At 47.2% G+C, this 141579-nt stretch overlaps 10 protein-coding genes across 17 annotated transcripts in view; 6 read left to right on the top strand and 4 right to left on the bottom strand.

Moving 5' to 3' along the window:
- Nucleotides 1–45323, top strand: part of LOC117890632 — a 46422-nt gene extending 1099 nt beyond the window's left edge. Inside the window, exons 2-7 of the mRNA XM_034795581.1 lie at nt 20385–21081; nt 39951–40160; nt 40235–40464; nt 42314–43581; nt 43613–44104; nt 44199–45323. Of these exons, the coding sequence (XP_034651472.1) occupies nt 20385–21081; nt 39951–40160; nt 40235–40464; nt 42314–43581; nt 43613–44104; nt 44199–44358 (3057 nt within the window). The 3' untranslated portion in view covers nt 44359–45323. The remainder of the gene's footprint in view (nt 1–20384; nt 21082–39950; nt 40161–40234; nt 40465–42313; nt 43582–43612; nt 44105–44198) is intronic.
- Nucleotides 45324–53988: 8665 nt separating this feature from the next.
- Nucleotides 53989–57569, top strand: LOC117890862 (platelet glycoprotein V). The gene is made up of 5 exons (XM_034795949.1): nt 53989–54309; nt 54507–55779; nt 55841–56057; nt 56115–56377; nt 56444–57569. The coding sequence occupies exons 2-5, from the start codon at nt 54509–54511 to the stop codon at nt 57453–57455; spliced, it is 2763 nt and encodes a 920-aa protein (XP_034651840.1). The 5' UTR covers nt 53989–54309; nt 54507–54508; the 3' UTR covers nt 57456–57569.
- A 622-nt stretch (nt 57570–58191) lies between these two features.
- On the bottom strand, nt 58192–72537 carry LOC117890114 (protein windpipe). 2 transcript variants are annotated; one of them, XM_034794785.1, is made up of 3 exons: nt 72312–72537; nt 67817–67874; nt 58192–60894 (listed from the first exon to the last, which is right to left on the bottom strand). In XM_034794785.1, exon 3 carries the CDS (start codon nt 60804–60806, stop codon nt 58737–58739), a length of 2070 nt encoding a protein of 689 aa, XP_034650676.1. In that variant the 5' UTR covers nt 60807–60894; nt 67817–67874; nt 72312–72537; the 3' UTR covers nt 58192–58736. The 2 variants fall into 2 exon arrangements, with proteins under 2 accessions (XP_034650676.1, XP_034650677.1); XM_034794786.1 differs by lacking the exon at nt 67817–67874.
- Nucleotides 72538–73225: 688 nt separating this feature from the next.
- LOC117891553 lies at nt 73226–93273 on the top strand. 2 transcript variants are annotated; one of them, XM_034797072.1, is made up of 7 exons: nt 80508–80630; nt 80831–80917; nt 89531–90135; nt 90193–90434; nt 90492–90822; nt 90889–92611; nt 92678–93273. In XM_034797072.1, the coding sequence occupies exons 3-7, from the start codon at nt 89554–89556 to the stop codon at nt 92989–92991; spliced, it is 3192 nt and encodes a 1063-aa protein (XP_034652963.1). In that variant the 5' UTR covers nt 80508–80630; nt 80831–80917; nt 89531–89553; the 3' UTR covers nt 92992–93273. The 2 variants fall into 2 exon arrangements, with proteins under 2 accessions (XP_034652965.1, XP_034652963.1); XM_034797074.1 differs by lacking the exons at nt 80508–80630; nt 80831–80917 and adding an exon at nt 73226–73232 and having other exon boundaries at nt 89692–90135.
- LOC117891556 lies at nt 78866–79576 on the bottom strand. The gene is made up of 2 exons (XM_034797077.1): nt 79455–79576; nt 78866–79397 (listed from the first exon to the last, which is right to left on the bottom strand). The coding sequence occupies exons 1-2, from the start codon at nt 79560–79562 to the stop codon at nt 78975–78977; spliced, it is 531 nt and encodes a 176-aa protein (XP_034652968.1). The 5' UTR covers nt 79563–79576; the 3' UTR covers nt 78866–78974.
- A 1270-nt stretch (nt 93274–94543) lies between the features above and the next one.
- Nucleotides 94544–97359, top strand: LOC117891559. Its single transcript, XM_034797079.1, has 2 exons — nt 94544–94657; nt 96654–97359. The coding sequence occupies exon 2, from the start codon at nt 96671–96673 to the stop codon at nt 96884–96886; it is 216 nt and encodes a 71-aa protein (XP_034652970.1). The 5' UTR covers nt 94544–94657; nt 96654–96670; the 3' UTR covers nt 96887–97359.
- On the bottom strand, nt 94659–96515 carry LOC117891555 (probable hydroxyacid-oxoacid transhydrogenase, mitochondrial). Its single transcript, XM_034797076.1, has 5 exons — nt 96359–96515; nt 96206–96290; nt 95683–96057; nt 95479–95620; nt 94659–95421 (listed from the first exon to the last, which is right to left on the bottom strand). The coding sequence occupies exons 1-5, from the start codon at nt 96406–96408 to the stop codon at nt 94679–94681; spliced, it is 1395 nt and encodes a 464-aa protein (XP_034652967.1). The 5' UTR covers nt 96409–96515; the 3' UTR covers nt 94659–94678.
- Nucleotides 97360–98094: 735 nt separating the features above from the next.
- Nucleotides 98095–135490, bottom strand: LOC117891552 (kazrin). 6 transcript variants are annotated; one of them, XR_004648633.1, is made up of 15 exons: nt 135357–135490; nt 134550–134728; nt 110202–110741; nt 109148–109721; nt 106616–106927; nt 104972–105868; nt 104844–104904; nt 104583–104785; nt 104016–104510; nt 103766–103927; nt 103530–103674; nt 100481–100592; nt 100177–100399; nt 99825–99848; nt 99647–99758 (listed from the first exon to the last, which is right to left on the bottom strand). XR_004648633.1 is itself a non-coding variant. In XM_034797068.1 (14 exons), the coding sequence occupies exons 3-14, from the start codon at nt 110313–110315 to the stop codon at nt 99267–99269; spliced, it is 3591 nt and encodes a 1196-aa protein (XP_034652959.1). In that variant the 5' UTR covers nt 110316–110741; nt 134550–134728; nt 135357–135490; the 3' UTR covers nt 98095–99266. The 6 variants fall into 6 exon arrangements, 4 of the variants coding, with proteins under 4 accessions (XP_034652959.1, XP_034652960.1, XP_034652961.1 ...); XM_034797068.1 differs by lacking the exon at nt 100177–100399 and having other exon boundaries at nt 98095–99758; XM_034797069.1 differs by lacking the exon at nt 100177–100399 and having other exon boundaries at nt 98095–99758; nt 134550–134725.
- Nucleotides 112255–112791, top strand: LOC117891558. The gene has a single exon (XM_034797078.1). The coding sequence runs from the start codon at nt 112294–112296 to the stop codon at nt 112774–112776; it is 483 nt and encodes a 160-aa protein (XP_034652969.1). The 5' UTR covers nt 112255–112293; the 3' UTR covers nt 112777–112791.
- A 1841-nt stretch (nt 135491–137331) lies between the features above and the next one.
- LOC117891554 (RNA polymerase-associated protein Rtf1) lies at nt 137332–140464 on the top strand. Its single transcript, XM_034797075.1, is given in 5 exon segments — nt 137332–137491; nt 137643–138252; nt 138255–138569; nt 138636–139817; nt 139885–140464. Coding segments are annotated over 5 exon segments (2295 nt in total). The 5' UTR covers nt 137332–137410; the 3' UTR covers nt 139992–140464.
- The last annotated feature ends 1115 nt before the right edge of the window (nt 140465–141579 follow it).

The following is a 141579-nucleotide window of genomic DNA, read 5'->3' as shown; positions in this document are numbered from 1 at the left end:
CCCTGGGAAGTGGGCAAGGGGGCTCCGTTCCGTTCCGGCTGAATCAGTTCAAAGCAAACATATGGCCAAATGACTGTGATAACGGCGGTATAATGTGTGTAGATATGCGCTCGTTTTGCTATTTATGCAGATTAAGATAATCCTTATCGGCTGAGATTTTCGAGATCGGTGCTGCTTATCGCGACACGCAACACTTTGGCTTCACCCTCGCTCTTCTTTGCTAACTCCATTTAATTATTTATCTTTTTCTGTGCTGTTGGGGGTATGCCCTGCTCTTCTCTTGCCTGCCCTGCTCTGTACTCTTTTGGTTTGTTTGTCGACTAATTGCATTGTAAAGCCGATCCCCGATCCCCGAGTCGAACCGAACTTCGCCCCTTGCCTGCCAGCTCCAGCTCCGAATGTGGGTTGAGTTCTCGGAGGGCTTTTGCCAGGCAGATAAGATAATCCCGACGGTAACTTTGACAAATGCTGTTAATTTCGGCATAAGGCGATGACGCCGCAATACCAAACTTAGATATCGATGGGGATGAGGCCTGATGAGGCATGCGGACCTATAGCCCCACAAAATAGAGCATTCCGTGTGTACACATGTATGTACATACATGCATTCAGATACTCGCAGTCTAACTCTTTGGGGTTTGCCATCGCGTCATCGCCGGGCGAGGCACTTTGCTTTTATCGTGGGTCGGGTCTCGAGCCTCGAGCGAACCGTCACCCGGTCGCTCTGTCAGTGATATCGCAATTAATCCAAATAAGTGCGATAAAATTGATTATGAACATGCTGGCGTGATTAGTCCAACCCACCCTCGGTGCAGGGGCTGTGGGGGATCACTCATACACATGTCACAAACAGACCAGATATCTGTGTATCTGTGTGCTCATGTGTCTGTGTGGTATGTCCGGAGTTCGAGTTTATTAGCAGACATAATTGATTATGTTGTGTGAGTGTAATTATTATATTTATCTGACTCTGACTCTGCCTTGGTCTCAGTCCAAGCCCTAGCCCCAGTCGCAGTCCCAGACCCCGCAGTTGTCCAACCCGTTGATATCGGCCCAAAATCGGGTGAAAACAGGGTGACTAATCCGTGAATTTATGTTGCTTATTTCTATCTGATTTCAAAATGAGATTTCCCCCGCTCAGTGTTGTATATTAAACAAATCCCAATCATCAAATGGGAGCTATCGTCATTGTCTTCTTGCCCGAACCATGCCACAAGAATTATTGTACTGCCCAAATCGAAGAGCTTTCAAAAACAAACAGCACAAAGCCTCAGTCATTCCTAAATATGTATATGGGGGCCGTATACTCTAGCCGAAACGGAATATGCCGCCTCTAATCAGAACTCTGCCCCCTCCCTTTCCACAGGAGGATAAAGATTAAACATATACATAAATATGTACATTGTGCATACATATGTACATAGCCTCGATTCGCCTTCTGGGGGTTTGGCTTTCCCTTTTACATATGTACGTTTATGGCTCCCTTAGGGGTGATCATTGAAAAAATTGCTCTTAGTGGGCAATTAATAACAATTTTTATTTCGAGAAACTTTCCACAAACTTTCAGTTGAAGTACGAAATATCTTTTGATTCTTCAAGACCAGAATTTTAGATGGAAAGTTGCATTGAATATATGTATGCTTAGGGCATTTGCGTCTTCGGCTCCACTTTCATACTTTTCATCTTTTGCCTGGCTGGTTCTTATTTTTGACAGTTTTATGTGTCGACGCATATGCTTAGTGAATGGGATTAAGATAAGACGCCGTAAGTTGGTCGTCCTCCTCCGTCTCCTCCTCCGACTCCAGCCGGGCCAGATAGTAAACCAGTATGGCTAGAATGGGTATAAATAAATGGCAATTCTTTCGTAAACTATAACAAATCATTTTCAAATACCAAATCCGCAGAGGTCTCTGTGCCTGTGTCGTCTGTGTGTGTGAGTGTGTGTCACATTTGGTGATTTCTTTTGCTTTGCAAACTAATTATAAAGCATTTAGTTTTATTGTTGTGATAATTTTTGGGTTTTTTTTTGTTTTTTTGGGGGAAAATATCGAAACCTAGGAATAGATAATGCCCCGTGCGGTTAGATCACCCCGCTGCTGCTTCCTCTTCCAGCCAGATAGGACGTCTTATAAATTATAAATGGTTCGACTTTGTCTAATCTGTGAGTGTTGGAAGTTTCAACGTTCCAGAGAGCCATGAGGAGAAGGGGGAGCCCAAACAGATAATGGAATATTTATTAATTGAAATCTTCTTTGGATGTGCTTCCTGCTCTATGGGCCCGATCATCTAATAGTCATTTCCTCGACCCACCTTTCCCATTCATCCATCTAGCCATTCCAGCCATTCATCTGTCTGCAGCCAAGACTAATGATAATCGGGATTAATCTGGCGGTGCATCGAATTCGAACTCCCAATCAGACCCGTCACCAAACCCCCATGCATTCTACTCTTTCTCCGCACTCCTGCGTTGCTCTTCCCACGTTTTCGGTTTCGTTAAATTCCGGTAGTCAAATGTCCATTAAATGCTGCTCATAAATGTCCAAACTGTTTGTCATCTTTGTTGTTGCTGGGGCACGGGCACCACGCCTTCTGTTCGTTGGCTTTCTTTCTCCTTCTGCTCCTCCTTCTCCTTCTCCTTCTGCTGCCTTTCTTCCTCTTTCAGTGCCATCTCTCCGTCTCTCTTGTTGCCCATTGTCCTCTGCCTTCATTGGGGTCTAGCACCTTTTTCAAACTCATTCTGTTGGGGCATTCCGTATTTATCAGGGCTTAAGCATGTTCCCCAGCCATTTCTCTCTCTCTCTCTCCCTCTATCCTCTACCCTGTGCGACGTTGATCTCTTTGGTTTTTCTTCTTCTTGATTGTAACACATTTTTAGCATTTCATTCTACGCTTTCTCAACTCATCTCTTCCCCCATCCACACTCACACACATCTTTCGACAGTTGAGCGGCTTTTTACCGACCGATTATGCGCCTTCGCGGAGTTTGCATACAGACGATATACTCGCATATATGTATATATGTATAAATAGGTTTATTAATTATTCAAAGCCGAGTGGATTATAATAATTTATAATGATTATTACCATAAGAAGCTGAAGCTATACCTGGTCCCCGATGCCAGCGATTCGGATTCCGATGCTGCGTCAGCTTCTGTCGCGGATTCAGAGCTCCAATCAAGCTGAGAGCTTCGCCGGAACAAGGCGGGAAATGGGCGTATGAAAAGCATTCATTCAGATATCAGACAACGAAAACGCTTTAAGTTAATTACAAGATGTCGAGCGGCTGTTCAGCGGAACTTCTCAATTTCTTCATTACTTTTTGGCACTTGCAGCGGTCTTAAATCAATTCTCTCCTTTTCCGTGTTCACTGCTCGGTATTCGGTTTTTGTTTCGTGTTCATGTTTTTGGGTTTTCTATTCCGACTTTCAAAGGGGCCGGCCGCTCTACTCCACGGCTCTTCTGCTCCCCGAGATAATCAACAAAACGTGTTCGACTTGTTGAGGTTTTCTTTCTGCACTTATCATAAAACACCTTTCGGGGTCTCTTGTTGATGTTGTTGCTGTGGTTGTTGTTGTTATTGTTCCTGCCTGGCTAATGACACCTTGATAAAACGATTTGTAAGACATTGCGATAAAAGCGGTTCAGGCTTTGTAGCTTAAGGCGAGCCAAAGGCTGATAAAAAACAGTACAGCACGAAAGAACCGAAACGGAAAAGTTCAGAGTGATAATAGCCAGTTTGGGGAAATTAACTTGTCGGGGGAAAGGGGAATCTAGAATCCCCAATTCCCCACCCTGTCCCCCTATGTTTGCTTGGCAATTTATCACTCAGCTTAATCGGAATGCACGGACTCTGACAAAACACGGAAAAACCATCGAATATTCAACAATTTACGCATCTCCGAGAGCACCTCCCGACGCTCCCTCCCCCATTGTCACCTTTCTCATTCTTAATTAGTGGATTTAGCTTGTTCCATAAAGACACTGGACGAGTTTCGGGCCCCTCCGCAACTATTTATACATAGAATGGGGCGGGCAAATCCCGATTCACATAAATTCCCGAATGTTTTGAAAATTATGACAAGTGGAAATGAAATGAATATCTTCTACATACATACATATATGCCATATGAACGTCTGTAGATGTGAGTTTTGTTTGCTTATAAACTTTGGTTCTGATTGCCGCACAGCACCGATCACGATGACATTGATGGGGCTTACACGAAGATATTTTTGGTGTTGAAGATTTATTATTTATCACTAATACGCCCCGTTGAAAATCATAAGCTGCAGAAGCAGAAGCTGAAGCAGAAACAGCGGCAAAGACAAACCAATAGCCAACAGGCAAGAGGCAACGATTTCTACAAGTCACAGCCGCAATCGGCTCAGACAAGCCCCAGCATATTTCTTTCAAGCCGAGTCAGAGTCAGAGTCAGAGTCAGAGCCAACAAAATGTCGGTAACCTCGTCTTATTTAAAGTATTAACTGCTAACTAATGTGCGACACATTATAAAAGAGACCCACAGGGGTAGAGAGGGCGAGGGAGAGGGAGACGCAGTCGGAGACGCAGAGAGAGCATATCAATATCGCTGGCAAACCAAACAGGTGATCGCCATCACGGCACAGTGAGTAAGCGGCGATCAGGCCGGGCATCGACAAAAGGGATTATATTTCCTAAGCAGGCCCAACAAAATGTGACCAGAGCTGGAGGTGGAGGTGGAGCTGTAGCTGTGGCCGTAGCTGGAACAGAAACTGGTGAAGCGTCTGGAAGCGTACTTAATGCGGCGATCGTTGCTCGCTGCTCACCCGACGACGATCGCTGAGCTGCTTAACTAAATCCGGCTTAAGATCCAACACACGAAATTAATGTCGCTGGAAACACACAGCAAAAGTCACACATTAACAGCGGACGACGACGCCGATCACGCTGCTCCGATGCCCAGGAAGTGGCGATCACCCAGCAGCGATCTCTCTGTCCCTCTCTTTCTGCAGCTAATGGGGAGAGGAAATGCTCAGCACTTCTTGTCAGTCTGTCTGTGAGTGTGTGTGTGTCAGTGTGTGTGGACATCTTACAGAGGATTAGTTTGAATTTGCAGCAGAAAGCGGAATACGGGAAAATAAGCTACTTGCACGTACTCCCCCCTCACTCAGCTGGCCAGCTACTCGGCCACTCAGCCACTCTGCCACTTGGTCACTCCCCGCCCCTGTCAATAACTAAATTGATTCAAATTACCGACGATTTATTGGCGATCGACGGTCCACTGCTTTGGCTACTGTGAATCAACTAATCCACTTATCTGTCCCGTCACTAGCCCTCTCATTCAGTCCCTCTCTCTCTCTCTCTCTCTGAAATGGCACCACTGGCATGAGGTTTCATTATGAGTACGCGTAGATTCATAATTTTAATCAGAACCGTAAACGGGGCCACAATTAAGTCGCCAGCAAGACGATAAATCGATAATTAACCAATTTTAATCTATATAATGGGTGACCAGCCGCCTTTTATCCAAATCTAATCAATGACCGACCCCCATCGCCATTCCTACATAATGTACATATGTACATAGAAACAGACACATATTTGTACGTTCATATATCTAAATGTGTAAATTACTGTGTTTGCTTTTTTATCAAAAACCTTTCAACATGACTGGACTGGACGGGACAGTCCAAGGAATTACTGTCCATTTGGGTTCCGAAGTATATCAAATGCTCCGACACTGTCGGCTGGTTAATCTAATCGCGCGGGTCTCTGGGAATTATGCGCCAGTTTCGGTTTCGATTTGACCGGCTCTGGCTCCGAAGATAACCACTAGCAGGTCTGTCCAAGATCGAAATATGTTCACATTTCGTATGACAGAAATCGAGCCATGGCACTCGATAAATTTCCAGTGCTATCTTAATGAAGCGCCCCCGTCCGAGTCGTGGGGCAAACAGAACTTGATTGATCAGACACACAATTAACACAATTATATCTGATTAGAGTTCCGATTCACAGTCCTATTTCGTTAAGATTTGAGAACAACTTCGTATAGGGGCAGAGTAAATATTCTGGCCCAGAGACTGGTTGACCCAACGCCAAATCCCGTGGCTCATCACCGACATTCGTGGGGTTGCGTGCTTGACAATAACCCCAGTAGTAACACTGAAAAGGCAAATCAATTCCTGTACAAATTGAAAGCATTACCAGGTGGCCCTCACTCCCTCCTGCCACCTTGCCTTGGGTCATCCATCGGTTGCATGTCAGACGACGATAGCCGCTTATCGGTGTCATCGTATTTTGTTCGTGGTCCCCACACGACAAATGCAACTTGGCTTGGCTAAACTTTGCGTGTTAGCTAAACCTAATCCAATGCTGGCCAAAACTGTGCGGGGGCTGGGTGGGGGTGCCAACGGTTTAGTTACGGCACGCCATGGGTACCGCTCGGTAATGTGATGTGAATGTCAGCTAATCTGCATGTGGAGCAATCACAGAAAACACTAATTGGAAAGAGTCGGCCGTCGAGTTGCATTTCCCCCAGCAGGAAGTTGTCAGCGGCTAACAGATTCTCTCGCAGTCATTCAATCATTCATTACCTCACTCATTCAGTCTCCCAGCCATTCATTTAGTCAACTAACCCGACGAGCCTCGTACAGATCAGGGAAATACGCTTATGTCGGATTATCCCATAATTTATGTTTGCTGTTCCCTGCCCAGACAATGGATTTGCCTTTGCAGCACGCACACAGAGACATCTAATTGCCAAGATCATTACACACATAAGCAGAGAGAGAGAGGGAGAGAGAGAGAGAGAGAGAGAGAGAGAGAGATCGAGAGAAAAGGAGGCTAATGACAACGAGAGAAGAGGAAGCGCTCACGGCAGGGAACAGGGGCAGATGACAAAACAGAAATTGTGTCATTCGATTGCACAGGATCGGAAGGCACAAGAAGAATGATGAAGAAGTAGGAAGACGCTAGAGGGTGAGGGGGCTCGAAGCCAGGCAGGGAAGGGGCAGCAACCGGAAGCGTAATCGAGCTAAACGAACGCCGTCGGGGAAGTGATCAAATGTGCGTGTGTGTTTGTGTCCGCTGCTGTTTGGGTTAACCCATTGTGCCAAGGAAAAAAACAGAAACAGAAACAGAAATGAGCGGGAAGCGCTAAGGAAAAACGCGATGAGGAAACTCACCCAGAGACGGGCCGGACCCACAGTCAGAGTCAGAGCCAGGGACAGAAAGAGTAAAAAAAACGAAACCTTTCTGGGCCTGACCAAATGGCGAAAAGGTCCGGGAACGAGGGGAGAACTGGAACTGGGAAAAAACGGCTAGAAGAGACAGAGACAACCACCAATGGTCCCCCCACGTGCAATTAATAAAACACGTGAAGGGAGGGAAGGGGAACTGCTAGAGGGAGATAGCTAGAGATAGTCGGATATGGGCAGAGAGATAGAGGGAGATACATAATACATATACATATGTATGTACATATATACTCGTAGTAGATCCCTGTAGCTATGGCAATGCAAACAGGTGAGGGTGACACTAGCGACTGAGGGCGCGATGTCGATGGCGGTCCTAGACAAGTCAGCAGGCCTACCGTCGATGTTGGAACAGCTGAAACGCTGATGAGAGATGCAAAAGATGTGTATCTACGGGTCGGCTAACTAAAACCGAATAAATTGATCGTTTTTTCCCGTAAAGAGTTTAAAGGCCGTAGATGGGAATGTACTCGTACATACATATGTGCACATCAAGTAATTTTGAAGATCTTTGAAGTTGAACAGATGGCTAGGATAGTTTGCACCCGCTTATTACCATCAGGGCTGGGAGTATTGGTTCCCTGGAACGACTCCCACTTTCCTTTTTCCTGCTCACTCAATTTCCCTGAAATACTCAAATGACTTTCCTTCCCAAACCAAGCATTTCCTGTGCGCTGCGCTGATTTTTGGGCTGGCTGCGAAATCGGTTTCTGCTTAAAAATAAAGACATATTCTCCGATGTTTAGAGAAGAAACCGATTTCGAGTGTCGCCAAAAATGTGCGCTTTCCGTGCGCCAAATATATATTTGGAGAAATAAGTATGTGCACGGGCAAACACTCGTAAAGTCGCGAGCATTAGGGCATGGGGGATGGGGCATGGGGCATGGGGTGTGCGGGCGTTTAGGCGTGGTCCTCGAGAGCAAGGCCCATAAACTTACATAGTTGGGCCTGTTTAAAATGCGCTTAATAGTTCCAACATGTGTCGCGGAGAGACAATTAGGCAATAAAATTAATTCACACCAAGAAAAGCATTAAATGCCGACGCCAGACACGGTGCAGCAAGGTGCCATTTTCCACTTGCCGCCTGCCGCCTGCCACTTGCCACTTGCTACTTGCTATTTGCCATGTGGAGTTGCCACTCCGCCTAGCCATGCAACATAATCGCACGCATAACTTGGAAATTGCAACTCCAAGCTGGCTCTGGTCTCCCTCCCTCTGCCTCCCCCAGCACATTTGGCGCGTGTTCACTGACAGTGCACCATGCCCCTCTCTCTCTCTCTCTCTCTCTCTCTTTAATTGGCTTTTTTACGTATGTTCTATGAATCGGAGTTGGGTGCGGGACAGGCATGGGAGACACTGCTACTGCCACTGCCACTGCCACTGCCACTGGCATTTGCCTACAAATAATTAAGCCAATCAAACGGGACAAAAGTGTTGGCCTCGCCTGAAGACTGTCAGCAAATGCATAAAACCATTATTCGCAATTGCCAGAGAACGGCAAAAAACAGCAGCAGGGAAATCCTCTTCCCATGCGCCCTGCCAGTTCCAGTTGCATGGGCGAGGCTGTGCATTTACGAGTTCAGGAAGTTTGTCGCCAGCCCAGCAGCGAAAAAAAAGATATACTTGAATGGGAGACTTTCTCTAGCTCCACTCTGCTTTCCATCAACTGTCCTTTGGCGAGACGTGCAACAGTCAACGATTAACAGGACCATTCATCCATTGGCCACAACATCTGAACGGGACTGCAGCTTCGATGGGGGCCGCAGCCGCAGCACGTGCTGGATGTGAGGGACTGAATTCAGTTGGCACACGTCGACAAAGACTTCCTGGCTTCCTGTCATGCATACCTCGGGTTTCACTTTCAGCTGGGGCAGGACTGCCTGTAAGAAGTAGGCCAGGACAAGACAGGACTGCTGGCTGTCCTCCTGCTGTTTCCAGCTTGAACGAGGGTGCTGCGAGCCCACATCCGATGTGTATGCTCTGATATGATAATCTCGAAATCGAGAGCTCGCACCTCATTTGTGCCACAGAAGCAGCAGCAGCAGCAGCAGCACAAGAGAGGTCTTGGTCTTGGTCTTGGTCTCTTCCCCTTCATTGTATGCCAGAGTGCTTCCTGTCGCTCGGGCAATAAAAACGGGAATACTCGTCTCGTACTTCCAAGGTGAACCTTGGCATGTGTGTGTCTCTGCCCCTGTCTAATCGCTCCTTCCCCGTCAGCAAAAGAGGGGCTGTACGTCATTTGGTCTCTTATCATTAACGACTTTTGTTTTTCTGTTTTATTCCCTTGTCTTTTGCTTGCGATCTGTCTGGTCCCCGCCTCATGCTCTTCTGGCTGGCTCCTTCTGCCCGTGGCTCTTAGTTGTACCATGGCCCAAAAGTGAAAACAATGGAATGACTGTGTGCCGGTGGGGGGTGGCAGAGTGGAAAAGTGGGTGCTGGCGAGCAGGATGAAGAGTGGCCCATCACAACTAGAGCAAACATTTTAATTGGTCCCCCGGTTTGGGGTGAGGAGTGCAGAGATGAGATCCATCTACTTTGTCCAGGTCCATGCCTGATCTAATCAGCCTTCATTAAGGCTAACGGTAAAAGCTCACAGGCTCCACCACTCTCTCTCTCTCTCTCTCTCTCTCTCTCTCGCTCTGACATGTTTCCTGTCACTTTCACTCTCCACCACTCTTCCATCGGACCTTTGAAGTTGTCTCCGTGTTCACATGTCCTGTTCGCTTCTCTCTCTCTCTCTCCCTCTCTCTCTATGTCGTTTCACATCCTGTTTAGAAAACGTTTTGTTTTGTCTGCTCGTACCTCGTATATTTTTTTTTCGTTTTTTTTCTGTGTTTTCTGTCTGTTTAGGCCAAAGCCACACAAATTAAGTTAACTTCCTGTCTGTCTATGGCTAATAGCAAATTAATAAGAGCTTCCGGTCAATTTGGCTTGCGGTTTTCTCTCGCTCGCTTTCCCCCTTCGCTCGTTCACTTTCGTTCGTTTTGTTTTATTGCTGATTGTCCTGCGGTGGGTGTGACTCTGACTCCTGCCTCGACTCGGCCTCGGACTCTGACTCTGACTGTGACTCCGACTCCTAGCTTCTGACTTCCATGGCTCCGAATTGTACTCGACGACAGCTGGGCTCCCTCCTTAGCCACCAGAGCTCTGCTCTACGCTCCTTGGCGCCTGCCCTTGACACACATACTCTTCCCAGGCAGGAACCGCATCTCATTCTCTTCTTTTCCACTTGAATACTCCTCGGAGGCCTCAGCTGTCCCGTCTGCCCCCGTCCACCCCCGATGCAGTTACATTGGGAATGCAGTTTTGCACTGCTCTCCCTGCTCCTCGCGCTCCTGCTCTGCAATTGTTATCTAAGTAGGGCTCTCGGCTATCTCCTTTGCCGTTACCCAGACCCAGTTGCAGGCCGCTTCCTGTTCTTCCTTCCTTCGCTTACAAGACCCCTCGGGCTGTGCAAAGGTGAGTCCTGGGTCCCTGGCCCCCGTGTTCCCTACTTCTCGGCTCATGTCGTCCACTGCACTTGCGCTCAACCAAATGTCAAAACAAACTTCTCCGACTCCGACGCAACTGCACTTACAGACAGGAATCGCGCCTTTGGATTCAGGTCGCGTACAGCTGTTCAAATGTTTTGCAATTGAAATGAGAATCTATGGGCTGTAGGCATCTTTTCTTTTGTATTTTTTGTATGCTTTGTTTCGCCGGATTAAACAATCTGAGACGGCGGACTAGATCAGCCGCAGGAGTCAAGTCATTTGGAATGGCATTCAAAGACAATCGGTGTGAGTTCTTCAAAAGGAAATCCCGTATCCAACTCGTTTCACTTTGTGATCCTTAAATCCGAACTGAAATAGATTAAGGTTTTCCAGTCTTGAATGTCTTGTGAATAATCCCATCCCCAACCCATTCTTTCAATGATAATCTTTCAATCCCAATTAAAACTCTATACCATTTACTCCGCCCTCGCCCCGGTACATTTCCAGAATTTTCTATGGGGATCCCATCCAGAAAATGAAGAACTTTTATCAATTTAAGGCAGAGCAGACATCATTTACATTTTTATTTAACACCGCAGCCATTCCATCTCCACGGACTTGGCCCGAGAACCGGAGCACTGGGTGGAGTAGACAGGAGGGAGTATCCATTCCGCCCCCCTCGCACGACAGTAACGCTTGGGGGATATTTTTCACATTTTTAGCTTAATTGCATTTGGCTGGCCGCACGTTCCGTCCAACGTTGCTGCCGTCCGAGAGGCAATTGTTTATCTTACGCTCGTCTGCGTCTCACGTGCAACACAGAAACACAGCAGCAGCAACATGGCAACAACGGCAGCAAGTGGCAACAGCAACTGGTATTTTCATAGCTGTCTTTGCTAATAGACACATGCACACATAGACACAAGCACACATACAGTTGGAGAGAGAGAGATAGAGAGGGGGAGCTGCCGAGACTTGCCGACGGACATGAAGTGCATTTTGCAGCTTGCAACATTGCCACCAACTCAAACAATTGTCGATGGGCAGAGATGGCAGATGATGTAGTAGCTGTTGGCGGGTGGGGGCCGAGGGAGGTGCCACAATAGGGGGAGTGTTTTGTGTTTTGTGGCTTGTTAAGTCTAAGATTTTTTGATATGGGTGCAAGTCGGCGTCTAGCCCTGCCCCGCCCTGCCACCCCCTACCATCGATGGCAACGTGTTGCACTTACGAGGCTTTCGGCGCTAAAAGACATGTTTTCAATTATGATTGCTGGCGTGTCTTATTAATTACGTCTATCAAGCGATAGGCAGCATTTAGTTTGGCATTTAGCAGCGGCAAGGGCAGGGGCAGGGACAGGGACAGGGCAGGGCCAGTGGTAATGGCGGTGGCAGTGGTTCAGTGTTTAATTGTGGCAGAGCAGCGGAAGAACTATTCGCATAGATGACACTGGCTTGAGATCTGGCCATCCATCCGAAATATCTGTGTGTAAGCCGAGTGTAAGATCGCCACTGAACAATCTAACTGATTGCTTACAAATGAATCTCAATTAGAATTAATTCAAAACATGAACCGGGTATTATTTACCCATTTGACACTCACGCATGTGTACACCCCTTCAGACAGTCAGTCGGACACTCGGACATTCGGAGAGTGAGTGTTAGAAGTACACAGATACCAACACAGATTGACACACATCAGAAGAGCAAAGATGGGGTGTTGGAGGAGCAGCTGTGAGCTGGATGGATCATCAAAGAGAGAGTTTCTTGAGTCAGATGGCGGCTGATGGCTGCTCTGCTTGGTGGGCTGCTGCTGCTGCTGCTGCTCCATATCAACGGCATCAATTAATTTGGTATTCGTGATTCTACTTAACATCGATTGACCCCAACAGATTAGTGAGCGAAGCGAACGAAATGTTGAACTTTGCTTTCGAGAAATTCCTCCGAGGAGCAACCCATCCCCACACGATGAGGCGCTGCTGACGCAAATTGTCCAGCGGCTGTGCTGCGCGATTATTTACATCTACAGATGCGAGTATTTCAGTTAATTGAGCGCATAACTCGCACTCGTAGAAGGCAATCGCGGGGCCTAGACCGGAGCAGCAGAAGCTCTTCTTTCGGTTTTGGTTTCGGTTTCGTTTTCGGTTTTTCGTTTGGGGGCGCCTACGGGCTTAATTGGTGCGATTGAATTAAAATCGTTTGCTGCCACTTGATGGTTGCCACAGTCTACCTCTGTCCCCCTCCGTGACGTAGCAGTGTAGACGTCTTTGGGTGTCGATTAGGCTCACAGATCACTTTATTGCTTTGCTCTTGGTTTGCTTAAATGATTGATCAATGAGCCAATTGGGTGCGAGAGTCGAGTCGGGAATCAGTTTAGAATTTGCATGAATCTCGGCATTGGAACGTTCGGGCCGCGACGCTCGTTTTATTGATTGATAAACAAAATATATAGATCTCAAGTGAAACTAATTTGTGAATCGAACGATTACATAAGCCAAGCGAGCAAACGACGGAGAGCAGAGCTGATCGATGGACAAACAGACAGACAGACAAACAGATAGGAGAAGGAGAGACAGCCAGGTAGAGACATGTTCTGTGATGGTACATGAGAATTTGTGAGCTTCATAAATTCTTTCCTGCTCATTTGGCCGTGACAAAATTGTGTCCCCTCCATTCTCCTGTCGGCTGCTCATCCGTTTTTTATTTCTAACTTTTAACCTATTTAATTGACTTATAATTGGAGTAACCCACACAAACAGACAGAGAGAGAGCGAGCGAGAGAGAGAGAGAGGGGAAGGGACAGGATGGGATGGGACATATGTGTAGGTAATAATTTGTTGAGCAAGGAATTCCTCAAGCGCAACACGGACTCGGGAGCAGGGCCAAAGGGGACAAAGGATCATGTGAAACAGTTCGCAGGCAGGGCAGCCAGAGGCAGGTCACACATGAACGAGTTTTCCATCCGGGCCACAGCAGTGGTACGGACTGCTGCAATCGAGGAAATTATGCCGCCCCGACATGTTGAACTTGAAATTGTAATTTGGCATTCGGCGCTCGATACTCGGTGCTCGGTGCTCGGTTCTTGGTGCTCGGGGCCCGGCATTTGGCATTGGCAAGGGCACCTACATATGCCAGGATGTCGTTGACAAACGGCAGTGCAGTCCCATGCGGGGTTGTCACTGCAGTTACCGCTTTCCTCTGCCATTGCACTCTCGCCCTCGGCCCCTCGTCCCTGTTCGCTGTCAGCTGTTACTCTCCCAGACGTAAACGGTGGACTAATCATTAGTTGAGGGTTGTGGTACAGGAACTTCTATGAAAGACTCAACGGGCAGGTGCCTAAGTCCCACATGCGAGCACTCTTTGAGGACTCTTCTCCCTGACTTTCCTAACAAATTCCTACATCTCCATAGCCCGTTCTCCCTCTCCTGGCTCGTGATGGATCGCTTTAAGTGGACATCACATTCAAAGTGTTAAGTTAATAATTTGCCAGGTTCTGTCATCGGCAGGGGGAGGAGAGGGGACGGGGACTAAATACTTCTTCATGCTGGTAATTGAAAGAATGGAAAATGCCAACACACTTGGCGGCCGCGAGAGAGCTTTATTAATTTTTGTATTTAAAACATTTCAAGCACTCGACACCTTCTCGTCTCCTCTGGCAGCGTTCTGCAGAGTCAGTGGCTCTCGGTCGACTTCAGTCGTAGCACAAGTAGCACTCCAGCAGCACCAGCAGCACCAGCAGCAATGATCGCAAATTGATGACGAACGAGTAGAAATAATGAGGACGTTGCAGGGAGCCCGGAATGGGAGTGCAGGGACGAGCGATGAGCAAGGAACGCGCGCATAATCAAGGCTCGGCGACAAGACATGGCCGAACCTGAACCTGGTCCTCGACATCCACATCGACATTGCCATCGCCATCGACAGGGACACGGAGATGGACATGGACATGGGGCATGCCATTGCCAATTGGCGATTTGCCTGGCGATTTCTGCGACGATCGCTGCTGCTGCTGGTTCTCCCCTTTATGATTATTGTTATTATTGAGTGTATGCCTCTGCAATTCAGGGCAAAGTCATCATTAATGCGCTGAGGCGATGCGATGCGATGCGTTGCGAGCAAACTCAAGTGGAGTCGAGTCGAGTCGAGTGCAGCAGGCATTACCGAAAAAACCATATGAGGCAGCAGCAGCAGCAGCAGCACCACCACCACCACCAGAAGCTGAAGCAGTAAAATAAAATGAAATGAAATATAATTAAATGTCGCTGATGCTCATGAGCATGCCCCGAGCCCGAGCCCGAGCCCGATTCCAAGTCCCAGCGATGATCGTGGACGCTTCTGTTCTGTTCTGATCGTTTCGGTTCGGTTCGGATGGGACGGAATGGAACGGGCTGCAAAGGTGGGGACGGAGACGGAGCTGCGTAGCTGGGTAGCTGTTGGACGGGCTCGTAATTTGGCAAGACATTCTTCAGCGATCGTCTGGGACTCGGTCTGGATCTGGCTATCGCTCCAACTGATCGCATACCAGGGTTTCGCATCCAGCGTATTTTGTCAACCGGTTTTCAGATCGCTGCCATCGCACCACTCCGGCCGGCATCGTCATCGTCATCGTCTTCGGCATCGGCATTGTCTCTGCTTATCTGCGGCTTTGTGGCATCTTTAAATGGCGTTTTTTCGCACTCGCCAGCTCGATGCGGGCGTCGAGCTGCCAGTGGGCAGGGGCCAGGGGGCCTGCTCGAGGGTACATATGTATGTTTGGAGCGAAACGTTCGCTGATTTTTAATTATTTTGCACGTTGCTGCGATGTTCGCCATCGTTTAAGTTTGAGTTTGTGTTTGAGTTGGACTTGGAGTTGGAGTTGGCCATGTCTCTGTCCAGGGCCAGTCCTTGTTGGCTTGTCAGGTTTTGCCTTTCGTCACTTCGATATTGAAACACTTAATCACAATTTCGTTAAGGACACAAGGCATGCATGCAGACATACTCCTACATATGTATGTACATACATACATACATACAGACATATGTACATATGTACATGTATACATGCTCGTACATAAATGGCAAAATGGCAGGAATATTCGAAAAATCTCATACAAATTACGAAAAAGCAAATACGAAGCAGACTGAGACAAGACAAAGACAAAATCGGGCAGCGACGAATACATGAAAATGATATTTCTACGCGCCGAATTCCAAATGCTTGGCATACCCCTCCCCATGCGCGGGGTACGGGGCACACCTCAGCGCCCAGTGCCATCGCTGGGGAATTTGACGAGCACGGCAACGGAGCGCTCGAGCGATCGGAGACTGAGGCTGACGATGATCGCCTCCCGCTGACGATGATAATTAATAACAGAGGCCGTCGAAGACCATAAAAACGCTGCCAAACACCAATCATACGTATACTTTAAGAACAAAAAGAGAGCCCCAGCCAAGGGCCAATGGAAATGGTAATGTATTGGCGGGAGCTGGCTGCGGCCAGGTTGAGGCTCCTCCCGATAAGCAAAAACGAAGAAAAATCTCAAACAGAGACACAGAGACAGCTCGGACATAATCCCAGACAGAGTGGAATGTCAATGTCTGGTTTGGCTGGATCTGGTCTCCTTTGGTCTGCGCTCGTGGTTCGCTTACTCTTCTCTCTTTCTCTCTCTCTCCGTGAGAGCGATTAAGATCACATGCCACAGATCGCTGCTCAACTGATCAACACTTACAGAATGTTTCAGGGCACACAAACTGACAGAGAACATGACAAGAACAAGGCCAGTGACAGGCGACTGTGAGAGATCAGATCCTAGGGGCGCACCAAGAAGAGAAACGAATGTTTCCGAGAGATCAGCTTATCCTTGGCTGTGCCCTACTCTGCTCCCAAATATACAGCCCCAGGTTGTGGGGAGTTCATTCTCACCGATCCGATCCGATCCGTCTGGCAGTTGATCAGTCATTCCCATCACGCAGCAATCGCGAGGCAAAAACAATTAATGCCTGCGACTTGAATCAAATGATATTTACCAAGGACAAGACAGCGCCATGGTGCCAGGCGCAACAACGATTTATAGCCCAAACGGAATGTGCCATACATCAGCATCAGCATCAGCAAAAGCCAAAGGATCAGAGATACTCTGGCGCACAAAAACAATTTGAGCAGACAACTGAGGCGGACAACTGAGGAGCTGCCACAGAGGCAGTAGCTGGATGCTGTCGATGATTAAAACACATTAAAAATCCAGTAGCCCCGACTCGAAAGTCCCGACTGCCAGACTGCCAGTTTTTGGTCAGCCGAAAACTTGGGGCCCAAAACTAATTTCATATTTTTGATGCAATTGATGAAATTCCATCGAGCCCCCAAAAAGAGACTGACTCCTTTCTGGGTCTGCAGCGGCGGTGGCTGTTCTGAGCTGTGGGGCTGTGGGGCTGTGGCTGCTGTGCATCTGTATCTGTGTCGCAATCAGAATCTCTGTCCGTCCAGAATCGCTGGGGCTGTCCTGTCCGCTCGCTTGATGTTCGGGGACTACCTGTTGCGACGTGTTATTAGGCGACGTATTGACGACAAGCAAACGTCAACCCGAAACGTCAGCTCATCATATCATCGATTGATGCGCATCGCAGCAGCTGCCCCGACCCGGCCCGGCCCCCTCGTCTTCCTTTTTTGGGGAGGCCTGTGCATATTTCGGGACTGACTTTTGGGAAACAGAAACAGAAGCTCTTGTTCTGGAATTTCGAACTGAAAAAAATACTTAGCAGCGAAGGGAAACACCGGAGGACACCACATCGGAGTGCTGCAGTGCAGAGCCTCTAATTTCGATCCGAGAGATTCGAGAGTGGCTGGACCTTGGTCTTGGTCCGTCTTCTCCTTCCTTCCTTCCTTCTTGCCTGTGTGTGTGTGAGGTGGTGATATTTGTTAGTGTAAACTGTCCTCCAGTGGATGGCCAGGGAGATGTACAACAATGTACCGACGTGATTTTGCGCTTTAATGAGGATTATTAAATGCGAGATTATTATGTGCTGCAATTACTTTTCGCTGCCACTGTGCTTCGGTTTTCTTTTGCCCGCTGTTCTTCGGTTCGTTCCTCTGCCTCGTGCTTGTTTTTTTTTGTGAGCCCCTTGATTTATTTTATTGAACCATAAAAATGTAAATTTTCCGCGAGACAAAAGACAAAGTTAATCGTTGTCAATTATGGCCTTTGACAGGTTAATATGAAAAGCTAAGAGTCGGCTGGGACGGGGAGGAGACCTTGATTGGCAGCATTCAGGAGGATGATCGGATGGCGGATCTCGGAGCGGGCCGGGTTGATTAATGCGCTGATCGCCATTAAAAATCAACCGGACCGGGGCAATGGTAAAGTGTGATCGGGGATGGATTAATTGAAGGTTATTTTACTTGCACGTCAGCTGAAGGTCTTCCGCGGAGCAGAGACAGGGAGAGAAAGAGATCTAAAAATATCCTCTTTTGCTTCAAATTAGTTTCCTCTGCGTTGCCCCCCTCTCTCTATGAGGATGACTCATTCTGGAGAGGAGCACTTCCATCATGATTGCCATAGAGGATCATCTTCGCCTGCCATTAATGCCTGGAATTTTGTGGCAGAGTCTGAAATGTTTGATTGTTTCAGAATTCGCGGCCGCCGGCCATTCAGTTTCCGGCCGAAGTGAGCGCCGTCCTCCCCCTAGGGCGGGATGCGGAAACGGGCAGGCAGTCTCTGTTCGCCCCCTGGCGGGCAGCAGAGGGGTGTACCTCTATTAACATAATCACAACACGAGTCGCTCGTCCGCCGATCGGTCGGTCGTTCGTTTCGCGGGCCAACCGAAAATTACGGCAAGTGCGCGCGCCGCAAGAGCGGCAGGAGGGGGAGGGGCAGATCAATTTTTCGGGAACCGAAATCACTGCAGGGCGATCAATTAAAATTTTGATCGAATTTTCGTCAATTTTTTGACATGTGGCCGGGAACAGAAGCCGCCTCGACGCGTCCCCGTCCCGATCCGGCCCCGTTCCTGGATGGATGGGGGGAAACAGGGAGAAGGCGAGATCAATGTAAGCTGAAATTGTCGGACTGCGGCCTTAGGCTATGCTTGGCTCTGTCTGCGGGTCTGCAGCCAGTCCATCTCCTCTGGTTCGCCTTGGTCAGCGGCCGTGGTGAATGAAATTGATTAAAGCGTAAATGAATTTTTGCAGGCCTAAATCGTTGCTGATGGTCGCGAGAGGCCTGGCGATGATTATAACATAAGATCGATTGCTGCTTGTCGCTGATCGCTAACTCGATGCGGCTACTGTGGAAAGCAGAGAGACGCCGCTGCCGCTGCCACATCTACATCTACCCCATCGACTTCTTTGCCACAGCCTTTATTAACTTTCAGAACATGTTTTCGGGCGGCAGGATCTTCTTTTTTTGTTGTCCATGGTTTGCCCTCATTTGACAAACTAGCCAGCGGCAGGGAGCAGGGAGCTCTACCTTCGGCACCGATTTAAGTTTATCCGCACGATCAGCGATCCAAAACCAAACCCAAAAACCAAAATCAAAACCAAAGCGAATGCCAATGCCATAATTTTTTGTGTCCAACAAAAGGGGGAAAAAAGTCTGGGAGAAGGAACAAAGATTCCTTTTGGATCTGGAAGCTGGAATTCCATGCGTGCTCAGCCAGCATAAACGGTAAAAACGGTAGCCACAGCGAGACGCTATAATTATTGGGGCCAATCGGATGATGGATGGTTGGATGGGTGATGCACCCAAAGGGTAGCTCTCCTCCAAAGGTGTCTAAGTCTCTCGAGAGTTCATCCGCTTAAACGAACTCAGATTGATAATATTCCTTTTCGTATTTTGCGTGTGTTTAAAGTCGAATACCCTGCAAACCTCCAAGCAGAATTCTCCGAAATAGCTGCCAGATCTAACAATTAATTTATAATTAATATACAATTGTAAAGCTGCCAGTGTGTAGCGTAACATATGCGAGTATTTTCGAGTATCATTGAAGTCGATCCATTCTTATTGGAAATGCCATCGCTAATTTCGCTTCGGCTTCGGGTCGCCTTTGGGTCTTCTGTGGCGGGTCCATCAATTGCTGCTTGGCAGGCGGAGTGGAAGTGGGAATGGGAATGCGAATGCGAATGTGTATTGTGAAAGAGCTTTCAGCTCTTTAATGGACTGGAGAAGAGAGCCACATTAATTTAGTTACGCTTCGACAACGATCTCGAGTCGGAGATCTCCTCCGTCCGCATCATTAAAGACAATTTCGTGATTCGCCACGATTTGTGCAGCAAATTACTTGCTAAATTATAGAAAGCAAACACAGACCAGACCCCCACACGCACATCTGGGTCCGGTCCCCCTTTTCGGCTCACAAATCAATAGAAATCAACGCCTGTCAGGGCTCTGGCTCTGGCCCTGGCTTGGACTGGGACTGAATCCGAAACTGAATCTGCGACCGAGACTTTGTCCGAATCAGAGTGCGACTCGGAGCAGAGTCCGAGGCCATTGTTGACTTAATCAATAAAGTGAATTTGGGTTGTTTTCTATTTGGAAACCGAAGAATGGGGACTGAAGAATGGTGAACGGAGCGGCGAGCGAAGATTTCACTCGAGCATTTAGCCAAGTAAACAAGCGACAAATACTCTTAGTACTCGAGTAGCACAGAAATCAGTCCAGACAATCGGCGGGTTATTCATTATCTTCTCTTCTATTTTCTTCTCTTTCAGAGTCAGGCCTTGGCTTTGACGCGGGCAGCCAATGCGGCCGCTGTTGTGGCCGCCGCCAATGCCAAGTCCCCCTCGGCCTCCGTCTCCGCCGCTGCCAGTCTCGTAGACATGGCCGTCAAGAAGGAGCACTCGCTCTCGCCTCCCCACAGCGTGGGGGGCGTGCCCCTTCCCGGCGAGGAGGTGACCGCCATGCAGCACAGACGCAGCTCGTTGCAAGGCGTACAGGAGAAGCTCACCCAACTGCAGATGCAACACCATCAGCAGCATCAGCAGCATCAGCAGCAGCAGCAGCAACATCATCATCACCAGCTTCAGCTCCAGCAGCAGCACCAGCAGCAGAATCAGCAGGGTGGAGGCGTGGCAGGGGAAGCAGGTGGGCGTCGCTCCACCGACGGCAGTCCCTCCGCCACCGTCCATCCCGCACAGCAGCAGCAGCAGCAGCAGCAGCACGTGCATAGCTCCGAAGGCAATGCCCTGTCCTCATCCACGGCCTCATCTAGTCAGAACGCCACCCCAAAGAGTGAGAGGGAGGAGCGCTTGGAGCGGGGCAGCATCTCGTGCCTGCCACCAGCCGCCCTGGGCATGGCCGTGGGCGCGCAACAGGCCCAACAGCAGCAGCAGCAGCAGCAAGCGGAGAAGCTACTCAGCCATCCGGCCCTGGACTCGCGACGGGACTTCGACATCAGCAAAGTGAATCGTGAGTAAAGGAGCTTTCCAATTATTTCAATTTAATCAATAAATCACTCACTGGCCCAGGGGGCTTGGCCGGGGCTGCTCCCAGTCCTCCGGGGCTTCCAGGGGGAGCAGGAGTGCTGCTGAGGATGCAGCATAAATGCAGGAATTTACTTTACTTTGCCTCATAATCCGGTGCGTGATTATTTGCATAGAAATTAGTCAAAGGCTGGAGCTTTAAGCAGAGGGAAACTTTAATCATGTTGGCAGAAGCTTTAGATGGAAATTCGAATTGTAAATGGAAATGGAATTCCCTTGGCATCCACGTAGCCTGCCTAATCCATGGCAAGTTCATTTGATTTTGCTCGCCAGGCATTTAGCACGTATCCTACAGATATCACACACACTGACACACACGCTCGGCATAGACGTGGCAGACACGAACAGACATGGATACCTACAGATGGTCGCTCCTTTGAGCTATGGCAATGGTAATCTTGTTTGGTTCATCAATAGTTTAGCCAGGGACAAAAGTGAACCTGAGTCCATATCAATGTGTCTTGTTCCGTGCATTTGTCGATGTGTAGATAGATGCTTATGCAAGGCAAGTATCTCCCAGATAGAAATAGCAACGGCAATGGAAACTGTGAAGCCTTTAGCATACCAACACTCCTCCTCCTCTCACTCCCACTCACCATTAATTCGACGATGCTCAATCCCATTCAGCAGAAAACACACACAACACTCCTATATGCATCGAAATCCCCTGGATTAAGCATATGAAGCATTCATAACGTTTATTTTCTCTCTCTCTCTCTCTCTCTCTGTCTCCGTGTGGGTGACTCTCTCCCTATTTGTATCTCTGGCTGCAGACACGTATGCGAGCATTTGTGCATGAAAACATTTGCCGCTGGCCCCCAACCTCTGACAGCCAGCCAGCCAGCCACACACTTGTGGAGCACTTTTGTGGGTGAGGTGGTGAGACAAGGACACACAGTCCTGTGTGTGTAAAGTAGGTAGTGCCTTTCCATGGAAGCGTGCCCGGCTTGAATTCTTGGTTTTGTTTGCACTGGCTCTGGCTCTGTCTATTTCCAGCTCCAGCTATAGTTTGGGCGTCGTACATAACGTACGGCATGTCCTGTGTGTTCTGAGCACCTATGAGGAGCAGCGTGTGTGCAGGCGTGCACGTGCGCCGCATCGCATCCGTTCAACAGGTGGCACTCAACTTGGTTGATGTTTGGGTCAATTTATGGCTTCTCCCGGACTTGGTTGTGGCAAAACAACAAAACAATTGAGTCGCAGAACAGGAAATATTGTTCAGGGCTGACCCAGCGATAAGTGAATCGATAAATGTCTGTAAAATCGCTGCCTTAAATCGATTGTTGTCATTACTACAGTTCTCTGCTGCGCTTAAATGTTAATATTTTAAGCCAAAGCCACCGCCCCCGCTGCCGGTTTGCCTGACATCATTTTCTATGCCACTGCACGGGCGCACAGCTAAAATTCAGACTTAAGCTTAACCCTCTCACGGCCCACCCTCCAAAACGGGGGCCCTGCTGCATGGCCCCATCCTGTTAGTGTGGGGCCTTGGATTTGAATTTTGTTGTGAATTTGTGAATATCTCCCTCTCGATGTGCGTGTGCGTGTGTTAGTGTGAGTGTGTGCGTATCTATGTAATGTGCTTTGTAGCATATTTTGAGGATTTGCACAACAAAACGTTGCACTGCCTGGGAGGGGGTTGGGAAGTGGAAGGGGAATGCAGTTGGAGATGGAAGTGTGCAGCGGAGGGGAGGTATGCCATGAGATGGAGATTGAATGGCTGCAGAATTGGGTTTATGGATTGGGTGGGGGTGGTGGTGGTGGTGGGGCCTCGGTTTGGGGTTTTTGGAAGAATGGTTGCTGCCATCATTTGCTATTGTCGTTGTTGTTGTCCTTGTTGTTATTATTGGCATTTAACATGGCCATTTTCAACAGATGCAGAATGGTATGTGTGTGTGCGTGTGTTAGTTCATATGTAAATCTCTCCTGCCTGTTTCGCTCGTTGCACTGTGCTTTTGTTTATCTCTGCCTCTGTCACTGTCTCTTTCTCTTTCTATTTCTCTTTCCGTATCTGCATCTGCATCTGTGTCCGTGTCCCTTCTGTTTTTGTGTGTTTGTGTGCGTGTTTATGGCGCCTAAGCTGCTCAGCGACGCAACACGATATTTATCCAGCCTTCCACCCCCACGGCCACTCACCTCCTTCACCAACCATTCTGTCCACCATTTTTTGGGGCTATTTTTATGTTCCTGCTTTCGCGTCTGATTCCGATTCCAATTCAGATGCTGTTACTGTTGCTGTTGCCGTTTTGGTCTCGCTTCGATTTATGCAGAGTTTAGTATGCAAAATTTTCATACGTTAGCCTTAATAAATCCCCAAACGGCTGCACTTGTCAATATGCAACCTGTCACATACATACATACATGCACGCCCTCTCTCTCCAGCACTCTGCACTCCACGGGTAATGCAGATGCCAGTTGGCACCTATAAGCTTATGCACACAGACACACACACGTATCGGCCCCGTCTCTGGGTCTGTTTTTGCTGTGGCGTCTGTTGTGTCTGTGTATCTGTGCATCTGTGTGTCGCGCTCTACAATTGAAAATCACTGCGCCTTAGTTAACGACACGTTTGTGGATCAACGCGTTCCAAAGAGAGGCCTGTGCGAGTAGTGCAGCCGCAGGTTCAGCCTCAGGCCTCAGGCTTCAGGCCCCGGGCCCCATCGACTTCCGTCCCCTGCTATTGAATCATTGTTGGTTGGTCAAAGCTTTCGTTCTGGCCACGGAAAGTAGAGCAGAGCAAGTGCATGTGCCATAAGCCATAGGCCATGGACCCATACGGACATAAGCACACGCTCAAGGATTCAAAAAATGAGCATCCCATGCGATCCGACATTATGCAGATGTCATGGTGACAGAGGCGACCCAACAGAGCTGAAGGATTGTATAATGTGGGGCATGGGCAGTGGCATGGCCATGGCCATGGGCATGCCACCCCAAAGTATCTCCGATAAGCCCTGATGGACGCAGTAACTTTTCAAGTCTCCACTCAACCAACACTTCGCTGGTCCTGGACCCCAGCTGGCAAGGGGGTCTGGGTCTGGGTGGTGGGTGGCCAGAGCTTTTGGTAATCACAAAAGCATTGCACTGCTCCTGCTGCAGGATAAGAGATAGAGAGAGAGGAGAGTCTCGCTCGGCTTAACAGGTTGCGGTACAAGTTTCGCAATCATACGCAAAACTAGCTTCGACTCGGACTGAGGCTGAGAGTCCTCTGTTGACTGGCTTACTTTTGCACAGATACTCGTAGATATGTATGTATATGGGCAAGCGGCAAGCCCCACTGGCTGTGTGTGGGCTGATAGGTGGCAGCTTAAGTGTTAAGCGTTATGCACAGTGACCAGTCTCGAGAGCTGCACTCGGGTACTCATTGGATACTGGATTAAGCGCAGTCCAGTTCGGTTCAGTCCATCTACTGCTGCATCCACATGCTATCCACCCCAGCCCCAGCCTCAGCCTAAGCCCAAGTGCAACATATGTGCGCCACAGACACAGACACCACAGTGCCGGGACTCAGATACGGATACAGGATGGGACACAAATTCAAATAAATGCCAAGAGCAACAACAGGCAACAGTCTCCAACATTTGGAATTATAAGAGAAAGGGGAGATTGGGGCCAAACAATAATACCGAAATAGAAATAGAAACAGCAAAAGATTGTTCCCGCAGGAGCCACGGCAGATGCTGCAGGTGATGCCGATTGAGTTAAGCCAACACTGACAGAATGTTCATCCAAAAATAATACAACATTTGCTCTAATGTATTCACAATTGAGTACAATTCAGAGAGTTTCCAAGGTTCTAAAATAGTAATCGAAAGTGGCGAGTTACTGGGATCGATTCTCTCAGTGGATGAAATTGGAGTTGGGTGCCCGGTCCACTCCATTTCCATTTCGAACATTTTATTCCAGGCTCCTGGCACCTACAAATTTCCAGGATTTACATGTTTGCAATACGAACAAATCGAACACGAAGACCTGCCACAACTGAAGATGAGCCGGAATGGATGCGCCCCAGCCCCCCATGTTTGGGCACCTTCTGCTTACGTTGCAACAGATTGGACTCGAATCGACTCGCTTCGACTCTCCTGTGTCGCATTATGAGCAGCTTAGTGCATATGCGTAGGGCCTAGAGTATGTGTTCTGTTTTGTTAGGCACAGACTGAATTATAATCAAATAAATACTCCATCTGTCTCATCTGCCTTCCACTCTCTGTGTCCTCTCCGGTCCGTGGCCGTGAAACCACAACAACTATAATTTAGTTACGTGAACTTTGGAAAATGTGTGCATTATGTGGTAACAGTCCCCTCCCACTCCCTCACTTCTTCGATCCGATAAGCCCTTGCATTTTCCACTTGCCGAAGCTGCAACTGATGCCAAGAGGCAGGCTGATTAGTTTGAAGGATGTTGGTTGGGACTTTCAATGTGAACAATGAGCTACATATGTATCGCCGTTGCTGCACGTGTTTTTGCTGCCGATTAATGGACTTTATGAACCGTTTACTCAAAATTAATCAAGGCCTTTGTTCTCCTGCAAATTTACACAATATTCAATATTTGTCGGGAATGGGCGGGTATTAGGGGATTATAGGGAAATCTCAAAGCTCGCAGCAAAGTTGAATGCGAATGCAAGTGGGCTTCGGCCAGGGACTAGGGACTGCGACTGCGACTGGGTCTCTGTCTCTGTCTGAGCACAGGGGCGTTTATAATCCACAAGCGAAAACAAAATCATCATCATCATCAGAAACCGAATCACCATCAAAGGGGGAAAGGCAGGGGGAGGAGCCGGAACAGGAGCAAACACTGGCACTACCACCACCACTGCCACTACCCAAGGACATTAGGCGAAAGCATCAAGTTTGCGACTTATCCTCGACCTAAGCCTCAGCCCGGTGAACATTCTGCCGACAACCGACGACCGGCTCAACCTAAAAGGGGTAGAGAATCATCCTCTCACACTCCCCCTCTCTGCAATGTTCGTTCTGCCTCACCCCCTTTCTTGTTCCAGCCTGTCTCTGCTGTCTGCTTTGCATACGAATTTGGCGCCAAAAACTTTCGAGTCTGGGCTCGAGTTCGAGTTCGTGCGCCGGTTCGGGTGCGGGCTCGGGTTGCTTGAGCAGCGGCACAGAGGGCACGACATTATTTGGGAATCCTTTATCCCTTTATCTGGCTTTAGCCCTAATCCCATCAGACACAAATGAAGAGAAGTTTCACGTTTCGAGTTGCTCTGCCGCTCCTGCTCCTGCTCCTGCTGCGGCGTCTGCTCCTTCTGCTGCTGCCTTGGCTGCCTCCTTAAGCTTTTGTTTTTGTTCCTGTTTTCGCTGCTGCTTTTGAAGTGCTTTGGCAATGCCAGCCACGTTGGGATTAGGCCGCCAGCTAATGCCTCTGTATGCGTGCGTATCTGTGTGTGTGTGTGCCAGGTGGGTTAGACCTCTGCCAGACATTTGCAAGTTTCGAGGCGAGTCTTTGGGGATGCTAATCCCAATACCAATCCCCAGCCCATCACTTGCCAAACTGCCGGCAGACAGTTTGTATTATCGTGGATGGGTCTATGGACTGTCTGTGACTGTCTGAATGCACAGAGAGAAAATTCAAATGGGATCTGTGTGAAATACGATGGAAAGCACTCTGCTACCCCGGTTGAGCACATGTAATTTAAGTTGAAGAATTAAGAAACAGGAAGCTGTCTGCCTCCAGCCATTAATTTCTCTCAGTGTGCCGATGGCCTGCTCCTGGGCAGGCTTTATTGATCGCGTAGAGGATTATCCAGGGCCATATTGGCAGGCTGGCAGGCAGCCGGGCAGCCAGGCAGCCAGGCTGGCAGGCAAAGTGGGTGGAGGACAGCCGCTTGTCCATTTTCAATTTGTGCTCCACCGGCTGAACTGGTCGAAGGGAGCAGTGGAGCGGGACGGTATTGAGTGGGCGATGGGGAGGCCTTTGGCAGCGCTGTAATCCGTTCGAAATGCCCGTCCATAAGTATATACAGATGTATGTATGTATGTATGTACATTTGAATGCACATACATATGTATGTAGCTTGGGTACGCATTCATATGGCTGTTTAAAGCCAGTGGCTGTCTGGTGCTTTGTTGTTTTAGCCTCCATATGAATCATACGCAACGTAATCCCAATTCGTTTAAGTCACTGACAATCCATGGATGCCCAAGCGATGCCCACAACGCATCCATCCAGACACACGGTCATACGGACACACCGACACCCCGACACACGTACACCCATAGGCACTGTCCAATGCCAAATCATATGCCCCTCTCTCTGGGGCCTCCACCCCTGCTCCCTCGTACTTCTACCCAAAAACCCTCCCCTCCCCTCCCTCCCTACTCCATCTCTCTGGCTGGCCCGCAAACGGGTCGAGTCGAGTCGAGCATATTTTCGCAATAAAGTAGATCCCGCATTAATCCCAACGATTTTGTGCTCTGGGCATTGCGTGTGCTTTATGTGTCAGTGTGTTCGTGCCTCTCTGTGTAGCTGTGTGCGTGTGTGTGGTTCTTTGTGGCAAACTGTGCTTGTGTCTGTGTTAATCCTTAAACCGGCAGAGCTAAAGCTGCCCGCGTCGACGCCAGCGACGCTGCCAACTGCAGCCGAAAAAGGCCCAAAACCATGCCATGAGTAGGAGTTTTTCTCCTGAAGGGCAAGCTGGTCGGCGAGGGGGTGGTGCAGGAGCTGGGGGGCACACAGCGCCACACACAGCGACAGCGACAGCGGCAGCCACGCCACGCACAGTGACAGGGCGCTGGCCCCGGTCCCCATCCCGCAACCACTGGCACTGCCTTCCGCCACTCGCTTCGTGGATGAGTCGATGGCGACGGCTGCTGCTGCTGCTGGGAGATTAACTTTTTTCCATGCAAACACTGATGGGGAGGGAAGATGGGGGAATTGATGGAGAGATGGGATGTGGGGGAGTGGTTGGCGGCGGGGCTGGGCCTTTGCGTTTGCGTTCGGTGGCCGTGTGGGCGAGGGATTTAATTTCGTGCGGGATTATTATTTCGGATTTAACTCTTCGTTTTATGGATCGCTTGGTATTATAATGAACAGAGGCGTCGCTGGGTGTTCCCAATGGGGGTCATCTTGGTATAGCCACACCAGCGGCGATCTAGCAAACGATCCATGAATATTTGTGAATATCTGTTTTCAGCCATGGACAACACACCAGCCCCGTAGAGTACTCTTCCTTCTCTCTCCTTCATTTATCTTGCACCGTTCCCAACACAATGTGCATCCCCCTTCAAGGACGACGCCACTGCTCTATAACCCCCTTTGGCATTATAAACTCCGGTGTATTTTTATAACTAAAACCTTCGTATTGCCTGCGACAGCTACAGCTACAGCTACAGCTACAGCAACATCCCCAGCCCCATCATGCTCAGCGACGGGAAACTGTGAACCCGAATCCATTATAGCTTAAGCTGTTGCCAACACCAACACCCAGAGCCACACACACAGAGAACCCCACACAAATGTACAATGTATATGTGTGCAGTGTCTGTGTGCAGAGAGAGAGAGAGAATTATCCCAAAACGAAATGACATCCCTTGGAAATTAATCCTTAATTCCATTCATTTCGTATAATCCCAGAGATATACTTTGATAAGCGTAATGCGGGGCCAGGGCTCAACGGCAGCACGAACGAAACGAAACGAAACGGAAGGGTAGTGTAGGGGAGAGGAGAGAAGAGAAGAGCGGGAAAGACATGATGGGGGAGCGAGCAAGAGAGCGCGCTGTTTGTGTGTGTGTGTGCTTAAAGAGAGAGAGAGCCCAGAGCCACATGTTGCTATCCATTTGTGTGCGTGCCTCCGTGCCCGTATCTGTGTCTGTTTCAGCTGCGAGAGTGTATGGGTGTGCCATCTGTGTGCCTGTGTGTGCCTGTGTGTGCCATGCCTTTGCATGGGGCAGGCGGCAGCTCTCGCAGCTGAGTTTCGGTTTCGGTTTCAGTATCTTTCCAAACATGCTCGAAGAAGGTTTGTTACTCTGCTCTCTCTTGCACCACGAGTTCGTTCTCGGGTTCTTGTGTTTTCTTGTGTGTTCCGCGCCGGTTTCCGTTCTGTGTGTTCTGTTTTGCCGCATTTATGCCTGATGGCCAGCAATCGGATTATGTTCGAGGATATGGATTATGTGTAGCATTGTGCCAGTGGAGAGGGTGGGACAATGCCTCTGAGTGAAGTGAATCCTTAAGCAACCATGACTCAAAGCAGTGCGTGTTGAATGGTGAATGATTATGAAGTAGAATCAGTTGGCGATGGAGGAGGAGCTGGGCTCCATGAGTGACCTACAGGGCCATGTGCAACACTCCTACAGCAAACAATGCAACGAGTGGTGGTGGTGGGGCAGACACCCATTCAGTTCTTCTCTTCTCTTAACACTCCGACAGCTGTCTCTGTGTGCGTCTCTAGTTGAGTGTGGATGGGTCTGGCTGGTCTGGCCTGTTCTGCTCTGCTCTGGTCTGGGTGTGTTGTTGCAGACGGGATTTGCCACACCACTGTCAAGTCGCATTTGTCAACAAAGGCAGCAGCGCACACTCACACACACACACACACACACAAACAGATAGATGCAAAAACACACACACTCTGTGGCAGCCACACAAAGCGCTCAAATGAACTTAAAAAGCAGAGCGAAAGCTTTTAAATCTGTTGCTTTCGTGCAGGCTAATCCCTATGAAGTTCACTAGATTCTGTTTTGTTGTTGCCCCACTGGAGCAGTGGCAGACACCAGCTCAAGCGCGCACACACACACACACAGGCACACAAACACGTACATCCGCACAGTCGAATAGAAGGGGAGAGGAAGAGTGGCGGAAAGAGAGAGCGAAACTAAAGCTGGCAAGGGAGATGTGCCAGAGCAGCAACAACAATACATGAAACGCCTTGGCACTTAAACCGAACTGAGCCAGTCGTGTGGGGGTGGGCTCATCCTCGTCCTCGTGCTCCCACTCTCACCCACTGTCCTCGGTGTCATCTTAAGCCGCGCTCAGGCAGCATCAGCAGCAGCGACGGCAGCGGCAGCGGCAGCGTGGATGAAGCTGTGAAAATAAAATAGAGGCTGGGAATGGATAAGTGAATACAGTGGCAGGATAGTCACTGGACTGTGGCATGAGTTAGGGGCAAGGAGGATCATCTGGCTGGCTTGGGCTTACCAATACCAATAAGAGGATGTGGCGGAAGATTTAGCATGAGTGCTGTGGATGAGATCAGGGTTTCCCAACTTCAATCTTTTGAAATCTCTTTGAGGTTTAATCGCAGTTTTTATCCATCTGCTTCATCTGATAGAAGGCTTACGCTCGGCCTGAGCTAATGATTGAAATTGTCCGATTAAGTTCAGAGACCTTCCATCTGAAATATCCAATTATTTAACCCTTAATGCTCTTTCAGAACTTTTGTTAACTATTTGATAATCTGATTTGGCTCAGCTAAATTCAAAAAAACGTATTTCCGACTGGTATTAAAATTCGAGCACACATTAGTTTGCAACCCTGTCCGGAGAGCAGCGAGAGCCATTCGATTTGGGTGGTTTTCCCACCACTCTTTGGAGATTAAACAAACTTTTGGCTAATTTAATTATGTCATGTATTATGTAGCAGAGCATTCATATGCATTCCATCGATGCATGATGCTGATGAAGCTGCCACATTTTTTCACTGACTCCACAGGCGGTTGTGTGGTGTGTGTGTGTTGCACTCCCCAAAGACTTAACTGTAAAGGCCTCCACCGCCCTTCCATGACACATGCTCCACCAAACCTCCACCAACTCATGCAGATGTGTGCTGGACACACACACATACAGGAAAGCAGCAGCAGCAGAAACAGCAGAAAAAATGAACTCGCATTCCGCTGGCATTGGGCGAAATCGCAAAAAATTAGCAGTTAATCCCCTTAAATTGAATGCCGCAGATGGTGTTGCTGCTGCCCCTCCTCTCCTCTGCTCCACAGTCCTATCCACTGCCTCTGCTGCAGATGGTATGGGCTGTTGGGTGTTTTGCTGTTGGCCAGTGCGCTGATGTTGATGGCAGCGATAGACCAAAGAGGTGGCGGGCCAAGGCAAGCAAATAGCAACAGGAACTGAGGATAGCTGCAAAGTGGAGTGGGAGAGGCTAACCCCACCAATGGTGGGGGGTGGGGGCCAAGCGAACACACAAATGTGTGGCATGAGTGTGTGACTGTGTGTGTGGCAATTAGCCCAGAGTTGCCACATAATACGCGGGGATAAATGTTTAAGATTTTAAGTTGACTCTCAGCGGCAGCGGAGAGGGTTTTGGCAGGGGGAAAGCGACTGTGAGAGAGGGAGAGCGCGTAACTTTTGTGGATTTGGCTTTGGTCTGTCTCTGTTGTTTTCTGCTTTCGGACTTAAGCTGTCAGCCGAGTGTATTAGTGTGCTCGCGCGCGTGTGTGTGTGTGTTCGTTTGCGGTTTGGCTTTTGTGGCCAAGGCTTAAGACCCGCTCGCTTCCATCCGCACACACCAACACACGGTCCCTCCCCCCCCACAAAGCTCACTAATCCGCAACTAGTGAAGAAATCTGTTGAGAAATTCAACTTAATCCCGGCCAGAGTTCAGAGATGTTCGGGGAACGGGCGAACGGGAGCGACAAAAGGCTTGAAAGTAATGGTGAAGAGGGCAGGGGCATGGGCTGGGGCAGGAGAATTATAATGGCACGAAGCAAATCCCTCTTCAAATTAAGCTCCTTGCCAGCATCGCGTATCGACGTCTTACACCCTTCCATCCATTCGATACCATTCCCTGCGCCCACCCTGCTCTGCCCTGTCCTTGCATGCCCTGCGCTGACACTCCGTTCCTTTCAGGGCGAGCTGAGGCTACGCTTAATGCAAATACAATGCTACGCGCTCACCGCAGCCGGATCAAATTTCATCCTCCTTCAGCATCGGCATCGGCATCGGCATCGGCAATGGAAACGAATAAAACCCCCACCAGCTCTCCCTCAGCCCACAGTGGCAGGCAGACAAAGCCCAAATGCCAAAATACCAATGCGATATGCCGACATCCTTTCTGCCTCCTGAGCAGAACATCGGCGTCGTCGTCACTGTCGTCGTCTGTGGGCCACTAATAAACCAAGGAGTTCACCCGCCACACTACCCTGCCGTCTTCTGCCATTGAAAAGCCGCTCATCTGGCAGCTCCTTCAGCTTCGTCTCCACCTCCAGCTCGAGGTCCAGGTCCATAGTCTTTTCCCCCCACTTGAGCAGTTCATTGGCAGCGGATTAAGCCGCCGCGCACTTGCAGAGGCAGCAGCAGATACTCTTACAAACGACTGGGTGGAGGGAAGGGGAAGAGAGCCTTTGCAGTTGGATCGATTTAAAATGCTTCGGCGGGAGGAAAAATAAAACAAGCGAGAGACGACGAGAAAAAATCGGTTGAGGGTATTAATAAGACAACGGAACGGAATGGAACGGAACGGACTGGTGGGGCGGAGGGTGAGGGCGGTCCGGGGTTGAAGGGTAATATGCATAAGCACCATTAACTTGTACTTAAAACTGTGGCAGGTGGCTGAGCTGGGGGCGGGGTGGGGAAGGAGAAGGAGAAGGGACACACTCACTCGTGCTGCATGAAACTTAATTCACTGCGAGCATCTTCAAGCGGATTATATTAATCAATGCCGTGATATATACTCAGACACAAACACACAACCATATACGTACATATAAATATTCAGAGCTGCGCTCCTTTCTTCCGTTGCTTCCTCTTCCTCGTTCGCCTTCGATTTGGCTTTAAGCTGGCGGCCACCAGGCGTATACGTATTGGGTTTCCTCTACAAAATTACCATCTTGAACTGGCTTACAGAACTAAGCCATGAGAAAAAGGGTGCATTTCAAATGCCAGCTGTGGGTTGGCTGTGTGGGGGGGCACAGCAAAGACACAAACAGAGACATAATTTGTTCAAAGAAATAATCGTAAATTGTATCGGCATAAATGTATGTACACACATACCCATGATTATATTATTTATTAATGGTCCAATGAGAGTGGCAAGATATGAATATAACGCTGCCCCATTGGTGCAACTTTTATGCGTTAAGCACCTTCGATTCTGATCAGCAGTTTCGCAGCTCATTTTCAATATTTATTTTGTGTAATTGAAACTCTAAATTTGTGTTTTAAATTTATATTAAATTGAACATGTACAAACATTCATCGGATGATATACGAGGGTATCTGCAGTGCCTTACCTGCGCTCTGTTTAAACCTTGCTCGAGTTCGTTTTGCCAGCTTTAATTGAATCAATGGCACAGATCGCATGTTGTGCTCCTTTTGCCGCAGAGCCAGAACCAGTGCCAGAGCCAGAGCCAGGCCAGAGCCAGAGAGTGACTTTGTTTGGCTTTAAGCAGGAAGATTTAAACGTAATGCTAGCCGACCCTCTCGTCTGCATATTTATGCCCAACATGCATACATATGTATACATAAACATAAGCATATATGTATGTACGTACGAGTATATGCCTATAATTCAGTCACACAGTCAAAGCGTCTTAAGCGCTAAGTAGAAGCAACGTAAATAAGTAATATTGATAACTAAAGTGATTAAGGTTGCCTTTGCCTTTGTCTGCCTCTGCCTCTGACTCAGTCTCTGTGTGTGGCAAAGTCTGCTGGAACCTGGAACCTGAGTAGGTCTCGCAAACACTCACCCGTCCGTCCGTCCGTCCATCCGGGGCAGTGGGTGTGGGTGGCCCGACCGGCCCGCATGCCGACTCTTGGCCAATTCAAAATGATTGAAACAAATGCAGCCGCTTCTGCAGCTCTCATGGGTTTTGAGCATAGTTTTTCTTGGGGAGCAAGGGGAACAGTCAATGACATTTTCTTTTTATTCTCCACATTGCGGCTGGTGATTAGGTTTGGTTCAACGGTTTCAGCTTGATTTTTGGCCAGCCAGAGAGAAAGCCAGCGGCCAGGGGAACGCTCTCCCAAGTCTATCTCGTCTGGTTTTGTTTGCAGACATTATCGACATTTAAATCCCTTATTTGTGTCTGGCTCGTCGTCGAGTTCGTCGTGTCCCCTCGCCATGTCCTGTCGGAGGAGCACTTGATTGAATTTGACAAATTGAAAATCCCTTCTGCGGCGAGTGTGCCACACATGGCTGCCTTATCCTGCAGCTCATAATTTTAATCCCTTTTCACAAAAATATATGCTTATTTGCCTTTGTGGAATGCCAGAGTCCTGCTTCCATAAAGTCTTAAGGCTCATTGCATCCCTGTTCGAGGCAGCATTCTTTGCGCCTTAATTATTCACTTCTTGAACTCTATTTAATCCACATTTGAAGGCTACTTCAATGGCCATGGCATTTCCCACTTCGATTGCATAACTTTGCATTGGTTTGCTCTGTCTCCACGCTAACCAACACTCGCCAGAGAGTCATTTGGCCGAAAAATACACATCATAATCCTTTTGTAAGGATTTGTGCCAGTCCGGCCCCTTCCTACGTCTCCTGTGCATTCAATTATCGTTTGGCTCGCAGTTGTCCATTGTCTCAGGGTGCCTGTCCGCAAGTTGGGAAAACTAATGAAGTGCTGCATCTCCTTGAGCAGCCTGCTAATGCCACTAGAGTCCTTTTCTTGGCCTTCTACAGCTCCTCCCGCTACAGCTTTTCTTTTACCCTCTGCCTCTGGCTTGGACTCTTGAACTCTCTTCAGCCACTTGGCCGCATGTATAAGCATGTTTTCTGGTTTGGTTCACAGACAAAGCTTAGAACCACTTAAGAAAATCCATTCACAACCTGAAACTAACTAGGACTCTAGTCCTGTGTCCTTCTCTCCGGATGTACACATATACAAATATGTGTGCTTTTGTGTGTGTGGGTGAGTCCTGCAAAGATTGTCGAACTCCGTGTCCCTCCGTGTCTGAGGTTTGACCACCTTCGTTTCGTTTTTCGTTCTGCCAAAAGAAAACTCACCTGATGATGGTCCCAAATCAACATATGAAGGAAGCAACAAAAGGGATTAAGTCTAAGACACACACACACACACATGTGAGCACGAAGGGCATCACAGACACACACACACACACACTAACAGTTGCTCCTGCTTCTCCTCCTGCATAGTTTTACATGTCTAAGGACAAAAAATGAATTTATTACGCAACAAAAACCAAACTTGAGACAATTCCAAAGCCTAACCCAAGAGGCCGATGCCAATTTAGCAGCTGAGCAGCAGGCCGAAAGGGCAAGCGAGTGAGGGCACCAGGGAGTGGTGGGTTGGGTAAAGGATTCAAATAAATTACCGCTACGGGCCATACTTATTTCATTAGGATTATTTTTGACTAACATTTACGGCCCTCCCACCTCCGCTCTCCAACTCCACCTTAGCACTCCAATGGCAGTTTCCTTTGGGGCGGGTGGAGAAGAGTTTGACAGCAAGAGAATTCCTTGATTTCCGGCCATATCCGACTGCACCGATTTCGAATTGGTCTTCTAATGTCGCTAATGAGGCTGAGGGATAAGAAATGGGGCTGGGGTTGGGGCTGGGGCATCGGATAGGAATGGCGGGAGGCCGCTTTAAACACGAACAGCAGACGATAAAAAGAAAGAAAATGCCTCGCGGCATTAATTATAATCCGCTTAAAAGTTGCAACATGTTTCTCCAGTCCCTCTAAAGCCCTATTGAAAAACCCAAATACAAATGCAAATACGACAATAAAAATACAAAAAATAGAAAACAAATCCCAGACTCAACGAAGGGGCGGTTCTTCTTCGACTGAACTGCAGAGTGCAGAATATTCGCATATGGACAAGTGGAACTCAAAGTGCTGAAGAGCATTGACTTTGATTCCGAACAGAAAAGAGCAGCATATAAATTTGGGGTGAAAGATCATTCAAAAGAACTCAACTAAAGTCAAGTTTTGTGTGCCAGCAATGTATAATCCATTCAGCTGGAAGGAAAGGGAAGCTGTGTTGTAAAGAATAGAAACTTGACTCATTAAAGGCCGATTGCGAATGGTGACAAATGATGTCAAAGCTTAAGAACTATAGAAACGAGTCCTTTCATTATTAAATCGGAAACGGGGGAAGAAATCTTGAGCTTGTAAGTGGAGGGTGAGCAACGGCGGGCTTTTTGAAGCAGAGTTTATAATATTATTTATAGGGAATTAATGTAAGTTCTGAAATTATTACATTGAAGAATTAATTTACCAGCTTTAGCATTATCAAACACATCGAAAGGCAACTCCTTTCGTTTCCCTGGGTATTCCATTGTGCCATAAAAGAAAACGGCTTGTTATTCCTGCTGTCGCCTCTTTGTTGGTCTTATTCCTGCGGCAAGGACCGAAGGTCCTCAGGCAGGAGACAAGTCGATTTTCATTTTATTGTGCTGCTTAATATGTTTTTCTTTTGTAAATGCAAGGGACAAGTGCGGAGGCGGGGGACCGGGGCAAGTGCAAGGACTAAGACAAGGATATGCTGGGTGCAAAGGTGTGAGATGCCAGCCAAGCGTAAGGCTCCTGTGTGTTCTTTGTATGTGTATGTGTGTGCGTGTCCGGGAAAGTTCTTAAGTCGCCCCAAATGCGGCTGAAGCTGCAAAGAGAGAAAAGGAGAGACAGGATGCTGAAGGAAGCTGAAGGAAGCATTATAAATTAAAATGCACACATTAAAAATTCTACTAAAAAGAGTTTGCAATTAAGTAGGACTTAAGTTAAAGTGTAAATAAAAATCCACACACACAGACAGACGCGCTCTGAGGATTTCTTGAGGAGACGAGGGAAAAGGATATGGAAATTTGTTTTGCCGGCGCGAAGTGAATGGGAAAACTTGTGGCAATTTCCTTAAGACTATTGCTTAATTTCCGGTCACTCTTCCTTCCACAAAACACACACACATGGACACACGGTCCACACGAAAGCACCCCACCCCGCACACATTCACATGAGCAGAAGCCTACTTAAGACCCTTGAAATCCTTGAGATTTTTTGCACTGGTCAAGCAATGATAAGCAAATTTCCCAACAGTTCACTTGGCTTAAGACGCACCCTTCTGCCCCTGCCCCTCCCTTGCACCACTGCAGGAAGGGAAGGAAGCAACCCTTCCTTCCAGCCAGTTGGTCACGTGTCCTTTCTGGTTATTAAAACTTTTGCTCTGTTGAAATTTTAATTTCCCTAAATACCCAAATCACTCAAACTGATTTTAATAACTAAATTATGAACCTTTGCCGCCTATAAATAAACAATCACACAATTTATTCCTCCATCGAAAAAGTTAAGGAAAAGACTACAAATATTTGCCAGAAGGATGCTCCAATAATCCTCTTGCAGTCACCTAAATAGCCAGGAATTCTCGAGCTACGAGTGTGTGTGTTGTGCTTCGAAGGATTAAATCGTTTTGATGTCCTTGCGTCAGGCAATTTATAATTATTTGTTTGCCCCGGCCGGCCTCTGTGGTCAGCCAATTGGTCAATTTCTTAGAAGAAAGTCGAGTGGATGAAACTTTTGCATCTTTCTCTGCCCAGCACTGTCCCGTCCCGCACCTTCATGCACATGAGATGTTTCCAGAAAGTTTTCTAACAGATTATAAGTCTTCAACACAGTGGAGTGAATAGAGAAAGAGAATATGGAGAGTATGAGTGGGAGTGGGAGTGCTCCCGGCATTTACCTTCGTTTCCATTTTCCTTGAGCTGGGAGTTTTCCAATTTCAGTTGATTGCGAAGACTTGATTATTTCTGATGCTGCTGCTGCTGCTGCTGCTGCTGCTGTGACGGCTACTACCGTGGATGCAGGTTAATAAATCTGAAGCCGCGTGCCGTGAAGAAGGACTTAGCAGGGGGGAGGTGAGGCGGGATAACATCTTAGCCCTGGAAAGTAGAGTTCATTTACAAATCGTTCGCCAGCTTAAGTAGCGTGGGGCGGGGGGGAGTCACCGCGACTGGCAGGCTGTCGGCTGCGCCAAGATTTAATGCCCTCAAACGGTTCTTATTTTTTCATTCCCCCCATTTAATTCAATTTGTTTTGGCCCTGGCTGTCTCGATTACATTTTTTGTGCTCGTTCGCTGCTGCCACTGATAATGCTAATAAGGATAAGCCCTGTCTGCCAGCGTTGGCCCGGGTGACTTAAAGCTGGCCCCGGTGCCAGTGCCACTCCCGGGCCCTGTTCCCGGATTGTCGTTGAAGCCAGAGGCGGAATGTTACAACAATTAGTGGGTGCTCTATGGTTGGCTTTGGGCTCCCCACCAACGAGCACTCTGCCATGCACCACACAGACACACTCACACACACACACATGCAGGTGCACAGTGCATGGTGCATGGTGCATGGAATCCGCTTTTGTTTCGGCCCCATCAAATCATGGCTCCATGGATAATGGATTTAATGAGTTTATTATTCGGTCGTGTCGGCCAGCCAGCAGTCAGTGGCCCAGCCAGGATAGGCACCGGATAGGATAGGCCTAGACGGCTGCCCACTAATGACCCTTCTGGGCAGGGGACGGTTACGGGTACGTGTAGGGGGACTGCATAATTCCAAAGCCAATAACGGGTAGAGGTGAGGAGGAGGCAATGCATTTGTCGGGGCCAAAACATTGAACGGGCGATTTCGAGAAATTATGAATTTTGTGCGAATTTGGAGCGAATCAAGTACTGTGCTGTTAGTATGATGGATAGATGGATAGAAACATTCGATTACTGGATGTGAACGGCCTCTTGGAACATCATTCTGAACATCCCAACAAGGTTGCTGATTTCCAGTGCGGAAATAGAACCCTTTCCAACCGAAGAAATGTTGCCAACTTCAAGCATTGAGCGGACATGGAATGGTGCGGCATGGATATCGGCAGAGGCATTATAGTGGAATTCTTTATTCCCTTTTCAACTCGGTTGTACGTTACGCTACCTATACTCATACACACTCGAACACACAATTGATGTATGCATTTATTTTTAATGCCAATGGCCCCCAATGAGGTTTTCATGGCAATTAAAAGATTTGCATGGCCCACACCCGGAACAACCCCACACCGCCTGTATGTGGCATGAAAATCGCACGTAATTGGGCTGAACACTTTCGGTTGGTGGCTCTGGCTCTGGGCCTGGCCATGACCATGTCCATATGCCCCCATTGCCCCCACCAGGGGGGAAACTGCCACGGGAAACGCTCGGAGCTGTCGGTCGCCAGCAAATGCCAATCGTTCGCCAATCTCTGGCTGCTTACAATTTTTATAATTGGAATAATTAATAATACCATTATGTTGGTCGAACCTGGGGCGTTAAGCCTATTTAGTGCGTGCTCTGCCCAGCCTTTCCACCCTCTGGGACACCCTCTGCAGCCACTGCTTCGTAGTGGCACTGCGAACATTTTGTAAGTTCTATTCTCTGAATTTGGACGCAACAAAAAATAAAACTGGTAAGCCTTTCATAATTGTTTGGCAGGAGTAGGAGCTGGAACAGGAGCAGGAGCAGGGGCAGGTGCAGGGCGAGCTTTTGTTTTCAATGGAAAATCATTTGAAATGATTTGAAAAGTTTTGTGAAAATTAATGTTTGGAAAATGTGGGAGAAAATGAATTTTGAAGTCATCATTAATGATGATGATGTGCCCTCTCAATTTTCGCATAAACATCAAATAACCCCCCGCCCCACGCCATCGCATTTTCTTTTTAAGCGGCTAAAACCATTTGCGGCTAACCAAAACATGCAATAATTTATGTAAATAATATGTAAATACTGCACCACATATTGAATTTGTATTAATTGCTTATTTTAATTTGTTTTGTCGATGGTTTTGCACTCGGAACTAGACTGAACTAAACCGATTATAAGCACTTCTAACCACTGGCGACCACTCTGCTCTTCTCTCGTCCACAGCCAAATCACTTCCACTCCACTGTGTGGTGGAGTCGGTGCATTCGCTGCACGCCTCCCTCACCATCGACAGCCGACAGCCGTGGAAGCGGCGGCCCAACATCGAGACAGACAGCTACGTGATCATAGCAGCGGCCACGCCCTGGAGCGAAATTGTCCAGACCGCCCTGCAGCGGCTTGGCTACTCGCAGGAGGTGGCCAACACGGCCAGAGGTGCGTACTGCAGATGCTCCTCCCCCTGGAGAACTTCCTCAATAAACAGCACAATTCTCCATACTCCTTTGCAGGCTCCCTGATCATCAAGCACTGGAAGCCCATTCCTCTGGAGCAGATATCGGACAACCCGGCAGTGCCGGTGAGCGACATTGTGGGGGAGCTCACCTCCGTGATCACCCTGCGCATCGTGATTCTGCGGCCCAAGACATCGCCCTTTGGCGAGATCAAGGACAAGCTGCTGAAGCTACTCGTGCTGCAGTCCCACGCGGTGCTCCGTTCCACAGGCTGTCCCCTGGATGAGGTAAGTTCTCCGTCAGACTATGTACACTCAAAAAACCCATCCCATTCCTGGCAACGCAACCAATTAGACATTCACTTTGAACTATCACTCGAAATTCTGCACTAAGACGACAAAATTCTATAATGATTCGTAAGCGGTTTATGCATAGCCTCTCCCCACTCTCCACCTCTCCCTGATCCCTTCTTGGAGTTGCTAAAACTTGCCGAAAAATGTCTCTGTCGCTGGATGACTGGCTGAGAGGACAGGGGTAAAAGCTGCCGCTAATTTGCGTGATGTGAGCCTTGAACACACACACACGGCAAGTTTTGCATGTTCTGAAAATATGAAAATGTTTGAAAATATTCTGATAATGACTACAAAGAAATTTTGTTAAGCCGAGTTCATTTCTTTGGTTCACTTAACTAATCCTTTTTCGAAATAGTTTTCATTTTTAATCAGCTTTGCGAACGTCTCCAAGCATGCAAGTGTGTGTGAGTGTGTGTGTGTGTGTATCCCTGTTGAAATCGGCTTAGAAGGCTTACTTTAAATTCCTACCCTGGGTATTGGGCAGGAGGAGCCTGGCAGAAGCCACAGCCCTTATAATGCTGCACTCACATGACCCACATCGATAGATAGATATCGGTGCATGGCGCTGCCATAAATCATTCGTTAGTTGAGGGAACAGCGCACTATCATCGGTCGCTGGAACAGCACAAAATCACGGCCAGAAATACCCTTCAATTGATATTGCGACTGCTTTTATTGGCCTGCCTGATTAATATTAGCAAAGCAAAGCACAGCACAGCACAGCACAGCAAAGCAGGCCGAAGGCAGTGCCGCCCTCCTCCTAATCACATGATAAGCATTTACCATAATTTCCACCCAACTCCGTGTGTGTTGTCTGATAGTTCTTCCTAGCCCTGCCGCTCTGCCCCGTCCCACGTATAGGAGCAGCTTTGTGTGGAACGGCGATAGGAAAATCAATTCAATAATACCCCCACAGAACGTAAGAAGCGTCAACTCATTTTATTTACAATTAGGTGTCTGCCGCACCCCACCTGCCATATGTATGCCCCTCCACCTCCACCACTGACCCCTCGCGTGTTTGTATGTGTTTTGAGCAGCTTAAGTGATTTGGGGCGCCTCCTTAGCTGATAGCAGAACAGACCCAGAAGCAACCACAAAAAAAGAACCACGACAGAGACGAAGACAGAGGCATTATCTATTGGCGTTGGCGCAAGAGACAAGACAAGAGACAAAGCAATATCTATGAGCATTTAATACGCGATACCCTAGAGAAGCCATCACCAACCACATCATCCCCACTCCACCCTTTGGGCAGACCAAGCCAACCCAACCCAACCCATTTCGAATGAGTTTCGATTCTATTTCTGTTTGTTAAATTCAGTTTTAATCGCCATAAGCTGATGTGTCGCTGCCTATCAGGGACTATCTATTTATCGCCTTCGATTCGTTGCGTTGCGTTGCCAGCCAGCCAGCCAGCCAGCCAGCCAGCCAGCAGAAGACAGGGGTAACCACCACACACACAGTTAGTCAGTTAATATCAGCAAGAACCCTGGGTGTATATCGTAATAGGCAATTTCGGAGTCGCATTCGCACATTTATGGCTAAGTAAATCCCGGCACTTGAGGCACCGCCATGAGCCATGAGCCATGTGCCACCAAATGCCGGACAGAATTCTGTCTGTGATTTTTATGACAGCCGCTTAGTGGTTGGGGTTGGGTCTTAGTGCAGCTACTGTTGACAGTTGTCCCCTCCATTCCTCCATTCCTCAGTCCACTACTCCAAGGTTCCATTGACTAATCCCCTGAATTTTGCTTGGTTTTTCTATTTCCCTTATCGATGACAGGTAACCCTGTCGCAGATCTGCCGCAGCTCGCACCAGAACACGTACGCCATGCCCGGCGGGGAGATGTCCGAGGATCTGCGCCGCAAGTTCGATCAGTGGTGGTCCAACCAGCTCTCACCGCAGGCGGCCATGACGCCCAAGATGCTGCCCTTCATGACGGCACCTTCGGCGGTGCCTGTGCCCGTGCCAGGTGACATGGACTTCCCCGTTGGCTCTGCCATGGCAGCAGCGGCGGCGGCAGCGGCTGCTCATGCGGCTGTCGCTGGCGGTGCGGCAGTGAACAATCCCCTAGGATCGATGGGCAGTCGGGAGAGTCTGCTGCTGGCTAACGAGGCGGCCCACCACGCAAGTGGGGGCCAGGCAGCGGCGCCGGGACACCATGGGGGCTTGCTGGTGCATCCGATGCACGCCTCCATGCACCACCACCACCACCATCAGCACGGAGCAGCCCACGGGCCGCAGTACCCCAACCAGAAGACACGCATGCGCACCAGCTTCGACCCGGAGATGGAGCTGCCCAAGCTGCAGAAGTGGTTCCAGGAGAACCCCCATCCCTCGCGCCAGCAGATTCAGACCTATGTGGTGCAGCTGAATACCCTGGAGTCACGCCGCGGACGCAAGCCGCTCGACGTCAACAATGTGGTGTACTGGTTCAAGAACGCACGGGCTGCCCAGAAGCGGGCGGAGATGCGGGGCGGGAGTCTGGGCAGTGCCATGAGCGCACTGGGCCACGCCGCCATGAACGGCTACCTCAGCCAGCACGCCCCTTTGGGCCAAAACTCGAGCAGCAGTGCCGGCAGCCAGCCCATGAGCATGGGGAATCTCTCCATGACGCACGACTATCTGAAGAGTCCGATGAGCCTGAAGTCGGAGGACATAGACACCATGTCGCAGCACTCGGACGAGATGGAGGAGGAGCCGAGCCGACCCAATACGCCCCAGTTGCCGCTCTCACTCACCACCCACGAGCGCAACCGCAGCTCACCGCTGATGGACCAGGACGAGGAGGAGGATGACGATCAGGGGGATCAGCAGCAGCAGCCGCAGCGGGCCAAGAGCGCCGGCAGCGATGTGATCAACGGCACCGTTCTGAGAGAGGGCGAGGAGGAGCGGCAGGAGAAAGCCAGCGACGTACTGGAGAACGATAAGGAGAGCGCACACCATGCCGAGGAGGAGCCCCATCCAGAGGGTGAACCTCTGCCGGATGCCGCCTCCAGTCTCAACAACAATAACAACAACAAACAACAACAACAACAACAGCAACAACAGCATCTCGCACATCGAGCACGAGGCGGTGAGCTCGACGCCAAAGCGCACCATTCCCAAGGAGGAGGAGGACGACCTGGAAATGGACGATGACGAGGACGACAACGAGAACGACGTGAGTCACCTGGACGAGTTCCGTTCGCCCTCGCCCGACCTCTCTGGCGCCGTGGCGCCGCACAAGGACCAGCTGCCCTTTCCCATGGTGCCCAATTCGATGTTCTCGCAATCCTTCATGTACATGAGCCACTACATCCCGGCCTTTGGGCAGGCGGCCGCCGCCCATCCGCACCACCATGCCGCTGCTGCAGCAGCTGCCGCTGGCATCCAGCCGAACGCCCTGATGGGCGGCGGTGGCGGTCTCAATCTGTCGAGCATCTCGAACGAGGAGCGCCGCAAGCGGAATCGCACCTTCATCGATCCGGTGACGGAGGTGCCCAAGCTGGAGCAGTGGTTCGCCATGAACACGCATCCCTCGCACAATCTGATCCTCAAGTACACGGAGGACCTGAACACCATGCCCTATAGGTGAGTCTCGCCCCCGCACCTCCCCCAACAGTTGTCCCTTTCAGGACCTTAGACTAACTTTATTGTTTCCCCTTTTTTTCTCTGCTCGTTTCAGGCAAAAGTTCCCGCGACTAGAGAGCAAAAATGTGCAGTTCTGGTTCAAGAATCGTCGGGCCAAGTGCAAGCGCCTCAAGATGTCCCTCTACGACAACAACCAGTGCGGACAGTTGGGTGGCCTGAGCTCCTTTGTGCCCAAGTACGAGGAGCGGGATTGAGTCGCAAATCAAAAGTACGCGCAGCAGCAGTATCAGCAGCATCAGCAGCATTTCTTTTTGTAAATACATGAGGCGCATTTTAGGATTTACATTTATATATAAACAAACTGATACATAATCCCTAGTTTAGTCCACTCTAAGTATTATAGACGAAAGGAACTAACACTAACCCAGTTACGAGTTACCAGTATGCGGAACAGATAGAGAAAATTAGAGAAAATATAACTACATGCGAGTATGTGTGTATTTGGCAGTATAACTAATTTATAACCAGATAAACTTCAGTCCTATCAAACATATAATAGCACTCTACACCACATCTACTTCTACTTCTACTTCTATATATCTTTATACTTAGTTCGTAGCGATTCGATAGAGTGGGGCAGAGCGGCAGGCCCATTAAGAATAAGCAAACCAAAGAAAGCCAATTTTGTGTAGAGAGTCGAGAGTCGTAGTCAAGGATCTGCGATCTGCGTTTTGTATATAATGAATGTATTTTATCCTAGATATATTTTCTTTGAGCAATGTGAATTTTGTTTTGGCTTAGTTGCATTTTTATCTGCAGTTTAAGTTTTAGCCTAAGTTTTATCCCTGCCTTATTTGAGTAGCCATTGTCCCTGTCCCTAGCACATCCGCACTTGGATCATCCGCATATACATAGTAGCATGTATAACATATGATCCGCTGATTTCAATATCTTGGTATCTAATACCGAAGCCCTTCTCCCACTCCCCCCAACAGTTATCGCCTTTCGATTGAAACCTTTGAAACTAAAACCACACTCTGCAACAAATAATAGTGTTTGATGAAATTGTTCCATTAGTTATATAAGTCTTCAGATCAGAATAGAACTATTATAGTAATATTGTAATTTATTGGAAGCATCCACACACCTAAACACACACACGCCCACAATCTTACGACAGCGAAAGCCAATAAATACACACAAACAAACACACACATACACACATCTTATATATAATATATAGAAATATATTCCCCAGCAATTATTAAATGATTAAATAAATACAATTTTAAATGTCAAATTTAAACGAAACAAATGAGTTTTTTTAATGTGGTTGAATGGCTTCAATGGAAAATGTTCTCATGGCAAAAGTATTGGGGTATTGTGCCATTGACATAGAAATATATTGGCAATTTGATTGAAAGGACTGCATGAGTCGATAGACCTCACTGTAATCAAACACCTTTAAGGATTGGTGCACCTCTAAGAGTTATCGTTTGCATGCATGGCCGTGGCAAGAAATATTTGCTCCCTGGGCGAAGTTGTGAAACAGCGCCCCCAAGCCCTCTTTATATTCAAAATTTGATGGTTTCCTAAAATATGGCGCACGGGACGAGAGCCACCTTTGCCAGCAAGTAGAGTTGAGGGGGAGTTCAGTCAGTTTCAAAACCATTCAACATTCATATATCTAACTTGTTATCATTCTCAATAAAACATCGATCATATGAAATTATCTCACAAACTTGTGGTGGTAGAACCAACGTGGATTGGACACTTTTATGGCCTTGGCAATCAGTTCTGAATATGTTGGAGAATATTCTCGTGGACTAGTAAATCAGGAACCCAAACGAGTTGACTGATTCGATGAAGCAGGAATTACAGCTGCTATTTATGTAGTTCCTTCGGCGAAGCATTTAGCATTTGTTTATTGTATTCACGTGGGATAAAGGACAGGGAACTCCATTGGAGAGTTCATAAATTGTAGTGGAATGCATTTCCGGGTGCGGTAACTTATTTTGGTGCGAGATTGGTTGCCTCTGGTACTTTATGTCTAATGTGCTGCAGCAGTCTTAATGTGCTTGGCCATTTTTCAAACGAGTATGTCCCGGTTCTGCTTCTCGTACTCCGAGCACTTCTTTGCTTTGCTTTATTTCGATTCTGTCTCTTGGTCTTTTTTTTGGTAAGTAACTGATAAGCAAAGGGGAAATAAATATGCATATGTACATGAGAAGCTGGAAAAATGGCAATATGAGGTGGGGCGGAGCACATTTAGCTTCGTTTCAGTGTGACTTGTGGCACGCGGCGTATGAGTTATCTCCTCGCCTTCTCTCTCTCTCTCTCTCGTTCCATCTCTTTCTTGCCCACTCACATCTCTGCCACAGATATGAAACAATTTATTAGCGCCAAAGTTTACTTATTTTCATTTCTTTATTTCGTTCGCCTTTGTTACATCCCGCAGACATTCGCAGATAGCAGGTTGGGTTGGTCGGCGGGGGCTTGGGCGTGGTGGCAGGACAATGGAGGACAGGGAGGGCGCGGACTGGGGCTCCGTGTGGTTACTAAATCAGCCACATTATTTCTTATTTTAAGTGCATGTGAGGGAGTGTACATGTGTGTGTGTATTTGTGCGTGGGTGAGGATGGGGGTGGGGATGTGCATCATTTGTTATCGCAAACTTTTAAATTAAAATTGCGAGAAGGAGTGAACCACATAGAGAAAGTGAGGAGGGGGTGTTCTGGGTCCATGGAGGCGCAATGGCCTATAAATTTATGGCACATCCTTAGCTTCCCTTATGTTGCGCGGTCCTTTTATTTATGTATTTGGCAATAAACCGAGAAACTGTTGCTTCAATAAGGCCACAAAATGGCAGAGAAAATTATAGAAAATGGTTTGCTTTCTTAGGTACTTGGATAGATCATTTCATATTAAAAACATTTAATTTCTTAGACAGTTTCTGCTATCTTTGCATCAAAGAGCTGAAAGAGCTGCAGTCTCGCCACAAAACGACTCAAATAATTCCACGAAAATTCCCAGCGCCAGTGCAGCAGCATAAATATTTATACAAAATGTTTAATTCCATTTTAGACCATACTTACCGCCGTTTGCCTTGGAGGAGAAAACCCGCAGATGGCTGAAATGGAACCGCGTGGCGGATGGGAATGTATGAAAATTTCGCATAACTTTATCCATTAATTAAAATTTTCAGCACCGTTCTGCACCGACCTGTGGTTGGCTCACGAATGAAATTACAGCCACGCCTACTCTGGCAGATCCTGGTAGGCAGCAGCTTTCGAGGGGTTCTAAATGCGAATACACGTAAACAGGCGAAAAAGAAAACATTTACATAACCTAACTACCAGGCAGCCGAGGTACTTGTGGCAGGCTGCCTGCCACAACTTTCCCCTTGGTCCGAGAGCGAAGGTGAGTGTCTGTAAGGGGGAGGAGTGGACCTGGAGTGGCAGCATAAATCTTGCTTTCGAAAACTTTGCCATATCGCCGTAATGATGCCAAATGGGGAATAAATCTGAATAATGCAATCATAATTAAGAGATGCTCAAACAACATGGAAAGACGGAAAAGTATCAGCAGAAATACGAGAAAACTCGATCGAATTTGATAAAAGATCCACACCGCAAATGGCAATTGGGGGAGTGGAAGTGGGAGTGGGAATGGAACCTGTTCCATTAGCAGATTCCATTGGTCCAACAAATTCCCATCAAAGACAAATTTCTTAGCAGCAATTAGAGCACACGAGAACAAGAGCTGGCAGACGAGCTGGCGACTTGCCTGTCCTAGCCAGAAGGACATCGGCGGAGAGGACACTAGATGGCCAGAGGAGTGCCGGGGACAGGGACACAAATAGTTTTGCGGCTTTGACTGATATGCGGGGCAATAAAACTAATGAGCGTGCGACCCAAATTCTTAGAAGTAGTAGTAGTTGGCAGTGGTTTTCGGTGGTGACTTCCCTTTGGTGGGTTGTTTGGTTGCTGTTTCCCCTGAACAGGGGTCCTTGGTTCTTGGTTTCGGTCAATGGGTACTGGGTACTGGGTGCTGGCTGGGTGGTGGCGATTCATTTGCCAAATTGAGTGCGCAAACAAACCGTAGCGAAAGTCAAATGAATATAGCGCAAGTCCAATTAAATGGTCATAAGTAATAATAATTCCGCTTTGATTTGTGACATTCACTGTGCAAAGACCGCAGCGGCGTAAGGTCTGCTGGAGGGGTGTCTCTCTGCCCTGCCAGACATCTTGATTTTGCACTCGGGAAAATTACTTCATTACAATCTCGGTTGCCAAAATAGCAGGAAAATGAACTCTTCTGGCGGAGAGAGAGAGGTAATCAATTCAAGCATGCTCATTATGTGGTTTAGTGAAATTCGGAAAGAGTCAGATATGAGATTAGAGGGGCAACGGATTCGATGTTTCTTCCTTCTTCCATCCTCCACTTTATTGCTTGGATTGTTCATTTTGACTTGGTTATAAGATGGTAAGATGGCCAATTAAAGGGCAATTCGTTAGTGAAACTTATCTCTACTCGGACACACACAGATACATAGTTTCAGTGTCCATTCCCATCCCCATCGGCCTGTTGAGCTCATTAAACCTTTTTGGGAAAGGACCGGGGACCGACGACCGAGAACCATCAAATGATAATAATTCTTGCCGGCCAAAGCCGGAGTGTGCCTCTCCGCATCTCTCAGACTCGGACTGGGGCATGGCTTACCTAAGTAAAGGCAAACCCATCAGCCCATCCCGGCAGACCCACAAACCGTTCCATGTTAAGATATTGTATAAGAATATGACAAGGAGGGCTTAACTGGAGAGAGCCAGCTGACACGCACGCGTCCAGACACGGCGGAGGGGGCGGTGGGGCAATAGTGGAGGCCAGGCCAGGACAGGGCATGGCAATGGCATGCATACCCTCACATCCTTCCGAGGCTGCCTTGCCTGCATTGGGCGATTATTATTTATTTTCCTTAATTACGTCTTAGCATCCTCGCTCTAAGGCGGGACAAGCACCTGCCTAGGAGGAGGGTGGAGAGAGATGCTCATGCTCATGCCCCTGCCTCTGTCGTGGCTCATGTGCTGTCCTCGTCCTGTCTGAATAAGTATTCTCGTGGAAAATTGTGCGTCTTCCCCCAAAGCCAAGTGTGTATGTGTGTGTTGTGAGAGTCTCGCACATGCTACCGCTCTAAGCCTTCCCTTGTCTTGTCTTCTGGGGCACCTTATCCTGCATGCTGCATGCCCCCTGGCTGCCGTGCCGCACTGCCCTCATCCTGCCACTCACACCCCGCTGTCAACTGTCGTTTGTCTTGGGCGCGTAATAAAAAGACTTAACAACGCGAGTTGTTTAATTATTATTTATGACACTCCTCTGCCGGCTCTTGCTGCCCAGATTATTGCCCCGAAAAAATGGCTGTTCCTGCTCCTGGCGATGCCATCGTGTAGAGATTCGGAGAGAAGCTAGCTTTTTGGCTGCCTTGATTTACTGTCTTGGCTGTGGCGTCGTCCGGGGTATGGATACAGGGCAAGGACTGGCGCATAACGCGGTTGCGACTATTTAAATCAATTGCAGATTTCATTCACTTTCCATTCCAAGTCCACGTCCAAGTCCAGGTCCAATCCCAATTCATTTTCATAAAATCCAAGAAAACTTTTGCCTTTGCTCTGCCTCTTTGCATTCGTAATTTACGATGATAATTATGGCAACTGCGAATGACCCCCCAGGGAGGCTAAGCCAAGGCCGACCGGCCAGCCACTGTGCACTGGCCGGATGGAAAAATGTAAAAATGATAATCCCATTGTCAGGCGATAATTCAAAACGTTCCATTCCGTGCCTTGGCGATGGCCATGGCGGGGCAGTCGTCGTCCAGGGATCAACAACTAAAAGGTAAGAAATATTCTAATAAATATTCCTTTAGATTTATGTAAACTTTTTCCTTTCCATGAAGTAGCCAATACCAGTATGTGTGTGTGTATCTGTGTAAGCTGAATCAATGTGTGTGTGTGTGTGTCAGAGTCTTAGCTCTGGGCATGAATTATGTTCTTAATTGGAAACGCTTGGCGCCAAAACACTTTGTGCTGATGCCAAAAAAGATTTGCTCATTAAACCGCCAAAGGACTTTCTGTCCCACTTGGCTCCACCGCTCCTGCTTCTGCTCCTGTCTCTGTCTACTGCATCATCTCCTTGGCTGTCTTCTGGCTGGTGGTACGCCGCAGGTATAAATTTCATAAAACTAATACGAATTGATTTATGGCTTTCTTTGCTGGGCCTGGCGAAAGGCTTGCCTCCTGCTTTTGCCCTGCATTTTTATGCCTCCGCAGCAGCTCCAGCGCCTGCTCCTGGCTCCGAGTCCTTCTAAATGCCATTCCAGCCTGGCTGCTTAAATCTCTCCCAACCCCCGAGGAGATGGTGGAATGGAGGAGCAGGAGCTGCTATCAGTAGCTGGCATTTGCTCTAGACTTGGTCTTTGTCTAAATCTTTGCCAGGTTGTCAGAACAAGAAAGTTTTCTCCGCCCTCCCTGCCCAAAAGGGGTGCGTGCAAGTGGGTGCCAAGGGGATGGTTTCGGTGGTTTCATTCGGCGCGTCTTAAGCTTATAATTCATAAAGCATTTAAGTGGACAAAAATCGAAATTTATTGCTATTCAAGAAATTTGGCCAGAGAGCAGCGTAGAACAGAGCGGAACAGAGCAGAAATGCTCGCTTTGATTCAAGCGGAATCGGGAGAATTCCAGGCATTAGGCGGGAATGTTTCGTTCCTTACCCCCACCACACCACATCCCCACCTCTTTCGAGCATAAATGAATAATAATAAATATAATTGTGTAAAGGACATTCCCAGCTTTGGCTCAGGGAGTATGCAAATTGAAGGCTCGTCTTTATCGCCCCCTCCCCACCACCCATTTGCGAGCAATTTATGTTTTTTCGTGTATCAAAAATATTCCTCTCTCTCTGTGACGTATCGTTCTGCAGATAGAAGCAAATTGTTTTCCATCCCAACCCCCCGACATGGGCTGACAATAAAAAAAAATCAACCGTATTCAGAGGGCGTTAAGGCATAAAAATATAATCAAAGCCCGGAACTAGGTCGTTTATGTGGCGAGAGTGTGTGTGGAGACATTTCTCTGATGAGGCCGATTAGAAGGAGTCATAATGGAAGTGCTCTGGCTCCAGCTCTGTCGAGATATCTTTATGACATCTGAGGAAATGCTAAGCCAGCAAGATGCCAATGTCGCTGTCCCTGTTGCCTGTCCCTGTCCATTTCCTGGTCTCCTTCTCCGCTGCTGCTTCTATTCCGTCCCTCACCTGAGGAGAGCACCAAAGAATTCCGCATTTCCCTTTATCAGTTTCCACTTTCGGATGCCTCTGGCAGATGGACAGATGGACAGTTGGGTGGATGGCCGTGGCCGTAACCGTGGCCGGAGAGAGTCTGTAACTGTGTCTCCAGCTGGGATGGGACAGTGGGTGGGATGAGGTGGAGGTGGAGCGCTTATCTCGCGGCCACCGCAGCTGTCATTCAACTGAACTTTAACTTTGACTGCACTGCGGGTGGTGTGGCAGGGCCAGGTCGGACTAAGTGCCGCGAAAATAAATAAAAAGCACTTCTTTTCTTATTAAAAAATCGCCTGAAATAGCCCAATAAAACGGAGCAAGCTCTAAGGCTAGAAGAGGCAGCTGGAAGGACTCCCCAGTCCGCAGTCAGCCCCAGATTAGACGAGAGAGGAAATTCAAAATCAAAATCAAAATCAATCCATTAACAAAAGCACACAGCGGACCGCGGAGGCTGGCTCTGTGGACCGTGCGGCATTAACTTGTGATTTCAACTGTGCAAATTCCCAACGCCAGCGATGACTTTGCATCGCGGCGGCCGCTAATTATCCCATGCAAAGAAGGGGCATGCGGCATGCGGCATGAGGCTGGAGCAGGACAAAAGGCAAAGTCGCGCCAACAAAGCCGTTGCGCTTCATTAAAACGGCAAGGACACGGCCGTGGCCAGAGCTACAGCCGTAAAGTGGCCGTGAGGGATGCGCGGGATGCGCGGGATGCGCTGCTCATTATCTGTGCAGTTATCCGCTGTCGCGTTGCGTGTGGCAACAGAATTTATAATGTGCCCCGACAATCGCTCTTCGATGCTTGTCGCATTCAATAGTGGAAATTGTTGTGGAAAAATCAGGGAAAACACCCAACGATTGAAGTGGTGTTCCGTTGGGTGGAGGATGGGTGCGGGGACTTGTATTCTGGCAAGCTTATCAGCCTTGGCATTACGCTGACTTCTGCATTCAACTTCGACGACTTTGTCTGCCCCCATCCCATCATTTCGAACAGCATGAACTTATTTTTATTCGGATAGTCGCTAAGCATTTAAAATCGAACTCTCTTTGATACCCTAGTCCTCGACCCTAGACCAGACCCTGGTCCTAGTCCTCGCAAGGAGTAGATGCCTTATCGGAATCCATACAGATGGATTTAATTAGCTTTTCCTTCATGATTCCAAGTTTGATTACAAACGAAGCATCATGGCTGCTGATTACAATATTTAGATGATTCAACAATGGAAAATAGCCGATCCAAGAGTGGAAATTGTAAAAACAAAGAGTTTTTGCTTACATCCTGACATTACCTTGAAAATATTTGACTTAAATAAATATATATTTAATTTAATATTTAGTCTCTGCATACCAAATATATTTAAGATTCATCCAGGATCTCCAGCAGCCGTAAGAGTATACAAACTCAGAATGGTTTGGTTTTATCTGGTTTCCACTTTACTCTTACCTTGCCGCACAAATATGTTTCTGTCAACACGTCAGTTCCGAATGCATGTTGTTGTCGTTGCCGACTCCTCTTATTTTCCGGATTGAAATGGAATGGGCTGGCTTGGAGTTCCGTTCGTGTTATTATACCCGGTACTCGAATAGTAAATAGGGTATATTGTATTTAAAGTATATATATTCTTGATCAGCATCAATAGCCGATTAGGTTCAATTTTTTTGTCTACATTTTCAATGGCTAAACCCACCCCGTCCCGCAGCCTTTTTTTGTTTTTTTTGCACATTCTCTCATTCACACTCTTCTTCGCGCAGTGGCAGAGGCTTCTGCCTCTGACACGTCTCTGACTCTGCCTCTGCCGCGTCTCTGCCCTGACTCTGCAGTGTGCGCCTCTAGGGGAGGGTGGCGAGCTAAAGGAGAGTGTTGGCGTGAGTAGTGTTGTAGATGTAGATGACAGATGAAGAAAAAATTTAAAATTTGACAAATAACCGCTAAGGTGCAGATGTAGTGACGCGTAAAAAGCGTCTCACACGTCCCTTCTCGTTTTTCATTTCGCATTGCATCTTTATCGCGCTGTCGCTGTTGTCGTTTCTGTTTTCCTCACGCTTCATTACAATACGAGAAAATCCGGTTAGAGGTGTCTGGAGGTCGCCTCCATTCTCCGGCCGGGATACGCCCGCGGGTGTGGGTAATTTTAATGCTCCATCAGGCGGAGTCGACGCCATTTGTGCCCGCAGTCTCGAGCTGATTTTGAGCAGCTGTTGCAGTTGCACTTGCACTTGCTGTGGCAGACAAGTTGATTCACTCTTAAACGACTCCATTTGTGGCAATCCCAGACAGACATCCAGCGATGATTTGTTGACATTTTCTAAAAGAGGAAAGAGCAAAAGAGCTTGGGGCATTTTTGAAAAACTGTTTCATTGCATGTAACGGTTTTCCGATCTTTTTCTCGCCCTAACCAACACTTTTTGCTGATGGGGAAAAATACTATTGTGGTTTCAGCTTTTGCCTCAGCTTTTGCTTATCAGCGCGGGTTATCTTATCAGTAGTCCAAGGGGAAGCCGAGGCAGTCAGTCGGTCCCCATAGCCAGCAGGTGAGTAATTTTTCTCACTTTGCCAGTATTAGACACTCCAGTGCGCGCAGCCCACTTGCAAATCGAAGGAAAATTCATTACAAACTCCCCCACTAATTCGAGGGCAAAGTGTAAAATGCTGAGGGCGTGGCTGGCACGGCAGTCAATGGCAGTCAAATACTAGAATCGTCGAGCCCACTATTAAGCCGAGACAACTGGAAACTCCGCATCTTCTCTTATTTTCGATTCGATCCGTTATATCCATTTGTGCTGCTCTAGTTTTGCGTCTCCGCTGCGAGGCCGATAAGATAACGCGCGTGGAGTGCACTGCGAAGAGGAAATAACCCCAACAGAAATCCACAGGTGAATAAATCGGGGGAGTCGCACCTCCCACTGACGTCACACGAATGCCTTACAAATCGTCGCAATTTCGAATTAGAACACAAATACATAGCAGTTTCCATACGAACATTGTCCGCTGATAAGAGTGCGATGGAAATGCATGCGCAATAAAATCAGGAAGGCCTCACCAAAACACTCTCTCTCTCTCTCTCTTGCAGGCATGGGGAGAAGCCTGCAGCTGGTCCTGCTGCTGCTGGTGTCGCTCCTAGCCAGCACCTTGGCCGTGTCCTGCCCCTGGCCATGCCGCTGCACCTGGGTTGTGGACACTCTGTATGCGGATTGCTCGCGGAGGGGACTGCAGACGTACCCGGACTTTGACGGTGTGCCCGTGGAGCACTTGTATCTGTCGGGAAACCAGTTCAGCCAGTTTCCCACACAGTATGCGGACACGGACTCCCTGATCTACCTAGATCTGTCCAACAACCAGATCTCCGCCCTCGATGGCAAGGCCCTGATAGGTTTCACCTCGCTGAGAACTCTGCTGCTGGCCAACAACTCCATCACGCGATGGATAGATCTGAGCCCCAGTGAGGCCTTCAAGTACGCGCCCAGTTTGAAGAGGCTTAGCCTGAACGGGAATCATTTGGGAAGTTTTGGCAGCGAGGAGATGTACCAGCAGCTGAACAGCCAGTCGCTCACGGAACTGGAGATGTCCTCGTGTGGCATATCCTCCCTGGGAGGCGACCAGCTGGTCAATCAACTCCCCAATCTGGAACGCCTGACTCTGTCCAACAACAGGCTGGTCCAGTTGGCGGCGCTTCCTTCGCGTAGCCTGAGGACGCTCGACCTGAGCAACTGCAGCATTCAGCGTCTGTCCAGCCCCTTCCTCGATTCCCTGCCCAATTTGGAGGCCCTAAACCTATCGAGAAACACGCAACTGCAGTTCGGCGTCCTGGACGAAGACCTCATTTGGGCATATGAGTTGCGACGACTTGATGTCTCCTACTGCAACCTCGATCAGATCGATCTCAGCGGTCTGCCGGTGCTCACGGAGGTGCGACTGCGGGGCAATCTTCTGCGCGTTGTGGATGCCGAAACGTTTGCCAACAACACCATGCTGGAGGTGCTCGATCTCTCGGAGAATGTTCTGCGCCTTATTGGGCAGGATGCCTTCAGCAACTTGCGGCGCCTGAAGGAGTTGAACTTGGCCTTCAATGAGATAGCCCGCCTCGACCGCAACTTCGTACGCAACAACGATGTGCTCGTGGAGCTGAACCTCAGCCGGAATGTTCTGCAAAAGCTGACCAGGATCGTGTCCAACTCCTTGCGCACCATTAACATGAGCTGGTGCGAGATCACCTCCATTGAGAGCTCCTCCCTGTCCAGTCTCTCGGCCATACAGAGGCTAGACTTGTCCAACAACCTGATCAGTGACATTCCCAGCAACATGAGATCGGCGACACTGCAGCAGCTGAACCTGGCCAACTGCAGGTGAGTACCATCTCTCCCTGTTGATTATAATTGAGGAAATATTCATTTGAAATCCTTTTAGGCTCTCTACAGTTCGAAACAATACCTTCAGGGAGTTCCCCGAACTGGCGGATCTCCACCTGAATGGCAACCGACTGACCAGTCCCATTCCTCCTTTATATTTCCGCGGCAACAAGTTCCTGGATCAGCTCTGGCTCGGCGACAATCCCTGGATCTGTGATTGCCATAATGAATTGTTTGTGGAGTTCTACGACTTTCTGACGGCCAAGCCGGCCAAGGTAGGTTTGAGCCACCATCTGTGGGACTTCGATTGGTAAAACTCTGTTATGCCCTAGATCAAGGATAAGAATCACCTGCGCTGCGCAGCTCCAGCAATTTTCTATGGCAAGCTGTGGGAGTATGCCTGCTCGGATGTGTGGTTGGTGAATGCCAGGAGCAGCAGCGGTGGAGAGAAGGCATGGGGAATCATCATGCTGACTCTGCTCCTGCTCGGCGGTCTGGTCCTCGGCTATGCCTGCATGCAAAAGTTCCTAAAGAAGCGCAAGCGGAATCAGAATCACAGGGAATACGCCGAGAATGACGACGAACTGCGTCGCATGTGAGAACTCTAGCATTTGCATGTAATTTTCATGTGTTATATTCGAGAATTTGTTTCGCTTTGCAGACGAGACCTGAACGACCGCATCCTTTTGGAGGATGCCAGCCCGAGTCTGCAACAGGCACAACAGGAGATCAGCCTACTGCCTTCCTACGAGGACGCCCTACGCATGCCCAAGCTGGAGCGACCCGTCAAGTCGATGGTGGATCTCTCGGGACAGAACAGACCGCAGTCACGAAAGCTGCGTCGCTCTCAGACCCAGGCCGACGGCGATGGCTCCCAGTCCGAGGGCGAGCAGGAACTGCAGCTGGACACGCGCCAGAGATTCCGTAGCGTGGAGATGCTCTCCAACCGGGACAAGGAACGGACGGCCCAGTACGGTCCCCGCAGGCGCACCGGCTACATGGAGTACAACCAATCGGGCAGTCGCCGCTTCAGCATCGAGGACTCACGCTTCCCGGCGGCACACCTGAAGACCCAGAACCTGCAGAGCGCTGAGCAGATTGGCAACTTCCAGAGCTACGAGAACAGCCCGTACACAAAGCGCAGGCCAAAGATTGCCGAGATCCCGCCCTTCAAGCGGATCAACGTGATGGGCGCCAGCGTGGAGTTCCTCACCGATCCCGAGTACGACGATTTGGGCAGCAAGCCGGGCAGTCCCTTTGCCAAGCGAAGGCCCAAGCTGCCCTCGCCACCCACCATGAAGGTGAGCGCGCAGGTCTACACCATGGAACCACAGCAAGAACAGAATCCGGCAACAGCCCAGCTGGACCCGGCGATCGAGGACTACTTTAGCTCCACCCAGAAGGCCGCCTCCTCGTCCACCATCGCCAGCGACTTTCAGGAGCTGCTGGCTCCCGAACTGACCTCCCTGCCCGATGACAATCGATCAAATGTGTCCACCTCGGATACCGCGCAGGACTTGGAGCGCGGGAAGCGCAAGAAGCGTAAGAACTCGGCCAGCACTAGACGCGTCTCTGGAAGCTTCTCCGCCGCCACGGCTGCCGAGAGTTCCAGTTCCAGTGACTCGGAGCGCAACGTCCAAGTACACAAGCCAATGCGAGAGACTTTATTCTAGACCCTAGAGCACCCATTCCATTCGTTAGTCATCCCAGACCTGTTAGCTTATCCATAAGACTATTTAAACGCACCGCGACACAATTACATACCAAAACATACTTATGTACATTAAGATACGTTGTGAATCAAAATACCAAAATGCCAATTAATAATTTGCAACAAATTGCACCAAAGACGAGGCCAGGACCCCAGTCCTGCAGTATTTGGGGTGTGTTTCTCCAAATGTTACATTGTTTTAAACTAGTTCGTATGTTTATTTGGCAGGGTTGCCAAGTACACAAAAACGCATTAAATTTGAAAATCATCATTTGACAGAATAATGTAAGATACATGTACGTTTTTTTTGCACATTGGCGCACCTTTGGTCGAATGCCAATTCTGTAGCTACAATTCGTGGGGAGTTTACAGCGCCATCTTTGGCAAGGCGGCGCTGTCTCCAGTGACATAGCTTCTAGCCTATGCAAGGTTTCAAAATTGTCGTCATAGCTAACAAAGTCTCGTCGCTATGATGCGCTGCCATCAATTCAAATGCCGCGACACCTATCGTTTTTTTTTGGCAACACACCATGCTGATGAAGAATATATGTATGTACATACATACATACATACATATATACATAGTTCATAGGTTCGGAAACATTTCCTTCTGTGCTTTACGTTACTTAAGCAGCGACTCAGAACGTTCCTTCTCGTTTGATTTATGAAAGGATCTCGAATTTGAATTGAAAAGTCGCTCACATTTAATGAATTAACACATTATAATTTCACAAGAGAAGGAAGCTTAAGTATTTTACAATAATTGTATAGGGGTTTGTTTTGTAGATATAAAAGTACAGTATGGGGCGTGTACATCACATGCTGATGCCGAAACGTTTCGTGTCGAAGATGTTCTGTTTCCGTAGATCTCGCTTTTAGGTAGCAATTTACATACATTAAATATATATCGTTTAACTTTGGTATTAAACTAGATTTATGCTTAATTAATTAATTAATTTACTTATGGCTAGCACTACTTCTTCTGGTTACATTTAAGAGGGGAGCGGGGCCTTAAATCGAATAGTTTTTCTGTTGTTTCTGTTGCCGTTCTCTGAAGTGTAGATTGGTTGGTGGTGAAAGCACCGCTCCGTGCCACTGGCATGTGGCAGCCCGGTACGAGTATCGGTGCCACTCCAGCCACTCCAGCTCGAAACAAATCTGTGGTTCCCATCAATGGGACTGTCGGGTTAGTTGTAGGGCTGTGTCGAGAGTCGATGGCTGGCTCTGGCTCCTGGCGAAACCCTCAGTGTCCCACACCGTTGCCGTTTCCGTTGCCGTTGACGGTGAGCTGCACCTGATGTGTGGGTACGACGGCTCGCACAGGGGTGCTGATGATGTCGCCGGCATTTGACTTGCTGCGTGTCACCAGCATCGGCGTCTTGGGCTTGGGCGTCTCCGTCAGCTTGATCTTGACGCGACCCGTTTCGGGCGAGTAGACGGGAGAGTAGCGGCCCGATTTGGGTGACGAGGGCAGGTAGGCGCTATCCGGCTCGTTGTTGTTCTGCTCGTCGGGGGATCCGCTGCTGCCCTGCGGATGCTGGGCGTATTTGGAGGCACGCGGTGACTGGGGAGTGGGGTAGCGGGGTGTGATGGGGTAGTACTCGTGCGCGGCAGGCTCATTGATGCTGGGCACTTCCTTGGCGCCACCATTGGCCGAGCCGTTGCCGTTGAGGAGCGGCTGTTGGTTGGCTCCGTCCTTGGCGTCGCTGCTGTCGTAGGGCTTCTTCGAGCCATTGACTATCTGCGCCTCGTCCAGCTTGGTCTTCTCGCCGATGAGCGGCGAGTGCTCGAGGCCATGCCCGTTCTTGGTCAGGGGCTTGCCCAGGTTCTTCTTGTCCATGTCGAGGAGCTCCGTCTGGCGCTGAGCCTCTGCATCGCGGGCAGCCGCATTGCTGTCGTACTTGCAGCGCTTAATGGCCACAAAGAGGATCAGGCCAACCACAACCAGGCCGATCACGGCCAGCAGATAGTAGATGGCGCTGCTGTCGTCCTTCACTTTGGCAGTCAGAAGGTCCTCTTTCTCCTCGCTGCTGTCGATGGGTCCGTCAGTGACCACGTCCGACGTGTCCAGCTTGGTCTGCACCACTGGCACAATCACTTCCTCCTGGACTGGCTGCTCGCCCTCCGACCCCTCGAAGATGCCGATGCCCGAGTTCTTGAAGATGTCCGGACTGGGCGTCTCCAGGGGCTGGTTGTCGATTTCGTTATCGTTATGGTCGGCATGGCCCTTCTCTTGTTCATCGTCGATGTCGTCCGAGCTGATGGGGATCTGGGCGAGGGCTGGCATGATGAGAATTCCGCCACCACTGCCGGAGCCCTCATTGTCTTCTTCCTCTTCCTCCTCGTCGTTCACAATCTTCTCCACAATTGGCTCTGCGGTGGTGTCGGCAAGAGGCACTGCCACGGCTGACTCCTCGGGCAGGGTGAGTTCCATGTTGGTCTCGCTCAGATCGCCAGAGCCTTCAACTTCATCACCGGGCAGCGGCTCCTGTGGGGAACGAGCCACTTTCTTGGCCTTGACCTGGGTCTTAGTCTTCCCATCAAGGGGCAGGAAGTCCTTGCCCAGCTCCTCCTCCTCCTCGTCGTGCTCCCCCGAGGCGGCCGCCGGCTGGTCACCCATCATCAGCTCGTTCTCGTCGGCCTCCGGGGTGAACCATCCGCTGGTCTCCTTCTGGCAGATATCCGACTGCTTCAGTTGCAACCAGGACTTTCCCTTGACCTCCACCGGGTGGCTGCAGACCACGGGATGCTCCATGTACACGTGACGCTCCTGCAGCCAGTTTCGCACCTCCAGGGTCTTGCACGAGCAGTTGATGTCATTGTGGCCGATCTCCAGCTGCTGCAGGTGCTGCAGGTGGGTGATTTCGAGGGGCAAGTTAGTGATGTCGTTGTGCTGCAGGTTCAGGACCTGCAGGTGTTGTGGCAGCTTCACCAGCTTGGCGGAGGTCAGGCGGTTATGCTTCAGGTTGAGCTTCTTGATGCGCTTGCTCAGGTGGCCGAGCTCGTGAAGTTCGTTGTGGGACAGATCGACGGACGTGAGGTCCGGCAGCTTGTCCAGCACGTGGCCGAAGCGAGTCAATCCCAGGTAGGACAGGTCGATGGAATGCATTGGTATCGACGTGTGGATTGGCTCCTCGGTCAGCAGAAGGCCCTTGGTGCTGTTGCACTTGAGATGGTACAGAGGCTTGTGGGTGTGCTGGGACTGCGTGCAGATGCAGTCCTCGGGGCAGTGGGCGGCAGGTGTCGGCGTGGCTGCCGCTGCTACAAAGAGGAGCAGGGCCATCAGGGCGGACAGAGCTGACGAGCGCTCCATTTCTGTGGCTATTTTGGGCTGGTGGATGGGGGTATGGCAGTGAGTCTTCCTTCCTTCCTTCCTTCTAATTTGTTGCTGGATGTCTTATCTGGAAACGATTGGAAAATAGTTAGTTGATAGGATATTTCGTTCTAGAATAAAGATTTTACAGCAGAAATGATATTGGTAGTGGGAGCTCTTTCGGACAAACCCAAACGGCAACACCTTTGAACGGAAACTAACGCAACGATCGGAGTCGGTTATCTTTCTGCCTGGCAACCTGTCTTCGTCACTGGTTGCGTCATACCCTCCTCCACTTCGAGGTCTTGTCTTCTTTCTTTTCTCTGCACTCTTTCTGCCAAGCCAAACCCATCGACAGTTGTTATCGATGTTAGATTCGGTTATCGCCGCCTGTTCAACCACACAGTATTGGACGTTATCTGCCCGAGGTGTAATTAATACTTCACTATTTGCTATTTTCTGTTCCAGTTTGGCAGCTCCGTGACATCAGCAAGCACCTGACCCACCAAAGAACACACACACAGCCCACGCAAATCGGTTTGTGGAACAATGAGTCAGTCTTAAAAGAATCTCTGGCTGATGGTCGATAGATGATTAATCTGCGAGAGGTTAAGGCTGCGAGGTCTTCAGCTGCACTCGTAATCAGAGCAGATCAGAGCGGATCAGGGCAGAGCAGAGTGTAGTGCAGCGGTTCGCTTTTAATCTCCATCTTTGAGGACTGGCCCGTGCGAGCGAGTGCCGAGCCGTTTGTGCCATTTATTATTGCCCGGACAACGCAAACTGATTGACGGCTGTCTCGTGGATGCAATTTAAGTGCAACTGGCGCTCGCCTCGCTCTGGAGCCCATCCTCTGCCCCTGCCCCTGCCCCTGCCCCAGCCCCGCTGCTCAATGATAAGCCCTGCTCATCTGTGTGTGTCCCGTCTTTGACCGCAAAAAGTGTCGTGTCGTGGAACATGGAAAATTGAATGTAGATCGTGTAGCGTGGAGCGTGTAGCGCGGAGCGGGGGAACAATAGAGATACCCCACTCAGACTGTCTAATCCTAATCATCAGATACACGGATACACCGGCAAAGATGCCTTGTCTGGGCATCTGTCTGATGGGTTCTAAATAGAAGACGGCCCCCATCTCAATTTGCAATTTGCGATCGGCAAACAAGGCATCGAGGGAGTGGGCGGGCGGTCGGGCGCACTTGAATTATTCAACAGTTGCATCTTTCCGTTGCATTTGCATGTCGCTCGAGAGCTGAAATCAGAGCCGGTAGATCAGGAGAGGAGGTGGCATGTTCCGGTTCTGGAACTGGGGGGGGAAAGCTGCGACTTGGGTAGCTCAAGGGTTGTACACGTGTCTCTCCCCGGGGCTTCCTAAGCTGGCAGTTCATGTGCCCCTTGGATTGGCGCAACCTTCGCATCGATGAGGCAGCAAATCCGAGCGGAGTTTTTGTTCTTCATAAATATGCAGAGGCATGAAATCAGCAGCTGCTGCCGCCGTTGCTTTTGCCACTGCTGGGCAAGTAATTGAGGCATTCGCATTCCCATTCTCTGGCCCCTGCTTCGGCTGCACCCTTCTCGCCCAGATGCTGCCCCCCGGGTGAGGCACGAAATGCCAACTGGAAATGAGGCGTCACAGGGGCACATGCAAAAATAAATCTCCCCTGGAATCTTGTGCGCCCCAAGGTCAGTGTCATTATGCCGGCCACTCATCCGTAAACGGCTCGGACACATGAAAAGCGGTCCTCAGCAAATTGTGTCATTTGGTTTTGGTTAAACAGCAACCACAGGCAGGCAGCACAGCCACCACTCACAAATGTCTTCTTCAAATGGCAACGACTGTGGCTTTGGCTCTGCATTTGGCTTTGGTGTTGACAAATTGCCGGGACTGAGACCGGGGCTGGGACTGGCACTTTGACTGGGGGCCTCATACGTGGAACTTTCACCGGGCCGAGAGGGGGCCGGGCATCTATCAAAATCTGTCAATTGGTGAATTGGTAATTTGTGGCTGCCACCTGCTGTTGCTGTTGCTGTTGGTGGTGGTGGTGCTGGTGCTTGACTCAGCCAAATGCAATCAATGTGGTTAATTGCATTCGGCCAAAATCTGCAGCCCGATCTGCAGATGATCTTCTCCGCTATCATAATTCGATCATGGCTGCGGCTTAATTGCCTTCAGTAGCAGTCCTCGAGCACAGCCTCCATTGGACCATACCCTTTGATGCTGGGGCGACAGGAAGCTGAAATTAGAACAGTCACAGTCGAAAAGGCGGTGGACGGCGCATGGTGAATGGCGATGGGGTTGAAAGTATTCAGCAAAGGCCACTTGATGGCACAAAGAACAGAATGAACAAACTTAAAACCGTTTGCAAATTGAAAGAAATCAGCGCCAGACAACCGCTAAAATCTTAAACGATGACAAATGCTCAACCTTGACTGAGACAGCCACAGAAAAAGAGAGCGAGAAAGAGAAAGAGAAGGAGAAGGAGAAGGAGAAGGAGAAAGAGAGGGGTGGATCGACATAGATGGAGAACAATCTCGAGTTCGTGTTTTCCAGTTCCGCTGGCAATGGCAACCGTCCACAACTCGTTCTCTCCCAAACAAAAATGATAAAACCAAAATCAAAACCAAAAAAACCCGAAAGAAAGGGAAAAATTAAATCACGTCATGCTGCGATCGCTTGCAAAATAAATTGTTATTTATGTGCATATATATTTATTTACTGTACGTATAAGTTGTATATATTTTTAGAATTGTGCAAATCTTTTTTATACATTTCAATTCGCAAGAGCATTGTGCACACAACAATCAAAAAGAAGTAGATTTTTGCTTGTTTAGCCTTTTGTTTGGCCAAATAAATACGCAGCGAGTGGTCCCACTAGACACAGATTCAAGTGCGAGCAGTTCTCGATATAAATAAGTGCAGCCATCCAGAGTTTTGTCTTCCCTAAGACCCACATTCTCTTGGTTTATTGAACCTCTGACAGACACGCTTTACACACCATTAAAGTTCTAGCAGAAACCATTCTAAAAACTCACTACTTTTCTCTCCAAATTGTCTCTCTCGCACTCAAAAATATGAAAGAAAAAACTGATGACGCCAGGCAATTAAAACATCAGGTGATTCGGCGGGTATTTTACCCGATGAAGAAACCACTGAGCGGAGTGGAGCCGATGCGAGCGCTAATGTGGTGACCGCATTAAGACAACAAAACTCACAGAAACTCTCTGAAAACGAAAAAAAAAACCGCAAAAAACAAAAAAAAACACTGCCAAAGCCAGAGATGACGTCTAACTATACCTTGTGAGTCAATCTCAATCAATGGATGGATTCAGATTTGGCCAGCACAGCTTTCTTGCCTTGGCCATTCACAATATTCAACATATTCATTCAAGGCGATCGCGAGATCAAGAGAGTGTGAGAGAGAGACAATCATGTTGTCATAGACAAAGAAGCGGCATTGGCGGCACACGCGGCATGCGGCGGTCGGCAGTCGGCAGTCGGAAGGTAAATTAGCATATATTCTAATTTCTGTTCGACTCTGACAACTGAAAAAACTGACAGACACTGCAGTTCCATGTAATGACCCACATAACATACTCGCAGCGCTACCAATAAAGAGCCATTTAAGCATTTTGCCACTCCACTGTTCAATCAAGTGCAAATGAGCCTAAACTTAAGCGTAACCTGAAAAGCTATTTTCCCTTTCCATTACCGCTCCCGCTTCCATTCGTTGTGCTACCACGGCAAGTGTTTAATTGATTTCCACGAAAAAAGAGAGAAAACCAATCACCGGGGCGATGCATAACAACCAAAATATGAGTAGCGAGAGGTAGCCGAAAAGACTCAAAATTCAAAATAAAGTAAAGTAAAAACCGTAAAGAAGAGGGAAAGAAAAGTAGAGCGTAAGCTAAAATTATGTGAATTATGCAAAACGTGTTGGGCAAAGCAGGAAAAGAAGTGAAGAGAAACACATGAAATGCAGAGTCAATGTACCAGATAATAGCCAATAAAGAGACAGAGACACCCTTCTTCCCCCTTATAAGACTCCCCCCATAACATATAGAACGAACAGAACTTGATTTGGGGACTACTGCCGTTCCTATTTCCTGATACTGAAACGCACAATTTACACTTGAACTTGACCTACGAGCGCAGAGATTTCTCAGTCTCTGTCGCTGCCGCCCATGATCTCTGTCTCCCCCTGTCTGGGCTGGCGGCCAGAAATGTTTGCTGACAGGGAAGAATCGAGTACTCGATACGAGCACATAAAGGCCCACAGAATCTTGACATTCACATGCTTTCAGCGCGAAACTCTCCCTCTCAATTGGATGCCGTCGGGGAATGCAGCCAATGCTCTCAAAATAAACACAGAAAGAGAAAGGCAGCCAGGAATATATTCTCATTTGTTTTTACTACTCGCTTGAGATTTCCGCTTGCAATCTATGCAAATATCACACCCACGCCTGATGGTCCCCATAGTCCAAAACTTGAGATTTTCTTATTGGCACACAGAGAAGATGTAGGTAAATATATACGAGTATGTTGATACAGAAACACATTTGATGATGGACTTGGTTGGCAACGAATGTGGCTGCTGCTGATTAGTGCCAAGTGCCAGCTCCCATAAATGTTTTTGTCAGGCGCCAGAGAGGTGCGACAATAAACATGAGATGAGATCAGTAGGGGAAATAAATATGCTCCTATATACATACATACACAGATTATATCTTAGTCCCGAACCGGGAGACTTTACCCGCAGCAAGTGCTGAGTGTTCGAGCAAAGTTTAGTGATTAGCTTTTAATTGGTACTGTTCTAATGAATGATCTGTGAAGAGAGTTACCCACTTAGTAGGGAGGAAACTACTCGGTTGACTCAAATGACTCGAATGACTCGTACTGACTTTTCATTGAACTTTTCTGGCATTCAATTAGAAACACGTTAATTTAGTCAGAGCAGCGCCGATCAATGCCTTTGAATTGTTGGAGATTTATCAACAACACGTTCTCCTCAGATCAGATCAGATCCGATCAGATCAGTGCGGATCAGAGGGGGAATTGCGCCACGTAGCCATAATTAGCTAAACCCGAGCTACAATGCTACGTCTAGAAGCTGCCGAGAGATACACAGCTACTGTTGTGTGTTGTGTTGTGCACATACTAACACTCGAGTTAAATAAATATCCACACTCTCGTTAATTGGCAAAAAACGAGCGAAACTGTGCAGAACGTTTCGAGGAAACAGAGAGAGAACCACATAGTGTACATATGTTTCAGTTTCAGTTTGGGTTTCGCTTTCAGTTTCGGCCTCTGATGATGCAATTGACAACCAAAGTTGGACTTGAACCCTCGTAGATACATACATATGCCGCACAGATGCGGGTTGACCAAATTAACTGAGTTGAGTGGGTTACTTTTTCGGCGCTGTAGATGAAGTAAACACGCTTGACCTTCCCTTGGCAAATTGCATTCTGTTTCCGATTAAAAAGAGAACGAAACGAAAAACAATTCAAATGCAAATGCAAATTCAAATTATACAATAAATCACGGGAGGCCCTCCATAAAATATCAATTGAAAGACCCATCTATCGATTCAGCGATTCTCTCGGGTCCGAATACAGGGGGCAATTTCGTCTTTAATCCAAACAATTTTGTGTCTAGGCGGATAACATTTTCGCTACGTGCCAGAGATGCCAAGACGGTGCCAGTCTGTACGGGGGGTGGGGAGGGACTCTTGCGTGAAATTATTTGCCAATCTGCACCTGCGAAATGCATTCCTCCACCGCCACTCTGTCGTGCATTTACACTGGCCCTCTCGGATTCAAGTTTAGTGTGGGGCAAAACTCACCAATTAAATGTTCAGACAAGTGGCGATGATCGAGCTTAAGAGGAATCTTTGGCATGAGCGGAGACATGGCTTTGATGCAATTAAGAAAATAATTGACTGCGCAGAGGCTGGACATTTAATGAGCCAGTATTCCCAAAATTGTTTATGAATTCCCAGAAATTCTGAATGCCCGTCCCTGTCCCTGTCCCCGTCCCAAAAGGTGTTTTGGACACGAAAAGTGATTCAATTATTTCAACTTTACCGAATGATGTCATTTCAATTCAATTTTCTATACATTTCGGGCTTATAATAAGGAGTGACATCACAAAGAAAAGCTGGTTGTCTAGTGTAACCATCGACTTGAGGTTTCAGTGGCTGACCTTCCTCAGTGAAGGACTTGTGCATGTGCATACCCGCCGCATGTAGCACAGTGTAATTATAGACGGAGACGATACCCATTCACATTCGAATCCCCCATTCCCATTTTCATTGGTCTTGCACAGAAGGCCAGATGAGCACTTGGGCCCATCAGAGAAGTTCATGCCTGGGACACTCCTCTGGACAAATTAGCCTGCGGTTGGCTGCGGCTTTGGCTGCGGCTGCGGCATGGGATGCACACCGGAGATCGCCTGATCTTATAGCCGTTTTTCATGGCTTCGTTTGGCAGTTGACACGTTAAGAGCACGCACGTTTGTCGGGCCATTTAAGTGGCCCCGGCATCGGCATCGGCTTCGGCAGCTTCGCCATTGCCACTGCCATTGCCACTGGCACACAGAAGATGGAGCAGCAGATAGATACGAGAGGGAAGGGGCGACAGCGAGAGAGGGCCAGCAGTCGAGCGGCATTTGACAGTTATGACCACTTGTTGCTTTATTTTTAGAGCCAAAAACGGCTAGGCCAGTTAGCAGAGCAAAGCAAAAGCCGGCCGGCCGGCACCCACAGAAAGCAACAGCAGCAGCTAAAGCAAAAGCAAGAGCAAGAGCTAAAGCAAAACCCCGAAGACTGGACTGGTTTGCTTCGTGATGATGATGACTGCGCGGAATGAGACTCGACTCTGTCCCAGTCACTGTCTAAATCTCAGAGAGACCTCTCAGCAGCCGAAAAAGCAAAGGCCTCCCGCTCTTGATCTTCAACGAATCGAATGCCAATCTCATGTTTATACAACTCAATTCGGGCCCTGGCTCGATTTACCTACCTATAAGACATGCATACAGGCGATCCTCTCGGTTCGGGCTGCGCTGAGCAGAGCAGAGCTGCAATGAACAGATAAAACGGGAAGTTAATGTCACTGATTCGAGAGTGCAGTGCACATGAGTAGGACGGAGGGGCACTGGAAGACATTGAGAGGCACTCAGGCTCAGGTGACTTGCATAAAGAGTTTTCTATTTAGCTGGCAATTATTTCTTGGCTTTGATTTTAATTGAGCGTAATTAAAGTTTTAATTGTCGGGTCGACTAAATCCATTTTTAACGAACTTTGCCTCTTAGAGACAGTTGTCTGTCATTCCTGTGGATGTGTTTGTGGATGCATGCTGCTGCTGCTGCCGCTGCTGCAGCTGCAGTGCCTTCCTCTTGTTATTAATTTCCATCGTCAGCTAATCTTAATTGCCGGCCATCCAAACTGAAGTGTGAAAGTTTCGATCATGTGGCGCCCAAAAAATAATAAGTCTCTTGAGAGAAGGAAAATAAAATCAAATGAAAATGAAACTTAAACTTCAACTGGAACCTGCTCCAGGGTCAACAGACTTTCGGATGAAAATGAATCCATGGAGGTGAAGAATTGTATGGCATAAATACCCATGATATCAAATAAACAGAATAATCAGAAATCTTATTAGCAACTAAATGCCAGTCTGCGTTTCTCAGGGCGTTGTTTTCCACGGCCCTTGGCGGCACAAATCATAGTTGCAAAGAGCCAACAACCTGTAGCTGGAGCCGATTGCTATGCATCGAACGTGACCGAAAATATTATCTCGTAATCCGTTGAATGGATTGGGTTGGGTTGGAATGGTGTGGAGTCGAGTCGAGCGGATTACTCATATGACAATGATTCTAATAGAGGCAGCAACATCGACAGCCAGACGAGGCCAACGCTTGATGGCTGAGCATATTCAAATGAGCTTCTCCATTGATGAACCAATCGAGTTCGTTGGCAGCTGCCGAACTGTAACTGTGGCATCTGTCTGTCGCCACCTGCCAGCGGGCATCGCGAACTCTTAGAAATTTTGAACTTGAATTCTCTGCAGAAAAAACAATCTCCAAAATGTTTACAAATTGGAATTTCCTCTCGCACCCAAGCACGTGGTAAACAATTACATTGCTTTGATCTAGTTTGGCGTCACATATTCCCTTCAGAAATCCCCACATGCCCAGAGGTTAGGGCTTCTCGAGTTTCCTTTTCCAGCTGTGACAACATTCGGAGAGCTTTTCACACTATCTCTGCGGCTGGTGGGGGCTTATCTTATCGCCCGACATTTGCTAATTATAGATAGAACCCAGCAACAACAACAACAACAAAGAGGAACAGCGATGAAAACACTGTGCCCCACCGCCATAGTGCCATTGTCATGTGCACTTGAGCTCTTGGATTTCTGGGACTCATTTGCGTTATTGTTAGATCATTACTGTGCCGTTCTGTTGGGCAGAGCAACTCGGAATGTTTGAATGCACTCCAATGCCGAGGCGTTTCCCATTTCCCCCTCCACTCTGGTGTTGCCCAATGATATTGTTTTGATTGTGGCTCGATAACAGCTTGTTTCGCCTTATCGAAACACATTTGTTGCTCATCCCCATTCCCCGAAAGTAAAAACAACAACAAATACCAAAACTTCTGTATCTAATGGGGACAAGGTTGACACATCCACCAAAAATGGGACCATGAAGTGCACAAAGCTCTAGGCGGCAGCACTCACAGCTCGCCGATGCAGTCCGTCCCACAATGACGGTGACGCCTCGTCACTCTCAAATTGCTTTTGGGCGGAGGCGAAACCGAGCTCCGCGACACGGAGGAGAGTTTGAAAACCGAAACCCCAGACGGGAGGCGCCAAATCACCCAACGAAACCAAGGGAAGGGCAAACAAGCGAGCAGTTTAAGCAGTAATGAACTTGAAACTGACCAGAACTTCAAAGAAACAACACAGCATTCGTTCGTTTCTGATAAGCCAATTTGTATAATTTTCAAAAGACCGATTGATAAGACGCTGGATCATTCGAGGAATTTCAATTCATTTACTTCAAGAATTAAAACACCAGACATTGGGCGCCAAATTTTAATCAGAGAGCCAAAAATAGCAAACAAGTCTCACAAGCAATAAATCTGAATTCGAATAAATTTGGATTCCATTAAGATGAAATCTCTTGAATCTGGGCAAAAATGAGACGTTGATAAGGAAACAGCATTTACATACATATGTATGTATCTAGAATTCCGGAAATGTTGCTCAAAAGAACATTCCGCCTGTTGTCGGTGTAGGTTATCGAGAAATTGGAATTGGCAAAGCCTGAGAGTAGAGGCAATCGCAGATACGACATTAGATGGCACCCACTAACCATTTCTGAAGACTACCTACAACTCGTCGAGCTTTTCGCTCGCTCTCAGCATGGAGCAGACTTGTTGGTCATAAAACCGATGCTTGGAAATGGCATGAAACACAGTCTAGAGTTCGCACTCGCACACCTCTGTGAATTATGTGCTGGAAATTAGCACCTTCGCTGCGAGTGGGCCTCTCGAGCTAGAGCTATATATAGCTGTGGCTGTAGCTCTGGCTGGAGTTGGAGAAGTGTTACATAAGAGCTAAGGTTTACAGCTCAGGCGGAAGATGAACGATCCACCTTCGCAGTCTAAATCCTCTCTGGCTCTGCCCAAATCAAAGATGATTGATACTTTCATTAGGTGGTGACGTTGCATGACTTGTTTGTGTTTCTTTTAACTTGACAGCAGGCCATTCGTATTAATAATATTTCTGGCTAAAGTGATTCACTATACCATAGAAAGGGGCATGCAGTGCGCTCGACCTGTGGGACTGAGTGGGGGCTGACATGGGTAAACAATCGAATTCCGACCACAAACACAAACAGGGAAAAGTGAAATTTCAGAAAGAATATCTCGCAGATAGCTATCCGTATCTGGATGATTCAACAACATCAGACGCGACGCTTGCGGTTTCCAATTGTTTTACGTAAACGATTCCGAATTGCACGAATGGCACAGAAAGCTCGCCAGGTTCGTTCGAGTGGCTCCGTTGTTGGGTAGGTAGGTAGGTAGAGAGGTACATAGGTACCCGTATAGATACATGCATAGGTAGATAGGTAGACATGGACAGGGGCCCCGAGGGTGTTGGGGTTGCTTTCGAACTACTCATATAGAGCTGGGATTTCACATGAATGCGTGTGTCTGTCTGTCTGTCTGTCCGTCGGCTCTCGTCATACATAAGTTTGCAATCGCTGAGATCGGTTAAGTGCCCTGCCCGTGCCCGTGCCCAGGGGTTAAAAAAGTAACCGTTTTATTACAGTCTACTCATCTCGCGGCCTTTTATTTTTTCTCTTTCGCTTTTGGCAATTATATAACTCGAAAATGTTGGGAAATAGGGTCAAGTTTGCCACAAAATAAACCGCAAATGTAAAACAAAGAGAGGTAATAAAGAAGTAAAGTTAAATTTAAACGATTCGACGAGCAACTTGTTTCAGTTCGAAAAACCCCGAACTCTGGCCTTTTTGCATCGAGGGGAATGCCCCCACGATTAAATCCCCCAGTAATTCCAAGACTGGAAGCAAACCAAACCCGTCCATTGGGGAATATTATCAGTATCTGCGTTTTGCCGTTCTCCAGCGATAATCACGGGCTCAAGCACTCACACGGACACGAACACAGGCACTCACATTCGCGCACAATGCTGGATGGACCTTATCAAGGTCTGGAGCTGGCCTTCGGTCGAAGAACTGCGCTCACACCATACGCATGCAAAATTGTCGAGTTCTTTGCCGAGCACTTCTTGGATATTTTATTCATATATTGAGAGCACTTTTGTTTGATCAGATATACATATAAATATATGTACGTTTGTGTTATGTTTTTGTCTAGATTCCTTTTTCACTGTTTGCTTGTCTTTTGTTCTTGCTTTGCACTTTTTGGGCACTGGGCAGAGAAAGAGAGTCCTTCAACACGCGTCCCGAGCGTTTTTGATTCGCACTGCCGCAAGATTGAAGAAGATCTACTCGAGAGAGATCGCTCAGAACCGACTGCGACTGCTACAGCATCGCGTCTGCAATCAGAATGTGTCGCAGTTGCCATTAAAAAAGAAACACAACAGACAGGGAGAAAGAGGAACATACAAAATGATCAAAAATGAAACGGAAGAAATAAAACGAAAGCTGCAGAGAGCACCCCAAACACTCTCTGTGTGCCAGAGAGACGACAATGAAAGCAAAAACGACCGAAATACTAAATATCAGCAGCACATCTCATCCACGGCACCAAACAGAGCAGAGCTCGGCACAAACAATCTAGAACCGTAAACTTGTGGAACGAAAGTATCTTAATAGCTTGCGGTTTTTGGTTTTGATTTCGATTTTAATTTGGATTTGGATTTGGGTTGTGTGTTTGCCGAAACTTTTTTATTATTTTCGCACTTGCACCATTTACTGTGTGTGTTGGGTGAGTGGGGAAACGGAAACTGTATACATTTTAATTACCTACAAACGCTGATCGTGTCGGCAGACCGAGGAAGGGGAGGGTGACTTTTTTGCGTGTGCGCTTTGCGTACGACACTGGAGTTGCCCGAATGAAACGACTCGAGTCGGGTCCGATACCTGGCGGCGAACGGGGCGAGCGATCAATGGACGGGCGACAGACCGGAGAGCAAGGCACAGAGGCACGACCGTTCGATGGGAGAGCTTTAAACCGAATAAAACGGTGTATTAAAAAACCTTTGTACAACAGCAACTTCTCCAGCCGGCTGGAGAGCAGCACTGGAGCGCCGAAGCGCATGGAAAGCTAATCGAGGGAGAGAAAGAGAGAACTCGCTGCGGAGAGCGCGCAAAGACTCGTCTGGAACACGTGGATGGAATAGTCGGCGGCACACGCGCACTCACGTATAGAACAAGCACACATACAGTTTTGTTTGCGTTATGAAATACATAAACTAAATAGACGGTCGCAAAAAAGCTTATTCATTTGCCAAAACCAGAGGGCGAACTAGCGCGAGAGAGAAAGAGCGATCAAAAGCTTATCACTTTGAACTCAGGCGTTATCAAAAGAGCGATTTGCTTGGCGATTTATGGCCGGACATATGTACATGTGGACATACCTTGTGCGAAATGAGCTCAAACAAATTTTTGATTTATTCCCGCTTAGACGAGTTTATGTGGCTCTCTTGTGTATGGGTATTTTACAAGCGTGCAATTTCCATTTCCTGCTGTTTGAATATTTCAACCCGAGTTGAATTCTCTTGGCTTATGAAAAGCTTTATCGTATCTTATCAATTGCCATATGTATGTACATATATTCTTTACTGTTTATCTGAGTTGCAGTTGATAAGCTCTCTCTGGTACACACATGTGCACATACTTACATTGTTTTGTGGCTTTGCCTGTTCCAACTTTAGCTCCAACTCCGTACTCCGTGCGTGGGCGAGTTTTGTTTACGATTTATTGTGTTTCTGGGTCAAAGTTAATGTTCATTTCTGAATGAATCGAGTGAACTTCTGCCATAGCTGATGAACATGGAACTCCGTGTCTATGCACATACATACATACATTTGAATGTATTCCAATATGAAAGCATGGAGCAGCTGAGTGGCAAAACTTGTGTTAATACCAATGTTAAATATTTGAGTTGGATTTTATCTTATCGCAATCGGCTCTCACATTCGCCGTGTTTGTTCTCGGTGCTTCTCCGTGGTGATATCACCATGCAGTCTACATAAGTATACACACGTAGCATGTACAAACATATTTATGTGCACATGTAGTGTGTACGGCCACCCATGGCCAGCTGTTTCGCTCTTGCCGCCCTTTGGTTGCGTAACCGTTCTGCGCCGATCGCTAAATAAACATATTTCTAAGTTGCAGAACAAGTTATCTCACCAGCTAAATATTCGCACTCTCCATTTCCCACCCGAAACCGTTCTTTAATCGTTCAAAATTAAACGCCAGCCGTCAGGTCGAGAATTTGCCTTTGACCAGGGACAGTCGCAGCCAGTCGAAGCTCGAATCACTGATACCCTAAGCAAGCAAAAGCTTTATTCGTTCATCTAAAAAAATAATATATATGTATATTCTGTTTTGTAAGAATCTGAACATTGGTTTTAGATTAAATTATTTGAATATCCATATTTCATCACTTTAAGGCTGCGTCTCTTTCCTCAGGCCTCACACGGACCACCCGTTTTCGTGCTGGATATCCAACATATCAACAATAAAGTATCCGCCTGTACTTTATGTGTATATTATATGGACACATAAAAATTCAGGTATATTTGGCTTTTGTTTATCTCACTCGACAAGACTTTTCACCTGCCCAGTGCCGCTTTTTCGACCGTACACTGTATACTGTATACGTCAATTGTATCGGAAGTGCCCAAAGCTTGGGCCGATAAACGTTTGAACAGAACCAAAAACTGAATGGATTTCTGTTTTGGCAGAAGCAAAATTTTAATTGCAAATTTCGACTTAACCTTGCAAGAACAGAACTGACGTCAGAGTGGGAATTGATAAAACTCTGCTGATTGGCGGAGCAACGAAGCGAAAGAACCCAACTTGATATTTATTTAAAGTGCGACTGGGTGGGTTGAACAGAACTGAAAGCTGAGCCAATAAAGAAGTTTGGGCTGTGAGGCGCCTTGTACCATCCACATAGATATTTGTTTGTACAACATTGGTGTTGATCTCGAGTGATTGTTTGCCCAACGGTATATTTATTCAATAATTTTATTACGCTCTCTACGAAACCTTCATCAAAATGTTTGCAACAGAAGTGAGAGAAAAAGTCTGTCCACGTCACGAACAATCGTCATATCAAATCTGCTCTGTTCTCGATTAGATAGTCATGATATTTATTAATCTTATTAACCCTCTCAACTGACAAATATATCACTTCTCACCTCTCCACCAACAATCAGCAATCGACTCGCCAATGTTATGCAATTTCCACAAGTTTGTTTGCTCTTTGAGGGAAATCTACTGAAGGCGATAGGATTCCCCATAGGAGTGCTCCTGAAACAGAATGAAACTCCTCAATTGCTAATTTATATTGTATACCATCTGGATACATCGATACAGTGACTTCGCTTTGTATTGCCTTGGCGACGTTGACTTAATTGATTAGAGCACATGACTAATTTAGCTGGGAAGCTTTAGTGCTGACAGCTTTGACAATGCGATTAAAGTTAATTTTTGGTATATTGATATTATTGATATACTTATTTATGTATGTACTTTGCCGATATGATATCTCTACTTGGGTTTCCAATTTGTCTGTGTGCATTATCAATTATTTTTAATCGAACTGCAAAAATCACCTTATACTTCATTTTGTGGAAAAGTTTTCGCAACTCTAATATTAAGAATAAATGAAATGCTGATGATAGAACATGATGTGTCTCAGAATTGATCTAAGCAATGCATTCCATTTCCAAGAATCTTCCTAATTAGATCCCTGAAGGGAGGAAAAATCTCATCAAATGCTAAAATAATGTTCCTCATTTGCCAGCTTGGCTTGACCCAGATTAAAGAGTTTTATGTACTGCGTCCCGGGTTTCGTTTTCATCGACTCACTGACTCTGAGTGACAGGCTGACTGGCTGTTAGAGTGTCTGTCCCACAATAGATTGACGATCGGCTCAGTACCCATCCTCGGTGAACTGTAGGAAGGGGAAGGTATGTGTACATACGTATACGCAGTTAGGCAAATGAGCTGCAATGAACCGGAAATTCACAATTAAACATCAGGCCCGGCCCCCGCGCCAAAGTCGAGTTTCATAACCAACTGCATACGAGCATATGCATTTAGAGTCGACTCCATCCACGGGGGTGCAGCTCTCGGATCCGTAAAGGAATCCGAATCGAAATCGTATATGGAAATCGCACGTTCCGGCCCATTGGTCGCTGGACATTTATTTCAAGCCTAGGTGTAATTTTCTGTTGCCTTCTTTGGCCTCCACCGACAGACAAAACACACAAAAATTAAAGTGCTGGGATATTTTAATTGTTTCTACGTGTTGTTCTATAAAGGCATGTTCAGGTTTAGCTCAAAGTTATTATATTATGATCTGACGGCAACGTGATCAACATTTTGACTGGAGCCGGGCCTGGCTTTGGATTTGGCTTGGACGATTGGTCGCCGTGTTTGGGGTCGGCGCGATTACAGTTACGCTGATTGCGAGAGTTCATTGGAGCTTCGAAAGAGGAGCTAGCCATTCCTCGTCCCCCCCTCTCCTAAACATAATTATCATTATGATATGTAAACGTGGTTGGGGAAACCTATGCATATGCAGATGTAACTGTAGTTTCACTTTTTCGGCTGAGCCCATTCCTAGAATGGAATGGGAACGGGACTGGCTGGACGAGGAGTGTACGATGACGACGTGACTGATAGCTATTGGCCATTGGAGAACTGCTGTTCCACATACTGGTGAGAGTGCAATATACGAATATGAAAAGAGAATCAAACAAGGCGAATCATTTGATGAAAGAAACATAAACGGTCAAGAGTGGACCTCTTAGTTTAGTTAATTAGCTCTCAACTGCAAGTTTACACAATTTGGCCCACATTGACAGCTTGACAAATACTCTTAACCCTGATTAATTAGACAAATACTCTCTCCCAGCTTAATTATGCAGCTTCCTAGATAAGCGATAACGATTTATCAGGCTAAAGAGCCAAAGCAGAACGCACTCGCCTGTGGCACTGTGGCAATGTTGCACTGCCAAATGGCATTCGCAGGTGGTCGCTAATCAACGTAATCAACTTGCAACAAGCCTCGTTAGGCGAGTGAGACGCGAGTCAGCTTCATGGTAATCAGGCCACAAAGTTCTAGGGGAGGGGATGCGGCTCAAGCGAAGGCCGCTCTAACCAAATTGGTCGCGGTGCTCCCTCCTCCCTCCTCCCTGTATCTTCATCTTGGCGAGACTGAGACAGGTTTCTTGTTGCCAGCTCTTTGTCTAGGCAGACTACGCCACCCGAAGGGGCACATGAACCTGACTTTACCGTTGTGGCAGGTCCGTCCCAGCGTTTTGCTGGGTCAAGGTCAGCCGGGAGGCTGATTAGAGTGTCGTCTCCCCCTTTGGGGCCTAGCAAGAATCAGCCAGAATCCAACTAAAGGATCATTACAGTTGATGAGATCTCTATCTCCCCCTCGCCCCCACTCACGCCAACCCCCTTGCCATTCCAGGCACGCACAGCACACCCATCAACTGGTCGCCATTCAACGCCATCGTCGAAGCAATCGCCATCCACATCCCCAGATGCTCCCCAGCTCCAGCAGCGCCCCAGTGGCGTCGCTCGCTGCATTTGGTGCTGGCATTGCAAACTGCGTTCCTCCTTGATTTTTGTTTCGTTTTCGATTTTCTGCGATATTATTCATGCCCATCGCAGTGGCTTAGTCAACGGGGGGAATATGAATCGTCTCTTCCCCTGGCACTGACACTGTGTTAAAGTTCAAGTTTTCATACAGATCAGAAGTCTGCTAATTAGATACAAGAGCCGCCCATATGCCAATAAGAGTCCCTTCCCCCCTTGACATACGCTCAAGACGCTGCCAAGCAACGACAGACCAAGTCGAACATAAAGCTGAGATTTTTCACAAGAAAATATTCATGTGAAGGCGAAAACTGCGCAGGCGCATGTTTTTTGTCAACTGGCAATCGACTGGCAGACTGGCGGACTGGTGGACCGACGGACAGAAATACAGACCGAGAGGAGGCTTACTCTGGGACCGCACTGCTCCGCTGACGTTTGCGTGACAGCAGCAGCATCAACAACAACACAAAACTGCAGCAACGACAGCATCGAGACCATGCTTTGACCAGTTACCAATTTTGGCAGTATGACTTTCATTTATTTTCGATTCGTTTTTAGGCTGTGGAGGATCGCCCGTACAAAGGGAACTTTTGACATTCAATGGAAACGATCTTTTATAAAGTTTCTTCCAAAATAAGCTTACATTTTCAATGTTTTTAACAATTGCTTTTGCCAGCAGAAACTGTTACAATGATATAAGCAGATGTAAATAAAAGAAAGAAAATTAAAGAAAATAAACTCCAGCTTGAGAAAAATTCGAAAATGTGTGAGCTGTTGTGCGGAAAATAATTACAATTATATTGTATAAGAAATAATAGATTCACAATACACTTTTTTGTAATTACAATACAATACCAATGAATTAAAATAATGCAATCGCTGAAATACAAAAAAAGTTTACTCAGCTCGGAGTAATTTATTAATAAATCGATAGCTATTGAAGTTTTGTGCTTCGAACATCAAGTATACAAAGTATATTTTTGCTCAAATGGCATTCCAAAGGCAAACCCTTGGCATAGTGGTACACTGAGGTGCTGTTTGTTTTAAGCCCATTGCATATGTCACAGGGTGTGCATTCGATCCGATAAAAATAAAGATATGGTTTGATGATCTGAAAGATATGGTCATTCCCTACATGGCGTTAGATTTCTTTTATCTTCAAAATTGTAGATTTGGGAGGTTTTCGCCCTTTTGCGGTGGCGGAAGGGGGCGGGGCTAATTTTTTAAATACACTGGTTTCAGTGTGATCATATAGCAGTCGGACGGACGGTCAGACAGACATGGCTCTATCGACTCGGCTATTGATGCTGATCAAGAATATAAATACTTTATGGGGTCGGAAACGTTTCCTTCTGTGCGTTACATACAACCGTTATTCCCCACAAATTCAATATACCCTATTTACTCTTCGAGTACCGGGTATAAAAATTGAATTATTTCAGTAGCTATTCAGAGGCACGTCATTTGAATTTTAACGGTTCTCGAATGACATTACATGAAACAAATTCTACATTCTACATGCTTCTTACATGAATTCTACATCACAGAAAGGTCTGCCGTCAGATGGCGGCTGACTGCAAACTTGGCGTTGCCACACTGGCAGACGCACATTTTGAATTGCGCAACGGCCCCAACCTGAAGTTTTCTCCCATTTTTAATTCTTCTTTAACTTTGCTGTTTTATAGCACTTTTGTATTGAGTGTATCCTGTTTGTAGACATTAGGTTTTAGATTTTGGTTGCCGGGAATGGACGACAATGAAAATTGTGACAAAGATGATTGTGGTTTTTAGATGAGGCTGCTGAAGTGAAGAAATTGTATCGAAAGTCTGTTGCCGGCTTCAAACATCAAGTATACAATGTGCATTATCGCTGATGTGGCAGGTCAATGGCAATTCCTTAGCAAAGTGGTTCACTGAGGTGCTGTTTGTTTTAAGCCCATTGCAGATGTAAGAGGGGGTGCATACAAATCTTTTATGATGCCCACAATTTGCTGTCTTAATGGTGTAGGAATCACTGCCCATGGGATGTAGGAAGCCGCACGAGGTATAGAATTCAAGTTCAGATTGAGGTGGTATGTAGTTTTTGGGTGAATTGGTGGATACATATTTAAATTCTAATTTCTCATATCCATTTAATCCGAACCAATATTCTGAGCGGTCCTGAACTTTGCTTTCGAGCTCCTCGAACGATTTTCTCGTGCTCATATCAGCCAAACACATTTTCATGTTTTGGCAGTAGAAGAGGGCTCCAAACCAGTCTAACTGTAAGTTAAGTTCATTTGTAAGTATGAGTACACCAGAAAACAGAAAATCGTATACCTTGTTCGAGCTGAAGTAGTGGCATCCCGTGCAGTTCACTTCACCTCCTTTCCAAAAGATTACGACTATCCAAATGAAAAACATAATCCGCGTCACTTGTAGATCCATTGTGTGTGGCTTACGGTGTGATGCATCTGAGGATTGTGGAAAAACTGCTGTGAAAACCATACGAAATAGGCGAATAATACCATTAAAGCGTATAATAAAAGTCTAGCTGGTTACATATATGTACATGTAAAAAGATATAATAAATAATATCAATAGGGAAAATTCCCTACAATAATATTGAAATCGTTTAAATTACATTTTGCTACTTTTCAGCTGCACAGATACCGCAGATTTTTACTTTAACGCAACTCGATTTAAGATACACTGAAAGATACAATTCTACATGCGTCTTACATGAACTCTACACACCAAAAAGTCGGCTACCAGATAGCGGCTCTGTGCAACCATGGCGCTGCCACTCTGGCGGATGATACTTTCTTGTAAAAAGAATATTTAAAAGATTTACACCTAATTATTATTTATTTATTATAATTTCTTTTTCAAAATGAGTGTTTTAAAATTACATTATTTAGGTCCCCAAAGAGCAGAGCGAGAGGACCTATTTAAAAACGATATTCAAATAGCACACACACATGTGTGGCTTTGTTTGCGTGCGAGAGCGAAAAATAAAAGAATTTCACGTTTGTGTGTATGTTTGTGTCAGAGAGAGAGAAAGAGAGGTATTCCATGGTAAGTTACTCCGTGGTAGGGCCAAACCCTAGAGGCTGCCTCTCTGTTTGAGTTCCCAATATATGCCATTAAATATGGTATAAATGTATGTATGTGGCAATATATGTATATAGTTTCTGAGCCGAATGTATTTACGACGTCCCGACAGGACGGATCGGAAGCGTTCACCAGGACTTAAAACCCGATCGACTCTAGCGACCGATTCCTATTCGCCTATTAAAGGACATTAATAATCCACCAGTGCCAGAAAGAGAGGGCGATCGCCGAGTTGTCCCCACCTAAGCAAGCAGTCATACCATGCACTACACTTCGAAACCATACCATCCTATGGCGATTAAGCGGTGAGGCGAGATCAGTTGATTTTCAAACTTCAACAGGTGATCGCATACTAACAGGAATATATACGCGGTAGACAGAGTGCACGAGTCAACGAAATCGGTAAAGCTGAAACAAGTTAGCACCAATTAAGCAGAATTAACGGCCAGGGCACGTGATCAGCATTTGAGTTCGTGGAGAGCGGCAAAATCTGACTTAATCGAAAATTGATTACTCAAAAGAAATATAAACTGTGCCGAAAAGAGAACTCTCTAGGTGCGGTGTCTAGCGAATCTCCACTAAAGTTTGTGTGTCTCTTTTAGCGAAAATACTAACACTTGGATTATTCCACTTCAACTTAAACTTCAATTCTTGAGCCGCAGCCATCAGCGAGCAGAATTCTCCAAAAGGTGAGTTTTTCCTCAGATAAGATGCAGGTTTCGTTGGGAGCCAGAGTCGGAGCGTTGAAAAAAGTGCACCGCCAGCGCGGAGGGATGGGATTTCGTCATGGCAGGGTACAAGTGTGAGTGAGACAACACCAAATCGACTGTCTCTGCACCAAGTGGTTGTCTCACTCGCTGAGCGTATCTTTCGGTCTGTCTGTGACTATGTGTGGTGTGTGTGTGCGGTGTGTGTGTGTGCGGTGTGTGTGTGCCTGTTTGTGTATCGCTACCTGTGGCTTCATTGCTTACCTGCCATATCTCTGAAAAACATAACGAGGCTCGCACACACACAGCCGTAAGCCGAACCCAGCGATGCAGCTGCTCGTCTCTGTGTGTGTTTTGGGTGAGGTGACATATAAACTTTCAACCCGAGTCGCAATTATCTTAGCCAAATTCTGCTGATCAACAGCTAAGCTAAACTCCCATTTGTATTAAGTTTTGCTCACATTTTGCGGTGGCTTATCAGCAGTCTGGCCACAAGTTGCATCGTGAGCAGACCAGGAAGACTCTCACACCACACGCACACACAGATGTCGCAGGCTAATGCAGTTGTTGCCCTGCAGGGAGAATCGGAGAATTGAAAACACGCAGAAGAGAAGGCAGAAAATGAAACAGTTAAGAGACAACAAAAACATGCGACGAACGCGAGTAAGAGAGGTAGATAAGATTACACCTGTGTGTGTGTGTGTGTGTGTGAGTGTGTGTCGTGTGTTTTGTTGTATGTGATTGGAGTGCTCGACTCTCGCTGGGAGGGGAAAATGGGTGAGTGGCGGAGGGTTGGCCAGAGTGCGGGAAAGGGGTGAACAAACCGGTAATGCATTTACTCAAAAAAGAAGTCACCTTCATCACAAATTCAACGCGTTGCTGCAAAAAAACAAATACAAAACTATCAGAAGCAGGGCTGCTGGAGGGAGAGAGCAAAAGAGAGCAATAGATCGACCATGATGTTGTTTGCATACATATCTACATACTTACATACATACATACATGCATATATGATGGTCAAATAACGCGTGGAAAAATTGGAAAACACTTTAAGCCATCACCAATAGAAGCTTGTTGTCCGCTCTCGAATCAGAAATTTGTGGACGAGTATTAACCGATAAACACACATACAATATTTATTATATGCAAATAATCAACTCGAAAAGCTTCCTGAAGTGGCCTCCAATTAATCAAATGGCCATATTTCGACTTGAACGAGGGGTGCAGATAACAGATACAACGAAATATTCTCAAAAAACTTAAAAACAAATAAATAAATTATTTCTATGCATAATTCAGAACCAGTTCCAATCGATTTTCAATTTTAATGCTATTTTTATACCTACTGTCGCTGGCTGTGGCTCGGTGAAAACGAAGTTTGAATTTAAATTGAAATATTCTGAAATGATTGCTCTGCGATCTGCTCAATGAATACATTTGATTTTGAGGTGCGACTCGGTTTTCCAGACGTAATCATCTAGACTCTAGAGGTGTGCTGTGCTCTTTGAATTCCCTGCAAACGCTCATGTATGCAAATTTCGATTCAATTGTGGATAGGGGATAGGGCTGGGGCGCGGGCATTCTTACGACTGCAGGGAGTACTCTCCTCTCCATCATGTCGCCACTTGTCGGCTCTGGTGCATTATCTAATCGCGACATAAGCCGGCCCCATAAACGTATTTATAAAGATAAAAGGCCAAAAGCAAACATTTTCATTTTCCGACTCAGACTTTGACTCTATTCGGGTTCTCTCTGTGTGAGTGCGAGTCTAAGTGTGTGTGCTGTATGAGTGTATGAGTGTGTGGTTGTACGAGTGGAGTTAATGAGGTCACATCACTCTCTGCTCTGGCTGGTTTCATGGCTGGTAATTGGCCAGAGATACCTGCACACATACTACTTGTATCAACACAGCCGTAGATCCAGACAGCAAACTCTGCCTCGCTCCATCTCCACGCAGGAAAATTATGAATACTTAACTATCAAATCTTTTTTTGTTAAGTGCCCAGACAAACATCTAACAACAACTGCAGCTTGAACCACTTAATGTCGAGAGTGCCGTGTGTGTGGGTAAACTGAGTTTAGTCTTAGAGAACCTAAGTGTCGGCACATGCGGTGGATGCGTAATAAGTCTCTTGGGAGCTTGGTTTCTGCTTTTGGCACATGACTGTCATTCGAAAATAGCGAAAAAAGCAAACTATTTTGAGTGATTTTAACGATCCAGCTTCGTGTTTTAACTGCTGGACACACAATGATGTCATAGTCGTCGAAATACCAACCAAGATTGGAGGGGCACCCAATGCAGTTCTCTTAACCAAGCTTAGCTTTTTCCCTGCTTAATTGAGCGTGAAATTTCGCAGTCGCCAGTGCCAGTGCCAGTGCCAGTGTGGCCTTAATCAGCTGTGGTTCTACTCGTGTTTCGCACTCAGAGTAAAAATGCGTTGACATTTTACCTTAACCCTGAATCCAATCAATCAAGCCTGACAGCACACAGAAACAGCGGGGGATTAATCAATTTTTGCCAACTCTAATCAGATGCCATAAATGATTAGTCACCGCCTGGCCCACAAATATCCTACGTGCAGCTGATCAAGCGAACTCCAGTTCAAGTTGTTGTCAATCCATTGTTGATGTATGGTACATGAGGAAGTATGTACATATGTATTTCAGCCTGACCAAAGCCCCATTTGGCGACAGTTCTTGAGGGCAACTTTCACCTCATTCGTAATCGAACACACTCTGACACTCTGGCCATCGGGGGACGAACTTTGAATACTCTGTTTGAAGAGGACTGTTGGATAAGTGGGGCCTAGGGCGCTCGGGAAGTCAAACGGAGCTTAGCTTCTTTGGGGGGCCTTGAAGATATTACTGTAACTCCGTTTGCTCAACTCCATAACTCAGGCTTCCAAACTTAAGCCGATTTCACAGCACAAGAGCTTTCGGTTCAGGGTCTGGCCTGAGTTGGGGTCTGGTTTTGGATAGCACCCATTGCCATGCCGATAAAATGCAGAGACTCTTGGCCTACAGTGACTCAGTGGAGTATGTGCCTGTGCCCGTGCCTGTGCCCGTGCCTATGTGCACGTTTGGGCCGTATGGAATGTGGCCAGAAGCAGGCCACGTTGGCAGACGCCTAAACGAGAGCGAGCACTGGAATTGCATTTGAAATTCGATTTTCTTCCACCTAATTAATGCAGAGTCGGTTCAGCTAAGAGAGAGAGAGAGGGGGGTTTTTCCGCACCTCAAAAGCGAAATGTGTGACGCAAATTGCAGCTCTTGGGCTGGGCGCGGTATTCGTCTCCACAAATTGTGATAATGTCAGCAATTTGACAGTCGAACTCAATGCCACTCAGAGCTCAGGACCCGACACTTCATAAATATACAACCACACATATTTAAGTGTGTGTGCAGATGTCTCAGTGCTGTGAAAATTCCATGTATTTCGCATTCGACTCGTTTTAAACCGACTCGTTCCGATAAAACAATACGTGATGGCCGTAGTCCCAACCGCCAACTGCCCCGCCTTTGTTCTGTTTGCAACAAAAGCCCCAACGGAGTGCAAAGTTTAGCGTGCCAACAAAGTGGGGAAAATGTTTTTCAAAAGTCGCACTTTACTGTGGACACAAATCAGGTTTCTGCTTCTGTCGGTTCAAACAATGAAAAGCGTTTTTCATTTCTGTCCCTGTCAGAGTTGTGCCAGCACAGGCCGGGCCAGGCCATGCCAAAACCAACCGATCCGAGACACAGCCTAATGCTGAATTACCCACAAAACTGGAACTGATGCCAGCCTGTCCATATCCCGCTAATGAACCGCCCGCACCATCGTCCTCGCTGTCGCGGTCGCCCTCGCCCTCGCCCCCACCTGGTTTGAGCCGGTTTCGGCTAATCATCTGGCGATGCTGAATGCCTCCTTAAGTTCTTAATTTAAACCCTGCTTCCTGTTCAATATCGGTGCTATATATACTCGTACATGCATATCTGTCTGATATCTCCATAAAAACAAAGAACAATTGCAGCCCGAAGTGAGGAAGCAGATATAAATTTCCCCATCGAATGGCTGAAATCAATTTACGATCATTTTAATACTCGCCCTGAACTCCAGGCTCTTTCTTTGAGCCCCCAGTCCAGGCCAGGTCTCAGATAACAACAAATGCACATTATCAGCTTAATTTTTCGGCTGGACAGTGGAAATATTAAGCCTGATTGATCACATAAGACGGCCAGTCGTATCAGTATCATATGATGATATGTGAACTCCCTTGTGCAATCATATCAGATTCAGAAGGGACTCACTCCTAATGTGCATGCAGAGGTCTGCAAACGTTGCACAAATACTTCAAAGACACAACAAAGTAAGACCATTATTTGTATGCTTATTGCACTTTTCAGTACCGCAGCTGGAGTTCCTTTGTGATAGAATGTACAATCTGAACTCGTTTCACCTCGTTCTAACGAGTCTCTGTTTGAAATGCGATTCTTTTGTCACGTTCAAGATTATCTTCACAATTTTCTAGCATTATTAACCAAAGTGTCGCATTGATTAATCTGCATTTAATTATACTGTACGTATAGCTAATCAGTTTAGTTGGATTACAGCAGAATGCGAACTGATTAAAGTTCAAACAACTTTCAATGCAAAAACAAATATTTGAATAGGATTTTTCGTGGCACTTAAGCTTTTTACACAGAAATTCTCTCTTTGTAATTGCTGGGTAAATTGAAATCGCTTTTAGCCAGAATTTTCGTAACTCGAAAAGTCATCTGTCTGACTTTTGGCCGCCACCGCCACTGCCACCGGGCTAACTTGGCTTACACTCCGCTTGGCGGCGGACGTCACAGCTGCTTCGAGTCGCAATTTCCAGCCGACAACAAAAAATAAACCAGTCTGACCATCTTTCGAAGCCACACAGTTTCCCCCTTTTTATAGCCGATGTGGAATTATTTGTCTGTGTGTGTGTTTGCTTGTCTGTATTTGCCATCTTCGTGTGTGCTTGTGGTCAAATGTCGGCATTTTTTAATATTTTTTTTATGTTGCCCCCTTGGGCAATTTTTGCCATTGTACTTGCTGGCCAAGCAGAAATTAATGTTGCAGAAATGATGTGCCCAGAATGGCGTCACTCGAACAGGATATGGCATCTGCCCCTGTGTGTGAATGCACATTTGGGCGGTGGAGCGGCTCCTTACGCAAAAATCATGAAACCATAAACAACACTCGTGATGCTAATGAAGCGGTCAAACAAATGTGATTGAGTCGTGATCTACAGATACTTCCAGTTCGATTCGGTTTCACCCTAATCAAGCCAAGGCATCAGCGTCAGTTATTTCCGCTTTCAGTCGGTCTTCTTCGCCGTCCTCCCATGAATCGATATCCTATCCTTAGAAGGGACAACAGATGATCCTCTACCTACTCGGATGTCTGTCTCTTCCTCTCGTTTCACTTCCTGCTAACGATGGAATGCTATTTTTACCCAGACGTCTCAATCATTATCCACCCACGCACACACATGCTCATCGAGAGCGTTTTTTGGGTATTTCTGGGTAATGCCAAAGACAGATTTCTGTGTGGCTCTTAAGTCGGAGTCAAGGCGAAACTACCTGAGTTCGATATTCGATGTTCAGGGGTTCATTAGCTGACCTTCTTGATCCCGTTGCTCTCTCTGTCATACTGTTATTTCTGTTCTCTGGGAGAGAAGACAATTCATAATATTTAGTGGCCAAGGGTCACACCCAGTTTCCAATTTCCAACCGACTGCGCCCATCCACAGTTCGATAACTTTCCATGGGTCCCAGGTCCCTGGTCCAGTCGCCGCAGTCCCCAGCTGCTCTGCAGCTCCACATGACTTTTTTGTGTAACACGAGACCCCAAGGGAGGGAGACCATCATTCAAATCTGTTGACAAACCCGACCAGATGCCACAACCAGTTGATAAAAAGTCAACTGAAAACAAAAACAAGCCAAAAAGCAGAAGAAATCAACTAAAAACCATAATAAATTCCCCCCACTAATGAAAAAGAAAAATGTTTATGTTTCAAGTTAAACGATGCTGGTACATATCACGATTTCAGTTTAGAGTTTAGAATCAGTTGGATATGCGATACTTTATGGAAGTATGGATAGCCCTTGGACAAAACGCTCCACACTGCTCTGTTCTGTTCCGTTTTGTTTCCGTGTCTGGTTACAAAGGCCATTATAAACTGTGGCACGGAAAAAACAAAAACAAAGTGTATCACGAGTCTCGATCGAATGTCAAAGTGTTCTAGAAAGCGGTTCCAGGAAAGCATTTCCCATAAATTGTATATTAATTGATTGTGGGACTCCGATTTAATTAGATGCACTACAGCAAATGCCACTCACAGCCATTTAATACAATTGTTTTTGGGGGGGAAGCCTAACGGAGTACTACGGCTAGACACATTTCCCAACTAGAGCTAATCTCTATGGGTTTACGCGCAGATAGCTGCTGCCATATGATGAATTCGTTGACTCACGGGTTTGCGACTCTGAGGCTGATTTGCATACACGTACAAGTATGGCCAGTGCCAGTGCCAGCGCCAGTTACCGGTTTTTACTCTCTAAACTTGAACAACATCGTCTCCACACACGCAGCGCAGCGCAGCCATTATACGATCCATGTATCCACACAGCGTGCATGTTTGTATGTATAGGAATATCGGCGTTTACACGTATACATATGTACGTGTGTACATATCGTTGCAATGACAGAAATGGAATTAATTATGGTCGGAGTGTCGGCGGCGCCTTGGCCCGACTCGCGGGCCAACACAAATTTTGTCTGCCTCAGAAAATCTTTCGTGACTCGATGAAATGTTAGCCAAAAGACCTAAACACGTTTAATGCGGGTCTCCGCTGCAGTTTTCCCCTGCTGCTGCTGCTGCTGCTGGGACAGAGAGCCAGGCACCCACAGCGTGGAGAGATCGTTGCACAAACACTCAACTTGACACCCACACACAACATTTCTGTGCGGCAGGCAAAAATACAGACAGACAGAGAGACAGCTCCCCGATCCCGATCCCGGGACTGAGCCAGGGCAAGAGCTGCCTGGCTAAGCAATTTCTGTCTGGCTTTGCGTTTGTATATCTAATTAAATGCTCCTACAAATGCACTGAGAAAAAAAGCGACTTACAGTAAGAAATTCAATAGCAATCCGGGTATAGAAATTCCCCAATAAATCCTCTTTTTGGTCTATCTTTTGGACTTCTTTGCGCTGTATTCGATGGCATTCTTCCAGTGTATTTTATATATGGTATAATGCATGTACATACGTACAAATGAACATTTATCCACTCATATATGGTCATATATTGACTAGATAACTGTGCTCGCTCGTTGTTGTTGGCAAGTTCGCTTACTGCGCATTTCCCTACAATGCCCGATCGCAGGCTGGGATCGTAGCTTCTCCCTCGTTCTTGGCCACAACAATTAAACCGAAAGCTCTTTGTTTACCGCATGGCGAATTATTTGCTTTGCCATGAAAACGTAGGCAAACAGAGGAGGGGCGAGTTCCAATACTCCAAGGCTCCAAGCCGACACAGAATCCACACCACTTCATGGGGAAAATAGAATTGGAATTTCATTTACGAGTAATGTTGCATAAGTCTGAGAGAGTTCGTTCATGTGTCGCTCGATCGGCCGGTTCTGGATTTCTGGGAACAAGAAAACTGGAAAACGTGTTATGGCAAATTGGTCTGATCGGCTCGGGTCCCCCTGGGCCAATGATTGTCATATATGTACAAGTACGTCAATTCGCTTGACCGATTCTGATTACCCAATCAGTTTGGAAGAGTACGCAAGTCAGTCGACTATAATCAAAGGGCAAACAAGGCCCGAGACTCCAGCTAATAAATAAACAGAAGCAGAAACTGAGACAGACTGGGAATCCGCAGATCTGCAGTTGAAACTTGTAGATTTTCGATGCGAATTACTCATACTGTAACGTTTTGAAGGTATGTATGTATGTGGCAAGGGAAGTACTTTACGGATCCGAAAGTGCCAACTGCTTTCCCCGATTCTGAGTAACGTGTTTGAAATACTCAAAGAATCATTGACGTTTGTTTATCAGGCCGTGGAATCATGGAGCTATTCAACGATAAGCAAACATTTGGCAACAAAACTCCTCCTCTCCTCCTGGGTTTGCGTTTGTTCATGAAATTAGCATTTCCATTGCGCCTGCGAATGATGTCAACTCTATCGAGTCGGAGCCCGAGTCGGGGTTGGGTGTGTGCTAATCCATCGCGTCAACATTCATTCAAGTGCTGAAGTAAATCCGTAATGATGATGATGATGACGCTGATGCAGGGAATTTTGGGGAAAATGAGTGATATAATGTGTTGTATTTGAGGGGGAGTGAGTGTAGCAATGAGTGCTGCCAGCTCCAGAGCTCTCGTTGTTGATTCAATAAATGTTTATCTGCTTATCTGCATTCAACAATTACCGATAAGATAGTGGGCCCCAATGTGCTTCCCGTTAAAGGCTGTGAGTCGTCGCACTGTGAGCCAGTAGAGGTTTCTAGGAAGCAAACCGAAGCAGCCTTCCCCCAACTTTGCGTAGTTACTGTACAGAAATCCAATTGGTCCATTGCAGTTTGCTCATCCGCTAATCTCAGAATGGGTCGCCAGGCGAGACTGGTGCTGTTGTTGGTCGTGTGCCTTGGGGCGCTACGGGCCAGCCACTCGAGCACGCTGAAACCGAGCATCCACCTGATCCACGATGACATAATGGACAACGAGCTGACCTCCAGCGAGGATGTGAATGTGGCGGAGAAGAGCAGCCTGAAGATCTCCACGCCCAAGGGCAAGGAGCTGCCAGTGGACACGACCACGAAGAGTGCCAAAAAGGAGGCGGTGGCCGCGACCACACAGCAGGCCATCAGCGAGGAAACGCTCAAGGACCTGATGGAGGCGTCCAAGCACAGCCTGGCCCTGGCCGAGGATCCGCGCTTCAACAAGATGCTGCCCAAGTCGCAGAATGCCACCGACAGCGTCAGCAAGCGTGGCATGAATGCCACCAGCAGCGATGAGAACGAGGAGTACGACGACAACTACGGCTACGACGAGGACGACTACACATACTTCGATGAGGAAAAGGAGACCACGACCAGTACCAGTCCCAAGAAGAGCCGAACCACCACCACCACCCGCCAGCCCAAGCTGCTGCCCATCGTGGAAAATACCGCCACCAAGTCAAAGGTAATTTGAATCATGCAGGATCCCAATTGTATTTATAAATCGATGTTGCTCCTTCAGGTGAAGGTCTCCGCCGAGTCGAAGACCAAGGAGAACACCATCGACGACTCCAACTACGAGGACTACGACGGAGACGACGACGACGATGATGATGATGACGACGACGACGACAATGTGCCACAAGGGGAAGCGGATGATCTGGCCGACGATGAGCAGGTTGTGTTCAGCGAGAATGTTCCCTGTCCCAGATACTGCGTCTGCTCCCGAAATGTCAACAGCTACCTGGTGGCCACCTGCAGCAGGTCAGTCCGAATCCCTTTCTGTAGCGATTCCAGATGATTAGTATTGAAATTTTGCAGACTGGATCCCGGCACCCAGAAGTTCGGATCAGACATTACCGATCTGGTGGTGACGAATGTTGGCCCCAAGTACCCGATACTGCTGGGACCCAAGTTCTTCCAGGGACTGGGCCTGAAGTTTGTTGCCTCCATTAAGATTGCAAACTGCACGATTGAGTACATGCACCCGGAGGCCTTCCACGGCTTGGAGGAGCTGTATGCAGTCAATATGACGGATGTGGGTCTGGCCATCATCAATCCGGACACCTTTGCCCAGAACAAGAAGATGCGAATGCTGACCATCTCCGGCAACGACCTCAGCGTCATGTCTAGCCTCCACTACCTGCTCAAGGTGGGTTTTCCAAGAGTGATCTTTTATCTGCCTTGATCCGCTACTGATCCTCTTCCTCTGTTTCAGTCCTCTAGCATTGAGGAGCTGGATCTATCGCGCAACAACCTCATGGAGCTGAACCCCAAGGCCTTCTCGAAGCTGTCCAACATCGTGTTCATCAACCTGGCCCAGAACAACCTCAAGAAGATACCCGAGAAGGTGTTCGAGCCCGTGGAGACGCTGGAGGAGCTGGACCTCTCATACAACTCGCTGAGTGAGCTGCCCCGTGGCATCTTCAACGGCACCACCCTCTCCATACTGCACCTCAAGTACAACGCCTTCACGGGCGACCTGCACTTTGGCATCAAGGAGCTGCAGCAGCTCGATCTGAGCTTCAACTCGATTGCCCAGGTGCACCACAGCATGTTCGACAAGATGCCCGGCCTGACCAACCTGAACCTGAAGGGCAACGGCATCACCAAGATCCAGCCGGACTCATTCCTCACGCTGAAGAGCCTGCGCCACATCGACTTGTCCATCAACGAGCTGGACCAGATATCCGGAATGCTCTTCTTCAAAAACTCCGAGCTGGATGTGATCCGACTCAACGACAATCCCCGCCTCAGCCAGCTGCCCACCGATGGCTTCCTCAGCTACAACGGGGAGTTCACCGTCTACTACCTGGACATCTCCAACTGCGCCATTGGCCCTCTGGGACACAAGACCTTCTCGACGATGCCCCACCTGACCACCCTGAAGCTGGCTTGGAACAACATCAATCATCTGCCGCGCGAGATCTTCACCACCCTGAACAAGCTGATTGACTTGGATCTGAGCAACAATCTGATTCCCAAGCTCGACGATCTCACCTTCATGGAGAACAACGAGCTGACGAAGCTCAATCTGGCTGGAAATCCCATCAGCCGGTTGTCCGTGCGCCTCTTCATGCCCCTGCACCAGTTGAGGTCCCTGGACGTGAATGACTGTGAGCTGACCACGCTCCTGTCGGACAGGCAGCTGGGCGTTGGCTACAAGATCTTCGAGAGCCTGCGCAGCTTCAACGCCTCCGGCAATCTGATCAAGAAGATCTCCTCGGCGGACGTGAAGAGCTTCAAGAACCTGCGTTCCCTGGACATCAACGGCAACCCGCTCAAGTGCAACGCCGAGTTCCAGGACTTTATCAGCTACGTGACCCTGCAGATGCAGATGACGCCCAAGAAGATGCCGGTGCTGGCCAATCTGGAGGATGACGCCACAATCCTGGAACTGGAGACGCAAGCACAGGCCGGCTGGGCTCAGCTGGCCCACGAGGTGTGCAAGCACGAGGAAGGGGCCATGGCCAAGGCCGACAGGGCCGAGCAGAAGCTGGAGAAGCGTCTGAAGGAGAGCGAGAAGAACCTGGACGAGGACGAGCAGAAGCTGCTTAGTGTCTTGGACAAGAGTGTGCTGGACAAGAGCAAGCTGAGCAGCATGCAGAAGATCTTGAAGGGTTCGGCCAGTGCCAAGGAGGAGGACAGTGCTGAGGAGGATCTAAACAACGGCGGAGAGGACAAGGAGGATGACGCCGAGATTGACTATGACAGCGAAGAGGATGACGATGATGATGATGACGCCGACGACGATGACGCTGACGACGCAGCTGATGATGAGCGCCTCGAGGATGCCAAGGATAAGACAAAGACCCAGACCAAGACCGAGAACGACTTTGACAAGTATTTGGAGAAGGAGATAAAGCCCAAACTGAAGAACCATGGCCTCAAGGTGGAGGAGATCGACATGTCCAAGGAGACACGTGACAAATTCCTGCTGGGTGAGTTGAACTTTGACTCAGACATGGGGTGGCCTCTGACCTTAGATTCCGTTAATTCCGTTTCAGAGAAATTCGGACTGCTCAACGACGACTCAGATGAGGAGGAGATCTTCATTGAGCGCGGCCACATCTACTATGGCGGCTACAATTTCCTGATCCCAATGATCCTCGTGGTCTCGTGCGTGGTCCTTATCCTGCTGGCCATTGCCAAGGTCGTCATTATGGTGCTGCGAAAGCGCGGCGAACGCTACCGCATGGCCCTGCTGGCCTCGAAGAACTCCTTCGTTTACCAAAAGCTCAGCGAGGATATTGTGAAGCCGGCCAGCAAGGAGCCGAAGCAACCAAAGGTGCACCGGTACGCGCCGATCAATCAGGTCTAAGGTCCTTCGCTCCATCGTCATCGCAGTTCCGGGCAGGACTTGGCGGAAGTCCAAGTCGAGTTGCGCTGTTTTTCTAATTTATAAGATTATTGATAGTTGAACAAGTGGAAAGCAAAAATGGTCACCACCCCCCGATGGAACACACCCACACACACACATGCACACACACAAACAAACAAACACACGCACGCATGAAGGCACACAGAACCCGTTGTCGGACCCCACCGCCAGCGTCAGGAGCAAAAGTATTAGCGAAAATGAAAAGGAAACTGAAAGCAAAAACTGAGAAATACTTCAATCCAAAAATAATAATGAGAAACGAGTAAATGATAAATAACAATTCCATTCCATACCCCAAACCCTATACTAAAATGTATGAAATAGCTGCAAAAATGTTGTACTTAATCCTGTTGCAGCCGCCTCCCAGGTGGGGGACAACACAGCAGAAACAGGGCAACACTCCCGGACGGAGACAGAGCTCGATTAGCAGCCGTTTCGAGAGCAACGGACTTACCACTGATTGAGCCGCCGCCCCAATATCCCAATCTCCCATAACCAAAACCTTTTAATTACCCAGCTGCAGCCGCATCGAAACGTAGGAACAAGAGAATTTCGGGAAAAACTTGAAGATTTAGTGCCATTTTGCCAAAATTCAAACCAACTGTTTCAAAACTAAACACGAGTCAGGAGGAGGCAGGATTAATAGTAGCGAGGAACCAGAAGATTGCGGTAGGAGTTTCGATCCCGATCTGTGTAGAAACTATTAGAGAGGACTCCTTCAAATGGCGTCTGATTTGTAATCTGAACGGAACAGACAAGAGAAACAATTAATGCATAAAAACTAAGTTAAGCCCTTTTTTATTATCATTTTTTTCCCATCAAATCAAGTAATCGGTTGACTTACTTTGACTTTGAAACCAATTCCGAAAACAATAAATTATTTTAACCAAACCGATCGTAATCTTTAATATACCTACGTATTAAATATAACATGCGGTTCAATAAAATAAAAAAACTTTTCTTTTTTTAACTATATCCACGGCATTGAACGGGAAGTGGAGATTGGATCTGTGTGTTATCTGAAGTACAATTTCCGCTGGAATCTTAATGTTAGCTAGCTTATATTAAATCCGGTCCGTCTTGACGTAACATTCTCTTCGATCTTATTATTCTTTAAAACACACTCAGGGTTTTTAAATTTTCCATTTCAACTCAAACTTATCGATACTTGTCTTTGCTTATCGAAAGTGTGCAGCCCTGGCAGAACAGCTGAAGAACAAAAACCAAAATAAAGAGAGCGGTCTTTTTTAAATGTTATTAACAAATACAATTTGCTTCAAATATACTCAACAGCATAGTAACTAAATTCCCTATTAGATTAAAAAGCATCAACAGGCAAAATAAAATACAGAAATGGACTGATGGTGAGGCAAGATCGATCTACACAATCCGAACTCAAGAAAACAAATTTACTTTCTTTGATTTTTATGTTTATGGTATTTTTTCTAACGCGTATGTCTGTATGTGTGTAAAAATATACTATGCATGGATGCACTTGGAAACTTTAAAAGCTTCGTCTGTCTTCAACTGCAGTGAGACCAAAGCTTGGCTGCATGGACCCGTTAGTTTTAGACTTTTTCTTCAAGCGAACAGGCCAGGCGCGTGGGTAAGTGAAGAGCCCATTCATTTAATAAGCCACCATGGAATTCTCAAAGAGTTGGGCCAAGTTCTCGTGGGTCTGTGCGCGAGGTGCTAATTTAGTGATCCGTTCCTGGGGCAGCGTGCCCGCGACCAGATTGGGCACATCGCTGCTGGAGAAGCCGAGTTCGCGGAGGCCATTTTCAATGCCAGCGCGTTGCATAAAGCCTCGTACAGTGTCCGCCAAAATGCGACCGGCATCTGCTGCCTTAACGCCGTCTGCTTTACCGCCTAGAAGTTTGGCAGCCTCCAGGTGGCGATCGGGGCAAGCGGGCGCAGTGAACTCAAAGACCGCCGGCGCACTGATCACAACGGAGAGGCCATGCGGTATGAGCGCATGGTCGGCCAAGTAGCCAGCTGGCTTGTAGTCCCTCACATTTCCCGAAATGGGGTAGGACAGTCCGTGACAGAGATGCACCCCAGCGTTGCCAAAGCCCACTCCGGCCATTGTTGAGGCCAGATGCATCTGGGAGCGAGCCTCCAAATTGTCGGGCTGGTATATGGCATCGATGAAGTTCTTGCGTATCGTCTCGAGGGCAAACCGCGCCCACACATCGGATATGGGATTCCTCCCCTGATAGGTGGGTCGCAGACTCGGATCACTCGGCGCTGGTCCCCGCTCGCGATAGTCCACTGCCGTGAAGCTCTCCAAGGCATGGCAGAATACATCGAAGCCGGCAAACGCCATTACTCGCTCGGGCTGCGATAGGGTGTGCAGAGGATCAATTATGGCTGAAGTTATAAAATGTGTGAAAAGTTTGAGATATGGGGACTTGGTGCATAGCTTACCCAGAGTCGGCTTGAGGTATTTGCTGGAGATTCCAGTCTTGGCGTGCAATCGCTTATAGTCAAAGATGGCCACACCAGTGGTTTCGGAGCCAGTTCCTGAGGTGGTGGGCATAGCAATTAAGGGCTTCAACTTGACCGATATCTACAGGGCAAACGGGGATCTTAGACAGCATTCAACTTGTCATTCCTTGCAGCAGACATCACCTCCTTTCCCTTGCCAATCGGACTGTTGACATAGTCCAGAAACTCTGCGTCGCGATCACTGCTGAACAGATTGGCCGCCTTGGCCGTGTCCATGACTGAGCCACCGCCAATGGCCAAAAATGCATCGAACTCGTTCTGGCGCGCATACTCTGCGGCATGCCAAAAGCTGCCATCCGTTGGCTCCACACGCGTATCATCGTACACCTCATAGTTTATGCCATGGCGGCTGAGGGAGTCCAAGGCCACCTTGACTGACGGCAGCTTCGCTACATTCTTATCCGTGACCAGACAGACCTTCTTGGCACCCAAGTTTCGCAAGTCTGCGCCAACCTCAACACTCACACCAGGTCCAAAGCGCACCGTCGAGGCAGACATCTACCAAAACATAAACGAAACAATTAATGATTATTATCTGCCTTGGACTTTGGATGTCGGCTGGTAGATCTACGTATCAACTATAGTCACAGCGAGATGATTATCTCCTATCTGCGTGAGGGCCAAAGTCCAACGCAGAAATACTTGCCTCGAAGGCGTACTCCTTCTGTCCCGTCTGGATCCCCGTGGCCGCTGCTGATCCATAGTTATGTGCGTGGGCGGGGCACTTGCAGCTACAACGGAATAAGGCAGGTTTTAATTAAACAAATTGTACATGCAATTTATTTAAACATCAGCTTACGAATTGGACACGATCGTATTGATCAAGTTCAAGACATTTTTACGCGACATCTCCGGCTCAGTTTTGTATTTTGACTGTTGGCAGAAATTTCGCAGACCAGCGCGAAGTGCGTAAATTGGTAGAGGTGCAGGTTAAAAGTAATAACAATTGGATCGGCGGAGAAACCTGAATATGTGTTGTGTACGAAAAAACTCAATCAGCTGGTCGCTGATAAGAGCCTATCGATAGTGGCCGCATATCGATAGCTTCATGGACTGTGCGATCGATACTTAACCGTTTCTCTCTTTTTTTGCAGATTTGAAATCAAACAAAATGTGCGACTACAAACGAGAATACTCCTATGTTATGGACGACAGCGCCTTTGAGGGCGATGTCTCGATGGCGAGTTTTGACAACGGCTTTGAAAACCTGTGGGTGCAAGTTGCCGAGGAGCTGCGCCGCGAGAGGGAAATGAACGAACTGGACCAGCTTTTCCAACAAAAGTTGAGTCTGAGTCCGCAAGCACATGGGGATCAATGGATGTTTTGATGCAGATCCCAGACGACGGCCGCTGTGATATTATTAAAGTTTTACATAGATAAATTGCCAATAGAAATGACCTTCGCTGGGGCATTTTCGATAAATGCTCGAAGAATTCGTATAATCAGAAGTCCATATGTATAAGAAGTCCGGTTAGGTAAGGTTTTTGTATACCGCGTTCTTTAGAGCTAACATTTTCGTTATCTGTAAATTGTATTTATTCGTTCAATCTTACGCGTTCCATTTTTTATATTTGTTAATTTATCAACTAATCGATTTATACAGAACCTATGTTGGTCCTCAGTGTAGAAAATGTAACATACGGCAAATGTTTGCCATCGATTTATATTTATTTTATGTGGAAATAACTTCCTCACCTCCACACCAGGAGATCACCTATTGTATATAAAAGCTAGAAGGAAGCATCGCGCATCCTCACCCCCACATGATTAGATAAAGTTATCAACATCCAACCCTCTATCGTACAAAATGTGTTTCCACTTTGCCAACTAATTAGGCCAAACAATCGCCAGGGAGATCCCACACAGAGATCTGGTTGAGATTCGCTTGGAATGGGAAAAGTGACATCGAGAATTGTTCGATTCAGTTGTGAGTGAAGCCAATTACCTAAATGTATGTCCGCCCATTTTTAGCGCTAGATTTACAACTCAATTTGGATGGATATCTCACTTGATCTGCGCACATAAACAACAGCCAAAGGTAAACGATGTTGACGGCAGTTCCCTTCATTAGCATTCGCCGGGTCGCCGGCCAGTCGACCGCCATACCATAAAACGCATCGACAACAGCCGAACCGTCAGCAGTTTGCAACCAAGAGTGGCGGAAAGAGCATATAGCGAAGATGAAGTGGTTTAGTTTGTTCCTTGTATTTGGTGTCCTCGCCTTGATTGGGAGCCTGGGCACCCTGACAGCCGCGGAGCCAGTTCCAGCTCCAGAGCCCAAGGGCCGTCCGCATACCACACGACGCCCGCGCAACGACAACGACAGCGATCGACGCTAGCAATCCGAGCGGGAGGAGCGGGAGGAGTCTACACGGAGGTGCAGCGAGCCACAGAAGATACAGAAGGCACATCTACTTTTGGTGAAGGTTAAATGTTTTGGAGTTGAGCAAATGCAATTCGTTGAGGTTCTGCTCGTGTAGCGGGCCGAACTTCCCCCTACACACAATAAAGAAATGCAAATCAAAGACGGATCTATTTACAACAGAGTTTTGATCATTGGTTTATTCGATAGTTTCTTTTGTTTGCCGTAGTACACTAGAGTTAAATTGGTCTGCTTAATACATAATACCATTCTCATTCTGGGATATTTCGATATACGATGATAGTTCGGGGGGGCTGTAGCAGGCTGACGTTACTTTCTATGCTCTTTCGTGGTGTAAGGGGTATTGGGGATTGGGAATTGGAGTGCGCTCGCATTGTATTTGATTTAGTTTCTGTACTTGACTTGTATTTGATCATTATTATGCGCTACATCAAAGGATACTTATGCGTGTATGTATGCCTCGGAATCATTTACAAATTGCAGCTGTCTGCAGTTTATCAAATTGAATTCAATAGCATCCATTCGTTTCCATTTCGGTTTCCACTTTCATTGGCTTAGCTACGATAGGTTCGGTTACAAAATAATTTCAATTTATCTAAATTGTAATTACATCCATCGCATGCATCGGAGTCTGCTCCTGTGGCTGCCAATCCCAGACGCCAGAGCACTGCGTGCGCTCTCTGTTAGAGCTGGGGCAGTGCTCCAGCGTAGGGTTACATTTGTAAATCAATTTAAAGCTAGCTTTACATTACAGTTACACTTACCATTAGATTAGAGTTACACACGATTAATTAAACTATTCGAGTTTATTCTGTGTTTAGGTTTAGTGGGGTTGTGTGTGTGTGTTGGCGTCGATTCGCTTTCGAGAGGGATTGAACTTAGCCTATATTATCTCTAATAAGTATTATATATGCAGCGACATACATACATATGTACATATATATGTATCTGTTTATATGGAATCCTGTTTAGCATATACTTATGTACTCGCAGTTCGTAGTTCTAGCTGATTTGATCAAATGCTTACTCGTTTATTTGTATCTTGACATAGGTAGAGATAGTTACATGTATATCTGTACTTGCTGATTCTTGTTTGCTTGTATCTTGAAGGTGGGTCCGACACTTGACTTGAATACACTTGAACTCGCGTTTTGGGTTTTGCTTTGGAATCTAAGCTCGAATCCAGAAAGGAACGGGAAAGGGACACTAACTGACTATAAACAGGTAAGAGGCGACACTCGTCACTTGACTATAAAGGGAATACAGCTGAGTATCTTTGGTTGTGGTTGTGGTTGTCTAGCTAGCTCCGATTCGCCTCCCACTCTCATTCGGGAGACTCCGAGGAGCCCGATATTCCCCCCAGACTGCACGCCCCCACACTGCCCGCACTCGTCGATGCTCCAATGTCGCTGATGCTTTTCACGCGTCGTCGACTCTGCTCGTAGAGTAGCTGGGCATCCACTCCGCTCCCATCCAGCACGCTGCCAATGGGCGGGGCGCTCACGCGGTGCCCCGGCGGCGGACCATGACTGTAGTTGTTGCTGCTGCCACCAGCCATGGGAATTGGCGGCGGAGCAGTAGTCGGAGGCGGCAGAAAGTGATGATAGTGTTGCTGCTGTTGCTGGTGCTGCTGTTGCTGGTGCTGCTGGTGCTGCTGCTGTTGCTGATGATGCAGCGAACCTATGGTAGCGTATATTCCTCCGCCACCCTCGCTGCTGCTGTACGAAGGCGTTGGGGAGGTGGAGTTGCCGAAGGAGCTGCGATCGCCGGCACGATGGGGTTTAGCATTGAACCGAAAGGCTTTGGAAAGAGAGCTCTGCAAAAGAAATAGTCCAAAGATTAGTAATTAATAGTAAGGGAAAGGTGTACGATCTGAACTCACCTGAGATCCTTTCCATGCCGAAATCTATGGGTAACCAGAAACGAAAGAGAGACAAATATAAATTGGGATTAATAAGGTTCTGCGCAAGAATATAAACTCTTTCCTTTTGGATATTTTAAAGGATTGGAGAGAGAAAACAAATTATAGTGTCGTTTAGAAATGTCGTGAAACTTTTGCTGTGGCTGTATGTCTAAATTTGGAATTCTTTTGTTCGAATATTCGCTGAAAGTGTGTCTGATATTACGAGTATTGAAGTGTGTTTATTAGCTGTCGATTGTTTTTGATGATTAGCTGAATTATTTGAAACAAACATGCTTATATCAAAGTGGGATATCCTTATTTAATGTCATACTTATCTGCCGTCGGTTGTTACTAGCTGGGACTACGTACACATACATAAACTGCATACATACATACTTAGATATGTAAGAAAACAATCATTGATATGGAGTATAACGTATTGTGGTGTGAAAGATCTTAGTGGCACCTCTAGTGGGCGGAATATTCGATTATATATATGGAGGAGACAAGTAGTTAGACACTGAGAGACAACAAAAGCTTCACGTCAAGTCAGGCTTAAATACAGGAGGATATATGTATATCAATATCGATTATGGCTTATAGAGCTTATAGAGTGACTTATGTGGTGGACTTACCCTGAGGCTACCGCTCGAGCGGCGGTCTGTTGTGGCATAGTGCTGCAGTCCGCCGGGTCCAGTCAGGGGCACTACGCCGCAACCTGAACGGATGCCTTGACCCAGAGTCGCTCTACACAACAAACATGGCAATGTCGATATCCGATTTTTTGCATAGGTTCGTATAGTGTGTGTGTGTGTGTGGGTGTGTGGGTGTGTGGATGTGTGGATGTTGATTGGATTTGTGCAAAGTTTTCGTTATAGGTAGGCAGGCGGCACAATGGAGATAGTACACAGACACAGCAGAGAACGGAACGTAGGAGAGTACGAGCAGGCGGGCAGGCGGGCACAAATACAGAGATACACAGATATAGTGATACAGAGGCAGGCGGGCAGGCAGGCAGGCAGGCACACACACACACACACGCATACGCACATAAAGAGAAAGAGAGAGAGGTGGTTGTTGTCGTGTTATTGTGGTAATAATTGTGTTATACAATCAAGCATAGCCAGAGACAGACATCAACAACAACAACAACAAGCCGTTGATTCGATTATAGTTTGAATTGGAAGCAGGAAAAGCAGGAGATGGATAAAAGTATAGAAAAGATGAAAAAGAAACGGGACAGAGACAAGAATCGGTTAATCAATTTATCTTATTGAGAGATACATATTTTTGTGTAACTTTCTGTTTTATTTCGCATTTAAATTTTGTCCCAATTAACTACTCATAGCGAAAAAAACCTACAGGAAACAAGGAGAAAGATTTATGTATGTATCTATGTATGTGTATGTTGAGAGGAAAGACAGCCCCAGAAAAGAAAGTCGAAATGGCAAGAAAAACAGAAATCAAGAGACACCAACCAGCAGCCAGTTACATATTAAGTTAAGTGGGTTGTTGTTTTTGGTATGTCTTTTTAAAGCCTTTTAGTTCCAATCCAATCACACTTTGAGTGGAGTTCGAGTGGGTATTGTATTGTATTAAGATGACAACGATTACACTAGTTCAAGCTACATAAAACATTGATAACACATACGTTGTACATACATAGGTTTGATTTTCAGTTTGCTGTTGGGTACGAGTACGTGTATGTCTGTGTGTTTTTGTGTGTTAGAGAGCTACTTAGTAAGCAATTTTTACTTACAATTGACATTGTAGTTCAAAATAGCGCAACCAAATTAAAGACTTTAGGATAAAATTCACCTATTTGCGACTCGCACTGCAGCCAACCCATCCACATCCACACTTTTGCTTCAGAATTCCTTATTATAAGATTGGAAGACGGCGACCGCAGTGCAAACTCGCTAGAAAAACGCACCAAGGTATGCAACACACCAACCAAACACATGGACTACTACAGTTTTAACCACGAAATGTTGTATGTGTGACTATGCATTTGTATGTATGTGTGTGTGGTATGCATGTGGTTGTTGTGGTCTCGAAGGGTTCGTTCAATTTTGCATTGTGCGTTGACCAACATTTTCGATGCTGTATCACAGTGGACAACTCAACTAACTCCTTCCCGGCTAGTGGCGAAGGTAGATCGTTGCAGATTTTCCTCCATCCCATTCCTTTCTCCTTTTTGTATTTTTTTAAGCTAACTCTGAAGCAAAGCATTAACCCTATATATGTGTGTGTATGTGTGTATTTCTACTACATACTTTTATCGTTGACATTAAATGCTTGGCAAAAAATCCTTAAGCTTCTACTATCAATATCGAATGTGCAAAGCGTGGGGGTCTGGGTTGCTCTCTGCGCTGCGTTGCTTGTTGGATGCCTGAAGCACACTCACTTACTAAACTATGAGTACGAATGTGAATACAAATGCGGATACTACACATACTAAGTCTAATCGGAGTGTGAATATCTTTGCTCTGTGTCTCGACTATCAACTATACGTAATGACGATATGATTAGCGCTGTGCTCCAATTATTGTTCTCTCCCTGTGGCTATTATCATTATAACCATCATCATCAGCTTGGCTAAATAGATCTATTTTGAATCCCATTTGATTTTCCATTTTCTTTCACTAATTTTTGGTGGTTTCGCGTGGGTTTAATGGCCCTGCAATTTGGCCAATTGACGGGAGCTTTCCATTTGAAACTCTTCCATTTGACAGTAAATTAAGTATCTGCATTGCGGATATAAGAAATTCATATACATACACACAGTATAATGTATGTATATTGAACGACATATTGATTGGAAAAGAAAAGAGAGAGAAACATGGCCACAGAAAGGCCGCCATTAGTGCGATTCGCAAGTATTGGGACATTTATTTGTTAAAGGTTGTCTAAGACACGTTTACGTTTACGTTTACGTTTACGTTAACATGATCAACAAAGAAACAAAGTACAATATTTTTCAGATACGATAGACTATGACATACTTATGCACGAGCGAGTAGACAGATAGATATGACAGAGATATGACATCGCATGAGTTTAGAATGTGGTGGAAGACATCGGGCTCTCTAGTGGCCAGAGAATATCGCATTTCTGCAGCGCTCAAGTTGGCAAGATGGCAAATGACGCGAGAAGATGTGGGGAAAAAAAATAGACGGATATGATATGCACCTAAGAAGCAGCTATAAACAGATTAGCAAAGCACTTAACGAAATAGCCAGATGATCAAAATATGAGTGATAATGATAATGATGATGCTCCCCCAATGACTGACGATGATGATGTGATCTGATAAACAAAGTGCACAAATGATATGATTACCAAAACCACAAACTCACAGAACAAAATAAACCACAACAAAAATTTGAACATTAACTGGAAGGTTAAGTAAACTCTCTTAAAGCAGAGATGGGGGTTGGGTGGGGGTGGAGTTGGGTTTCGGTTGGATGGGGTTGGAAATATAAAACGGCACAAAACGAAAACTCAATCAAAGCAGAGAATACACTAATCAAATTGCTGTATTACGCTACTACTTATGGATCACTTTCACATGTCAAAACCGAAGGATTACACAAAGGACACACACACACACACACGCATACAGCACACACACACACACACACACATTTGAAATGATTGAATGACGGGCGAGTCCGAACTCACCTTGCTGGCAAAATGAGGGCATCGAATTCCGTGTTCAGATGTCGTCGTATTATGTTCTTGGATGGGGGAATACCCAGAGCCGTGGCCATAGTATCGCCCGAAAAGGATGGCTCCAGCACGACAAGTCCGCCATGAACACCGCTATCTACGAGGAGGGGGAATGGTGGAAAGGGGCAGGAGAGCGACCATAATTGGTTTAATGAATGGCATAATCGAGAGGCAATCAATACACTCACCCTTCAGGTTGTCAGCGTACTCGCCCAGGTCGATGGATCGTACCCAGCGTATGAAGCGCTGATTTGTCCAAACAATGGGGTCCGTGTCCACCGTCTCGGATTGCACTCGCCTCATGGCCAACGTCTGCCTGTCGTACTTCACGATGCGCAACACGTGAATGCCTGACAAACAGAGGGAAAGTGGGAGGGAAAACAGATGAAAACTGTCGTTAATGGTTCACCTTTTGTCGGTGTGTCATGTGTCACCTACCATGCACAATGCTGGCCTGATGGAACTTTCGGGTCACACCCAGAAACTTCTCCAGCTCCTTCTTGGACAGTGTGTCCAGCATGCGAGCATCGACGAGGGACTGCAGAAAAGGCTCCGCGTACTGCGGCAGTCCAATGTCCGGCAGCCACTCGGAGGCCACCCAGGTGTGGCCCAATTGGGTGATGAGTGGATAGCGCACCAGTTCCGGTCGCCGCTGCTCCTCGATGGCCAGGCGCAGCTTCTTGCGGTGCATGGGATGGGCCAGGCCGAGTCCAGCCTCCAGCTCGATGTCATTCAGTTCCAGCAGAACCTTCCCACTCTTCACGTTCTCCGCACAGCGTCCACTATACTGGGGCATGCCCAGGGCCACCTCCAGCCAGGCCAGCACCTGGGTGGCCCGCCAGCGCTCCATCGGCAGCTGGGAGGCCTCGCGCAGCAGGCGAATCTTGTCGGCATAGCCCTCCTCCGACAGCGGATTCCACGAATAGTCGGTGTCTGATGGAGAGAATTTGTTAGAATATCTTCCATGGAATCTGTCCCCCTAAAGGCAGCACTCGTCCGACTCACATTCGGTCACTCCATCGGCAGACAGGGCCTTGCTCTTGTTGCGGGACCGAGCAAACACACGCGATATGCTGCCCCAGGTGCCCCCACGGCCATTGCGTGCCCCCAATGGTCCGCTCTTTGTGGCACAGGCAAACTTTCGGGTTATGGCGCCAGCACCGCCTGGTCCATCGGGGTCCACGGGTGAGCCCAGCTGCTCAACGGATCTGTTTTGGTTGGATAAATTATGAGTTTAGCTTTTCGAAAGGAGAAAGCATAAAGTACCTTGAGTAGGCAGCCGAGTTCAGGGGCGACAGTGTGGGGCTTCGTTCTTTGGGTGTTCCAACTGGAAAGGGGAGAGAAAAGTAAACTGCAACTCCTCCGAGATCAGATATTATCAGTCGATCACTCACATTGATACATGTTCTGGCTGGAGACGAGTGAAATGCTGTCGGGATCCACGGTGATGCACGGTCCATTGTCGCAGGTGCCGTCGCTGAAGTTTAGCTCCCCGCCGGTGCTCTCCCGGTCGCTGCTGTTGCGCAGTCCGGAGTCATTGGAGCACGAGTTGCGATCGCCGGCTGTGGCTCCGGATCCGCCGCTCAGGCTGCCACTGAATGCCGACAGCGAGTTGCCACGCCCGCTGTCGTCGGTTGTGCCGCGCAGTCCGCCCAGGACTCCGCCCATGCCCGAGCCGGCTGCCATCTGACTGAGCATTCCGGAGGCCGCAGAGGGCGGTGTCAGGGGGGCAAACGAGTGCAGACTCTCCTGGTCGGAGAGACAGCCGGTGAGCTGGCGCCGTGCCTCCTGCAGCTGCTCCTGGAGTCGCTGCAGCTGCAAGTCCCGAGCCGAGAGCTGCTGCGCCAGGGCCAGTGAGCGCTCGGCCTCATCCCGGGCCTGCTTCAGCAGCTGAAAGCGCTCCCGGTCCCGATCGCCCGACAGCTTGGCATTCGTGGTCTCCGACTCCCGCACTCGCTCCTGGAAATTGCGAATAAAGTCGCGCAACTCCTGCTCCTTCTCCTGCAGCGAGGCGCACAGCTGTTTCACCTGTCCCAGCAGATCGGATTTGTCGGTTCGCAGCTTCTTTCGCTCCAGCCGCATGGTCAGCAGCTGATTCTTGACCGTACGCAGCTCCGACTCCAGTCGTTCGATGCGATCCTGCGCAGCTGTTCCGTTGTTGCCATGCGACTCTGCCTCTGTGGGATCCACGCCCCCGACGGCGCCGTCCGTGGAGAGCTCCAGAAGTCGACGCAGGCGAAGCAGCTCCGCATTGAGACGATCGTTCTCCTCTCGCAGCTTCATGCCCGATTCTGTTAAACATTGAGTAATATTTAAACAAAAGTCCTGGCTTCGATTTGGCTTTCTACAGCTACCAAAAGCTGCGGACAAGCGGTGCTCAGTATATGGGATGCACGCCGTTCGATAAGGTTCAGCTAGTTCTTAATAATTCAAGGCTCATGTGGCATAAATGTTTCAAGTATCCAGATGGGGAAAGCATAGTTAACGGAGCTCAAATAAATGGTTTCTTGCATCCCTGCATGGCACTACTCTTTAGACTAGCTAAAGCCAACCCACAACCAGTTACGTTCCCCAGCCCCCGCTTATCAAGTGCCTGTCTTCTTGACCAAGCAACGCAGAAGGAAACCAAAGAACATAAACTGAGAACTACCCAAATCCTCTACACAGCTACCGGCCAAAACAAAAGAGCAGAACAGAAGCATTGCATTGAATGAAAGTTTTGGCGAACAAACTAAAATCCATGTAATTATAACTTAAGCAGGCCAAGGCAACGAATCGACAGGCTGTTGAATGGGGACCAAGTGCAACTACTTTTCAGGTGCAGGAGCTGGTGCAGGTGCAGGTGAGGAGGGCAGTAAGAGGATTGAATGAATTTGGGCATGCGGGCTAATTGTGATGATGATGATGATGAAGCTGCTGCTGCTGCTTCAGTTCAAAAAAATAGCAGAACGGAAATTGGGATGAAAGTGAAAAGAACAAAACAAAAGAGAGAGCAGAGAGCAGAGCAGAGCAAATCGGAAAATGACTGTTCAACTTACCTGAAGCCGGACCAGAGTCTGAGCTTGAACCCGAACCCGAACACGGACCACCTCGGAGTCGGAACTTTGCCTCTTCGTTGCGATTACCATCGCGGGAGGACTCGAGCATGAGCAGGGCTGCCGAGGCAGCGGAACTCGGAGAGTGCGGGGGCCCCAGAGCCAGGAAGGCCGATAATGCTGGATTCATATTTGTCGATGATGCGGCTGAGGCTGCGGCTGCGGCGGGAGCTGGAGCTGCTCTTGCGGTTGCCATTGACTCCGGTTCCATTAATTTCACAATTGGGCAAACATCATTGGCATTCCGCTTGTCGACTGTATATTGCATTGTTCAGATACATATTGTAGATATATAGATGGAGATATTTCGATGGGTGGGATGATTCGGTTGGTAAGGATGGTCGGGTGGGGGCTTCAGGTGGACCCAATTCGTACAGTCCAAACAAAACAAATCAACAAACAACAAAGAACATACAACAACAAGAACAACAATACGAAGAACAAGAACAATAGCAAGAATGGATACTGATGACGACTAGGATGAGATACGATACTTAATGATGATGGGAGGCACTCGGATTCGAATTGTGGTTAGGCGGAGAGCACGGGGAGGCGGGTGTTTGGGAACGTGCACGAAATTAGATTGCAACACACAATGGGAGAGAGATCCAAAATGCCAAACTGGACACATAGTCGAACAGTGAAATGGTAAATAAACAACAATTAGAACTGCTGTACGGGTAAAACATATAAATATCGATTTATTTCGGAACATTAATCTAGAATCTAGATGCAAACGAACGGGCAAAATGAGTAATTTCAATTATAATGAATTCATAAGAATACATTTACGGGATGAACAATCTGATTACCTATTCCCACAACACTCACTCTACCCACAAAACTCAGCCTTGTGCATAGCTGACGATGGGTCTAAATTGATTGCACACTCACTACTCAACCCTGACTGCTGACCTGCTCCCCCCACAGCCACACCATTCGCGCACAAACATGTCAACAAATTAATGAAAATTATTTTCCTTCCACCAGTTTTGGTACCGGGTGGGGCATTTTTTTCCTTGTGGATTTATCGTTCGTCTAAAGACTTGAATGGAAATTTAATTAGCGCTTAATGCTCGGCATGAAATCATAATTAAATCGCAAAATACGAGTGCATATTTCACAATCAAATTGTATTGTTTGGATAGCGAAATAAACAGATTTAAATCATTTTCTAATTGAATGGACTATGAAAACAGTTTCCCCGCTCCATATTCCACTGTCTACAGACGGATAAACTCTCTACTCAATTTCGAATATTTAAGTTTTCAACTTAGCCGTCCACTCTGGGACGGACCCTCTCAAACTTGTATACCTTCTGCGTGGGGTAAGCCTGACTATGCGCTTCGTTGGCTTCTCAACTCCAGCACTCAAAGATAGTTCGAGAGGCAGAGGGAGAGTGAGGGGGGCAGAGTGTGCAGGCAACGCAGGCCATTACCATCCATTTGTCCGATTTTTGAAGTGTACATCACTTTGCCATTCTAATCTAATCCGATGCGTTGGGCTGCCCCCAGTGCCAATCTCAGTCCGACACGCAGCAACAACAACAACAACAACAAAAGAAAAACTACACTACACTACACACCCACTTTCTGCACATCCCAGAGAACCGCCGGACTATCTATCTATCCCTAACCCTGTTCTTGGCTATCTTCCGCCCTTCGTTGATGTTGTGTCTGTGGTTTACCCAATATCTGTCCTTGTTGTTTCTGTGGTCTGTGTTATGTCTTCCCCACTGACGCCCGACTGTGATGCTGTGCGGCTTTTATCATCTACTTGCCACTTGCAACTTGCAAGTTGCATCGTGCGCCGGACAGCATTAAATTTCTGTGCGGTCAGAGTGTTTGCTTCTTGGCTTCCGGAGCAGACAAGATGCTCGCATGCTACTTTGTTACAACTTTATTAAAAACCCAAACATTTTGTCAATGTGCTCATCCTCAAAGCAAGGATTTGTTGCATTTTAGAAATTAACTAGAAAATGTAAACACGTTTTAAGGGACTTTCCTGCAAATTTAAAGCATGGTTTATAAATGGATTTATGAGTTTATTGGGTCACTAAAACTTTAAATATTTACTGGTAACTATCAGGATTTAAAACAAAATTATTATTTAATAAATCAGAACGTTGTCGAATTTTGTATCGGTTAAATGAAATCTTTAGTTCGAAAGTATTCAATCAGCGGACGTTGATTTAATTTCACTTTAAGCGCCGACGCCATGCTTCTGGAATTTGCTGATTTAACCATTCCCTTCCACTTGCTCTTCAGCCCGCAGCAATCTGCTGATTGCTCCCCCGTTGCTGCCCCTTCACCTTTGCCCATTACAAATGCATTTGCACGCATCTTCCCGTGTCCCTGTCCGTTCCCATTCCCTTATTGCCTTTGCCTTCCACCACTCAGACTCACAGCCACACCCACACCCACACCCACACCCGCATACGAATGCACACGCACACACTCACACACTCACACTTACCAGCATTTAGTGCACTGCCGCCAGAGGAGCTGTTGGCGGTGGACGTGGACGTGGAGGAGACTCCAACTCCCTGTGCCAGGTGACCAGCGGCAATTAAATTTGAGTTATTCGCATGGATCATGGCTGGGCCGGGTATAGAGTTGGCGTTGGCTGTGCCTCCGATGCCATTCGGCAATTGTGGCTGTGGCAGACCGACGACCTCGCTCTTCCCAGGATATGACGGTGGTCGATGCTGCTGCTGCTGTTGCTGCTGCTGTTGCTGGTTGTCGATGGTCATGGGTGGAGTAAGTGTCTGATTGCTGCCATTCGAGCTGGCCGGCGAGGAGCTGGTGTCGTTGCTGGGCGTGAGGTCTCGTTTGCTGGTGAGCACCAGGGGCGAAGGCTTGGCAGGTGCTCCTCCCACAGCTCCAGTTGCTGCTCCTGTTCCTGCTGCTGTTGCCACGGATGCTGCTGCTGCCGAGGTGGAGGCCGTTCCAGAGTTATCCAGAGAAAGCAGCGGCCGTATGGGCTTATTGTTGTTAACGGAGCCGGACTTCTCCTTGATCAGACTCGAGTCCAGCGATTTGACAATCTTCTGCAAAGTAAATTGAAGATATTTCATGACATCCACTTTAGATTCAATGATTCTGGTGGCCAGAGGTAAATAAGAGCAGATTAGAGAGAAATAGAGCAAAAGCAGAGAGAGAGAGAGAGAGAGAGAGAGATAGCGACAGACAGCGAGAGCCCATAAGTTGTCAATTAGTCAATGAGGGAGAGATGCAAATGCAGATGTGGGGGGAATTTGTTCTACAAGTGGAAGATGAAATAGTGTGCCAAGAAGGGGGGAGGAGAAAACTGCGGCATGCAATTGGAGAGGACTGGCTCCCCTCGGTACTGGCCCCAGCCCCGCCCTCCGCTCTAACAAGCAATGAATGAGTCCAATTAGGTAAAATATCAAGTGAGTTTGAGGTTTTTCGGGGGTAATTTTGCCTACATTGCGGGGTTCTGAGTGTCGGAGGAGGCGAGGAGGGTTGGTTGGGTGGCGATGGATTGCGGGGTTGCTGGTGGTACTTACGGATTCGCTGAGCTTGTGCAGTGAGGCATTTATGCGATCCGGATTGCGCGGCGGTGGCTCTGGTGGCTCTGATGCGGCCATCGTGGGTCCGGCAGCAAGACCGTTTATTTGCATGCTTCAGAAACACGGAAAAACCTACACACACACACGCCACACAAACACACAGGCGCAGGCACAGCACTACATTAAACACACACTCACACCAGCACAAAAGTATCTCGTGTCTCCGTGTGGGCGGGTGGGCGTTTCTGTGTGCTCTCTGTGTGTGTGCGTGTGCTATTTTCTTATTGCTGTGCTAGAAAGCAACTTTCAACTGCCACAAATCTGCTCTAATCGAGGCTCAAACATTCTGACTTAGCACTAGGCAGGACGGACACAGGACACAGGACACACAACACTGGACACAGGACACAGGGGCACCAGGAAAATACGTACTCGAAGACTCTGCTAAGAGTACTCTCTAAGACTCTGCTGGATCACGTTTCTACGCGAGTTCTCTATCAATAACGAACATGAGGGCCTCTGTTGTCAGCTCTTGACCTGCAAATAAATACAAATGGGAGTTTTTACTTGCCGTTTATGCTGCGGTTATTTTTTGTAAACGATAAATCCACATTTTTTTCCGGAGTGTATAATGTTTATGGGAAGTTTGCACCCGACCAACAAACCATTGAAGGTACTCTGTAAAGGGGCATGCCCTACAATTTCACAGACATTTGTGCGTTACAAATTACAGTCAATTCTACGCTTTCTTAGGATTAAGTTTAAGATAAATATTCAAATTGAAATTAGTACTCCCTATCGATCAAATCGTAGGGTATGTAATCCGAATGGAGGGTATTTCATAGCCCGTCATATGGATGGTATTCAATTTTTTGTCGTTCGCTTCTCTTTTGTCCTCTGGGAGAGGGAACTAATTTGGGTTCAGAGTGGACAGCTCCACGTGTGTCCAGCATTGATGGCCATAAAAACCGAAAGCTTTGCAGTCCCCGAGCAAGCTTAGTGGTTGGAATGTAGGCCAGTGCCAGTGCTGGCCATAAACTTCCATTTGGGCTATTTTTTCCTTTTCTGTCAGCATTGCATGTCAACACCCAGTTCCACTGCACTGCGGCCTCAGTAAAAGTTGAGTCGCGCCATTCAACCTTTTGGGTGGTGGTGGAGGTGCAGACTGACAGAGCACAAAGAGAGAAATGGCTGGGAGCATTCAAAACTGGACTCGGTTGAGAATCATAAAAGAAACGCAATGCAAAATGGAACTAATTATACAGTGAACCGTGACCCGCACATGGAGGCACAGCTGCTAATTCGTAAGTATCACTAATAAACCGTGCTCCCCGGCACCTTCCGAAAATATCTGGTAGCTCAATTGGCAACGCAACCAGCTCTTAAAAGCTGAATGGCCACTGCCCTTCCTTGACATTCCATCCACTCTAAAATTCCAATTTTAATCCGCTTTAAGGCGCAGACCAACGGCAAAGAGATGGTCAGCAAAATATGTTGTGGTCATGTTTGGGTTTGCCGTTTTTTGCTCTTCCACTTTATCCCCAGAAATGCATGATGTAAATGGGCTACTAACGGGTGAGGCAGTCCAGCCTCACATACGATATGTCTGCCCTAAGCCGCCAAGGGCTGCAGACTCCACCTGAGCCAGCACCTGCACCTTGACTGCGAACCCACAAACATTTATAAGAGCGTAGGATATGCATGGGAATATATATGGGGGTATGCTTGGGGGCAGGGAAGTAGCACTAATGTGGTGTGCGGCACACAAGCAGAAACTTTAATCATAATAATAACAAGTAACTTTTGTGTTATATCCGAGCCACACAGACGCACGGACACACGGACACACGGACACAGATGAAGTTCTCTGAAGTTGCGGGTTGGGGTAGGGCTCGGCTTGGGTCTGGTCTGCCTTGTGGCTTGCTTAATAGGGATATTTATGGTGCACATGGAAAGTACACTCGTACTTGTGTATAAGCTTTAGACAGATTGAAAAATGTTTCAGATTAATATGTTTACATGGCAAAATCTGTCAGACTTGACGAGCTTTTAAATTGATTTGAACAGTGAACAAATTCGATGTAAGATTATGAGTATGTATCAGTATTTTGGTAACCCATATGCGAAGGAATTTAAGCGTCCCGACAACGTGGCCTTCTATGTTCATTGCAAGGATTCGGTTAGTGAGGAGCTGCCTGAGTGCCTGCACAGAAAACGCACACGACCCACCCTCATGCAGCTGGAAATGAAGCAGCTGTTGGCAGGGGAGCGTCGCTCCTTTCTGGAGGAACAGAAGACCTATCAACTGTCGATGCATTTGGCCAAGGTGGCTCTGGTCGTCGACAGACACCATCGGCAAACTGCAAGCTCCTTGCAGTGCGCCCTGGACCGCATCAACCGCGACATGGACGAGCATTTGCGGAGGCGGAGGGAGCTCCTCGACGCCCGCCTGAAGAGACTCAGCCAGCACATCAGCACAGTGGGTGAACGCTGCGATCTGGTCAGGCATGAGAAGTTCCTCAAGAATCTGACGGAGATCTACAGAGCGAGCGGCTCAGAGGCATCCTATTAAATGGGCGGACAAACTTTCGGAATAAACTGAACTAAAGCTGGTTTTTGTACACTGGCACACGCCTTCAAAACTGTCGACTGTCCACGCAAAACTTTCCACACAGTTAAAGGCTGTCTCTGTCTTCGACAGTGTTCGACATAGTTGCAGAAAATCGCTTGTCAACTATCCAACAATTCAGAACTTGGTCTACACATACCCTAATTTAGTCCAGCAAGGAGTTAGCCATGCACAGAACCATAAGATGATTAGTTCTCCAGCTTATAAGATATCTAAATCCAAAAGTTTTTAAGGCGATAATAATCACAAATGTTTCTCTAATAGAATCTGAGCCTTTGCCAACATTTTCTCTCCCTGCTCCAAGCGTATTTAGTATTCGGACCTGGATTTGTATCTTGTTAAATCTTGTTTTAAACTGCTCGGAAATAAAGGAGGCCACTCCCCGTTGTCCGAACTTGGACAGTAGTTTGCATTGCATTAGCAGAAACTTCTGCCTTGCCGTCGGTTGTAATTTGTGTGAGATCTTGGCAAATTAGCCTACGTCTGAGAGCTGCCCTCAGTGCCTGAGTAGCCAGCTGCCGGCAGCCGGAGTCAAAGGCAGCTCCCGCTCATGTGCACTCGACTGCAAGTTGATGCTGGAGTGTGAGTGTGAGTGTGAGCGTTGGTTTACACACATATATCACAGTTCAAAGTAACGTGTTGGCCAGCCAGAGTACACCTCCCTCCCCTTTGTCCACAGGTTGTATCTGTGTGTGTCAGCGTTTGCCCCCCAACTCCAAGTTCAGTTGAAGCACTTGACCTGTTTCTGCTTGGTTATTCGATTTGTGGCCTGCCAGTGACGATGCTTATGCAGTTGCATTCTTATTCAATTAAACTCTAGGGTCGGTCTTTTGTATGTCCCTTCCTGTGGGATGACTCTCTCTCTCTGCGTGTGTGTAAGCCAAAGAGCTGCAAAAGTGTGCTTCAAAATTGGTTTTAGTATGTCCTCCCAGACTAGACAACGATCCAAATGGGCTTAAAGTATTTGGGCCTCATAAAGTTACTCTTATAATCTTTTAAACAATTTTCACAAATGAAATATTTCGAGAGGATAAACTCAAGAAATATATTTTCAAAAGTATTCTTTCATAATCTAAGATTATCCATTCATAGATTAGTTAGAGTAGAAATTTATGCAGGCGTACTAATTGTAGCCCCAAAACATACACAACACCAAAGAGCAACTAATTCTATTTTTCCATTTTCCGTTCGTATCGTATCCAACAAAGTTGAACCTATTCTGCTCTGTCGTATTCGTTTTGAGTTTTGCATGAGATTCGCATCGAAAATGTATGCAAATTAATGCGTTTTTGTGTACTGCTTTGGGGTAGGAACAATATTTTGGCCAGACATGATTACACTTGCAACTCAACGAACTCTAGGTCCAAATGCCAGCGGTACGAGTGTGTATGAGGCATGTGGCAGCAGGGGCAGTGGGAGTATAATTGACATTGACAGCGGCAGCAACAGCTGCGGGGGGAATTCAATTGCAAATTAATAAGTTAAATTAACAGATTTGCGCTGCGGGCGACCATTGAAATCCATTCGGCTGCACACGCCAAGTGAGAATTTAATGGCTCACTGACTGACTGATTGACTGACTGATTGACTGATGGCTGGATGGGTTTTGGGTCTGCCATGGCCTGGACTGAGCTCTGCCAAATGATGTTTGGATGTGGAACCATTCGATGAGCTTGAACAAATAATTTCCATGGAGCTAACTTAATTTGTCCCTCAATCTCCGACTGTGTGACTCATGAGCGGGTGACTCACTTCAGAACCAACACTTGGCTACATTTCTGTTGACCCTTGTTTACACTTGTTTCCCTTATTATCCATAATTTCCTTTATGACTACCTGGAGTCAACAGTATGATCCTTTCGCAGTCAGCCAGCTTTCCATGCACTCGAATGGAATACTAGCATGGGAGAAGGGAAAACTTTTCTGTTTTAGATTTCCGAATTTTCGATTGGTTAAAGCTGCCGTTGCATCTTTCCTTCTAGCCCCCCTTATCTACCCTCGTTAGACTCCAACTGACAGCCATCAGCCATGCTGCGGCATGGAACGGATAAAGTTTTGTTGCCAAGAAACTCATTTAGTTTGCAATTAATTAGTGGCAGCATCAGGCAGAGCAGAGTTAAATTTGTGTGTTTTAATTTAACCAAATAGAGAGGCAGCTCAAGACTTTTAAGAGCGTGTACAACACGGAACACGGGGCATACTTTCCCATGCAGGCGAGGGCAGAGGCAGAGGCAGAGCAATGTTCAGAGTGGGAACACTATGCCTTTGGTATTCGCACCAGGCGCGAAATATAAATGCTTTACCCAATTGGCAGTCGGGTCAGAGCGGCGGCAACACCAACAAGAGCCACAAAATCATTTAAAATGTTACTCCCCTGCTTCGAGGGGTGGGTTTGCATTTGGGTGTGGGCTTGGGGCCTAAAAGTTCGCTTCGAGGGGTTGGCAACGACAACTTGAACACAATTTGATAACCTACATTTGGGGGCTACTGTGCTTGTTCTTGGCAACATTAAAAATGTACACACGAGAGGAGCTCCGGGCGCAGGGTGGTTGGCGGTTGTCGACTGTCGACTGTCGGTTGTCGGTTGTCTGAAAAGTGGAACGAAGCGCTTCCTCGGTGTCCTTGAGCGTATGTTTTCATTTGGCATTAAGAGCATGTCAAGTGAGTCTGGACGGGACCAAGGAGCAAGGAGCAAAGAAGAGTCTGCCTGGCAGATGGCAGCAACGGCGAGGCAGAGGCTGCGGCTGCCTACTAAGTGAGTTTTCGTTGACGCTTTTGTTTTTGTTTTTGCCTCTGGTGCAGCCACAGGAGTGGAGCCGGAAGCGGATGTGTGCGTTTGGGTGTGTCGGATGCCTTCTCCGACAGTGGGTGGCAGAACGGCAGGGCCCGCAAGTCTTTAAGTCTTTTGCCTTAATAGCTTCAGTTTTTCTCCAGTTTCCTGGCCACTGCTTGGCAGGTTTCCACAGCCTTCACTCTTGGCTGGGTCCTTAGCCTGCACCCTTTTGCTTGTTTCACGTTCCCCCTTCCCCCTTGCCCCTTGTCACTTTTCTTCTGAGTTATTGTCGTGCGATTTATTACGCGACGCACTGTTGGTGGCCCTTGCCGCGCCACATGGCGTTTGCGTAACGAATAATCGTCATGAAACGCAAAAAACATCGTGCGCTGCTCTGAACCGTTTACTCCCCGCTAGGATTGGGATTTTAATTTATGTTGCCTCACATGATGCATGTTTCCTTGGTCAGAGCATGCGTTGCATACACATGTAGAGCATACGCCATGCAATGTGCAGGAATTACATCGGATTTTTCAACATTTTTACCAAGCTCTTGGTGTTGCTGCCTCTCTCTTTCTATGAGTCCTTTGAATCATACATATACATATGTATGTTATTCTGGATCTTGATGGATACCCGTACCCGTACCCTTACCTTTTGCAATTTCCGACACCTTATTTATCCCTTGCCAACAAAGCGATGTGTGACACATAAATAGGTTCCCAAGCGACCGTTTCCGGAGTGCTTGTGTCGTGTCTACTGACAGTTACATGTGTTATGGCTTGATTGCTACATCACGCTGAAATTAATCAGGATTTGTATAATCTGAATAGGTGAGTGAGGCAACAGCAATCAGACTTCCACAAGCAAGCCAAAATGGGCTTAAAAATATATGTATGTATGTATGTACACCCACCCTGTACATCATATTATAATATTCATTCACAAATCCCACAAGTCCCACAGCACAGAAATTCCCCAACCAGCCAGCGCGCAGGCAGCAACAGCAACGGCAAACACAGAATAGTGCGTAATTTATTTCCATACAGATTTTGTTCCCTTTATGCTCTGGATGCTTCGCTGCTTTCACAACAGCAAAAGCAACAGCAAAAGCAACAACAACAAATAGCAGCAGAATAAAAATGCCAAAAAATTTCCCTCTTTGCAAACAGCGTACGCACTCAAATATTGACCGAATTTTAGCTTGCGGCTTCTCTTTGTTCCTCCTCACACTGTTTGATTGTTTTCACTGTTCCACCGAAGCCTGCATTGAGGTATTTTCGATCAAATGTAGTTTAATATTTAATATTCACGCTATTTACAAATTAATAATTTGTTTGTAGACGCAACCTACATATATACATATGTACATATACATATGTAGATGGAAAGGTAAACCTCGTTGGGTAGATGCCTCTACTCCTTATCGCACTAACCTTTCCTTGGGTGGAATTTAACTTGCTGTAGCTCTATTCTGTGTTCTGTTATCTGTGTTTTTGTTTTCATTGTGCCGCGGCGAAACGGAACTCGCTCTAGCGGTGAGCTTACAACTGCCCCAGGAGTCTGCCACGGAAGGTCTGGAAACTCCGGTCGACCTCTCGCCGAAAAACAAACTCCACGTGGAACTTAAAGTCAATAATTGGTTTTTTTTCCTGGCTTTTTGGGTTGTTTTTTTTGCTTAATTTGTTGGATGCTCTGGTGTTTTCATTGAGTTGGCCAAAAGTTTGTGTGGTCGTGTCTGCTCTTCGCTCACCACTCACCACTCGACGCTCACCGTCTCTTCCTGATTTTATTGACACACACGAACGCCCACGCACAGCCACCCCCTTCCCCGTCTGCTTGTATGTGTGTGTGTGTATGTATGTGAACGCGTGTGGGTGGATGTATTTGTAACTGCTTTTCTGCACTGCTTGGCACGTCTCACTTGGCGAATATCTCTAACGGCACTGAGCAGGACGACAGACTCAGCGGCTGGTCCTTGGCATTTGGCTCGAGTACCGTTCGTTTTTGGCGGCGTGTGACGTCACACGAAGCTCCATCTGCAGTGCAAGTGCAGTGAGAGAGCCGTAGATAGAGAGAGCGGGAGAGAGCGGGAGAGAGCGGGAGAGAGCGGGAGAGAGCGGGAGAGAGCGGGAGACAGCGAGAGAACGCTGCAGCGCCTGCGCCAGAAAAAGCTTTTAGTGTGGGTTGAGGGGAAAGAGGACACACTCACAATCGTAGCCCCGACCTAGCCTAGCCATGGACAAGTGTTTGTTTACGTTTTGTGTTGGCATCCTCTTGATGGGATCGGATCCCTTGTTGCTCGCAACAGCACCCGGAGCACTCCCTGCCGAAGGTCAGAGGTTGGTTGATTCGCCAAATTGCATTCGCCTCCGCCCCCGCCCACTTGTAAGACCACTCCAATTAATCAGCAAAATAAATTGTTCTTTGCAAACTCGACGACAAAACCGCAAAACATTTTCTCGACAATTTAACTTTTTGGGGCAGCCATTCCCAGTAGCACTAGGTTGCCGCCACAAAGTAAAACTTCTTCCTGCTGGAATGCCTGAATTGCTGGTCTGGTCTGGTGGTTAAAGGGAAAGAAAACATTGTCCGAATTCGGACGATTACTAAGCATTGCTTTAATCCCGTCATGTCAATTCGAGATGGGAGACGGGACATGTGTCTGCCAGCGGCTACAGGCCCAGGCCCAGTCGCAGCGGTTGTGCTGGCAACTCTGACAACTCGGACAACTTACATTTCATTCATATTGTAATTCAATCTGCCGCCTCAACACATTCGTGTGTACAGTTTCGCATACCTATAACTATAACTGTATATGACATGACAGGTCTAGCAAAAGCAGAATAAGAGAAGACAGCAGAGGAAGAAGAGAAGACAGCACAATGACAATGGCAGCACATGTGCCTATGGCTGTGTGCAGGCGCTCGTGTTCGTGTCTTCTTTCAGACAGCTAAAGGTGTGGGAGTTGGGCAGCGGGTGATGGGCGGAGGCTGCACACAAGGCAGACGACAGACCACGATGCGATTCCAACCATAGAACTTAAATTTAATGTGCAGGGAATTTGATTTAATAAGTTTGCTGCACGACAAAGTGGAATATTATATATTTGTTTAATTACATTTGTGACACGTTTGCGTAAATATACATAAATATAGATTTAAATATTTGAAAGATTTTGGCCATTCAATTTTTTTAACGAATTATGTTTTTTTCGTGTCGGGTGGTGTAATCAGAGACTGTAGCATTACCATTAGTCACACCAAATGCCAGTAATACAAGTATTAAAATCATAATTATGCCACTAAGCCCAACACTGCATAATATGTACATACATTTGTAATTACGAGCCATTCGACGACGTATCAATGGCAAAAAGGTGAATTTCAATTACAATAACACAGGTCCATCCTCGTAATAGAATAATCCGAATGAAACCCATTGAAGTGTGTCGCATTATCGGCTCTGCTAAATATAGCAATTTCCTCTGCCCCCCAATCAACTACAACTATTTTGTTGCACAGTGAGGTGTCAGCCGAGTGGGAGCGACGTGACTGCCACGAATGCCACATAACCGGGAATTGTACCTGACAGAACAGGTCCGATATCCGATAACTGGTCGTGCCCGGCCCCGTCATTGGCATGCCCAACAGTTTGTGTTTATTGTGACTGACAATCATTGTCCTGTCGGGGACAGCGACAGACTGGCACCTCCGCCTGCCCCGCCTGCTGCATGTGGCAGGCAAAAGTGCATCCATGAGATAAGCGTGGACCGATGCTAATAAAATGTTTTCAAATGAATGTCAAGCGGCTGCCTATTCGGGCTTATCCCGGTCGACGCCATCCGTGGCAGGATATTCACATCACAAAGCAACAAAAAACAACTTCATGGATGCACAAACTGAGCTCCACACAGGCGGACAGACGGACAGACGGACGGAGGTACATTGAAATCGATGGGTTGCGGGTTCATTCAACTGCAGCTGTGGCTTGGAGCCACACTAGGCCTGAAGATGTGCCTCCCTTCAACTTTTGCAAACTGAGGCAGAGTGAACACACCCCGGTGAGAGCGGAGACGTGCACCAGTTCTATCTGCCACAGGTGACGCGTGAAAAAATCCTCTTGCGCCCCATGGAGGAGGGGAGTTCCCTACTTGCGCCGCAATTTCTGGCTTTGTCGTAACTCAAATGTTATTGACAGCAAAGTGTCCCACTGACAATCTTCCCACTGTGTTCTTTCTCCTTTACTCCTCCTTGCTATCCAGCAGAGTCCTGAAAACCCAACGAAAACGACCTCAACCTTAACCAAACGCAAACACGGGCAGCCGACACGGGCATACCTACGAGCGGATTGTGCTGCACTGAGAGAAAATGATAAAGCCAAATCGAAATGTTGGGCATTGTCTGCTACTTGAAATGGATCTTCCAGCCAGAGGACCGTCTCGCATTCTCACAGTCTATTGCTTTCCTCTGCGGGTACTCTCCGTGTGACAGTCGCTTTGTCAAGCCATGCAATTGTGGGCATGGCATTGTGATTGCCGTTGCCTGGCATCCGCCTCGCTCCTGCCAAGCCAAAACCAATCCCACCCACCGCCAAACACGCCCACAACCGCCCAAGTCCCCCCTTTCAGAAGCTGCGTGTGGAGGGAGGAGTGTTAGGGTGGAGAACTGGGGAGTCATCATGCTGAAGTTGTGGAGTCATTGAGGGTGGGCATGTTTATCAATGTTTTGTCCTCGACGCTCGCGTGCCGGAGGAGGCTGACAAGAGCAAAACTATATTTCTCCACGAAAAAGAAACGAGCGGTGGGGCAGTGGCTGTGGCAGGAACATGCTTTGCCTTGACAACTTATTTCAACATCTGTGTCTGCTGCTGCTCCGCTCCTTCTCCTGCTGTTGCTGCACGTTTTCTACTTCGCATTTTCATTTATTGGCGCAAAACTTTTTCTCCATTTGATGCCGTAAATAGGCAAATGGTAGGAGACGACAAGGGGCAGGGTAATATGATGTCAGGAAAGTTTCTCCCTCATACTTTGTTGAATCCATTGTTGTTGTTCAACTTTTGTGTGTCTGCATATGTGGAGATACTCGTATCTATCCATTATTGTGTCGCAAAATATTTGAATATGAAGTACAAGCCTTTAATGTGAAATGGCGGCATTGCCAAATGTAAGCTGATTAAAGCCAAAGCGGCTTACAAGTGCATTGATTACCTCAATTGATAGCCCAGCCCGTGGCACATTTTCCCACCCATAATTAATCAGGTTAGAATGAAAATTACGCTCGGGGAGATGCCGAGAATGCCGAGCGGCGGATACAACGGAACAAGAAAATCCATTTCCACTCGAGTACTTATGTTTGCACTATTTCCTCTTCTTAGTCATCGTCCTCTCTCTCACTCTTCCTCAATTTGCCCATTTTATTCTCTTTTGTCTGCAGCCGGATGCTGCTAAACGGTTTATCGCACTTGTCCGGACTGAGCGAAAGAAAGGGGAGAGAGAGAAAAAGACAGAGAGAGGGGAAAGCAGGGGCCATGCGGAAGCAGCGATATATTATTAATGGCCATTATAAGGCAGGCGAAGCCAATGCGGCGTATGCGCAATATTTTCATTTCTTTTTATTCCTCGTTTTTTATTACGGTCTGGCCCCAAGGGCAGCGACACATTTCTACCAAATGTTTCGCCATTTATCCTTTTCCTCTCTCCCTCTCCCTCTCGCTCTCCTCCTCTGCCGCTCTTGGTCTTTCTCGTTCTCTCTCGTTCTTTCTGTGGGTTTATTTTGAGTCCTTGCTTTGGTCCCACGTCCCCAGCATCGCTTAATAAGTTTTTATTGCGCTCAGTCACGCCAGATACCGGGGATATGGGCTTCGGACGTGTTCCCGTAGACCTCAAGCAGATAATCTTCGTCAGTTGCGGTTTCAATTTCAGTGACCCCTCCACCTGACCACGCCCACAATGCTGGCAATTAACCAAGGCGGAAATTCCACGCATTCATGGAAGGGCAGGATTTTCTGGCAGCTTTGCGTGTATTAAAGCGCGAAGTTATGCGCCAAGGAATCGCCTTATAATCTGTGACTAAGTATTCGACCCTTTTCCTGTAATTAAAACACTCCAATTCAAGGATAATTACCAGCTGCATGGAGGGAGAGTGAGCTTAGGATGTACAAATGTGGAGAACATCTTTATGAGTAGATCCCAAATTGAAGACAAATCAACCGGAAGTACATATCCCTGCCCCTGGGGGAATTTGCAGTTTTCTTCTCTACAACTCATGCCCGAAATTTATCCTCTCATATTTTTATGGCAAAGGGACGTGCCCTCGTAACCGGTTTATGTACGAGCTGGCAGGACCATCGATAAATCTACTTTCCAAATAAAAACGAAAAAAAACTTAAGCTACTTTTGTCATGCACTACTAGAGGCCAAGCAAAAGGAATACAAGGAAGAATACAGAGCTTGGAAAATAAACTTCAATGAAGCAGGCAGCAGCACCAACAAATACAGATGTAGATAGAAGGACAGATACGGATACAGATACAGAGAGAAGAGAGATAGGCAGAGAGGCAGAAAGAGATGGAGATCGAGATGGAATGGAATGGAGCCACAGCCAACCCGCCCGAATAAACGAATAATAATTGAATGATGGTCTTGGCCCGACTGCAGTCGGAGCGGAGCACTCACAAATGTGATTCGAAGCGGCATGGCATTTCTCCCCTTAATTGGAGTCTGAATGCTGCACAGCAAACTTAATCACATGAAAACAATTTCAATGAATTCCAAATGGAATCAATTTCAGTTGCAGCAAAAATAAAAATCGAGTGCAAAAGAGAGACGCAACTCAAACATAATTAAATTTTCCATATTTATGCAGAAACCGATCAAACTTCGACAGATTGGACATGAAATATGAAACATATTTATCATATTTACGTCTAAATATTTACGCTGTGTCTAAGCATGTGTTTTCTTTGAAAATTCAATAAAATGAGGAAAGGGAAATGTTTCAAAATGCTTTATTCGGATATCTTTAAACTCTTTCCGTTTTCAATGTGTACACATCCTTTGGTAAAATCATAAAATCTGTAAAGAAAATATCTTTGCTGTAGTTCCGCCACCCATCATAAAAAGCAAACCTAAATTAACACATAAAGGGAAGAGGATAGAGACACTCCAGGGAAAAATGTCTGTCTGTTGGCTTTGTCTGTGCAGCAAATTGCTGCCATAAAAGCGGATCCGCCAAGCGCCAGCTCAACATTAGCCAGGAGCAAAATCCTTTTCCCAGAGCAGAAACCTCCTCTATGCACCCGAATGCACTTAAGACGTCACACGAAACTGCAACCTCAGAGGCAACAAAAGCCACATGTGTGCCACCAGCTTACTGCTAAAGGCAGCTGCCTTTCCTTTGCCATCTTAGCCATCTCTCCCTTCTGCCTTCTGCCTTCTTTTATGCTGGCTGGACCATAACTTTTACAGATGCTGATGCCCTTTTTATGGCTGGCCAGCGATTAGTTTTACCCTCTCTCGCACTTTATTACCAAAAAAGAAGAAAAGGGTGGAGAGAAATGGGAAAGGGGACGAAGATGGAGACCGAACAGGGCTCAAAATGATATTGATCAAAGTTCAAGTTAGCATTTCCATATTTTCCACTTTCACTAAAAGCTTTTACACAAAGAAGGCCCGCATTTTTGCACTCCGAGTAAGCACTTGGCCCGAACAGGGCTTGAACCAGTAACCCACATGTCAACTTCCCCTGAAGGCCCTCGAAACTTTCAGTCGTGTCCATTTGAGGGCACTCTTCCTTAAAGCCACTGCCATGGTAGCCGTAAAACCTTAATAATTGTTTCTGAATGCTATTTCTGCTTTCTTTCAGGCTCCTAAAATTTCATTTTTTAATTTACATTTTTACATTGCATATCCCAAGGCGTGCCACAACGATGCCACACCCGCACCGAACCCCACGCCACGACCAGCGACTGACTGGCTGTGCACAGCTGGCTGCATCGGGACCGGAGATTATACTTGTCTGGGGCTACAGCCCCTGCAATTATTTGACGATGCCTCCCTTTGTACCCGCTCTGTTGTCGGCGCCGTCGCTGGTGCCGCTTCTCTGGCTGTGCTTCTTGTTGTTGGCCTTGTCTTGTGCAGCCTTTTAATTGGGTTTTCTGCCATATTAGATTTCTGAGCCTGCCTCTTCTGTACCGTTCCTGCCTGCCTGTCGCTTGCCCTCTGCCAACAGATTTGCAGTGAAGTCAAACGCATTGAAGATGAAACGTAAGCTGGCCGGGGAAATTCTTTAAAGTATTGCAAGAGTGGGGCTTGAAATAGTTGGAAAATAGTTGCCGTGCCAGAGATTCCGGTGAAACAAGCCAGAGATGAAAGGTATTTGTACGCAAGCTATGGGATGGAGTCTCGCAAATATCCTAATTGGATGCCATAATACGTACAATTCTAGGGGACTTCTTGTACAAGCTGTACAAAGAGATCTTATTGAATCATTTAAATGTAGGTATTTATTCTTTATCTTGCATATTTTCTACGCTTTGTAAAACACAAGTGCTACTTGTGTTCAATTGCTGCTCCTCCGATTTACATACACTACAGAGATGTTTTGCACACATTCCCATATCGAGTTACAGATATGCGCACCACTTGAGAACTGTTCAGTTTTCACATGGTCATTAAATCAGTATCAGAAGTGCAGTACTCGGACGGCAAAAAGTACAGAGAGAATCTCTTTAAATTTTAAATTTGCAAACACAGAAAGTCACAGGCAAAAACAAGTACAGCAATGCACATTTCATGCAAAGCTCAATGGATAGAGAGAACAAGGCAGTCGACAGTCGACAGGCGATGGACGATGCGTTCCAACACAGTCTGGAATTTCTCTTATTCGCAGAGCCACCCACCCACCTCTCTGGACAGCCTGCGCACGAGTATGCGTATTCCGTATGCCGTTTAACCGCACTGAAATGCGCTCACACACACACACACACACACGCACACAAACAACACACATACTCGACGTAAGCTGGCATTTTCGTGCAGGTCTGTCTTGATTTTGCCTGCATTTCCATCCATCCATTCCCTGTAGGCTGGGTTCATTCCATCCTTCTGTGTGACACACACGCACTGCACAGTGGGGCTGGCCTGCTCTGCAATTATCTTTGTCCCACTCTCTATTTATTGGCTCCCATAAACAGTTATTTTCCCAACTACCGTTCGGATGTATTTAATAAGAGGCTTCCCCGCTCAAGCATTATAATTGCACCTCCGCCACCGCCCCGCTAATGGCACTTTGTGTGCGGTTATTTAGCGTAAGTAATGCAATAAGTGTGTTCCTTTCCCCCCATCTCTCTTGACAAGTATTTCCTGCAGCGTTGCTGCATCTGACTACTTGCCTCATCGCCATGTAATCCTCCTTAGAAATGTCTGCTGCCGAAAAAGAGAAAGAGGACAAAAAACAGTCAGCTTCCGCGCAGGAAACTAGCTTTCACGAACGGATGGCGGAGAGAAGTGCGGAGAGAAAAACTGAGTAAATGATGATACTGGAAAATTGAATTAGCGCCTCAATGCAACAGTTTTACTTAATACTCCTCCTGCTCCTGCTCCTGCTCCTTCTACTTCCACCCTCTCTCCTACTGCTAACTACTTTCATTCATTCAATAGAATTTTAATTAGCTCTATTCTAAGAGGCGGGGCAGAAGTTACTTTTTGCTTGGCCAGGTGTTTCGCAAATTGTTGACAGCCGTACAAGTCCCTTTTACATCTTCTCGCCTTTTGTTGTTACAACACTGTCGAAGAAAGTTTACTATGGCAACTGTTTAAATTCTGGGCAACTGACTTCGACACCCCCTCAAACGTCTTCATTTGTGTCTGATGAAGTGCCTGCAAGTACCCTGCAAAAGGATATGAGTATTAGCTCCTGAATATACATAAATACATACATACATATGTACTTATGCAGGATGTCACAAGGAGATAATATTTCACATTTAATAATTGGCTAGACACACTCACAAAAGTAAGCCCCCATTGGGGGATTTAATTGAACAAGCAGCCTAGAAATTTAATCGCAATTATTTGGTTAACAACTCGTTTGAAAACGAATAACGTTTGCATTTTGACATCTTTGACAAGAAGCCCATTAGCAGTAATTAATTATTCAACTATAATTATACTAGTTTGAATCAGAGTTCATAAACACAGAAATTCAATTCGCATTTCTGGTGATTGCTCAGATCCTTTTACGTTCGATTTTGAACTTTGGCTGTACAACTCTTAATTAAAAATGTGATCTATTTCGTCATTAAGAGATTCAAATCTGGCAGTGCGAGGAGGTTTGATTCAGTGCGAATATTCCCTATTATCAGTTCTTAGTTGAATCAGTTAAAAGGTTAATGTTGATTGTGGACTTGGAATTGTTCAATGCTTCTGTTCTAAATTCTAAGTCCAATGTGCTGAATCTTCTCTCAGCTTTTAGGTGTCTAATGTTTGACCGTGCTGCAGCCATCTGCTAGAATCTTTTTAAAGACCTTTATGATTTCGTCATCTTTGCCAGAGGCCCATCAGTTACATCAGTTCTAATACACATTCATACCGAAATGGAAGAATTATCTTACAGACGAAACAGAAATAAAAACGATTCGCATTCATGGGCCACACCCAGTGAGTGCTGACAGCCTTCGACATTCGATTCTGGCCTCCGACGAGACAACTGTAAAGTGTCCGTATATGGATCCATGTCAATAGACACCATTTGAAAGAACTCCAAATGGGATGGTGAAGCGTTTCAGCGTTTTGGGGAGGGGGTGCGGGCGACCGACACGGCACCGACCTACCATAAAAAGAAACTACGAACAAAACGCGTACGTGACAATAAAATGAAATGTGTAAGTGTCGTCTGCACCGTGGTCGGCGATGGCGACTATAACTCTGTCTCTGTCTCTGTCACTGTCTCTGCCTCTGCAGCTGCCGCTTTCTGTGGCGGACGTGGAGCGCAAAGCTAACAATGATGTTGCACAATAACTTTTCCAACGACTTCCCACTGCAGAAACGAGCCTAGGAAAATTGTTAGCGACAAAAAATCGATGATAAATAATCCTAATCAGTTAATTTTTTCTACGTATTTTTATTGTTGTTTCATTATTTCACATCATCCAAATCTGAATAACCGATTCGATTTACCAAAATAAAAGTAGCATCGGTATAAAACGCATCGTGTAGAAGCAGTGCAGCAAAAGCAACTGCAGGAGAGAGCAGAGAGAAAGAGCAGTGCAGAGGAGCCAGTGACAGACTCACAGCAGCTCTTTTTGCGGTGCTTGGGGCTGTCGAGAGTGAGTTAGAGAGCGAAAACTGGCGAATGGGGAATGCAATGGCAACTGCAAGTTGACAAATTTATTTTCAATGAGTGGCGGCAGGGGGACAAGCGGGCAGGCGGGGCAGGCGGGGCAGGCGGTGGGGCACACGAACGCGACTTGAGTGCAGATGAGCCAAAAGGAAGCATAACAAACATTCCATTGGTGCACCAAAGGAATAAACAGGAGAGGAGAGCCCAGGAGGAGCACGGTACGTGAAAGATGGAGAGACCTTCACCGCTTGGAATTTGTCGCATTGTGGCAATATACGAGCATGTTTAGTACACTGGGAGAAATAATGGACAAGTTTGCGGGAAACTTAAAGAACTTAAAGCTCGAAGTTTTACAACCACCCAACCACGAGTTGTGTCAGTAAATAGCTTAGTAAATCTGCAATTGTTTTCTCCAGTCCATTTCCATTTAATAATGCAATTGGGCAAGTCACTTGGTCTGTCAGCTCTTCCTCTGACTCCCACAACACCGCACACACTCTCTGCATCTCTGTACCTCTCCTCTTTGTCTGTCTTACGAACGCATGAAAAATTAAATGTGCTTGCAGTGGAGCCCGCACTTGTTCCACTACCCAGGGCAAGAGCCAGACCAACAGCAGCTAGACAGTCATAGACAGACAGGCACGAATTTAATAAAAAAGAGGGGAAATGGGGAAAGTAAGTGAAAGAAAACGCAGGAAGGAAAGTTGGGAAAAATATGCGAAACATACGAGCGGAAACCTGGCAAATATGCAGCCTCCAGACCAGGTGTGCCCTCCGGCCCCACCTGTTGCTTGCCATCGGCCAACGGCAACGCCAACGCCGCACTTCAATCCAATCGAAATTGCTTAGCGGAAGTAAGGCATGTGGCATGAGGTGAGCAAAGGATAGCAACGGCAAAATGTTGAGAAATTTTCATTTAAAATGTCCGCCATAAGAACGCATTACACACACTCAATTTTCTTTTCCATTTTGCCACGCCACCGAGCGCTTCGTGTCCCCCGTTCCGACCACCTCCAACCGCTGCTACTATGGAACCAGCGACAGGAGCCGCGGTCCCCACATGTGTCGCAGTTGCTTATCAAATTCCCACCCCCTGGCAGTCCCCATGCCAAACCATACCTTACACCAGCAGAAGCGCAACACAAAACCACCCAAGCCACAGGCCCCCCGTAATTCCGTCATTTTATGCGTTCCTGGCATTCTGCGGCTGTGGCAGCTGCTCCTGCCTGCATCTGCATCCATGCCCCGTCCCATCCCATCCCATCCCCAGATGTCTCTCTGTATGGTTAGTGTCGCCTCGCCCGCGGCAGATTGTCGCCCTTTTCGCCGGCCGCCCTAACTACTGTCGGAGGTGTGCAATTCACATTATATTATCCCGGCACATCCTGCTGCACCCCGTTTTCTGCTGTGCCCCAAAAAACAAACAAATTCACTAAAATAGGAATAGGAACAGGAGACATTTTCGGGACTGGCCATAATGATGCTCGCACGAATCAATCCTCCCCGCAGTGGCAGGAGACTTTTTCGTGTCTGTCAATTGCAACTGCATTTCCAAATTATGGTCGAGAGACTGTTTGGAAGAGCCTAATTGGGAATGGAGAATGGTTCCCCAGGGTCTGGTCGTGTTTTTGGGGGGCGGTCTAATAGGATTTTGGCCGACTCGCAGTACATTTCAATTAGAGAGGACGCAATCATTTGCGGGGAATGTGTGTGCGTGTGCGTCTGCGGTGGGGTCAGGTGATACGCTTGGGACGGTAATATAGGAGAAAGTGTCTTTGGGTTGCAGCATTACCCATTCGTTATGTGCAGACAGAGTGGAATAATTCATACAGAACGTACTTTAAGCTTCCCTTTAGCCAAAGCATATTCCCGAACACAGAAAAAAGGCAACAACCCAACCTAAGCTGCCCCAAAAAGTACTTTAAAATTTCCCAAGTCTGTATTTACTTAGCCATAAAAAAGTCTCTTTTGCTGGCAGAAGTCAAACGAAAAGAAAAGCAAGACAGAGTATAAGATAAAGATGAGTTTATGGCTTTTCAATCCACTTCTTCTGCCCGACGGGTTCTTGTTGCCTTTCCTCTCCAGTCAGCATGCGATATCGACCATCTTCGACCACGGATAACAGTGGCTGGAGGAGGCGCTTCAAATCATTTCGTGCTAATGGAATTGCTCCAGTGCTGATGGAATTTTTATGATCCAACTGGGAGGCGCTTGGGGGTCGCACTGAAAAACCAACAACAGGCGGAGGCAAACAGGAGAAGCCACAACAAGGACAGAGAGACCGCTGAGAATTTCAAAAATTTTCCATAGCGCAAACACAGTTTTTCGCCATGTTTATTGTTTTCCTATTTGTCAATAATATTGAACGAATGAATGCATAGCATACCTTGTCCGTAAATCAATGTTGTATATTTTTTGGTTTATTTGTTGAATTAAATGGTTTTTGGGTTGCGCGGAAATTGTTTTTCTGCTGTTCCCGTCAGGAATAATTTCCAATGGAAATTGCATAAATCTGCATAACGATACAAAACCCAATAGCATTTTTGTGTGCATGAAAAATGCCCTGCGCGTAGGGTGATGGCCAGGAATGGTGAAGTTTGTCAAGGGTTTGCACATCAAAAGAAATTAATATACGCAATACGGTGAGGGGGAGGCGAAGCGCAGGCACCCTTACATTGATTCCAGGTCAAGGAAAACAGACATTAAGCAAACATTTCCATATGAATGTACCCTTGAACCACTGTGCCCGCAGCCCCGAATTAATGAACACTCTCTCTCGCGAGTAGATAAGCGAAGAGAGAGGTGAGGCAGTGGAGCGGCAAACAGGCAAACATGAACGAACACGTCGACTGCCAACAGCACGTGTCGTCGCTGCGTTGCGTGGGCGTCGTCGAGGGCGGTGGCGGTGGCGGGAGGGGTCAGTCGACGTCAGCCAAAATGTCACTCAAAGAATACCAAATAAAACTACGCAAAAGAGAAAATAGAAGCTAAAAGTGGCGATGGAGGAGGGGGAGGAGCTGTGTAGAGAAGCTTCCTCTGCTCCGTTGTGTCCTGTCAACCCTGCCTGCCAACTGGGCCAAAAGCAGACTGTTGCTTCGACTGTCTTTCACCTCACTCTCCCACTGACTCTCTCTCTCTCTCTCTCACTCCTCGTTTACCGTTATGTGTACTTCTTTTCTGCTTCTGCACTTTGTTTCGTTGTTGCTGCTCAATTTAGTCCATTGGCCCGCTCCGGCAGACAATTACTCATGGGGTTACACTCGCTTTTTGTTGCTGTTTTGCAGGAAGTCTCCCCGGAGACCCCAGCCACTCGGGGTGGAAGTGCATGACACACAATATCCATTCTATCCCACCCGCCATTAACGTGGAGACGGAGGTGAAGCGAAATCGTTTTTGTGGTTATTTGGGTGGCATTCGGATTCGGTTGCATGTTCTCTGCTCTCTCACCTTTCTCTATCTGTCCGCCTGTGTGGCAGCAATCTAACAAATAAGCAGTTTCGTGTCCATGTGCGCTGACCGCAGTCAAAGGGAACACAGCACCGCTTGCCCCCAATCTTTCACCAATTAAAGGATTCCAGATAAAGGGGAACAGTTTCAGGAATTGGGATCTCAAAATCTCAGAGATCAGTAACCGCAAACGCAAAGTGGACAGCGGACGGCTAGATCATCGTTAGCTTTGAGCTAGAAATTTCCCCACAGATGCCATAGAGATGGCATTTTAATTCTTTTAATTAAAAGTTTAATTACATTTCTGTTTTGCGCCGGATTTCTCAGCCATGAACTCTGGCCTACGACAAGCGCCGTGACATCTGTGAGGCCCATTAAAGCTGTACGAATTTCATACTGCCAGTGCGCGCTGTCAAAAAAGTTTTGTGGGCTGCTGCAGGCAGAGGTGGAGTAGGAGAAGGAGGAGGAAGAGGCAGAGGCAGAGGAGGCTGATCTCTGACCAGCAAAACATTTTCATTGCTGCTGCGGCTAACCAATTTAATTCTGATTTTGATTCGGACTCGGGTTTGCTTTAATATATGTATGTATTTGTATGTATTTACAGACTGACACACAAGCGGTGACAATTTAATTAATTTGAGATTTGTGGCCATCAAACAAAAGCTAAAACAATAGAAAGAGAATCCAGCGGAGCGCAGATACAATGAAAATTTATTTGATTCAGCATCCACCAGAGTCACCACCACCCACACGGCAGCCAGACCCAGTTCGAGTTCCAGTTCTCGTCGCAGTATCACCACCCACCCACTGGCCACTTGTATGACCAGCGTCTGTTGTCCATCCTCCCCTGAGAGGTCTGCTGTGAGCTGGGGTTTATCATTCTGATCACGTAACTTGTGTGTGCCACCAGCACTTTTTCATTTTCATTCACTTAGCTTAACTCTCAGAGAGAGAAAGAAAGAGAGAGAGCGGCACACACGGAGAGAGGCGGAACGAGACACGAGAAACGACTGCTCTAGAAACTTATAGAGTCTCTTGTCTAATAATGATTTCTCTTGACGCTTCGCCGATTTGCGTGGGTTGTGATTTCTGGGTCTCGGCTTCAGCTCTGCCTTTCGCTTTTGCTTGGTCTGGTCTCGCATCATTAACCGGTGATGGTGGGGGCTGCCCCGTCTCCCCACCCTCGACCCTCGACCCTCCGACCCACGGAGCCAAAGTTGGCCAACTGACTGACATTGAAATCGACATGGGATTGTCCAAGTATGCGTGTGACTGTGTGTGTGTGTACATCTGTTTCTGTAGTTTTGGTGAGTGCTTGTGCCTGCCCTGGAATTTGATAAGTTGTAATTTAATTAAAGTTTAATTGGCCAGCCAGCAAGTTGCGGGAACTTATGCCATGAATTTGTTATCATTTCAGCATCGTTGAAGTACACCAGAGATTTCTGAGGAACTTGTGGCTTTCGAAAGTCAGTGAACTTGGCCAAATTGGTCGAAACCCAAATTCAATCTTCAAAAGGGAGCAAAGTTATCAACAGATTTGCATCTTAAATAATTGAATTTGTTTTTATTTTCACATCTGACTGATGATCGTGACAGTCCAAAGTCCCTCTGAATTTAATCGCTGCACCTGGAAGTTTCTCTTTTGTTTTTTCTGAGCACCACCGAATCCTTCCACGTTTATTTCCACTTCAATAGCCCTTATCCATTTTCTCCCACCCATTTTGGGTTGCATATTCATTTGCACTTTCAGGATGTTATTAAATATTTTATTGCAAACTTTCTCACCCACCATGGATTATGGTTCTTATTTCCTTCACATTTTCCTCGCCTGCCACCACAGTAGCTTCTCACTCTGCTGCCTCTGAGCCCGAGCTAATCACCGTGCAACGGAGTATAAAAGTTTTGTGCCGCTCCGTCCGCTCCATCAGCTTTCAGCCATATTGGAGCTCTGGCCAAGTTTTTATTTTTCCCGTTCTCTTCTTGTGCTGATTATGTCGGTGCTGGCAGAACATTATTAATTTGCACCAAAGAGATTACGATCCCGTGCATAAGTTTTAACTACTTTTGTGCGGTGGTGTGTCGAACGGGGTGTCTGCACGATGGACGATGGAGTTGCTGTGGCAGAGGTGGTGGTGGGGGAAGCGAAACTTTGGAGCCATGGCTGTCGACAGCGCAGTTTGCACCTGCTTCTGGCTTCGGTTCTGCCTCTGCAGCTGTTTTGTTAGCGCTGCCACATGCCACACGCAATCTAATTTGGTTGGAGAAATACGTGCAAAGCGTGAAAATGGGAAATGGAAAAGGCCAAAATGGGGGCAGGCCACACACCCTTTCGACTGGCCTGACACAGGTGAGGCCATTGGTTGGGTGTGGGCTCTCCATTATAATTCGTCTAATGCGCCAATGTGCTAATGCTCAAAGCCCGTTTAATCCGGTTAAAGCAGCTTTAAAATATGCCAAACAAGAACGAGTGTTCTCCTGACGATCAGCGAAGAGTGCAGTGCGAAAAAGTTCGCTGTCAAAGGTGGGGCAATGCACGCAGCAATTATTCCAAGGGTTGTGTAAGTCCCACCTACGAACCACCCCTTGCCTTGCCCTGCAACCGTGTTTGTCAGGCTCCTCTCGGGGATTTGTGCTCGTTATTTCACAGGCCATAGCCTCGTTCCGGGTGCCTCTATGCATCTTCAAACTGAATTCTCCATTTGAATTATTCATTCCTTTTGTCGCTGTTGCATCTTCAGATGCCACGCTCGAGGGTTGTTGCGTCCCTGAGGGTTGCAGAAGGCAACAGGCAACGGGCAAGGGGCAACGCAGCAACACCCCCGCCCAACTCCTCGTTAGCTTTGTGCATTTGGCAGCCTGGCCTGAAAGCCGCCTCAAAGCCAGCACAGGCCAGGCCCATCCATTGTAGCTGTTGCTCGTTGCTCGCAAATCCGAAAGCAATTTCAGCAGCATTAATCATTCCGTCCGCCTCGGCCGGAACACACACACACACACACACACACACACACACCCTCTATAGACACTCCATCCCCTGTCACGCTTATCTCCCGTCCGGCCATTTCGGGTTAATGTTGACAAAACGCATTTTAAGCACTTCAGAATTTTGCTTCTTTTGTTTTACTTTTGTTTTTCCAACCGGACAGCAGCCACAGAGTCCTCCATTCACATCCTCATGTGTGTGAGTGTGTTTGACTCTGATTTGAATGCTACGGCTGGCAAATTTGCATTGGAGATATATGCATGAGCGGGGACTGGAGCACCACAGGATCGCCCTCAATGCTATCCTGACCAAAGCAGACCGAAGTGGAATCCAAGTGGCCAGCAGCAACAGCAGCAGCAGCAGCAGCAGCAGAGGCTTTTGTTTACTGCGGCCCTTTCGCCACCAAAGTGTGTACATACGAACGGATATCATTGTGATTGTGTGTCCATCTCCACCCAGGTCCGTCCCTCCACTTTTCCCTGCTGATGAGTGTGTGTTTGTTTGTCTAACCTTTTGAAACAGTTCTACAGACGAACCCATGGGGCAAAAAGAGGCCATAATCGAAGCTGGCAGATGCAAAGATGTGTGAGATATCAAATGAAAACTGAATGAATGAATGGAGAGTGGAGAGCCCAACAGTGGCAAAGGCTCAGCATCTAAACTGAACATTGCCCAGAGGAGCGTTCTGAAAGGTGACTTTTATTAATTGTTATGCGTTTGCAAATTAAAGCAGATCAGATCAAACTATGCTGGCAAATTCCCCCAAGCTAGAGAATAACAATGAATTTTAAGAAAGGAAAAGCCTCCAGAGGATTAATTTAGTCTTTAAAGTATTAAAATGTACATAAGTATTCAAAGATACAAGAAACCTTCTTAAACTATTACTTATGTGTTAAAAGCTTCTTAAGTTGAATAGAACATTGAAACCTTCAACTTCAACTCTTTGCGAGCATATCCTTCCCGTTCTCAACTCATGTATTATTGATGAGGATTTTGAACTACATTATCGCATCTCTATTATTTATATATTTATCTATGCATGTGTGTCTGTCTGTGCACAAGCTTATCCCCTAGAACAGATGCCACACACACACACACATCGCTGGCATTCCAGACACTCATCTGGATCCCCCAAAAAACAATCCCAATTAATATTCATTTAAGCCAGACTCACCCACAACACTCTCCAACATGCAGACAAATCCTTTATTTAGTGAAGCAACTTTCGCGTTGGGGTTTTCCTCGGTTTTTTATTCGCAGTTTTTATATTTTTTGGTTTTGCTTTGGGTTTGTTTAGTTGGGTTTTGCTGGGATTTGTTATTCCCGAGTTTTTCACTGCTGCTGCTGCTGCTGCTGAAAATGCACGACAAATTAACAGAGCCCTGGAGTGAGTAAGAGATGCAGAGGCAGAGGCAGAGGCAGTAAGGGCGAGAGCGAGATGGGGACGTAAAAAGAAAGAAAGAATAAAAGCTGAAAATGAAAATGAAAATGAAATGCTTTCCGTGGCAGCCGTGGTATCCTTCTGTCGGGGCAAGCCACGCCCGCGGCTTGGACAACAGCAACAACAAAATCGAAAAATAAAAAATTGAAAATGTGGAAACTGCAGAAAAGTGTAAAACTAAAACTCTGTCACTTGTTTCTCTTTGCGATATCTTTTTTTGTTGGGTGGTGGTTTGCACTATGAGAGAGTTTTGATTCGAGCAGCATAATGCATGTGACTTTCCACATTGAACCCCGCTGCAGCACTCCTCCTCTTTCTCCTCCTCCTCCACAGCCCCTCGCTACGCACAGCGGGAATTATTTTATTATATTTCACGAAATGGCTTTTTTCTCTTTGTGATTGTTTGCGGCACTGACACCCTTTAGTCAAATATTTCTCCGCATTTCACCTTTTCTGCGTCTTAGGCCGTGTACTTTACGGTCCGTTGTTCGTTTCCAACCCCCTTTCCGCGGGGTTCACTTCCACCTCACGCCTACTCACACGCTGAGTGACCGTCCGTTCGTTCACTTGGCTCTTTCAATGGACTCTGTGGACTATAGTGCCGCCGTGTACCGTGTACCGTTACCGTTACCGCTACCGCTACCGTTATGGCGAGCTTCTTTCGTTGAATGAACTGGCGAAAAAAACACCACACACCGAATCACACACAATGGAACTTTGATACACCAACAACGCAACGCAACTGTGAGGTGAGCAAAGCTTGCTCTCTCGGCTTAGGCTTACTCTCGCTCAGTCTCTTGCTTGCTCTTTACCCCTAATTTGGCAAACAGCCGGCGCAACCAACGCCAACGCCAACGCAACGCAAAGCATACCCTGCTCCGAGCTTCGTTTCCATCCCAAAAATGGCAAACATTGTCAACCACCCCCCTTGAGCCATTAACTCGTAGTTGTACGTGCGCTCTCTCTGTCTCTGCCTCTCTGAGCGCATGCTCTAAAGCTGCGCTCCAAAGCTCTGAATGTCTGTGTGGCTGAGTGTTGGTTTCCATGCGAATTGGGTGGTGGTGGGTGGATGAGAGAGTATGGCTCTGGGCAGGGTTGGAGCGGGCTTTGAGTGGGTTGTTTTCGTTTGCTGTCACATTGCTTTGGTTCCCCCTCCCCTCCACTACTGTTGCTGCTGCTGCTGCTGTTGCTGTTGTTGTTGTTGAATGTGCACTTTGTTGAATGTGCATTGCGCTTCCTCTGGCCGGGTGCTTTTGTTGCTACTGCAAATTGCCTCGTAGCATTTAAGTCGAATTATGAAAGACTGTGTGTGAGGGACCGAATGCATGCTCCGTCCCTTCGTTCCGTCCCATCCAGTGGCAGTGCCAAACGCGCTCGAGGGGATAGGCATACGGCTGCATTTTAATTAATATTGATTGTAAGTTATTTGCGCAGGGGTGCAGGGGGGCTGAAGGCGCAGGTGTGGTTTTAATTTAGTTTTCCAAATGCATATGTGTGTGTTTTTTTGTTTGTGTGTGGCTGTGCGTGTGGGTGTGGGCGTTCAACCCCATAACCCACTTGCAGGCTATGTGATTATGGATAAATGTTTGCCCATTACAGGGTACAGAAAGTCAGCTTCATCATGGCGTATCATGTAAATGAGGGGGGAAGCCAACCCAGCGGAGATGCCAAATTTGCATTTCAATTCAACAGTCGCTGGCGCACTCAGTCGCTAGCCCCCGTCGACACTGACACGCCAACCCAAGCCACCACGCCACCACGCCACCTCCCAGCATTCACCTCCCAGCATTGTTGCTGGGTTTGCAGTGCTTGAACAGCTTCGTCCCATCTCGGTCTTGGTATTTTTTCTGTTTTGCTTTAAGTGTGATTCGTTGTTGCGCTTGACAGCGCGGTAAAATGTGCACGTGCTGCAAGAGCAACTTTCCCCCAGGTGTGCGTGGCTGGTTGGGTGGTTTTATTGAACCTGAAGTGTACAAGAAATGGATTTCAGTTTGAATTTTAATTTTCACCCATTGCCAAATAGAGCCAAGTAATCAATGCAACAAAACAGACTCACACAGCTGCGGGTTTTCTTTAAATTAATTCAACTTTAATCAAAGTCCGTTTTAGGTTGCGGGCCCCAGCATTTTAAATTCAAAGCCAACCCTTGTTTACCAGCACACTATTTTTGCGTGGCTGTGACAAACAGCCTGTGACAGCCGGTACATTTGTCCCAGTGTTGAAAAGGTTTGATTTGACCGCCGAATTTTACTCATAGTTACGACACGCAAGTAGTCGAATGACGCCACAGTCCATTGCCACTTACGTTACGTTTTTCGCTTGGTTTTTGCTGATCTTTTTAGTTTGAGCCTTAGTTTTTAAACTATCCAACAAAAGGAAGTCGTGAAAACTAGCAAGCCTTCTGAAGAATACCAAAATTAAGGAATATGATTTTCATCAGTATTTTTCATATATAATTACAAAATCGTAACGTTATTTCGGTATTTTTTAAGGGACATGCGGTATGTTTGATCGACTATCACGCGGTCACACTGGTCACATTCAGCTTTGTTAAATTTTATTTCTTTTAGCATAAAAACGTGAAAAATAGTATAATGGGAAAACGGAGGACGCAATCCCAGATCGACTCGAACTCGAGCGACAGTGATAGCGAATCGGACACCAAACTGGAGTCGGTGAGTACTGCATGGAGAGAAAATTGAGCCCGCGCCCCATTGTCAAGGGGCCAAGACCCAGGGCTGCGCTGCTGCGTGCAGCCATTGCGATGTAACAAATCAATGGCAAGCCTTTTATGATACCAATTAAACATGATAACTGCCCCCGCAGGACCTCCTGTCGGTGGCCAAGAAGCGCAAGAAGCCGCAAAATGCCAGCAAGGCGAGCTCCCTATCCGACTCGGACTCGGATTGGGCGAACAACAAATCTGGAGCGCCTGCCACAAAGAAGAAGAAGCGTCCGAAGAAGGCCAGCAGGGACTCAAGTTCGTCAGAGTCCAACTGGGACGATGAGAGCCAGGATGAAGTGCAGCCCCCGCCTGTGGAGAAGAAGCCCGAGGAGGCTCCGAAGCCCGGCAACGTCAGCGAGCACGAGGAGGGCGAAGTCTCCGACAGCGACTCGGACGACTCGAAATCAAACTCCTCATCTGGCTCCGATTCATCCGGCTCGTCCTCGTCCAGCTCCGACGCAGAGTTCGATGATGGCTTCGACGACGACATGATGGGCGATGAGGAGGATCGCAAGCGTCTCAATGATCTGTCGGAAAAGGAGCGCGAGACGGAGATCTTTAAGCGCATCGAACAGCGGGAAATCAGGCGAACGCGCTGGGAGATCGAGAGGAAGCTGAAGCTTGCCCGGCGGGGCGAAAGAAACGAAAAGTCAAGGTCAAAGGGGGAGCGGGCCAAAAAGAAGAAGGAGAAGAAGGCCAAAAAATCAAGGAACTACCTCCGTCTATGCCACCGCCATCAAACTCCGTACTATCCGAGCTGGAGCCCAAACCGATCAGCGATGTGGGCAGCAAAAGTCCCCTGCCTCTGTCCGCCAGTCGGGATGTGGCCTCAACTTCGGCGGCCGTGGCCAGCATTCTCAATGACCGAGGATCAGACGATCAGTCTGCCTCCGGCATGGGCGACTATTTTGATCACAAAGAACGCTCCAAGGAGCGAAAGAAGAATGTGGAGGCCAACAAAACCGATGACAAGCGAAGCAATGCCATGGCCCTGCTGAAGGCCAAGCGAGAGGGCAAGGCCAAGAGAGGTAAGTTCGTGGAAAGTGTATTCCCTTTGCTCATAACTAAAATCTGTATAACTTCACTTATTGCAGAGGAAGAGGAAGCTAAGAGGCAAGCCGAACGCGATCGAGACGACAAGGAGGAACTTGAGAGCGTCTCTGGCTGCAAGTCGGCCGTGAAGCTGAAAGCATCGGAGATATACTCGGACGACTCGGGCAGCAGCGACTGGGACGAGGATGAGAAGCCAACGGGCAAGCGCTCACGTTCGATTAGCAGCAAGGCTTCCAGCGAGTCCGAGGATGATGACAAGACTACCAAGAGTCCTACGTTCATATCGAACCGCGAGGATCTGAACAAGCTGCGGCTGTCGCGCCACAAGATGGAGCGCTTCGTCAATTTGCCCATCTTCGAGAGCACCGTTCTGAACTGCTTTGTGAGAATAAGCATTGGCAACAATGGCCAGAAGCCGGTCTATCTAGTCGCTGAGATCACCGGCGTGGTGGAGACGGGCAAGATATATAGCCTGGGAACCACGAGAACCAATCGGGGACTTCGCCTCAAGCACGGCACTCAGGAGCGAGTCTTTCGGCTGGAGTTCATCTCCAATCAGGAGTTCACCGAGAACGAGTTCAAAAAGTGGAAGGACAGCTGCCAAGAGCAGCACGTCCAGATGCCCTCCATGGAACTCATCGACATAAAGGCGAACGATATTAAGAAGGCCCTGAACTACGAGTTCAAGGACGAGGATGTGGACAAGATTGTGGAGGAAAAGAATCGCTTCCGCAACCGTCCCACCAACTATGCCATGAAGAAGACCTGCCTGATGAAGGAGCGCGATGCAGCCATGCTGCGCGGTGACTACGACATTGCCCAGGATCTGAGCCAGCAGATCGATGAGCTGGAGAACAGAGCCTCGGAGCTGGACAAGCGAAGATCGCACACACTGAATCTGATTTCGTACATCAATGATCGCAACCGCAAGAAGAACGTTCAAGATGCCGAGAAGGCGATCATGGAGGAGGCCCGGGCCAACAAGGGCCAGAAGATATGTGATCCATTCACACGACGCATCACACAGCCGCGCATGGGTTTCAAAGGCACCAAGAAGGACGAGGACGATATACAGCTCGCACCCCTGCCCCCGCCGCCGCCAGGCAAGAAACGGCCAAATGAGGCCGGCTCCTCAAACTCCAACGCGAAGCCCACAGACGCCAAGGACTTTAGCCTGTACTCGCTGCATGACTTTGACATAGACCTGGATGTGCCTCTGCCGGGTGAGTGTTTGCCTCACTTTCAATCAATTTAAATCTCTAAATCGTCGTTCGCTTCGTTTCCCTGCAGTTAACAGCACAAATTCGGTGCCAAAGCCAGCGAATAAACCAGCCGAAACCGTCTCCAAGCGGTCGCTTAATCTGGAGGACTACAAGAAGAAGCGCGGCCTCATCTAGGGCGTGCGACTCAGCCCACATATTGACAAAGCTCTTGCGTTAATGCGTCCTAGTTAGTGTAGTTAAACAGTTAAAACGAAGCAAAACAAAAGTTAATTAACGAACTCCAAATCGTTGCAGTTTCTGTGTTGCATTAGAGAACGGACAGGACACACACTGTTGCTGGGAAGAGGATGATTAGGGATATTTCAACTGTTATCATTTGTCCAACTATTGCTATTCTTCTCTCTTTTGTGTTTATCTGTGTTAATGCACTCTTCTATTTAGAATTCGATGCTTAGAAAAAATGTACAATACAAAAACAAAAACCACCCCACAAAAACGATTACGAATTCGCATCGTATGCCCAACAACTGCAGTCCCAATTTTCCTAGTACTTAAGTGGAAAGAAATTGTATTATATAGCTGCCACCGTATTCGACCCAATCATCCTCCATGCAATGTTTAATAAATTTATACGATACTGATCATAACTTATATAGAACTTAGTTAGCAGCAACAAACAACTCAGGCATATGGCGAGGGCTGATGAGATTCCAGGGACAAATATAACAGGCTGATTTAATTGGATACAGACATGCAGCAGATGCATATTATCCTTTGGTTGTAAACGTTCAATGCTGTATTAGTTTAAGTTCATAAATTTTAGCAGCATGCCTATTATACACATACATTATTAATAATACATTATATGAAACAAATAAACAAATTATTGTACTATTTAAATTGCTGTGAAATTATTCATAAAGTATAGTCTGCAGATCAAATGATGATGTTACTGAGACGAGTTGTAAAACCGAGCTGTTGTATTATCAGAAGTTATGGAACAAAAGTAAGACCAACGCTAAGAAAATAACTAATGGTCTCTACTTGCTCCCTTGCTTGAGTCGTGATAACTGCAGGTTTGTGGGCTTCCTTCAAGTGGACTGTATTGTGTGACGTGTTGTTGGGTTCTGTTCATATTTATCAGCATCTTGCCGCTTGCTCGCTTGGCGCCTTTTTGCATCATAAATTGAAAAGTAAACTTCTTCTGGAAGAGGCTTTCGGCTCGATCGACCAGTTGGTGGCCTCTTTTAATTGGTTTGCTGGCTGTTTGTGCAGCTGCTGAACTCCTTTCATGTTCTCACATTTAATTCAATTAATTCGATCAAATTGTCTTTTAATTGAAAGTGATCGCGTTTCGCGTTGTTTCGTCAGAGGCACAATAACATTTCCAGCAGATCTACAGATCCGTGGGGAGGTTCCAAATTTAACGGTTGATATCTTTCAAATCGTTCTTGACTGAGAAACACAGTGTGGCGGGGATTATATAAGTATTTCTGGAACATTTAACTAACATCTTTAGTGCATTCTCTTAACGACTTTTTCAGAGATTTATTCAACTTTTTGTAGTCAAATGAGAGATTGATGTGGAATAAACTTCAATTGAAAGTTCTATAATGCATTTCCGCTTGGATATTTCCAACATTTAATTCATTCACTGCCAGGGAATTTCGGGCACTGTATCCCAACGTCAGGCAACGATCCCAGAGCATACATATTGTTCCCAAATGTTGAATGCGACTGATCCGATCAGAATGGAGATGAT

The sequence above is a fragment of the Drosophila subobscura genome, chromosome E, assembly GCF_008121235.1.
Source record: "Drosophila subobscura isolate 14011-0131.10 chromosome E, UCBerk_Dsub_1.0, whole genome shotgun sequence".
Lineage (NCBI taxonomy): Eukaryota > Metazoa > Arthropoda > Insecta > Diptera > Drosophilidae > Drosophila > Drosophila subobscura.
Note: the sequence above shows the minus strand (reverse complement) of the source record. Positions and strands in the feature narration are given on the sequence as shown.

Bases quoted from the DNA above. Each gene is read 5' to 3' on its own strand.
- LOC117891559 (XM_034797079.1), top strand. From the start codon at position 96,671: ATGTGCGACTACAAACGAGAATACTCCTATGTTATGGACGACAGCGCC.
- LOC117891558 (XM_034797078.1), top strand. From the start codon at position 112,294: ATGAGTATGTATCAGTATTTTGGTAACCCATATGCGAAGGAATTTAAG.
- LOC117891556 (XM_034797077.1), bottom strand. From the start codon at position 79,562: ATGGATCTACAAGTGACGCGGATTATGTTTTTCATTTGGATAGTCGTA. The intron at 79,398-79,454 runs GTATACGATTTT...CTTAACTTACAG, and splicing joins ACTACTTCAGCTCGAACAAG to TTAGACTGGTTTGGAGCCCT.
- LOC117891555 (XM_034797076.1), bottom strand. From the start codon at position 96,408: ATGTCGCGTAAAAATGTCTTGAACTTGATCAATACGATCGTGTCCAAT. The intron at 96,291-96,358 runs GTAAGCTGATGT...ATTCCGTTGTAG, and splicing joins AATACGATCGTGTCCAATTC to CTGCAAGTGCCCCGCCCACG. The intron at 95,422-95,478 runs GTAAGCTATGCA...TTATAACTTCAG, and splicing joins ATACCTCAAGCCGACTCTGG to CCATAATTGATCCTCTGCAC.
- LOC117891553 (XM_034797072.1), top strand. From the start codon at position 89,554: ATGGGTCGCCAGGCGAGACTGGTGCTGTTGTTGGTCGTGTGCCTTGGG. The intron at 90,435-90,491 runs GTCAGTCCGAAT...GAAATTTTGCAG, and splicing joins CTGGTGGCCACCTGCAGCAG to ACTGGATCCCGGCACCCAGA. The intron at 90,823-90,888 runs GTGGGTTTTCCA...CCTCTGTTTCAG, and splicing joins GCCTCCACTACCTGCTCAAG to TCCTCTAGCATTGAGGAGCT.
- LOC117890862 (XM_034795949.1), top strand. From the start codon at position 54,509: ATGGGGAGAAGCCTGCAGCTGGTCCTGCTGCTGCTGGTGTCGCTCCTA. The intron at 55,780-55,840 runs GTGAGTACCATC...AAATCCTTTTAG, and splicing joins CTGAACCTGGCCAACTGCAG to GCTCTCTACAGTTCGAAACA. The intron at 56,378-56,443 runs GTGAGAACTCTA...TTCGCTTTGCAG, and splicing joins GACGACGAACTGCGTCGCAT to ACGAGACCTGAACGACCGCA.
- LOC117891552 (XM_034797068.1), bottom strand. From the start codon at position 110,315: ATGCAAATAAACGGTCTTGCTGCCGGACCCACGATGGCCGCATCAGAG. The intron at 103,675-103,765 runs GTGAGTGTATTG...CCCTCCTCGTAG, and splicing joins GTACGCTGACAACCTGAAGG to ATAGCGGTGTTCATGGCGGA. The intron at 100,593-103,529 runs GTGAGTTCGGAC...TTTGTTGTGTAG, and splicing joins GCCCTCATTTTGCCAGCAAG to AGCGACTCTGGGTCAAGGCA.
- LOC117890114 (XM_034794785.1), bottom strand. From the start codon at position 60,806: ATGGAGCGCTCGTCAGCTCTGTCCGCCCTGATGGCCCTGCTCCTCTTT.